This window comes from Dreissena polymorpha, chromosome 16 (genome assembly GCF_020536995.1).
Source record: "Dreissena polymorpha isolate Duluth1 chromosome 16, UMN_Dpol_1.0, whole genome shotgun sequence".
Classification (NCBI taxonomy): domain Eukaryota; kingdom Metazoa; phylum Mollusca; class Bivalvia; order Myida; family Dreissenidae; genus Dreissena; species Dreissena polymorpha.
This window is the reverse complement of record NC_068370.1, coordinates 48,227,926-48,340,927: the sequence shown is the minus strand read 5'-3', so window position 1 is coordinate 48,340,927 and position 113,002 is coordinate 48,227,926. Positions and strand designations below refer to the sequence as shown.

General features: G+C 34.2%; 2 protein-coding genes and 4 long non-coding RNA genes across 7 annotated transcripts; 3 read left to right on the top strand and 3 right to left on the bottom strand.

The window, feature by feature from the left end:
* Positions 1–4,573: 4,573 nt before the first annotated feature.
* On the bottom strand, positions 4,574–11,425 carry LOC127862744 (uncharacterized). Its single transcript, XM_052402000.1, has 2 exons — positions 6,827–11,425; positions 4,574–5,766 (listed from the first exon to the last, which is right to left on the bottom strand). Exon 1 carries the CDS (start codon positions 10,252–10,254, stop codon positions 6,889–6,891), a length of 3,366 nt encoding a protein of 1,121 aa, XP_052257960.1. The 5' UTR covers positions 10,255–11,425; the 3' UTR covers positions 4,574–5,766; positions 6,827–6,888.
* A 12,262-nt stretch (positions 11,426–23,687) lies between these two features.
* LOC127861583 (uncharacterized) lies at positions 23,688–29,842 on the top strand. The gene is made up of 5 exons (XR_008040277.1): positions 23,688–23,729; positions 24,135–24,239; positions 25,839–25,952; positions 26,489–26,602; positions 29,767–29,842. It is a non-coding gene; the product is annotated as an uncharacterized LOC127861583 (long non-coding RNA).
* A 27,466-nt stretch (positions 29,843–57,308) lies between these two features.
* Positions 57,309–61,745, bottom strand: LOC127861581 (uncharacterized). The gene is made up of 3 exons (XR_008040275.1): positions 61,591–61,745; positions 59,013–59,130; positions 57,309–58,594 (listed from the first exon to the last, which is right to left on the bottom strand). It is a non-coding gene; the product is annotated as an uncharacterized LOC127861581 (long non-coding RNA).
* LOC127861584 (uncharacterized) lies at positions 60,607–61,246 on the top strand. The gene is made up of 2 exons (XR_008040278.1): positions 60,607–60,772; positions 61,038–61,246. It is a non-coding gene; the product is annotated as an uncharacterized LOC127861584 (long non-coding RNA).
* A 10,488-nt stretch (positions 61,746–72,233) lies between the features above and the next one.
* Positions 72,234–104,297, top strand: LOC127861582 (uncharacterized). Its single transcript, XR_008040276.1, has 7 exons — positions 72,234–72,439; positions 100,926–101,025; positions 101,183–101,232; positions 101,890–101,955; positions 102,232–102,910; positions 103,259–103,303; positions 103,519–104,297. It is a non-coding gene; the product is annotated as an uncharacterized LOC127861582 (long non-coding RNA).
* LOC127861578 (uncharacterized) lies at positions 74,573–81,470 on the bottom strand. Of its 2 annotated transcripts, none has more exons than XM_052400183.1 (6): positions 80,848–81,470; positions 79,816–80,485; positions 77,577–77,624; positions 77,026–77,072; positions 76,297–76,341; positions 74,573–75,591 (listed from the first exon to the last, which is right to left on the bottom strand). In XM_052400183.1, the coding sequence occupies exons 1-6, from the start codon at positions 80,872–80,874 to the stop codon at positions 74,932–74,934; spliced, it is 1,497 nt and encodes a 498-aa protein (XP_052256143.1). In that variant the 5' UTR covers positions 80,875–81,470; the 3' UTR covers positions 74,573–74,931. The 2 variants fall into 2 exon arrangements, with proteins under 2 accessions (XP_052256143.1, XP_052256142.1); XM_052400182.1 differs by having other exon boundaries at positions 80,720–81,469.
* Positions 104,298–113,002: the final 8,705 nt, after the last annotated feature.

Here is a 113,002-nt window from a genome sequence, read left to right as displayed (position 1 = left end):
CATAAATAGCGAAATTTTCTATTGAAAATGTATTTCTTCTGTTCTAAGATTAAAGTATACACAGAAACATTACATAAACGCTTATAAACCAGTTCCATTCTTTACACAGCTGTGTACTCGCACAGGACTTAGAAAATGTCGTGAAATTATAATTACCACAAATTGCAATCAAGGGAAAAACTGATGGGCCAATGATGAACTTAAAAAAAGCTTATAATTATACTAATACATAAATGGCAGCTACTGTTCAGTAATATTGTTTTAGTTTTGCATAAAGATAATTTTAAAAGTTGCACAAAAGCTTTGAATATAAGCACATTTGGAAAAAGCAATTATTGGACAAAATTTTACTATTTATGATATGTTTTATCTAGCCAACATCAGAACAATAATTCTCCGGGAATACTGTTATTTAAGATTTCTTTGTCACATTTCTATTTCACTCGCCAACTTAAAATTCAGTCTAGACGTTATTTATTTTCATTTAAACTAATTTTTTGTAACCATCAAAACCGAAAGTATTTAAGTACATAAACAATCAAGTACGAGATTTCCAGGAATTGTATTGAAATTAACAAATACCATATAAACTTATATTTTAATTGAGCACAATGACACAACATTGATATTTAAAAAATAAAGAAAGTCGTCCTAATTTGCATTAAATCACATGTGTATGTTTTTTTTAAATCATTTGGACTAATCTTGATCAAAGCAGTTTAAGCAGTTACACTAGATTCATGTACATGCATTTTATGATAAATAAACAATACACACTTCAATGTTATTCGGTTATTATATCGAGGCATGAACGCAAGAACAATTCAATAATGTATAGTAATCTAATTATAAAGGTACTATAAAAAAAATCATCTTACGTATTGTTTGATGTATGATGAATTAATATAAAGTCTAACAACTGCCAGGCATATAAAAATATGAGATACTACATATGTATGTTCAAGAACACAGGCTCACATGAATATACAAATATAAAGAAAGTTAGTTCTTCTCACAAGTCAAGTCAATTGTATTGGCAAATACATGTGTACATAGCCAAAATGAAAACATAAATGTACATGTAATGACGGTGTAGAAAAAAAGACATAAATACTACAATTGTTGAGATGAAAACTATGGTATATCATGGTTATGAATTAATACTAAAACGAAAAGACGGGAAACAATCAGATAATAACTATGTTTTTTCTTTTCTTACTTTAAACGATGCGTAAAAAACCAATAAAAACAACAACAACAACCTCATTGAATTAGCAAACCACAGCTAACATGTTTGCATTAAAAATACATGTGGAGAAAAATATAGCAAAATACAAAGAAAGAATGTGGGAAGAAAGAAACAAAAACATCTTTGACGTCTGTTGTTTTCACATCTATGCAGCCTACCGTGAGTGATTATGTGAAAATATGACCTTGTATTAATCTTTCAAATCAGTTATAGCTCGTTATACACACGAGCTTTGAATGCTGTAATTTGTGTTCCCCTCCTTCCAATCGCCTATTCGAAACGAAATCATAGACGATATCAGGGGAAATAATTACTAACATGAGCATACATGTACATACACAGGCTAAGCACAAGTGAGAAACACCGAACGACATGTATGTACAAACTATTTAGAGCTATGCACATTTTTGTCTTGAAATTACAATATATATACACATATATGTAACATTTCCAACACGTTGCTATAATTAAAGAATCTAATACTTGCAATATACGATAACTTAAACAAGGACTGTAAGCAGTAATGCATCAAAAGAAAAATAACACCATTATAATTATAAACAACAAATTAGCACAATGCTAACTTACCCAACTGGCAGTTCAGACAATCGTCAAAAAATAAAGCCGACAATCTTTTAAATGAACATTGGAATTTGAAAATTGAAAGTTGAACATTTCTTTAGATGAAACTAATCCCTACTAGCTCTTAAATCGAAGGCTAATCTGGTAAATTTAGCAAGGTTTTTGGTCGTCTTTCTAATAAAAGAGGCCAATATTTGTTTGAACTTAAACGTGGAAGGCCACCGAAGGAAATATTTTGGAAATTACGCTTTTCTCAGACCTCTATACAATGGACAGATAAGCAGAAAATGATATTCGTTTTCAATAACTCCCATATTGCATCTTATACATATTCTTTCATTTCTAGGGATATTTCTAAACCTGCCTTCTTCAATTAAGAGTCGGTGCGCCGAACACCGTAGTCTTGTTAAACAAATTCTATCTCTCTCATTTACTGCAATGTCTTAATATTTAGCAAATTCAACATTTGATTTAAAAATGCGATAACTGTCAAGCTTAGGCAGACTATCGATGTCATTTAACCATTTTTGTAAAGGTACGTCCTGATATTCTGAAATATACAGTTAACATCCATAATTGATAAATTATCCTTATGATACATATTAGTTAGTCCTAAATCTTGAAGCATTCTTTTAACATTATTACTCCAGTTAGTTATATGCATGTTAACATTATCAAAATTTAGCAAAAACCTACTTAGTAGGGAATCAGGATTCTATTTTATTCTATACCTGGACTTTATTATTCGCATTTTCCTTATTGTGTCTAGAGGGAAGCCACCAAGTTCTCCATTAACTGCCGCGGAAGTAGTTTGTGGCCTCACAGATAATAGCTGCTTAAGAAATTTAAGGTGAACTTTCTCAATGTCGGGACAGGGATGAAATTCCCACACCTCGGTACCGTAAGTCAAAATTGGCAAAATAATTGTATCAAAAAGACGTAATTTATCAACAATGCTAGTAATTTTAGAAAAAAAGAGTATTAAGTGCGAACATTGCTCTAGATGCTTGTTTGGACAAATCTTCCTGAGCTTAAAAAATACAGCTAGAAGACAATGTTACACCAAGGTTAGTAACCTTGTTTACAACTTCAAGTTTATAATCATTATATTTAATATCGATATTTATAATTCTGTTACTTCTATTAAATACCATGACTACAGTTTTGCTGGTATTCACAGAAATGCCCTATTCAGTGCAATAATCATGTAATTTATGTAATAGCCGCTAAAGTCCTTCTTCAGAATAAAAGAACAACGCTGTGTCATCAGCAAATAACAACATGAACAACTTAACGTTATCAAAATACACATAATCTATGGCATCATGATACAAATAATTGTAAATATCGTTTACGAAAAGTATAAATAATAGCGGAGACAAAGGTTTGCCCTGTTTAACACCCTGTATAACTATCAAATAAATCTGATAGATGATATGCCGAATTGTTAATTGTGATGTTATGTAAGTGATTTGCACCATATGCATTTTTGTGATGCATCGGAACCATTTCCTACCCTGTTCGTCTTGACACACGTCTTAACACAGCTATAGATTGATTGGATCATTGTAACAAATTTGGATGATATGTTGTTCAGGAAAAGTTTATACCAAATGCCATTTCTGTAGACTAGGTCAAATGCCTTCTTATAATCTACAAATGCACAACACAGCTGGCGCTTTTCTTGATCCACTACCCGGTTTATCAAAGAATTCAATACAAAAATGCAGTCTGTTGTACTCTTTTCATTCCGGAAACCGAATTGACACTCACTGAGAACATTATTATTTTCCAGCCATTGTCGTAATCTACTGTCCAGCATGATTGAGAAAATTTTCGAAAATATACTTGTAAGGGTTATCCCCCTGCAGTTGTTTACATCATTCTTATCCCCCTTTTAAGAAACCGGAACTATGATGCCCAAAGATCATGACTATGGATAAGAGCTTGTAGAATAAATGTAATGAAATAATGAACACAATAAAGGAGACAATATTTCCTTACATTCGATAAACATTTCAGGAATAAGTTGGTCGAATCCTCCACTTTTTCCCCCCTCTTTAGTTCCCCCTTTGCTTTCTTAACTTCATCGATTGTAAATTCATTATCTAAAAATTCAACAGACGTATTATCACTCTCTAATAAATTTGTTAAATTCTGTTCCACCGTATTATTGGAAAAAATATCCCTGTTTGAAAATAAATTCTTAAAATGCTCAAAAAATATATCCGGAGATAAATCATTACACTTGCGATGATTATTTATCTGTTTTATTCCATTCCAAAATTTCTGAGGATCGGACTTTGCATAAGTGCGAAAGTCTTTAAAAAAAAGCTGTACGGTTGTCCATCGAACTATAAGTATAAAATAATTTCTTAGTCCGTCTATAACTCTTGCTCGCAGCCTCGCATTGGCCGTCAAACCATGGACTTTTATATTATCGCACGGGTTTATTACCATATGTATCAAATGCATAACCATACAACAATTTGGCAAAGTCGTCAACACCTATATCGACATTCGTATTACCACAGGTAATGTCATTTACAATATTTTCAAATTATTGTAAATTAGTTTGCATTATTTGAATATACGCGTCACGCTTATCATTATCGTTACACCAACTTTCTGATTGATACATTTTCGCTTCCATTAAACAAGTTATTAATATTAAAATTTATGGATATATGGATTGGCGCATGCGGAGAAAATGAAAACAATTCATGCACTTCGAAATTACTAATAAAGGGAAACACAAGAAAAAATATTCATAATAGAATACCCACAGATAAAAACAATCGTGTTACATGAATTAAACAATATATGATTATACATTTAAACTGCGAACATGTTATTCAATGAATATTCTTATATAAGTACACGCAACATACTTTAAAGCAAACATAAACATAAATTTTGCAGTATTCGTAAATATTATGAATGCATAAGATAAAGCCCCGACACGAAATGAAGTTTGTATTAGAACTAACACAGACATTTGTCCGTTTGTCTGTCGGTCCATCTGTACGTCCGTTAGTCCGTCTGTTTGAAGAAGGGTTGTCAATTGCCGTTGTTCTCAACTTTTTCCATTTAAAACGTTGCAACAATTGGTCCATATAATTATTTGCATCCTACATTAAAGGTGCCTTTTCACAGATGTTGGCATGCATTGAAATTTGTCATTTAATGTTTAATATTGATAAATGTTAACATTGGATCTAAAACTAAAAAACTCCAGTAAAAACACAAGAATCAAATTAAAGAGAGAAAAAACAATCTTAACTAGGCTCAAACCACAGACCCTGGAGTAAAAGTTTATCGCATAGACCACTCAGACATCCGTGCTCATACAATGAGTAATTTGTATTTTATACTTTATATAAGCAATCATCGTAGTATCACAAACTATAACACAAACAGAACTGTCAAAATTATTAAATCGTTTCGCGTTGCAACGCTTTATAATTTTCAGGTTTTTAAACCGTCAAAAGATGCATATGATGGAGCGTGGTAAATGTTCAGTATTGCGGTTTCCTCACAATTTTCATAACTATTACAAAAATTTGCGAATCTGAAACAATTTTCTTTAATTTTGTCACTTTAGCAAAACACGAAAAGACCCCTTCAAATATTTCAACAGTTATGCTTCTATTTAGGTATTATATAACATAATTGCTGCTATTTCTGATATAACTTCTCTCGGAAAACACGGTTCTTTTATGTTGTACTTTTTATGTTAGATTGTGAAGTAATCTTATACCAAGTTTCCTTAATAATTCCGCTTGAGTCAAATAAGTAAATACAACTGCTCTAAATGTCTGCTACGCAGCATACAAGTATTTCAACTGTGTCTGTAGTTCTTCAAGTTTTGTAATAACTGTATCCCTCCACATATTACCTCGGGTTGGCAGTCGTATTGTAGAGTCTGCAGTTGTCTGAAAAACAGTCGACATACACCAATGAATAAGTGTTGGAAGTATCTAGTAACATTGGTTAAGATCAGATTGTTTAGAAAATAGTTCCTTGCCATAAATCAATAAATACATGCTTTGAAAACATGTATTTTCTCCTGAAACAGCAGTAGGGCCACTTTGTTTATAAAACATATATTAAACAACGATATGGAAGAATATTACGCACACGCTGATAGTTACTCGCAAAACCGGTTACTCAAACTAGACTGAAATATTTCTATTCTAGAACGTAGTATTGTGATTTTCGTAATATTTACTTTGCTTTAATATAAAATTATCGAGTGTTTTTTCCCGATTTGTATTACTTTCTATAAATCTAATAGACCTATTCTAGTGCTAAAAACAAACATAATTTCTATGGTTTTACGCATAATAAACCATAACAGACCTTAAACGGTCAATGCAAAGCGGGAACTCGGAAACCCCATTCTTCTTATTTAAGTATGACATCGTTATATACCTCACTTTATATACTGTTGCAGTTTATAGCAATACAAATAGTTAGAACCATAGTCTGATCAACGAAATGGTATTTCCCATCATGAGTCAGACTAATTGCAACATAATTTCTTTTTGCATTTTCGCAAATACCTATGTATAAGGTGTCACAGAAAAAAAGTTGCACTCTAACAGACGTGCCCGGGCTGAGAAATTTGACTTTGAAATATGGTGGTCTCTGGATAATGGCGAAATCATTAAATCACCAAGCTATTCAATAAATTTTAATTCAATTCAAATAACTGTATAAAATAATTCCAATTATTATATCTGGCATATGTATGGATATCATATAATAATTTACATATCAATAAATAAAAATATAACATATCATTAACACTTAATTTTCATATCAATTTACCCCACCCACTTAAATTGTACAGTAAATTGAAAAAAATCTAACAAGAGATATTGGGTGGAGTAATGAAAATATTAAACACTCAGAAATATAAGATTAACTTTATAATATTCACTATTATCTTGGCAAGTCATTTTCCATAACACAGAGAAAAATCCCATATACCCGCACAGGTCTGCGAACCCGCGAATTCTGATATGAGAATCTCTGTTGAATAATTTGTATGATTACGACTTTTCAGTGTAGATTGTCATATCATCAACCGATTCGTCAATCTGGATAGAGTTTGTGCAGCTGATCCCCCTGCACGTGCCACAGCTGTAAGAACATTCCAGTCCATTCTTTCTACATGTGCATCGCTTGCTGTCACAATTTGTTTTGCAGTTGCATCGCACAACATTTAGAATCTGTTCCGGAGCAGCCGGGAGGTTGGTCTTTATCGGAACATACATGCCATTCTTCATTTGCCAGCCCCACTCATCAGCTTGTAGACTGGTATTGCCAATCCACACTTGACATTGTAGATACACTCGAAGACTGTGGAACACTGTTGCTGCGGAGGTAGGCGGTAGAGTGTGCACCTGAACACATGTTGTATTTGCTGTCACCTTCGCATTGAATCTTTGAAATCTTAATGTATCAAGATTACCAGTGCTACCACCACCAATAAGCATTATCATTGCCCTCTCACCATGTTGAATAACTTCTTCTTTTGAGGCACTTGTAATGAAACATTTACAGACATCTTGGAACTCAATGTTATGTCTAAGCAGTTTAAGGGCAGTTGCTTTGCCGATGCCATACACTCGCGATGTAGTGTCACATCCGGTAAATGCGTGCAAGAACAGAAGACACTCGCAAACAGACATTGTGAGCTTTGCTTGTGTTTTTGTAATGTCCCACACTCTATTTGGTTTAACCTTTGACTGCCTTGTATCAGATCGAAAAAACACCTTCGATTCGTTCTGTGCGTGGAAACAGAGAAGCACAAGAATATCTGTATCTTCGCCAATAACATACGTCGTTTGTGTTTCTGCATACTGTAGTGCCGTTTGAACTATCAGCCCGTCTGCATCACTCTCTGCATATTTTACCGTAATGTTCCTCTCTTCAAGGTATGTCCCAAGCAAGATGATGAAACTTTGTTTGTTTTCAGAGTTCTTCAAAAATGATTCCTTGCTTGAGCGGAAAGGTGTTTCAAGTGTAAACCTCACAGGCGTACCTACATTGCCATTGTTTCGACGTACATGGGTGATGTCCTTCGTCGATGGTCCATTTTTGTAACCATCAAATACAACGGTTGTGTTTGAATACTTCTGAAACAGGTACTGGTAGTATTGGTCACAAATTGATCCAAATGTGCCATCTTTTTGCCATGGAATCTTTTGCAACAAGGACCCACCATCTATCACATACATTCGCTGATCACTGTCTACTTCTTGATGAGTAGTGCCATCCACCAGTTTCCAAATTGCATCAGCTAACTGAGACTTCTGTGGAGCTCTTGGAAGACCAGTGCTATCAAACAGTGAGGACGGGTAAGAACACAACTCGTACTTGAATGTGTGAGCAATGTCTTCTTCACATCTGTTGGCCACAGTAATCAGTCTCTGGAAAAGAAGTTGTGGATCAATACTGACAATTTCGTTGTTAATCTTGAAAGAACCTGTGTCACTTAATTGTACAGCTTGACATTTCCTCTTGTAGACATACTCTTCGACTGAATGTCCTTTCATATTGTTCACAATTTTGTTTCCTATGTCTACAGCCCTATCAACATTTGCTTTTTCATCCGCTGTAACGCCAGTAACTATGTTTCGGAGTGATGGGTCTTCTGCATTGTATGGGGATCGATTTTGAAGGAACTGCAAAATCTTCTTGACATCTTCATGATCTCTCTTTCGCCGAGATTGAGATGACTCTTTGTGTTGCTCACTTCCGGCATGAATTGTGTCGCTGAACTCTTGCATAGCATGGTTCATTTCAGCACATGCTGGCATGGACATTAACCACAATGCTCGTTGAGATTCTGTTATTCCCCTGCCCCTCGTAAGTCCTCCAGTCGTCTTCAGTGAACGCATCAGCACTTGCTCTATCATAAGGTCAGTGGAAAGACCTCCCCAATACTTGTCAGTTCGTCTCACTGTGTGATTGCCTTGCATGAAATGTTGATGTATATCTGGGTGTTCAGTTTGCAGCGTCATCATTTTCTGTAAGTACACATAGACAGATTTCAGGTAAAGGTAATGTCCAGATGCAGCAAAGAATGGTAGCATCATTCTTAGGGCCTTCAAGTGTCCATTCCAATCACCTATCCTCTCAGCACGAATAAAGTGTTGTAGAATTTCTATCATTTTCATGTACTGGAACCACAAAACAGATGTTCTATTTTGTCGAAGCTCTTCCTTCGCATCTTCAAGTTTTTGGGACACATTCTTCAAGTCTTCATGTTCACATACATCAGTCTTGGAAATTGTTTTATTTTCGAGCTTTCCATATAGTTCAACTAAACTGGTCAATTCACTGCTACAATTGTCTGGGACATTTTGATTCTTAACATGACCAGTTTCTGCATCAGACTGGTCTTTGTTTTCATCAGTTGCATCCCCTATTGGTTTGAGTTCATTTTCATCTGATATGCTTCTCATGGGTTTGTCGCTGTTATCACAGTCAGTCACGTTTTTCACTCCATCTCTGCTGTCTGGTTCAAGTAATTCGCTTGGTATGGCAGATGGGTAAACTTTGTTCAACAGCAATGTATGTAAAGCTGTATCAACAAGGAAGTGACCTCTAATTGCACGTGAAACTGCCTTTCCGGTCAACATATGTGTCACTGCATTTGGGGCGTATATGCTTTGGAGTACGTCTTGTAGTCCCGACCCAGACATAATGTAACCTATAGTTCCAAGAAAGCTCATTTCAGTGTGAAAGCCACCCAGTCTCAACACGATTTTTTTCAGTGGACTCCTTGGTTCAGATGCATGCATGACCTCTGTTGCTTTCTGGAATAAAGGCTGGTCAAATGTCAAAACAGGAGTGACATCATATTTCTTTGACAAATCTGCGACAAAGTGCAATGTTGTATTAATACAGGAAATGTCACTTGGGCTCATGTCGATCATTGGTAGAAATGTAACACTATATTTGCTAGGGTGTTGAACATCCTCGGTTGAACTAAAAAGATGCATGAATGTTGACCAGCTTGGCTGTACTATGTTCAACGGCCAGACAATCTTTGAGAACAAGTCGAACCTGCTATCACACGCTTCCATGTCACTGAACTGGATATCCTGGAAATACAATCGTTCAGTAATTTCACTATCTGGGTATTTGAAGTACTTGATGCTTATTTTCCCTAGTTCTGTCACATCGCTCAGTGATACTTTTCCTCTTGGAATAGACGGACTAGCACTTGATCCAGGTGATGTACATGCAATTATGCCCATACCATGAAATGTCCCAAGTCCATCTAGAGTTCTGACATTATGGTCAGCATTATCTGCAACAAACTGGAGAAATTTGCCTGGGTAAAAACGAAGGTATCGTTGTGTTGAGGGTAACAGCAGCATTTGATTCAAATTTTTGGACTTCATAATATGAAGAGCAGAATCCTAGTGTATTCAACAAATCAAGAAGATATCTAGAACCAAACAGATGGTGCAGCTGAATACCAAGTGCAACTTGCAATGGAGGTATAATCCCTTTGGGTCTTGCCGCCTGAATCATTGCCTGACCTATGGATGCTATTCTTTTTTCTGACCCACTGCCAGAGAACAATACTTTCAAGAGACATTGTAAGCTTTCTGGTAAGAACCCCTGATTTTCTGATGTAGATGACACTGTTGAGTATGATGGATAAAATGCCTTTGTTGATTCTGCTTCTAAAGCATATATGTCAGTCTTGATCAATTTTGCAGCTGCACTTATAAGTGATGATTTCTTATCAGCCTCGGTCATTCCTTGTATACTCTTTGAGAAGTCATCAATTATTGCAGATGCTGTTCTTTTCAATGTTATTTTTGTCTCCGTATTCCCAGATGATGTTATACATATAGACTCTCCAAAGTGTTCAATCAATTTTGTTTTCATATGTTTATGCGAATATGCACGATCACCACAGTGATCTGTCATCAAACGGATAAGTTCAGACATTGAGACTACAGATCCTTCATTTTCTTTGATAAATTCAACAACTGTTTGAAATGATTCATTTGTATCAGTAGCTTCAGGCCTTCCTAAAGATGTTCTACATGGACTTTTGCAGCAGTTTTCGAATTTTTTAGGTATTTGTTTTAGAGTCCTAAAATTAACACTGCATTGTTGGTGATACACTGCATCTGCAGCAGGAAGATCAATGACTTGTGAAATCCGATCAGAAACCTCTCGAGACCAATTGTCATTACGCCTTGAACAGACATCCCTTATGTTTTTTTGGAATTCAAGTGTACGAACCGGAAATACATCTAATCCCCGTTTCCTGTTTTCAAACTTGGCATAACTTGAGCAAAATAAGCATTTACTTTTGAAATCAAAATCATTTGTCAATCTTGTTGAAATCAAATTGTTATTTGAGTCAGTAGTCACAGTCATGTTTCTCTTGTGAATAAAGTCTCTTCTACACTCAACATGAACATCTTGGCCTGGCTTGACATTGATTGGGGTATTTCTTTCAGCACTTGCTTTGTTGATGGAGACACAACCCTTTTGGCGGAGTTTTACGGTAGGTGCTGCGTCGAGGGGTCTGCTACAGAACACGCATTCCTCCATCTAAAGAGAGATACGACATTTTACAGTTACTGGAAGCAAATGTCTAAATACCCTTTTAAACAAGTGTAATGCATTTCGTCCTCAAATTATTTTTCAATATAATTTTTGTTTATATTCAAAATTCTATAAATTAAATTAAGTTTCAGAAATAAGGTTGCGATAAAAACGTTATCACATATTGCATCGACTTGCCTTGGTTGTTTGTGATGTTTGGTTAACCTTACGAATTCGTCAGGCCATGTACAGCCGCATCAACATTGCTTTGATGACATTTATTTCTGTCTCTGAAATGAACAGCATTTTTTAACTAAACATGTCAGACATCATTGCAGATATTATAATTCATAATTATGAATGACATCTAACATATGTCCAAATGATTAAAAATATCATAATAATAGTATTATGTACATGAATTCCAATTTGTTTACTAGGTTAATATATCTGAAATGATTAAGGCTATAATTAATACAACATGATTCTAAAATGTTTACCTCTGCATATTCCCAAATTATCTTAATCTGTTCCATCTGTAATTACACTTGATGACCATCATGATCTGCGCTTTTCCTGAAGTAGATGAATGCTTAAAATGAAATATACAGGCTTATGTTATCAGTATAAAACATGTTAAAACAAGTATATAATTTTACATTAATTCCTTTCATTGATAAGTTTTTGCTGATGATATCCATAACATGATGATATTTTATTAAATTGTAATGTATAGAGACTGCATTTTACTCTTTAAATACATTTAACACATTTTTAGAAAAAGTATAAAAACTTTGAAAATATGACCCAAATGTGCTTCCATACTTTTGAAAACTGTTAACCCATCACTATTGCAAATGCATTTTTTTTCCAATAATTAAAACGATGACTTGGTTTTATTCATATTTAAATCGATATCTACGCTAGTACCAGTAAATAATTGTAAAATAATGGGGAAAAAAACAGCTTTAACAAATAAATCAACAATGCACAGATTTACGAGATCTGCACAAAATTTTACAGGGAGAAAGTCCATTGACCATTGTATAATGTGTTAAACATAAAATATATCATCAATGCATGCTAAAATATAACTTACCTCGTCAAAGAAGCTTAAAAAGAGTCCAAAAAGATGATGTTTACACGAGTTTAAAATTTACAAATGGTTGCCGCCGATAAACAAAGACGCTTTTCTTCCTCCGTTGTGAAGAGTTTTCACTATTTTCTTTGTATGGTGGGCTATATCTGCAATTGCCGGAATTGATGAAAATCGATGTTTTGAAAGGTCAATATCTCAGTTTCCCCTTGAGTTAAAGATTGCAACTTTTTTGTGGGATGACTTCTCTCAACATACAACCAAACTAAATCAAAACAATTTCTGTTGCAATTAGTCCGAGTGAAACCATTTCGTTGATCAGACTACCAGCAGTTATTGAGAGGATGCTTTTGCAATTGAAAAATGTCAATGTTTAAGCCACAAACGTGTTGAAATTTCTAATCATTACCTATGGTCAGTTATGAGCTTCTTTAAGGCTTTATTTTAAGAACTTATTACGTTGCATGTTTAAACAACACATGCTGTAATATTTTGTTTTCATACATTACTTAGAATGCTTGTATTTTAACGCAATACTAACGGTTAGCGATACAATTTTGGACGATGTAACATTTTATTGTAATCAAAATGTTTTCAAACATCACCCAATAGTTTAAATGTCACATACTTTAACACTAAGTATATGAACAGGTGGGATATTTTGTCAAACCTCCGCGCACACCATCGACTCCATTGTCAAAATATAAAAGAACATGATAAGACCTTTCATTATGCATATAATACTTGGCCAAAAAATAAAATCCTTACAGCTATGCAAGGATTTTCTTGTGATGGCAGTGTTTACCACCAGTAGCCGTGGTGAGGTTATCGCTGCAAGGAGTTTGATTTTTGGCATCAAATTCTTTTCAAACAATGCAAAACACACTTCAATGAGTAGCTACTGTTAGAGCCAAAGCAGTTGAAGAGGTTACACTTCTGAAAAAGAACAGCCGGATCGGTCGTATAACACCAAGGGTATCCTTTTCGGACACATCCCGGCAGTAGTTGTGCGCCACAGACAAGCTGCTGTCCTCAATCCAGTAGCGAATCCATATATGTGGATGGGGATCCTGGCTATCCCAGCGCTGGCATACTCTATTTCCGTTTGTCACCGAAACGTTTCCCGTGTATTGCCAGATTTCCGAAGTGTTGTAGCAGTACCGCGTCGGTAATTCTAAACATTAAATATAAATGTAATAATTAAACTCTATAGTCGACACAGTAGTGACGAACACATCTGAAATATTTACTTTATAGATATGTTAATGGTTAGGGTATCATAAACTAAGAGGTTCAAAGTACATCGCTGGTTTTATCTTAACTTAAAACGAAATTCGTTTTAATTTTCACTTTAACGATACAGATGTTTCCACGAACGAGACATATCAAAAACTGTATGCAAACTGTGCTTGTCAAAATCATTGTGGAATCTCAACTCGTTGTGTTTAATACCACATGGCCAATATGACTTAAACAAACAATAATAAAAATAGACAAAATAATTGATTTTTATTTTCCATAAAAATTCTAAAAATGCATGCTGACGGGCATAGTTTGATCACACTTACCAGAATGTTTGAAAAGAAATCCACTACAACTAATTTGTGCGCACATTATAGCACAAGTTGTTTTTCGTGTGTAGCTCGTCAATGGTCGACCCGATGTCTTTCTCATAAAGACGGGCAGGCAGGTCTCCTTTCGTAAATTTGAATGTTCGTTTTGCCGCCATCGAAGGCACTGCCTTTGTACAAACCACAGCCAATACCACCAACTTTATAACCAGTGCATGTGCCATTTTGGAAAAATTCGGCACGTGTTTCGGAATATATATATATATATATATATATATATATATATATATATATATATATATATATATATATATATATTACAAAATAAGCCATATCAATGAAAATAGACATATCTACATAGCTGTTACATACAGCCTGGTCGTTGTGAAAATTAACATCTAATTGTTGACATTCAGTTAAAAACAATCGGATCGATAACAGGAAGAATCAATATTAATCATGTGAAAAACAGTAATCCTTGGTGACTAACTTTCATGAAACTAGTAAAAGCAACTAGCATGACGGATGTTTTCTGACATTTAAAGGTAGCAGATGGAGAGTTTGATTAAGACACATAAATAATCACTATTTACACTTGTTCACAGGGTTGCAAACTGAAGACTTTCAAAATAATTTTTATAACTCACCAGACTTGAGTGTTTGATATATGTGTTGATTAATCGATTATCATTGTTCAAAATCGGTAAAATAATTAAGCGTTTTATAATGTCTTTAATCAATTATTAAGCGGCTGGTAGTGACTTTATTTTAAATGAATATTTTCTTGAAAGTTTGGATATTTTATCAAATCATTTATGTGACATGTTCAATAGTATTTTAGTTTCTGGCTTTTTCCCCGATCAGTGGACAGAAGGAGTTATCATACCTCTTCATAAAAAAGGCTCTGTTGATGATGTTAGTAATTATAGAGGGATAACACTTGTTAGTTGTTTTTCTAAGTTGTTTACAACCATTTTAAACAAACGTATCGAATCGTTTTGTGAAGACAATGCTAAAATTTCTGATGCCCAATTTGGATTCAGAAAAGGATGTTCAACTGTTGATGCTATTTATATCTTGTTGTCTGTTGTGCAGCATTATTTAAATGAAAACAAACGTTTGTATGTTATTTATGTTGATTTGCTCAAATGTTTTGATAGTATATATCGCAATGCATTATGGTTAAAAATGTATAAATCTGGTGTACAAGGTAAACTTTTGAGAATAATTAAGAATATGTATGAAAATGTTAAATCTTGTGTCAAGTCGTGTACATCATATTCTGAATACTTTAGTTATGCTGTCGGTCTAAGACAAGGGGAGGTAATGTCCCCGATTCTTTTTTTCACTGTTTGTAGAAGATTTGGAACTATTTTTGCAAGATAGCACATTGTCTGGCCTAAATATAGACGACATAACCTTAATTTTATTATTATTTGCGGATGACATGGCTATTCTAGGTAAATCACCAGAAGAAGTACAGAACCACTTAGATAACCTATATGTCTATTGTAATACATGGGGGCTTAATGTGAATACTTCAAAAACAAAAATAATGGTTTTTCGTAAAAGGGGTAAAATTCGAAATGATGAAAAATGGACATATAATGGCCAAGATATAGAAATCGTAGATAATTTTAATTATATCGGCACTGTTTTAAATTACACTGGTAGTTTCATTTTAAATCAAGAACATTTGGTTGGAAAAGCCCTTAAGGCTATGAATATTTTACTCTATGAATGTAAGCAGTATGATCTTAAACCGAACTTATTTTGCCAGTTGTTTGATTCTTTTGTTGGATCTATTTGTTGTTATGCCTCTGAAATATGGGGTTTCAATAAATCAAAAGAGATCGAACGCATTCATTTAAAATTTTGCAAGAGATTGTTAAATGTGAAAATAAGCACATGTAACGCTACAGTTTATGGTGAGCTAGGCAGATATCCATTATATGTAAATAGATACGTACGCATTGTTAAGTATTGGTTAAAAATTATTAACAGTAAAAATATTATAATACAAACTGTGTATATTCAAGCATTAAATGATTGTAATAAGGGATGCAACAATTGGGTTGCAAATGTTAAACAATTGTTAAACGATTACGGATTTTCCTATGTTTTTGAAGCAGCAAATATAACTAATAGTCATGTTTTTGTTTGTGAATTTAAATGCAGAATTATTGATACCTTTAAGCAAGAATGGTTTGGTGATATGAATAGAGTTTCTACTCTAGATATGTATAGAATGTTTAAAACTACTCTTGAATATGAAAACTATTTAGATTTATTACCCAAGTGTCTACGTTTATACTTTGTGAAATTAAGGGCTTCCGCCCATCCATTGAGAATTCAGACAGGAAGATACTCACGCAACAATATCCCCCGTGAAGAACGTTATTGCCTTTGTTGTAATCAACGGGATATAGAGGATGAATTCCATTTTATTTGTGTTTGTTCATGTTACCGTTTTCTACGGCAAAAATTCATTAAACGTTTTTATTTCGTGAATCCATCGGTTGTTAAGTTCCATAGTTTATTAACATCAACTTGTAAATTTGAAATATTTAACGTGTGTAAATATGTTAAGGAAGCATTATCTGTACGAAATGCTATTTTAAATAATACCACTGAATTATAGTTTGACTTTCTTCAAAGAAGTGTATGTATCACTTTGCAGTCACTGATAGTATTTGTAATACATTGTCCTTACTGCCTTTAACATTATTATGTTTCTCCTTGTCAAAATCGTTGTTTATCTCGGTTCTTATTTTGTTTAGAAATGTCATTTCATTGAATTTAGTTCTGAAATGTCATTTTACTTACTAACATATATACATCATTATATTGATTTGGTTACCTACTACAGTATAAGGATACGTGACATTACTTTATTTATAATTATATGCATTAAAGACGATGTACTTATGTATAAGTCTTAATAAACTGTCTGTTCTGTTCTGTTCTGTTCAATTATTTGAAAATTGAGTGTATTCTTAGAAAATGATTATAGTTTGCTAACACATTTTAAAAGATGTGAGACGCAACGGTATCGCACTGGCCCATGCTACCATATGCCATCGGTTCAAATCCCAGGTAATGCAATATTTTACATTTAATTTTGCTAAAAAAAGCTTCCCATTTGAATGTGACATGTGTATATTATAATGCACACATAGATGTATTTTGAAAAACTTTATTTTGTGGGGTATAATGGTGGGGGATATTCAAAACAAAACTCAAGGTTCGCGTATTTAAGTTGAAGCTCTAAAGTATATCGGGTGACGTATTATGTTTATTGACATAACAAAGAATAACATGCCAGAACATTCCGACCACAAATATAATATTTCAAAATACTCGAATTCATTTATTCATGAAATAAAAAATAATCATTTGCATTGAAGTCTTTAACTATATATGAAAATGAAATATGCCTTTAGGCAGTCAAAAAGCAAAGGACGCATGTTCAGTAATTTTCAAACACAAATTTTAAAGTTTTGACCAATACAAACATTGTTGATTGAATACCTCTCTTTCACACTGGACAAACATGTATGACATCACAGTATGTCAGGGAAAACACAGAACAAGGGACGGAACTCTCAATAGATAAAAATGGATACATAGGACAAAAACACTTGTATTTTATAAATATATACCATAGAGGAAAATTGACATAATATCCTTTATTTATTCAAGAAAATGTCTTTATCGTTGCAATGTGTCTGTCATGTCATAGTACATGTACGATGTTACATTTCAAGTCCGTTGTCTAGCTCAAATTATATAGATCTACAATGTTTATAATAGGAAGAAGACAATCTAATATGCTGCCATAATCCACAATTATCACATGAAACAGCAAAATCAGAACTATTAACACGCTTTTTTTACAATTTGAATCAATTCACCAAAATATTTGTTTTGGGGGCATCTCGACAGAGTAACAATGTATACCTATAGTATTCTCTAAAAATGTTCTGGTATATATGGGGACAATGAGTAAAAACAATTTGCATTGAGTATTTGTCTTATTAACTTTGTTACCTTTGATGTTTTGATATTCTTTTGCCACGACATAAAGATGCAATATTCTTTAGAATTCATAAAATCAAACAACATCTTCAAATGAATTTTAATAATAATGGTGTGAACAAACTCCTTTAATTTTAGGTGTTATTATTACACTTTGATAATCAACAAATTATTTGAAAAGATCAAAGAACAATGTTTTTCACACCAAAAAATTGTTATTTCCTTATTAACACTGCACATCAATAAGACAGACATACAGACAAACAAACAATAAAAAACACTTGGACAGACCCCCATTAGACACACATTAAAGCAGAAACATCATTAATCAAGTGAAGTGTGCCCCATGGAAGGTGTGATCACACCTTAGTAACCTAATCAATTATGTTTACATCTTGGTGGGTGTAATGTCCAGGCTTAGAGGGTGTAATGACTAGGGGTGTAACGTCCAGGGGGTGTAACGACTGGAAATCCTCAGTTTTATATCTGATACATTTTTTTTTAAATATTTACGCGAACAAATTAATTTTATCAAGTTTTATTAAACTTTTTTCCAAATTACAAAAACTTTTCAGATAGAAAGAAATAATTGATTCAGTACAATGAATTGCAATGTTTTAGTGGGATCAATATTTGATTAACTCAAATTTGACTCAATCAACACTTGAACCAAATTAATCAAAGTTGTTTGCACAGGTAATTATTGCCCATTCATACTGATGAATGAATGGACAATAACACCTACTGGTATATAATATATAAACACAGTATTATGTGAACTTGGAATAAGACATCAATTTGGGAATAAACAGTGCATAATATGCAGTATTACATGTTCTATTTATTTAGTTTGACAAACTATAATTAAAATAGATACTTGCATATATAATATCATTTAAACTGACTTTACTATAACACAAAGTGGATATTTTTTTTTTTTATATGTTAAATCCTCAAAACATAAAAATACAGTAAAAATGATAAAAAATACAATCACTGCTAAAAAAAAGCAGGGATGTATATTAGATTTATTCTAATATACATCCCTGGAAAAAGTCAGAAAATTGCTTATTAAGCTTATAGATAAAATACTACAAAAATAAATTCAGATCATGAAATGAACAGTTTTGATTGTGAAAATCACCAAAATGATGTCCATTCCCAGTTTGATGTCTAAATCCAAATTCACATAATACAGCGTTTATAGGTAGTTCGTAAAGTTTCAAAGTGGTACATAAAAGGCCTGGTTCATAAATGGACTGGTACATAAGGTGTCACATTGGTTTTTTTAAATGGATAAATTATTGAGTCATTTAACTCCTTAAATATAGGAATGTGAAACTCTTCTATTCTATGAACGGAGTAAAGCATTACATGTGAGTTTTCATGATTTATGCGGTATTGTTAATTCTCAGAATATTCTATTTTACATGAATCAATACTTTAGCAATGACTTTTACGCTGTATTATAATAGATAAACATGTATTAATAAAACAACTAAACAACTTATATAGGTTGGGATATTATCAAAGTTATTGAAATTGCTTCAGGATTTTTAGGTGTTTAGGATCAATATTATATAAATTATGAGACAAGTAAATATTACTTCATAGGGTTATAAGTCCATTTTTGCATGAATAAAATTATCAGAAACATAACTTATTTTAGTATATTATAAGGTTGTGGGCACTACAAAAATACTTATTTAATGGATGAAATGTATATAAAGTTCTGCTTGCACACGTCTGATCATGGTTGTGTCATGGCAGGAACAGCTTTCAAGTGAGTGGGGTCTGAAGGAATGGATTCGCATCCAAATAGGACACAGTGTTAAGATTTTGACTTCAATTTGTATATTTTTGTCAGTAATTTCATCCATATGCAGTTGTTCATTTATTAAATTAGCTAACAAAGCACATTGTGTTAAAAAATTGTTATATTAAGAAAAATAATTCAATTCACCCAAAATTGAGAAAATATCTGATATTTGAAAATCAAATTATCAATTGTGAAAATTAGGTATTTTTTGGGTTAATTGTTGTAAAATTAATGAGATCATTGTAAACCAATCTGTTAAATGGTTATTGTCCCCTACCGGTTTCAACGGAGGGGACTTCTGGTTTGCGCTCTGTCCGTCCGTCGGTCTGTCTGTCACACTTTTCTGGATCCTGCGATAACATTAAAAGTTCTTCATAGTTTTTCATGAAACTTGAAACATGGACAGATGCCAATATGGAGATCATGCATGTCATTTAATTTTGTTTCTCAGCAAAAATTCTGGTTGCTACGTCAACAAATACAAAAAATAATAATCTTACAATGGTGGAGCCGGTAGGGGACCTCATTGCTTGGAAATCGTCTTGTTTCAACTTAGCAGTCTTTTTTTTCTACACAGAAAAAATATTCTTCTAAACTTCTAAAAATAAAACTATTAAATTTTTACTGATGTAAGGAAAAAAGATGTCTTTTACCATTAAGAACATGACTGAATAATGGCTATAAAATCAGCTGACAAAAAGCGCTGAATGTTATTAACATTTTTTTAATACTATATGCTTTACACATGAGTTCATGGATAATGATCTCAGTACTGTATGTTTTATTTAGCTTTACAATATTAAGAAGCTCATATAGCATGCATTTACAACTGTTTTTTTCTCTGGGGTTATTGCCATCTTTTATAATTGAGAACAGATGCCCAGAGGCTATACATGCCCAGCTGTAAACACAGTGGGGTGGTCCCAGTGCAGCAGATTGGAATGAGACTGGCATGCACAGTGGTCATCAGTGATATCTATTTAGCAAAATTAATTCTAGTATGAAATAAAACAGGAAGCATAATTTAATTAAGGGAAGACTAATAAAGGATGGTTGTTTTCACCTAATATTTACCATTTTGTTTATTAAGTACATGCTGGTTTTAAACTGGCTATATTGTATAAGTAAACATTGGAATATGCCTTATTCAAATGGATGAATACCACATTGCGGATTGCCAGTTTGCTAAGTCAAAGAATAAAAAACTAATACTGTAGAAAGGGAGTCATTTGATAGTATTTGCACAGTGGATAGAAGTGTTAGGGCGTTGTACTTTTTTCAGAGGGCTTATGTGTTGTTTTTTTTAATTAAACATATCATATTATTTTCACATTAATAGTCAATAGTCTGTTCTCTAATGAATCTCAGGTGTTATTTACTACAATCATTTTGTTTTACTTTTTATTTACTCTTTGAAAGGTAATGATACTTAGAATGTCTGGTTTGTGCAATGTACTGTCACATTGTGGTTATTAGCTCACCTGAGCCCATAGTGCTCATAGGGAGCTTTTAGGATACCATGTTGTCCGTCATCCATGCATGCTTTAAACGTTTTACTTCAAATAACTTTTCATTCTGAACCTCTAGGCATAATTTAATGAAACTTCGCAAGAACGTTCCTAGGGTGACCCTTTTTCAAAGTTGTTCAAATTGTTTTTGTCTGTTGCATAAGTAGTTCACCAGAGCTTAAAATAGATTTTAAAAATGAAAACTTAAAACATCTTCTCTGAAACCACAAGGCCTAGAACTAGAAATTAGGGACCTGGGGCCAAAATTAGCCCTGCCCTGCGGACAAATGTATTTTTCCTATATGCATATAGTAAAAACTTCAAAAAATCTTTTTCTCTTAAATCATAAGACGCAGAGCATAGATATTTGGCATGAAACATTGTCTAGTGGGCCTCTACAAAGGTTTTTTCAAATTACGGACCTGCGGCCAAAATTAGCCCCGTCCTTGGGCCGAATGTGTTTTCCCTATATGCAAATAGTAAAAACTTCAAAAATATTCTTCCCTTAAACTACAGGGTATAGAGCTTAGATATTTGGCATGAAACATCGTCAAGTGTGCCTCTACAAAGATTTACTTATTTATGGTCAAAATTAGATCGCCCTGGAGCGGAATGTGTTCTCCCTCTATGTATAAAGTAAACACAGAGCAATAATATTTTGCATACAACATCGTCAAGTGGACTTATGCATAGATTCTGCCAATGTGTTTTTACAAAAATGTATGACATAATGTATATAGTAAAAACTTCAAAAACATTCTTCTCCGAAACCACAAGGCATAGATAATTCATTTAATGATCCTGACTAGAAATGAGTCCCAACTTCAGGCATTTAAATATTGTGGCATCTTCATTTCAGTATGTCATACAATTATGCGTTGCTTTTGTTTGACTGTGATTGTACTACGGCTGTTGTCCATAGACGTCAACTGCCAGAGAATGCAGCCATTGGCCAACAGTTTGAGCTGAAAGAAAGTGGGAATCACCGATGTGAAATCGTAAATCTGGCCGGTATGTACGAACAATAATTTGGCATCAACACGTTTTATGAAGGCAATATTGATATAATGTTTTCCTAGTGATGCACAGATTAGACCCAGGTCCTTATTTAAAGGTCAAGGTTACACTTAGCTTATTAAGATCATAGTTTAAAGGGACTGTGAATGACTAAAAAAGAAAAGTTCTAAAATTATATTATTAATACCGTATTTGTTTACAATTATTAGTTTATATTGATTAAAATATCACAACTAGTATGTAACATTACCAAGTTGTTTTTTTATTTTTGATTTATTTTTGTATTTATTTATTTTTAGTGGGTATGCATATCCAGGTCAAATAAATAAATACAAAAATAAATGATTCATCGTCACGTGGTAATCCCAGGAATGCAAATTGCGCATGCATATTGAATTGTATATATTTTATATATAAAATGATCAATGTACTTGAGTTATTTATAGTGTGTATATCGTTATGTCACCTATTTTCGCGACTTATATTACCGAATATACTGAAAATATGAACTTTTTCCAAGAAATGTAATATACAAGTCGTGATATTTTAATCAATATAAACTTATAATTGTAAAAAATACTTTTTGAACTTTTCTTTCTTCAACATAAGTGGTTTACAGTTCCTTTAAGGTCAGAATAAAATGATGATGTTATTATGTATAACCATTAAATAATGCATGTATTGGTAATATATTAATTTTTAAACCCAAAAGAAACATGTATACATATGTTCCACAGGATAACTGAATTACTATTATCAGCTGATACTTTTTTTATACACATTCTTTTCAAGTTTATGAAGCAGGATGATTATGTGAGTGTTTACATTAGGTGAATGATGGCAGATCATAAATGTCTGTCTGTCTGTCTGTCTGTCTGTCTGTCTGTCTGTCTGTCTGTCTGTCTGTCTGTCTGTCTGTCTGTCTGTCCAAAACTTTAACCTATCTTAAAGTTTGGTCATAAATTTTGCAATATTGATCATAGCAACTTGATATTTGGCATGCATGTGTATCTCATGGAGCTTCACATTTTGAATGGTGAAAGGTTAAGGTCATCCTTCAAGGTAAAAATAAAATAAATAAAAGCGGCGCAGTTAGGGGCATTGTGTTTCTGACAAACACATCTCTTGTTTTATTTTGTTATTAGAGACAAAAGATGCCCTGAATGCTTGGGAGCGTACTTGGTCTTCATCAGCGAGGAGCCAGCTCATTGATCAAAAGCGAGAAAAAGGTGCATCAAATGGATATCTTGAACAGCAGGTAACCTTATCAATTATGTGTCGAGTTAGTAGTATATGTAAGGCCCACACTCACAGATGATAGGCAGTAAACAAAGTAGCTACCTTAAGGATAATTGTGATTTCTCATCAATTTAAGTTGTTGATTTGATCACCTTGTTTCAATGTGGTCTGAGTGAGCTGTTATGACTAGTAGACACTAGTCATCATCTTATGTCTTAGGCTGTGTCCTTTATTGCTGGCAATTTAGTTCCTCTGACACCTAAAGCAGTTTCAAATGAGTTCAAAGATCTGGATAATAAGTATCCTATTTGGAAACAACATAAACGACACCCTTTGAATCAATGTGTTGTATACCTTCTCCTCCAATACTGCAAGGCATACGACATAAAAAGCTGAGAAAATGTTTTTTCTTCATTTTTTTTAGAACCTACAACCAATTGTTTTGGTCGATCATATCGCTGGTGAAGTTGAACAGTCTGTAAAACGGAAAAGAACCTCTTCTGTAAATCAGCATGTCAAGAAAAGAAATGTAAGTACCTGTTTTGAATCACTTTGTGACTGTTTTTAGCTCGACTATTATATGAAATATATATAGTGGAGCTATCCTACTCACCCCAGCGTCGGCGTGAGCGTGAAAGTTGGAATATTTAAGTTTGCGTTCCACATCAAATATGTCCCTTGACATATTGCTTTTATATTTTGCATACTTCTTTACCAACAATGAACATGACCCCAATCTATAAACAAGAGCATACAACCGTATCAAGCATTTTTTAAGAATTATGGCCCTTTTTCCACTTATAATATGCATATTATTGATAAATCTTTGTTAAAGTTTGCGTACCACCTCAAATATTTTCTATGTCCCTTGACATATTGCTTCTATATTTTGCATACTTCTTTACCAACATGACCCCAATCTATAAACAAGAGCAGACAACTGCAAGAATTATGGCCTTTTTTCCACTAAGAATATGCATATTATTGATGAATCCCCCAACCCATTTTTTTTGAAACATGGTAAAAAAACTAATTCTTATTTTTATTATTTTTGAAAGACTGTCCACCCAAGCTATTTCTATCAAACTTGAAATAAAATCTTATTAGTTTGTTTTATGTCTTTACAAATGTTCAATAGAAATGAATGTTGAAAATATACCTGAACTCAGAATTGTCTATAATGTACCAATTCTTTATAATAAAAGCGATCAATATGTTTCAATTATGGTCCTTTTTCATTTAAAATATGACTTATTACCTGGACCTTATTGAATATGAACAATTTCCCCATGATGGCTAACGTTATTCTGTCAAGCACTAAAATAGTCGAGCGCGCTGTCTTCTTACAGTTTTGTTTTATGCCCTGTCACTAGAAGAATGGAATAAGGCACTAAGATTCATCCCTGTCCGCCTGTCTTTTGTGATTAGTGATATGAAATAGGTTGAAAGATATCATGGAGGAGAAGTGCAGTGCAAAAGAATCTTTTCCTTTAGTTATTTTTATACTTGTTTTTTTATGAGCATAACTTGAAATATTTAAGTGATACAGAATTGAAACTGGATTAATGATTAAGATTCACCCGTGGCATTGTCTTTCCGTCGTTATGTCATTTTGTCCATCCATACACCAGTTACACATTGAATTCTGTAATGCCCTTTTAGTTGATTGAAATTGAGATTTTTTTTTGTCCGGAGCTGTTTCTCAGTTACTTTCACATGCAAGTTCATGGAACATTAAAAATAATTTTTGAAATTCATTTTGTGGTGGTACAAAGTTTTGTTGGGTTCAGGTCTAGAATCATGTCCCCTTAATTGATTGAAATTGAGTTATTGCGGTAATAACCAACGGTTTGGAGTTTCGATGCATAGTAATTAAACCACGAGGGCGTAGCCCTAGTAGTTTGATAACAAGCATCAGAACTTAAGGTTTAAATTTAAATTTTATTTTAAGATTTAATAGACTAGATATAATTATACTTGGATGTGAGCCACTTATTCTTAACTTAATTATCCCTCTAAAAAGGCATATGTACAAGTTGTCCAATTCAAAGGGTACAGAATTTGTGTTAAAAAGAAGACACCAATATAAAATATGGACTGAAATTGATTATTTGTCATGTTTTAATAGACTGCAGAAAAGGGACAAACGAAAAAAGGGACGTCGGCTTCAAAGGCAGCTTCTACACCTAAAACTAAAGCAACAAAAGCAGCATCCACACCAAAAGCAACATCAACAATAGTGGTAAGTTAAGGAAGTTTCAGTTCAGATGATTCAATTGCAGTCATTATAACCCTTGTTTATATCTGAGTTTTTATATCACCATGTCCATTCTCTGTCTTCAAATAATAGTGTGTGTTAACACAAGTCACATGTCGTGGTAGAATTGTGTTTTAGCACTCTTTGGTGGTTTTTGCATAATATCAGTCAGAATAATTTGTTTAGTTTAGAGATGTTTCCTTTAATTGATTGAAACTAAAGTGTTTAAATTTAAATTTATTCAGGAAAATTTAATAGACTAGATATAATTATAATATACTTGGATGTGAGCCACCTATTCTTAACTTAATTAATTATTATCCATCTAAAAATACATATGTACAAGTTGGTTTCCACATTTATTGTCATAGACCTTAAAAAGAAATATAATTAACATCCTTTTACTAGTATAAGGATTCTTATGCATAATTCAAAAAGTACAGGATTTGTGTTAAAAAGCATACACCAATATAAAATATGGACTGAAATTGATCATTTGTCATGTGTTTTACTTTTAACAGACTGCACAAAAGGGACAAACGAAACAAGGGACGTCAGCCCCAAAGGCAGCTTCTACACCTAAAACTAGAGAACCGAAAGCAGCGTCCACACCAAAAGCAACATCAACAATAGAGGTAAGTAAAAGAAGTTATTCAGATGATTCAATAGACAATCCCAGAAAAAATAACTGCAGGATTACCGCCCATGAATACTCGTGCACGCCTCAAACGATACTGAAGAACAAAACAAGGACCTATATTTTGTATAGGTCTCTAAGCAAAATAAGGAAGCGAAACAATTTTATTGAATAGATTTAAAGATTTAAAAAGTTTCTGTTATCGATCTGATAATCACATAATAGTACGTTTTTTTTATATAAATATAAGTTTTAATATTACGTTATTAGTAGAAATACGGTGTATCTGCATTCTTTTAAGAGTAAAAAAAACACAGCATAAACAGGGACCTATGTGTATAGGTCCCTGGCACAAGTAAGGTCTTGATTGTCATTTAATATGTTATTTAAAGGTGACACCTGATATCTTATCTTAATTATGGCATCTACACACGTGCAGACATGTGATGTCACGGGCATACCCATAAATGCTTTTAATACACACTTGGAACATCGTCTCACATTAAGCGATTCGTTTGCGCCTTTATTGCTGATGTTTTTTTTAAGACCTTTATGTTGCTGAAATTAATAATCTGTAATTAACGAAGAAACAAATCACTTATTTTTTTATTTTATTTTGTAATCGTAAATTTGGACTTTATAACCAAAATTTAATAAGAAATAATTTAAGTTTAGGAAATCTAGAGAACCCAATTGGAACCACTTAAGTTTATTTAAGGCTCCATCTTGTTCATGTTGAACATTTCAATAGTGAATTTAGGTGTTATTAAGAAAATTTTATAAATAATGAAATAAGTTAAGTAAATATTGAGAACAGCCCAAACAAATTTATTTCAGGCAATAAACTTTAATATTACATGTAAACCTTATTAATTAAATAATATAAGAAAGTTAAAGGCAAAAGCTGATATGTCGACCTTTTCAATAAAAAAGTATGACATGTCCTGACATATTGCACAGTTTACTGTTTTTTTTTTGCAAATGAATAGCTCTTGTACTTGTTCACTTAAAATCATTTCCGGCTAGATATTTTTGCATGAGCTTAAGAGAGTTTTGAAAAAAAGATATGGCTAAAACCACTTTTTCACTTCATATTTGATATATAACCTTTAAAATGAAACTTCCAAAGGAAATATTAATAACGAAATTGTAACTGACAAACAAACATATGTACTATTCAATAAAAAAAGTCTGCTTCGGTCTTTCATCTTACAAAGTTTCTTAATGAGTAACTCTGGAACTATAGAAGTACGGCATTTAAGAAGAAATAATACAGGCTTTACTAAGGCAGATATATAATTTTCAATATAATTGTCTACCTCAACCTTAAATCCATTTATTTAATAACAAAGATCTATCAAAATGTTTCCAATCTTTGTATGTTGATATATCTTCGTTAATAACAATGTTTTTTTCAAACTTTAAATATTTATATAACCTTTATAATTATTCTTGAATTATTTTATTCCATAAAGAAATACTTAAATTTATACAAAGGCATTACTGAAAGGTATGCTTAAATGCCAACTCGACATTATGTGTTGTCACTGAATATTGTTGCAGAGACATATATTTAATGAATCTATTGTGTATATTTCTTATTTAACTTATATTGATTAACGATGTGATACATATTGACACTTGGTATCATGTTTCACTCATTTTCAATTCCACTGTGCGAGGTCATACAGTACTGTTTATTGTAATAAAGCGGGTGTACGCTATGATAACGCTGTAATCTGCCTAATTCTTTAGTACCGTCTTGAGTAGCGGGTCGCGTTATAGCCAATATTGCGGCGGACAATTTATTGATTCTGGGATTGTCTATTGCAGTCATTATAACCCTTGTTTATATCTGAGTTTTTATATCACTATGTCCATTCTCTTTCTGCAAATAATAGTGTGTGTTAACACTTGTGAAAGCAGAATTCTTGCTCAGTCTTAATGAAATTCGTCAGAACATTGGGTCATATTTGCTTGTTCATCTGTCTGTCCATCACACGTTTGTTTCCGGAGCTGTTTTTCAGTAACTATTTCATGGAATTTCATGAAACAATAAAATAAATGTCATCATGGCGATTCACAAATTGACCTGATAACTACAGAGTTAATTGATACAAAATAATGAATGTCCAATTTTTGTTTCCTCTTCAGAGATGATTCTCTGTTACATTTGCATGGTAATATATTGAACCTTAAAACAGGTTATGACACGCTTTGGTGGTGCACACATAACTATTGTTGGATAGCCTTGGTTTCTCGAGAGATATGCCCCCTTAATTGATATTATGTTTTTGTCCGGAGCTGTTTCTCAATAAATATTGCATGGTACTTCTGTAACTAGTGCATCGAAGTTAATATTAATATGTATCATAATACTGCTGCTGTACACCACCAAATATTTAGACAGCCTTAGTATCTCGAGAGTTATGTTCCTTTAATTAATCAAGAATATATTTTCTCAATAGGTATTGCGTGGCAGCTCAGATAACATGTAATATTATTCTGTAGTGGACTAGTGTTGCACAAACATCTTGGTAAATCAAGTTATGCCCCTTAGTTGAATGCAATCTTATGGAATTTTGTATGTCCAGAGCTGTTTCTCACTATTGAAAGGCATAAGGGAAATTAGATAGAAAACTAATTACAACAATGTTTAAAAAAAAAAGAAAAAAGTAGGGATTGAACTCCTCACTGAGGGGTGATAAGAGGAAATAACGTGAGACGCGCTGTCTGAGTTATTTTGCTTGTTACGGATAAGTTGACTTTATTACAGTGACATTGATCATTCAATAATAATGTCGTCAAAATAAAAGGGCCAAACAAACAAAAATAAATTTATATAATGAATCTTATTTCAAAACCCATAAATAAATATCCCGTAAAATATGCTCAGTATAAACCGTAATTATTTGTTCATATTATATTCTTTATTTCAGACTTTGCCCCATTGGGCCCTTCAACGTGACCTTTTTTCTTTAAATGTTAAAATCAAATTTTGGTTGTTCTTACATTGATTTTGTAAGAATGACTTAATCAGTTCAGAGTTATATTGAAACTCAACGATTTATTTATTCTGTGGGAGAAACCAATTCAGTTGCTTGTTCAATGTGTCTAAACCCAAATATAACAATGCATAACTCATTTTGTTTTTTGTTCCAGGGATCCAATGGGAGACAAATAAATGTTTTGCTCCAGTCAAGCCTGCACAATGGCCCTGGAGCAGTGCCAATGAGAATTACTAACTATGTTGAACACCTCAACAGTGACCAGCGGGATGTGCTCCAGGACATTCTCCAAAACGACAAAGAGAACAAAAGCACCATGACGGAGCCAGCAATGACATTTTGTGACATGTGAACAAATAGCAAACTTTGTTTGTGTAAATACAGTCAACAAGAAACTGGATGTCTTTACACAGAAGATTGACAAGCTAGAACAATTGATTTTAAGTTTAAGTAAATCTGTCAGTACAGTAAAGTTCTAAACCAAAATGAGTTGATCGGTAAAGGGGAATCTGACATCTGTGTTAATGTGTTCGACAGTCAGGGTACGGACGATGTTCAAGCATCAGATGATACGTTTGAATTAGATTGTAGTAGTTTGGATGTTGGTTTTGTTGGTTCGGATAGCTATTCAAGTGTTTCAGCGGAAGGTAGTTTCGATGTTGGTTTTGTTGGTGCAGATAGTTTTTCAAGTGTTTCAGTGGACGGTCAGGGTTCTCGTGATCTGGATGTAGGATTAGTTGGTGGTGATCAGTCTGATGTTCACACCAGTGAGCAGGATGGAGAAATGGTTTGTATAGGTCGGTCACGTGTCATTCATAGTGGGAGGGCTGCAGGAATAGTTGGTGGTAGTCAGTCTGGTGTTGTTGATAGTGGTAGGGCAGCAGGAATAGTAAGTGGTGGTCAGTCTGGTGTTGATAGTGGTAGGGCAACAGGAATAGTTGGTCGTAGTCAGTCTGGTGTTGATTGTGGTAGGGCAGCAGGAATAGTTGGTGGTAGTCAGTATGGTGTTGATAGTGGTAGATCAGCAGGAATAGTTGGTGGTAGTTAGTCTGGTATTGATAGTGGTAGGGCAGCAGGAATAGTTGGTTGTAGTCAGTCTGGTGTTGTTGATAGTGGTAGGGCAGCAGAAATAGTTGGTGGTAGTCAGTATGGTGTTGATAGTGGTAGGGCAGCAGGAATAGTTGGTGGTAGTCAGTATGGTGTTGATAGTGGTAGGGCAGCAGGAATAGTTGGTGGTAGTCATTATGGTGTTGATAGTGTTAGGGCAGCAGGAATAGTTGGTGGTGGTCAGTATGGTGTTGATAGCGGTAGGGCAGCAGAAATAGTTGGTGGTGGTAGGTCTGTCATTGTTGATGATGGTAGGGCTGTAGGAATGGTCGGTGGTGGTCAATTTGGTGTTGTTGATAGTGCAAGGGCAGCAGAAATAGTTGGTAGATCTGGCTTTGTTGATGGTAGGGGAGACATGGAAATTGTTGGTGGTGTTAGGTTTACTTAGGTGGCAGTCAGGGTTCTCGTGTCAGTGGAGGTATTGGTGTTCCTAATTACAGTAGCAGTAACTTTGATAGGACACCTCTTAGCGTTAATAGATCATTCGGCAATCGGCCTTTGATGATAATCCGTTGCGCTGATGATATGGGTGCAGTTCGTCCTCACGCAGAAATTGTTCTACATAAAGATGTTGTTGATGAGTTGCTCTTGGAGCATAAAGGTAGTATTTCTAAATTGTCTTGGAGCTTGGCCAAGCAAATGTTTTCTGAAGAAGACCTGTATTCAGGAACATTCAATGGGAAAGGTGGTCGAAAAGTGCTGTCGCCAAGAAGGAAGCAATTAATTCTCAAGGTTGTTGGCTATGCTTTTCCAGGTATCACAGGCATTTCTGGTTATGTTGCGGCCGCAATTAATAATGGAATTAGAAACAGAAGGAATTACAAAAAGAAATTACCATATTAACTCAAAGAATTGCCCACAAGTTTGATACTGGAACATTTATGCGTTTTGATGTTTGGATCAAGACGGATTTAAGTAAATATACAAAAATACTTTGTACAAAGTTTCAACTGAACTTTGGCAGTTTTTTTGTATATTTACTTAAATCTGTCTTGATCCAAACATCAAAACGCATACATTTCTTTTGTAATTTCTTCTGTTTCTTGAAGTATCTTCCAGAAAGTATTTGTGTGAGACTTTTTTATTATGCTCTTGGTAGGCAGGATGTAGGACTAGTTGGTGGTAGTGAGTCTGATGTTGATAGTGGTTGGGCAGCAGGAATAGTTGGTGGTAGTCAGTCTGGTGTTGATAGTGGTAGGGCAGCAGGAAAAGTTGTTGGTGGTCAGTATGGTGTTGATTGTGTAAGGGCAGCAGGAATAGTTGGTGGTGGTAGGTCTGTAGGAATTGTCAGTGGTGGTCAATTTGGTGTTGTTGATAAGGTCTATGGCAGCAGGAATAGTTGGTGGTGGTCAGTCTGGTGTTAATAGTGGTTTGGCAGCAGGAATAGTTGGTGGTAGTCAGTCTGGTGTTGTTTATAGTGTTAGGGCAGCAGGTTTGTTGGTGGTGGTCAGACTGGTGTTGATAGTGGTAGGGCAGCAGGAATAGTTGGTAGTCAGTCTGGTGTTGATAGTGGTAGAGCAGCAGGAAAAGTTGGTGGTAGTCATTCCGCTGTTAATGATAGTGCAGGGTTCATACAGACCTTGAAAAGTGCTTGAAAATCAAGGTTTACCTTGAAAAGTATTTAAAAACAATCTGGAGTGCTTAAAAGTGTTATTTTCAAACATTGTTTTGAAAAGTGCTTAGAAATTGCTTGAATTTGGCTAGAAAAGTGCTTGAAAATGAAATTATCACAATTAAAAGTGTTAAAGCCATATTCATTCTTTCCAAGCTTTCAGCTTATTTCACATCATATTGATCCGATCATATTGATTGCTCCTCCTATCTTAGGAAATACCCACTGTTTGTTTATAGTCTTTCTGGTTAGGGTTTTGACGGGATATATGCAGCTGATGCTTCATAATTAACCCTTTGCATGCTGGGAAATTTGTCGTCTGCTACAATGTCGTCTGCTGAATTTCTAAAATTAGCATTTTCTTCAAAAAAAATCAAAGAATTCTATCAAAATAGCAAACAGTTTGGATCCTGATAAGACGCCACGTTTTGTGGCGTCTCATCTGGATCCAAACTGTTTGCAAAGGCCTTCAAAATCCGGTTCCAGCGCTCAAAGGGTTAAATAAGCACAACTATGTTTAATGACATTGAGTTGTTATGTATGTTCAAATACATCTTTGTAAGCATTGTCATAAAAAGTACTTTAAGACATTTGAAAGTTGCAAATAGGAAAAGCGCTTGAATTTCACTTTTTTCACCTTGAAAAGAGCTTAAGAAGTGCTTGAATTCCATTTGCAAATGTTTGTATGAACCCTGTAGTGGTGGGGCAGCAGTTTTTTTTATATATTTACTTAAATCTGTCTTGATCCAAACATCAAAACGCATAAATGTTCAAGTATCTTTCACAAAGTATTTTTGTGAGACTTGTTTTATTATGCCCCCCTTATGGTAGGGTGGCATATAGTAGTTGAACTCTGTCTGTCAGTCTGCCCGAAAACTTAAACATTTGTTATAACATTTGAAAAATAGCAACTTGATATTTGGCATGCATGTGTATCTCATGGAGCTGCACATTTTGAGTGGTGAAAGGTCAAGGTCATCCTTCAAGGTCAAAGGTCAAAAAACAAAATCCAATGGAATTAACAAGCTTTAAAGGGAGATAATTTCTATACCTGCCAAATGATAAATAGAAACTTTATTTCAAAGCGGCACAGTAGGGGGCATTGTGTTTCTGACAAACACATCTTTTGTTTTAATTTATTAATAAATTGTTAGCCAATGTACATGATGCATATTTATTCAAACTGTTAAACCTTTGCATGCTGGGATATTTGTCATGTGCTAAAATGTTGTCTGCTGAATTTCCAAAATTAGCCTCTTCTTCAAAAAAAATATCAAAGAATACTATTAGAATAGCAACATGTTGGATCCTGATGAGACGCCACGTTTTGTGGCGTCTCATCTGGATCCAAACTGTTAACAAAGGCCTTGAAAATTCGGTAAAAAGGGTTAATGTGTTCTATAAAATGTGCAAGTAACATTGTTCACAAAAAAGTCTGTAGGTTGCAGTTACTCAACATGGTACATGTATGCAACATTATTTCAGCTTTTATTTTGTTATGTGGATAGAGTTTCTTTGTTAATATGTTGATGTATTTATTATAAATAAACGTAATATTTCATATATGTTTGCTTTTCACTCTATAAATGCGACCAGCTGAGCGACTTTTGTCCAAATGCTCATGAATGTTTATACATATTTATTTAATGCTTTCCGGTGGTTTAAAGAGAAATATCAGTGAATTAAAACTGATAATTTCACTGTTTAAAACAATTAAAAATATAAGTGAAAATTATCGATAATTTTCACTGTTTACTGTGAAATGACGTCATAATTTTTACAAAATGACTTCATTATCCCAATGACATTCTTTAGTTAAACTCTTTAACAATGTATATAAACTGTGACAAAAGCATGAAATAAAAAGAAAATTTGTTGGATTCGGTGGAATATCGATTTTAATTCACTTGTGATCATATAAAATATATATTTACACTCGTGGCTGCGCCACTCGTGAAAATATTAATTTCTATGATCACTCGTGAATTAAAATCTATAATCCATCGAATCCAACAAATATCCTCTTTATCATGTTTTATTAAAAATAAAAGCCCTAAAGGGTTACTATAAAATTAATTTACAAACAACATGCAAATACATAAACAAACACAATATGTTTTATGTTTTTTCAGGATGAAAAATAGATTGAATGGTCGCAAAGCTAAAGAACCGATGTAAACGTTGCAATACATTCTGTACCAGCTATCCTGATTTATAACCCATTTCAAGAAACTAGTACCTCATTCGAAGTTCTTTATTTTGTTTGCAAATTCAAAAAATATTGTTCTGAATGGCAAGTTTTTGTGCATGGGGAATATTTTGTATGAAAACATGAAAGGTATAATGCTTTCATATTTAATGTTTGGGTATAAATACAGACAGTTGACCAGAGGAAGGCAATTATGTATACCAGATTTAACTTCTGGATCTTTTTTGTCTAAGACACATGCTGTCGATTTCATTTTGGAAAAATATAAACTACATACAATTATGTTTATAGTGATAACACACACAGTTTTATTTTTCTTTCAATATATATTTCAACAATTACCATTGTGAAATATTCTCTTATAAACATACAATTATTTGAAAAAATTCAGGCTGTCAAGTGACCTTTTTTCAAAAAGTAGGAAAAAATAGGAACTACTTTTGCAAGAAAAGTAGGAAAAAAGAAGGAAAAAGTAGGAACTTTTCCCTCAAAAGTAGGAATACATAATACTTATTTTTTAGACACAGGTCCAGAAAACATAGCTTGAAACAGAGCAGGAGTGCCATCACATGTTCTGTATGGATACCCACTTGAAGCTACCTTAAGGGCCCAGAAGATTTCAGCCTTTTGTACCTGTTCCTTGTGTGATGGATGTACTTGCATACAGATAGATTTATCCCCACAACCCTGAGAGCTGCTTGGCTTTTGGGCACTTCCAAACAAACGCTTTTGTGAATTATCATGCATGTATTTCATGTTTTCCTTGTGTTTTTATCCATCTGCATGACTTATAAGTTGATTAGCACCAGAATTACTACAAGATGGACTTCATTCTGACAGTACAATATCTTGCAAACTCATTGCCGGTATCTCTCTTGCACCATGATCCCAGTGTTTTTCCACTGTTGTCCAACTTCTCCATCCATGAAGGGTTAAACTTTGTTTTCCCACTAGGAATTTAAGCACTTATAGTGTATCTATGATAATTAAGTTTCAAGCAAAGCTACCCTGATTAAGAAGTATACATGTAATTAGATGCTGTTCATTTTGGTGTATCATCAAATAAGTGGTTAGAGGTCTTCTGTGTATCGATATAAAAATGGTAATTATATTGTGCATGTTATATCCTTAAGCAGAAGACCAAATTTATTTAGTGATACACCAACTTGTTGTACAAGATTAATACTAGTATATAAAGCAGTGTAAATGTTCTGCTACAGCTACATTGTGAAACCTTTAAATTGACAATAGGGTGCAGTTATAATGACTTAAGTTACATTCAAAATGACTGGTCATTGCAGAGCAAATTATGCAACTGGAGATAGGACCTTATCACCTGACATCTTTTATGACAGCATTGATTGGGCAATGAAACCGTTGCACGTCATTGTTTATTCCAGTTTCAAATAATGGCTTTTACATTATTGATGACTTTGCGGGAGTGTAATAATGCCGTTTAATAATTTTAATACTTCGCTTTAACACCTTGAAGTTACCTCACTAGCTATGGCATCATTAGACAAGAATTGTGTTTGTCCGAAACACAATGCCCACTATTGGCCAGCTTTGAAATAAAATTTCAATCTATCATTTGGCAGGTTTAGAAATTATCTCCCTTTTAAAGCTTATTACTTCTCTTGGATTGTATTTTTTAATTACCTTCACCTTTCACCACTCAAAATGTGCAGCTTCATGAGATACACATGCATGCCAAATATCAAGTTGCTATCTTTAATATTGCAAAAGTTATGGCCCATATTAAAGTTTTCGGACGGACACACACACACAGACAGACAGACAAACAGACTGACAGTACAACTGCAATATGCCACCCTACCGGGAGCATAAAAACGTATCAGTGCATTTAGGCTCTGTGCATTTATCTTTAATTACTAAACATGATGTACCTATGATATCAATAGAACATCATATCCGTTGTCATGTAATACAGAATTTATTACATTATATTTGTAAATGATGGAAACTCGGCAAAGCATCAGTTTTATCTTTTTTCCAATAACTTGTGTAATAAATTCCATATTACATAACCAGTCATACAATACATGTATCTCTATATCTCTACATTCCAAACAGCAATATCATGTAAACATGCATAAGGTTTGGTCAAATTATTGTCAATGGAAACAAAATAAAACTGGAATAAACAATGGGTTCCCTCAGCTCTTGCATCACTGGGAACTGTGTAAGGTAGTGCAGTCTGCAGTGTACAAATGCTAAGGAAGTAAACAAGGCACTATTGTTACTTAAAAAAAAAACTTGTCAATAATTTTAAAAGTTACATAAGAAATAAATATTTATGCTCCTGAAGAGGTGCTAGCAGACAGTCAGCATGGGTTGTCAGGTCTCATCTAGATGAATGCACATTAACAGGGATACAGTCATGCCATAGATTCATTCATCCTGCAAGTTTACTAAATAAACTCTTAAAAAAAAAATTCTCCATTGAAAATGAAAAAGTAGGAATAGTAGGAAGATTTGGTAAAAAAATAGGAAAAAGTAGGATCCTGATGACAAAGTAGGAAATAGTAGGAAAAAGTAGGAAAAAGTATGACCGCTTGACAGCCTGAAAATTGTATCCCGATTGCTTGTTAAAATAAAACTGTAACTTTTGTTTAAATCTGCAAAAGAGTAATGGTTTAGTTAATGGCTACTTATTCGAAACCCTACTTATTAATTTCGGCTTGAGTTTTCAGACTCCTTTGTGAAACAGATGTATTGATAATAATAACAAGTTTGATAATAAAATTTATTAAAAAAAGTAAAATTAATCCAGTTTTTAGACCACCACTATAACAAAAACAGAAGAAATTGAGCATTAACTATGTACGCATATTAATAACGGTAAACTGTAACATGTAAATATTCTCAACTGTCTAATTGCATCATAAAACCACTAATACGTTTTTATAAAGTATTAAACAAAATTAATGTTAGAATGTTCACATTGTGCGATACACATGTAAAATCCAAATAAATTAGAAGTATAAATGTCTCCAGAGGATGACACATGCCCACGATGTTGTAGTGACATTTGAAATAGGAACCTGGGTCGTACTTTGACAATGTTTTCTTTATTTTAATCACATTTGTGTACCATTTTCCATATTGTGCTTTCAATATGTGCCATGTTAATTTAAAATCCATCAATAAATGACAAAGATATGGACTGGACACGTCAATCAATGCACACTCTTGAAATACGACCTTGAAAGACTAAATTTGATATTCACGTTTGAGAAATCAGACAGGGACCTGGGAAACACTAGTTTCACTTTTGTTTACTTATTATAACATTAAATTTTGTTCCATTGTGACAAAATAAAAATATACTTTGAAATGACCATAAAATATAGCTGATAGCATTATCATAGCAACACTTTTAATTATTTTTTATCAAAATTTCCGTCTATAAAACAAAAATGGCATGCTGTAAAACAACTAGATAAAAAGCATTGTTTATATCTAAAAACAAAAATGACATTTTTGTCTTAAAAAAGGTTGAGAGTAGGGAAAAGCAAAATGAAACAGTAATTACTGGAAATTAAAGCTGTTAACCACTTCAAAACTAAGCAAAAATGAAAAAAATAATATTAAAAGACTGAAAGCCATATTAAGAAAGTGAACACTTCTTCTGTTGTTTTTTTATGATTTATTTTGAAAATAAGCAAAGGTGTTTATGTTTTAATGATAAATTAAAACACTGAATAGGTCAGAAGTTTGTTGGTCCACCATCATTCAACACAACATGAGGTAAAACCTTATGAATGTGATCAATATATTTGGCACAATCAACTGCTGTCAAGTTTTCCCAAAAGTCCTTGATTCCATTGACTAGTTCCACCTTTGTTTTTGGCTTGACCTTCCGTTTTAGGTGGTCCTTCAAAGTAGCCCACACATTTTCAATTGGGTTGAGGTCCGGACTTGAAGGAGGTGTTGACATGGTTGAAACTCCGTTGTCTTTGAGCCAGTCGGTTGTGGATCTGCTCTTGTGTTTAGCATCATTGTCCTGCAAAAAAATAATGTATGTTTGTTAAACTAATGAAAATCGTCAAAACAAAATATATTCTAATAATTCTAATATTAAATAGAAATGGCGCGGAAGATGCCAACGCATATCCCCACACCGCATAGATGTTATATTAAAAGGCAATTTTGGATGGGCAAGGCCTATGTTGGCAGGGCCCCAGGGTGGGTACGAAAAACAAATTGGGTACGAAAAAAAATTTGGGTACGAAAAAAATTGGGAATGAAAAGAAAACAATACCGGTAGCACCACTCAAAATGTGCAGCTCCATGAGATACACATGCATGCCAAATATTAAGGTGCTATCTTCAATATTGCAAAAGTTATGGCCAATGTTAATGTTTTCGGACGGACGGACAGTTCAACTGCTATATGCCACCGTACCAGGGGCATAACAAGGTTGTACTATAGCCATATAAGGAAAACTGCCCCGCCCCCTCGCAGCCATGTTTTTCAACGGAACGGAACCAATTTCAAACTCAGCAAGCATTTCACTGGGACAAATGTTCTGACCAAGTTTCATTAAGATTGGACAATAAATGTGACTCCTAGAGTGTTAACAAGCTTTAACTAAAGCCATATGAAGAAAACTTCCACGCCCCCTGGCAGCCATGTTTTTCAACCAACCGGGACCATTTTCGAACTCTTCTAAGATATCATAGGAACACATGTTCTGACCAAGTTTCATGATGATTGGACAACAAATGTGGCCTCTAGTGTGTTCACAAGGTTTTACTATAGCCATAAAAGGAAAACTTCCAAGCTCCCTGGCAGCCATGTTTTTCAACCAACCAGAACCATTTTCGAACTCATCCAAGATATCATTGGGACACATGTTCTGACCAAGTTTTATGAGATTGGACAATAAATGTGGTCTCAGAGTGTTCACAAGGTAAATGTTGACGACGGACAACGCACGACGGACAAAAGGCGATCAAATTAGCTCACCATGAGCACTTTGTGCTCAGGTGAGCTAAAACCACACTGAAGATTATCAATTTAACATGTAAAAAAGGTCAAGTGGCCCAGGCCTTTCCCAGGATCTTTAAGCACTGGGTTACCCCTGTGTCTTTTTTTTTTGCTTATGACATTTGTTCACCAAAGTGTGCTACTGTGATGCTTTAACATTTGCATGTATTTAAAATCAAGTAAAGGCACAGCAAAATTAAAAATGTTCAATAGCTGATCAAAGGCCGTTGAATTCTAGTTTATTTATTCAATAATTCACTTTTCTTAATACCGTAAAATTAAATACAGTACCTTAAAATTAAACAAATACAAAATGGTACCTAAGTTGCAAGCAAATCAGGCATATTTGCCCATGTGCCTTTGCAAATTTCGGGGAAAAGACCTGTGGTGTTACACCGAAACTTGAATTTTTAATCAGAATTCTCATTATTTACCTGGTACAGACGGAAGCCGTTTGGATATCTTCTAGCTGTAAAGGGTAATAGACAGTCTTTTAAAATCTGCTGATATGATATGGAATCCATGATACCAGTGAAGAGACAGCAACTTGTCGGACCCTGGTAGCTAATTCCACCCCACATATGGACCTGAAACAGTTTAATTGGAAACATGTTATCCTCCTATAATTTATTAGCATATTTACATGTATTTTTTCCATGTGCTTACTATTAAAGAAGTACATGGCATGTATGTTGTTTTTGTTGTTGTTTTATAGTAATAAATGTAATAAAGACAAGAGATTTTTTTTTCAGAAACACAATACCCCCTACTGCGCCGCTTTGAAATCAAGTTTCTATTTATCATTTGGCAGGTATAGAAATTATCTCCCTTTATAGCTTATTACTTCCCTTGGATTTAGTTTTTTGACCATGAAGGATGACCATGACCTTTCACCACTCAAAATGTGCAGCTCCATGAGATACACATGAATGCCAAATATCAGGTTGCTATCTTCAATATTGCAAAAGTAATGACCAATGTTAAAGTTTTCGGACGGGCGGACAGAGTCACAGACAGACGGACAGTTAAACTGCTATATGCCACCCTACCGGGGGCACACAAATTGATAATTCAGAAGTTTACAGGAAGGTTCATTTCATTTATATTTTAGGTTGCTTGAATTATTGTTTGCAAAAGTTGATAAAATATATACAGGTCAGCGGTTTGAGAATATGGCAGGAGTTGTCATTTCATTACATACTTAAGTAGATAAACGAGTTAAAAGAATTATGGCAGAAAGAAACCATATAGCGAACCTACTAACAAGTTTCCTGGACGAGTTAAATAATGTATAGTATGAAATGATGAGTCTCAGATCTTTCTTATCACATGCTTTTAAATGAGCAAATAAAATATTTTCTACACAAACGCGACGATAAATTCCGAAGTTTGTTTACAATTGGCGACATCATTTGACATGACGTCATTTCAGCAAAATAACAAAATGCGATGAAACGAAAACTAGCTAACAAAAACGCTTTAAAAGTATATTAAACATGTGTAATTTTTTTTTTATTTGCAATGGTTATAATAAATGGGAAATGGGGCATAGCATGTGATAATAACAAGTTACAATAAATGATCAGTGCTTGAAATCTATATCAAGCAACTTAACATGATTCAGCAAGAAGCTCCAATAAACTCAAGTCAATATACATGTATATCAGGTATTATTCTATAACATTTTATCATATCATGTGAGGCATCTGAAAATGTTAGGCATTAAAGTTCATTGTCTGCATTTGGTCATACAAGTTTTTTGCAGTTGATTGCAATTTACTGCAAAATGCCAATATCATTTCTCATAAATATTTCTGCACTGCAGCTTTAATCAATAAATTTCAAGATTTTCTCAGTGGCATGCTTACCGTAATTACTCTATGTTTTCGGACACTCTAATTTTTCGGACACCCCTGTTTTTAGCAAAAATAATTATTTTCCGTGACTCTTAATTTTCGGACACACGAGTTTTCGTCCATAATTAATGTCTCTAAGTTTCGGACAGTATATTTTACAGCCCTATTTTACTAAATTTCGGTCCTGTTTTCGATATCTTATGACACTTCGATCATGGGGTTTTACAACCAGATTAACATCATCAAATATGGCAGGTGCATGCCTGAGGGCAACGGACCATTACATTTGCGTTATTGGGTAAATAACCTTGTAAACCGGTATTAAACAATGGTTTCGTTATGACAATTACCAGGGGTAGTGTCAATTAACAGTTCAATTATCTACCGCAATGTTACGACCCCTTCTCAGTAAAATAACTTTGACAAATACTAAACGCTTCTAAGTGTGATGCACCCTATTGTATGTTTTACGAACAATGGAAGGTATTAGACAACAACTATCGGAAATGAACAAACGAAGAATTCATAGTTTGCTTTTTTTTATTGCTTTAATTACAGGTTCATACTAGTGAGTATCGGTACATCACATGCTCATTTCTGAACTCGTTGGTCAAAGTACAACCTTGTTGTAACTTTCTGTTAAATAAATTAAGCATTTAAAATTATTTAAAATGCAGTGCAAACATATATAACTGTAATTTTTACTATACGGCATGGTATTTTACAAGCGCGTTCTATTACCGGTAGTCATTGATACAATTGACGCTATTTTCGGACACTTCAATTTTCGACTCTAAGTTTTCGGACACCTGTATTTTGTGAATATTTTTCGTATCTAAGTTTTCGGACAAATAAAAATTAATTATTTTTAAGTGTCCGAAAACATAGAGTTATTACAGTAAGTTTCCAATATTATAAACTGTCCAATTATGAAATATGATGGGCTTAAAACACAATTATGAACTCACCTTGTATGCATGTTTAGGTTTTGCACATTTTCTTGGCAAGCTTGCTATAGTACTGCCAACTTTGTAAAATTGAAACGTTCCACTTGATGACATTTCGATGGTTGTCTCATCTAAAATAAAGAAACGAATGGTTTTAATAACTAATGTCAGAGTCATTAAAATGTTAAAACATCAATACCAGTTTACAGTAGTTTAGTCCTGCTGACGTATGGTTCCAATTTGATGATTTCCTAACAAATACGGAATTCTTAAAAACGTGAGAACACCCAACAACTTACGAAAAATGTCTTTACACTTTAGATGATAAAAGGTACCAATAATAGACGTGTTGCGCTTATGTTGATTAGACAGACACAGAACTAAAGTGTTACGGTAAGGAAGCGACAGAATCGGAAAGGACAGGAATCACTGGCAGTGGAAATATTTGCTTTAAAACTATTACCATTCCAGATTGCTGTTGGTATAACGAGTTTATCTTATAAGCCTTACACAGACAGAAACTGCATTAGAATTAGATTAGAATATTTATTGTGTACAGTGTACAGTACATTACATATCAATTATTTTGTCAGCCCTTAAGGTTTGTTGCGCTACAGTTAAAGCTTCTTATATGATTTCATGTCGGAACCATGCTTCAGCAAATTGATGTTTAACGATATGAGGTTGATGTATATTAATTTATTATACCATGCATTTAAAGACATAACTAAAGAGGAAAAATGCCACCTTTTCTAATCAATGAAAATTCAAAACTTACCAGTGAATACTACATCACTGAAATCCTCTTTTTTTCTCAACATTTCCATAGCAAACTGCTTTCTGACCTGGACGTTCTTCACACTAATCATTTGGCAATATGCCGATTGTTTGCAGGTCCATCCAAGTTGCCTCCTAATCATCTTGACTGTCGATCGAGACATATGCACACCAAAAACATAGTTTATCTTTTCTTGCACAACCGAAGCTGACAACTCGTTGTTCTGTTTATATAAAAAATCCACAAAATCGACATGCTCTCTGTTCACTTTTTTAACCTGATTTCGCGGACGACGTTATTCCCATTACACTTTGATAGAATTTTTCGTACACCACGGTCAGTTATAGAATAAGAATGGTGAAGTCTTAAGTGTTTAGCAATCACAACCGAGTTGCAACCAGCACTCTTTAACCTTCTAATTGTTGCTTCAATCTGTTTTGGAGTCCGATGAGGCATCTTGTTGACGAAATTTTCGCAATGACTGAATGTCCGGAATATTAGGATACAGTACCCAACCTTGAACGTAAGGATAACTTACACTATTAGTTAAAAACAACAACACAGACTTATACGTTTACAAAAAAATCAGTCTACCGCGCATTTGATAAAAAAAAACGCAGGTTATCTTTTTTCGCATGCGTATACGGCGTGCTGCAAATCTTTAAATAGGACATATCTGAATATAGTGCACATAAGCTTCGCTTTTTCATCGGGTTTCATCGCTACGCTTGCGCAATGAAATAAGCGCAAACAATCGCATGTTGTAAATCTATAAATAGGACATCTAAATATAGTGCACATAAGCCCCGCCTTTTAATCGGTTTTCATCGCTACGCATGCGCAATGATATAAGCGCAAACAATCGCAAACAAACGCTTAAAAACGGTTTAAAACGGTTTAAAACGGTCAAAAACGCAATCGCTATTAATCGCAATCTTGCGGAACACAAACGCTAACTCTACTGTACGATGTTACATTTCAAGTCCGTTGTCTATCCATAACTTAATTCTCTATTTAGCAATCTTCATTGAGAAAGCGAGGTAAACTGGCCGTCACTAAAACGCTTACCGATTATGCATACAATATAGATAACGTTGAAAACTGCATACGATATGAACAAAGAAGGAAATTGCATACGATATGGACAAAGAAGGAAAATGCAGACGGGCTTTAATAAAATGGATTTAAATCATTATTTACGCGTCACTAAGATGCGCAACACTTGTAAATGTGATATTTTATTAAATATAATAGCATTATTATGCATTATTATCCATAGGACCGATAGTTTAATCAAAAAGAAAATATTTAAAACCGGTTGAAGTCCGTGGGTAATATGTTACGGGTGTAATTTTTCGGGTTTTTTTTTCTTTGCAATTTCATATACAATTAAAAAAGACTGGAAATTTATAGGTATTTCTGCGTTTTTATGTAAATGACACGATTGTCAAATCTTAAATGTAACGTATTTACAGAAATATTCATAAATTAGTCATTAGTCTGTTAATTGCAAATAAATGTGTGTCGTGTTAAAAATAATACTCGTTAAAGAAATAAAAATATTTGCTAACATTAATTATTACATTCTTGATATATTAACGGCGCCGTGAATAAAAAATAAAAGGCGGGGTTTTTATTTAAAGTCCGCGTGTAATGTTATACGGGTGTAATGCTAAGTTTTAGGTGTTGAAATGACGTGTAAAATAAGCAAATTAATACTTATATTTGTGTTGTGTTACAAACAAAAAACTTTAAACAACTATAAATATTTGCTGAAATTATTATTTCCTTGGTAATGCCACGGCGCTGTTTGATTGTTGTTTGCGTGTTTCTTCTATGTACATACCGTATGCAAGAAAACGCAAACGATATAGATAACGCTGAAAACTAATATATATTTCCACTGTTTTTTAAGAATTAACGCACACAATCCATGTTCTAAGAAAAACAACACAAAACATCTAGCTTAATTATTAATATCCGGTCACACGTGTCATATGGCTTCAATAGGTGTTAACATTTTCTATACTGGTCTCGAAAAATATCCACAATCCCCCTGCGCGACACCATAGCAGAATTGTAGAATATACTTACTCTGCAGTTCTTGTGTTTTTATAGCAAAAAAAAAATTGTTCCACTTTTTGTCCTTTATACACAAGTTAAGTGTCAGCAGAGCTGGCAGGTGGACTCCATCAGTTCAAAACTTGTACAATTACAACCATTCTGTACATTGCGTTCAGAACATCCCATAAAGCTCTACTGTTTAAAAATTGCGTTGCGATTGTCAGTAATATTGCCTTTTTGTAAATTTATTCGAGTATTTATTAGTTAATATATTGTTGATACTTTGTGTGCTTTAAGAATGCCTTTGGTAATTGGTCATAGTCAGGCAAAGTATTTGTCCGACTATCTCAGTAAGAGTGAATTCAGTGTATTCGCCTATCCGGGATACAAGACTCATCAGTTCGCGAAAGAAGATGCCATCCAAGAGGTGCTACCCTTCTTTTCCGTAAGTATTTTTTTAACTATATTAGTGTCACTGTTTATACAGAATCTTCCTAAAAACTCTGTTTATATATATATATATATATATAGCATTTGTAATTTACATGTATTTGGAAATACACAATAATTATATATCGCATATGTATACTATATAACATTCCGTTTAAAAAAAAAAAAAGAAACGTTAGCGCACACCTATGATAACTAAGTGTGCTTTTATTTGTGAATTGAAACCTCGTAATACATAAATGAGATTAAGGGCGACCCGAGTGTAAGCAACGTTAATTACTGCGCTATAATATTTATATAAAAAAAGGCGCGGGAATGTGTACAATACAAAGAGTTCACCGGCCCAATTTTATTAAATATACATTATCGAATATGTTATGAGATTGTAAATGGTATTAAGAACCGCGCATGTTTTGCTATTGAGTGTTTTTCCCGATATATTGTTGAACTATATTAACTTAAATATAAGCCAATCGGCCTACTACAAACATTTAAGATATAATAATTAGTAGTAGTAGTATTCGAGTTAAGAGACCCCGTGCTTATTAATGTCCATCAATTTCCGCGACAATTATCAGTTTGATGTGACGATAATCTAGAATGTGTTACAAATACTGCCGTTATTTAACAACTCGATTTGTATCTAAGAACAGAGTTTAAATGTATAAATAACTGTAAATCATTGTATTTATTATTTAAAGAAGAACATAAATTAATTTTGTATATAACTCGCCGACGGGAATAAGGTAGACGTACATTGCTTATACATCTTCTCATTATTTATACACACACACAATAACATTTATCTGTCAACAAAATAATGCTGTCTGTTCGGAAGTGTGTAATGACCGTACAATATGATTTATTTGTTTAAAAAAAATATGTGGTAAGAATCCGAGCACCTAGGACTATAAAACAACAGAACAGCTACGAGAATTTAAATTCCAGTTAGAGCATAATTTGCTTTATGTTATAAGATATATGTATAATTTAATATAACATTTTTAGCAGTATAGTTCTTACCCCGCACGTTTAAAACGACAGTCAATATATATTTATTCGATGAATCAATATTAGAACGTTGGAATGATGATACACCGGTTAATAAAATACTAGAGACCCGATCTGTGAAAAGGGGTTTAATGTACATGTGCGTAAAGTGTCGTCCTAAAATAGATTGTGCTGTCCGCACAGGCTAATTAGGGACGACACTTTCCACATAAACTCGATTTTTGCTTAGAAGAGACTTTCGTTAAACGAAAAATGTCATAAAAGCGGAAATTGTCGTCCCTGATTAGACTGTGCGGACTCCACAGGCTAATCTGGGACGAAACTGTACGCACATGCATTTAAACTCCATTTCACAGAGCAGGGCTCATTATGTTTTTGCTAATATTTATTTCAAATGTTACGAATGTGCATTTTTCCTGTTGCTCATATGGAATAATAAATATAATTCAAAGTTTCAAAGTATATCGGCAAGCAAAACATGGTAACTAATTGAATAAGGGCATACTTGAAATGGTAAAAAGTATCTTCATGTATCTACTTTAGAACGTAAAGCATTTGGTTTATCCTTTTATGTAAAAATGAGTTAATTAAATAATAACTTAATAGAACAGTATCTTATTAGTGTTCACAGTTTACAAAACAATAACAATTTGTAATAACTTGTGAGCTTACTTATAAGAGAATGTCACAAATATCAAACAAACAGTAGTCTATACGATAAATCATAGTAGATATTGTGAAAAAGAGTTGTTTTACATGAAAAATCTCCAGTATAGGGTCAGTAACATAAAGGTGGGATTATGATAGTGATAATGATAATACTAATACTGATGATTATATCAATCACGGTGATAATGATAGTGATGATTATACAGCTAGGAAGGGCAAATAGTACGATAACACTGAACATTAGGCGTGGTGCCTAAGTCATTAGTCTACAAATACATTTTATTTTACACGCTATGGCATTTCATATGTATAATACATACATGCACATGCACGTGTGTAGTGTTTTAAAACTATTGCAATATCCGTTTCAAAATTGTATTATGATTAAACGTACGTAGGTCCCCCTACTATAAATAGGGTACTCGCCCATCGAAAGTTTGGGAAGGTAACCGTAGGGAAACTTTTAAGCGATTAAATAGTACGATTATACGTTTTATCGATTTCAGTTCATAAAATTGCTAAACGCTAATGTGTACAACGCTTTATGATAGAAAAAGTTTTATAAAATTAAACAAACGTCTGTATTATAGAACTATTCCGACAATTCGTAGAAATTCTGATGGGTATTTAGGCCAAACAATGTTATTAATATCCACTTACATAGACAAAAAGAAGGTGAGATAGGTCGTTAACTTGTTTTTACTATTCAATTGAATAAGAATTATTTATTAATATACAAATGACATAAATTCAACTTTCAAATCTCTGTATAATCTCTTTCGTCACTTGTTGGCAAATAACAACTATTAAATTTAGATAATATGATCGCAAAATATACAGCACTAATTAAGTGTAATAAGCAAAAATGATGAAAACTTAACATGGAATACCAAAATAAAGTTTGGGGTTCGTTGGGGAACCAGCAACTTGTTAACCTCTTATTCTCCTCGTAAAATTAGTGATAATTGATGTTTTTTAGGGTTCACTATAAATAATGTTTTATCTGTCTAATTTGCAAATGTAATACTTTATGTGTATTAAACTTATTATAAACGTAAATGTTACCATTTGATATATGTATATACAGTGTTAGTGTGTAATAGTAAAAGTAATTACCAGTAATGTGACAAAAGTAATTTTCATGTACCTTATTTTGATACAACCTTCAACGATATGTATCTAGTGTCTTGTATTATTTTAATACTATTTTATTACCCGATATGTATCAAAACTAGACACAGCGTTTTTAAAGAAGACAGATAAACAAGAATGAGATCTATCAAATTCAACAACAACATTTATTTCAGCAATAAAGCTTACAATAAAGCTTCTAGCATACAATAGTAAATGTCTGTTTTTAGATATATTCCGTAATGGAAAAAAAATACTGATTGATACTGCTACAAAAATCAAAAAGTAAACTCACTGATCGCCTTCCCTAAATAATTCTGTAATTGTTGTTACTTCGAACTTCTGTTTTGAGAAATAAAATTTGGTGAACTAAATGCTGTTACAATTTACGTACTGTTTTATGTGGCCTGTGAAACAAATTAAAATATATTCTGTTCTGTTCTATAAATATACCCCTGGTTCAGTTGATTGTATTTATTATTTGATAAAGGAGTCAGCAAACTATTAAAATAAAATTGGTAGATTTTTGTATAAGCGTTTACACGCCAAATTCGATGTTTTAAATACACGGAATAAAATTCTTAGAAAATTATTCATTTTACAATGAGCAAATAAAGAAATATAGATATTTCATTCTCCATTTACCACTAATGATGTTGTGGTTGTTGTTGTTATAAAACCCCTTGTTTACAATGTATTTAATATAAGAGAGACGGACATACTTTATTAACTTCTCGTGTTGATCAGTTTTCAAAAATACAATTTGAAGATCAGACGTAATGGTAATATTGATTCTTTAAGCATTCTTACGTGATTTACATATCATCAAATATTTTATGAAAATATTAAAGTAATGTAAAGCTGTGTGATTTAAATCAGAATGAAGATGTATAATATATTCCTGACTGTTGATATACTTTACAAATGCTTTTATTTGCCTTTATATATATATCAGCAAAAAGAGTTAATTAATAAAGTATCAATTTATTAAAAATACAGCGTCAATAAATGACAGACCCCAGCATATGCACATTATGTGTATAATCCTCATAAGCTCTCAACGGACCTACATGCATTTTTTTTTCCTGTGCACCTGTTAGTTTTGATCACCGCTGATAATGATCGCTGCTCTGTGACCACAGCAGGATATCAATGAACGGGGATAATACACAGGATTGGGGCCAATAGTGAACCCAGTAAAGTACATTATTGATGTAACTATGTACTGCATAGCTATTGAAGATTGCAAAATGGGTCTTTTGAACTGGGATTCATGTGTATTTTACTGTAAGGTAACTTTAAATGATTTTGGGGTTTCAGATACAGTTTTATATTATAACAAAATAAGTAGTTCTTTATCGTTTAAGAACATGTATACTACATATACAATATTATCACATTCTATATACACTTATACAATTACTATTGCCAATTGATGATTTTGCGATATGTTGTCTGAGGAAGGACATTTGTTGCACGCTTTTAGATTTTTGCATCCTCTTTAAATATGAATATTTAGATTTTCTGCATCCTCTTTGAGTTTCACAGTGAGTGATTGGCTAAGTACGCGATTTACTTTTCGACGGTGTGATCGACTGACTGCGCGACTGTTTATGTAAGCGAGTGACTGACTGTAAGAATGTTTGAGGGACGGACTCACTCCGCGAATGAACATGCGATTTACTGACAGTGCGAGTTTACAAGTGCGCGATTGAATTACAGTAACACTGATTGAATAATTTGGCTATAACTTTTTTTTCATCAAACGCCATAAAACTGATAGCATGTAAAGAATGCATGTGTTCTACCGTAAATTCGGCTAATGAAAATATTGAGCCAGAGGGAACTCACTAATTGACTTACTGTAAGAATGGGATTGATGGACTGAATATGCGAAAGAAGCGATATTTCCTTATTTAATGTAGCATTTTGCAAAAGTAAAGCGCTTTATATATAATCATGTTTTATTATTTCTTTCTGGTTGAGTAAAAAAATGTTTTTTTATAACATATAATATTTGTGCATAATTTATAAAAAAGGAATATAACGAAACACTTGATGTTTTATAATTTTGTTAAGTGCGCGTGCCATTGAACGTTAAGTTAAGCGAGAGATGGGAATTAAATTACCGTACACATAATTAAGAACTGAAACTATTCTGTCAGCTTGATTTATAAATCATGTTTCATCGCGCCAATATATTCATTATTTCAAAAATTGTGTATAAAAGCAAAACGATTGAAATTCTGTCCGAAACCCAGCTTTGCACATAAAATGACATTGAACATAACGCCAGCAGACCCGATTGAATACACTTCATTTATTCCAATCAGGTAAATAACAAATACAATAATAAAACAGGGGAAGTCTACACTGTGTATTAGCAACCTGCTGTGATGATCCCTATTTTGTCAGCTCAATACACAGGCACCTGGCTACCGTACTGGAAAAAAAGATTAACTGTCAAAATAACTGATTTCATTTATTGCTAAACTGTTGTGTACATTTAAAATTAACAACGAGAATGGATCAATATCACCGTTGCACATTTTTATTAATTTCACAGTAATCTGTTCTTTAAATAGTGATAGCCTAATTAAAGACGGTGCTAATAAAGAATAAAGAGTGAAGGTGGATATTAAGAAATAAGATCCATTTTCGCATGACACTGGCAGTATAGAATGTAGTCTTATATAAATAATACACATTTAAGACATGGATAAAAGATAAATAAGACACATTTGAATCTCTCATTTTTTTTCCAAAAAATAAGCACGTAGTCACAAATAAATAAGATACATTTAAGAAACAGAAAAATATATATATGATACATTTGCATATTTCATTTCTTAACAAAAAGCTTGTGAATCTGAAGCAATACATTTATTACTGACACATTATTCTAAAAGTCGACAGACAACATAAGTTCAAAGAGGGAACCACAATTAAATAAGATCCATTTTCGCATGATACTGCTCTAACGAATTTTTCAAACATTCAATTAATAGAGAGCAATATCTGGCTGTCATCATCGAACCTAAATTTGGTTGCAATGGAAGTCAAAATTGATATGTAATGTTTTGTTTTTCAACTTCTTGCTCCAGAAAATGTTTTTTATTTACTTTCTCCATGTACATTAGTTACTCCGTTTTAGCGTTATGATTAACTCAACAATAATGGTGAATTTAGTATTAAAGATTTTTATCAAAGTTGTAACATTATGCAGTTCATAAGGAAGACGTTATACGAAATCTAGCAAAATAACGGCGCACAGACATTTCACTTAACAAACGTAGTAGGTGTACGTTTCGGCGGCTACTGCGTCTGACTGCACTAAAATAATTACAATGCTATCAAGCAATGATCGTAAAATTATATTTGTTAAAACACACACGGCAACATACAAAAACGTCTTTTCATAATATGTAAGCTTTCCGAAACGTCACATATCAACGTTGAAACTTCTAAAACGCAGTCAAATTTGACCCTGCCCCGGGGCTCACAAAAAATGAAAACTTGCTTATATAAGGCCTATTTTGTGAAAACTTTCAAAATCTTCTCGTCCATAATCATTGGGCCTAGGGCTATCAAATTTGGTATGTAGAGACATCTTATAGTCCTTTACCAAATGTCTTCAAATTATGCCCCTGGGGTCAAATTTAACCCTGCCCCGGGGGTCACAAAATTTAACATAGGCTTATATAAGGCCTATTTTGTGAAAATTTTCAAAATCTTCTCGTCCTGTAGGCCTAGGAAATGATATACAAATAATGTATCATCATCTTAATCCTTTACAGATGCTAACAAGTATTGTGATCTCAAACGCTTCTTATGACTTTTTTAAACATACCGTAGTGCGCGATTGTAAAATAATTTGATAAATACTACAAGTAATGATTTAATGACTTAACGAGTGTTGGTTTGTAAACAAATTTGTTTAATAATTCGCTCTCAATTAGAATCCCTTAAAGCGGTTGTGGTGGCATTGTTGATGACGTTAATTACACAGACTATACGTCTTATAGCAAGCAGCCAACACCCACCACCACCACACCCAATTCAACATCAACAAAGAAAATCACAACCAACAGTAAATGTGCATATTCTACTGAAACTATAATTAAAAGTTCGGAAGTAATGGATAACAATAATAAACTGTATGGAGGCGGTTCCGGGGCCATTCTGTTTTCGAAAACCGAACGCATTTTAACTGACACAGAAGCAGCAGATATACTTGAACAAAACATAAGCGTTTCATATGAGCCCCCATATAGACCAAGTGGAGGTTCAGTATATTTATACAGTGATTCTGGGAAATCTAATCTTGCAGACGATTGGAAATCTGATGGCTACACTTGGCGACAATATGGTTATAGATCTTTCACGGTGAACGGCAAACGAATTGAAAAGAGATTTTTTAAAATATCCAACAAAGGCGTCGATGATACCAGATTTATAAAACACGTTTTCAGGTTCACAAATACTGACTATAATCAAAAGACGGTAATTATGTATTACGGCCAGAGCGACGCTTATTTGGGACTATCGCACGGAAACCGGAAACGAAATGATCGCGAATACAAACGTACAAAACCATCCGTTTTGCAGGAAATACGAGAATTTGGTTTAACCGACAAACCAAAGCATTTAAATGACATGATAAAAAGTCAGAAATCACCGGAATCTAATTTGCTGGGCGTAAGCGTGCCGAGAAATGACAAGCAAATCCATAACATACAATCTAAACTTCGTAAAGAAGCTAAATTATCGCATGATTCACTGTATGGGTTGCATTTGTTGGTTGACCAGCTGGGAAATTACATTCGTAGCATAAAAACTACTCCAAATTTAGAAGTCGTAATAGGCAACGCTGGAACATTTGACGAAGTTAACCGATTACTTAGCGTGCCGGACGTTTCAGTAGAATTCTACTACGATACTACCTTTAATCTAGGGGATTTTTATGTTTCGACCTTAGTGATTCGACATCCAATGTTTACAAATAAACCAACACTGCCGATAGCATTCATGCTTCATGAAAGAAAATTGCAAATATGTCATGAGCAATTTATTTCCATTCTGCGCGAGAAAATGCCGAAACTAGGACAAAGAGCTGTCACTGTCATAACTGACCGCGAAACAGGTATAATTAATGCCTTCGAACAGCAACTCGCGAATTGCAATTTACTTATCTGTTGGAACCATATTTTGAACGACATAAAATTTTGGATAAATAAGCATGGGGGTACAACCGATGACAAACGTGTTTACGATATGCAAGTTCGTGAATTACTACATTCTGAATCGGTCGAAACATTTGAACGGAAGTATTTAAGTATGAAGCAGAAATGGAGTGAAGCGTTCGTTACGTATTTTGATCAAAATCTATTGGAACCAATTAAGAAAAATGCGGGTCGATGGATATTAGAACCACTAGGAATGTACAATTCATATTCAGGCGTAACAAATAATGTAGTTGAGAGTTTAAATGCAAAACTAAAACGACTTGTCGAATATAAAGAAAAACGTATAGACGAAATTGTTTTATACTTACATTATCTTCAAGGAAATGACTTGTTAGAGATTATAAAAGCCTTTTGTGGTGAAAGCGAATGGAGTTTGTTGTCCAATTTTCATTACGCAAAACGCGACCCGGAAACAGTAATGTTACCTAAAAACGTGTGTCATCCTGATAAATTGATCAAATTTGTAAATTCCGAATTAGCTGCATTAATTGACTCAAAGGAAAAGTCTGAACAAACGTTCAAAAGCTGTGATGTCAATGATAATCATGACGAAAAAAGTACCAAAACAAACGTTAACAATGCGCTGAAAACCCAACGAGCCATGGCCATTCAAACCATTAATGATAGGGGCATTCAACTTGTACCCGAAATGGGGGCCTTTATGGTTACGGGTAGTAAGGATCGAAAATATTCGGTCACAATTTTCCCAAAAGAATTATGTTCATGCCCTGCAACGACGCGATGCTATCATATAATTGCCGCTATGCTCTCTATAGGAATGTCTATTCCAGAAGACAAAAAAGTATATAATTTAACTCAGCTCAGAAAAAATTGTCGGCCGAAACACATGAGAAAATGTGGTACAAAACGCGGCAGGAAGGGAGATCTTGATAATGTCACTTTGGTAAATGCAGCTCCCGACTCAATTTTAAATAATGTTAACATTAGCCAACCAACTGAAACAACATTAAGCAATCCGAATGCATCCTTTGGTGCTAACTTAAATGGCGACATTGCGAAAAAGAAACTGCGAGTTGACGTCTTAACACCCAAGTCCATTCTTAAGTCGAATCCCAATTTACCAAAAGCTAGTTCACCACTGTTTGAAAACGAGTTAGAATGCATTCGCGATGACGACTCTCACGCTAATATATGTAATTCGAATGTTCAAACTAAAAACATTTCAGTATCGACGCCTTTGCCGGACAACAAACGTAAATTAAACATTTGCGAACCAGCAATTACAAAAATACAGAAAGTTATAAAATCTTCTTTACAGTCTGCATTTGATCAGGAAAACCATGCGTCTATTTGCGAGGACCGTTTGCAAAATAGCGCAGACAACAACGGATTATTTTCAAATAAGGCTTTGCATTCAGATCACATAGACGCCGCGCATACATTATTACACATGCAAACACATATGGATTTGCCTATTGATGTAGAACGTTATTCACATACTGAATCTCATGATAAAATCACTACTGTCACAAACAAAGACTGGATAAAATCTTTATGCCTTAGGATGTCAGACAAAGACGCTTTAATATCAAATGATCAATTATATTCAAGTCACATAGAAGCCGCGCATATCTTATTGAGACGCAAGGCAAATGGTGTTATAAATGGGCTTCAGTTATCTGAATCCGTACCTATGTTGTCCGAAGATAAGAGTCATTGGCATGTGGAAAAATTAATGGAACCAGTAACACAGCCTGCTTGCCAAATTCACTACACCCATAATTACCATTGGGTTGTGTCGATTTTGCATGATAATCAAATATTTCTATTGGACAGCTTAGGTAACGATCGTTCTCGAGACAGATTAATACCACATGGCCTTCAAATACAACTTTCAGTATTATATGGTAAAGACAAAGAATACATTGATATCACAATTCCGACCGTGATGAAACAAAACAATAACGTTGATTGTGGAGTTTATGCCATTGCCTTTGCTACCCAGTATTGCCTCAATAAGCGATTGGAATTCGAAATAATTTTTGATTCTTCTAAAATGAGATCGCACTTGATGCACTGCTTTGAGCAAGAAGAGATATCTCTTTTTCCGGTCACCCAAAAAACGTTAAGTAAACGTAGTATGCTTCATGTGAAACGCGAACGGATAAATAACTACTGCTTGTGTAATCTTCCCGAATGCGTTGACAATATGATTCAATGCGACCGATGTCCTTCTTGGTATCATAGATCGTGTATAAAAATACCATTGGATGTGTCAATGAATGATAAAGTTTTTGTTTGCATTAAGTGCAATGTAACTGACTGCTCAACTGACATACCGACCGCCTCCAATTAATCTAATACCGACTAAATAGTTGTCACCGTAAACATAAAAACATCATTTTAAAACGACCACATCTGTCTAGCGCCAGCAAATAAAAAATACCAAAAAATCGCGCGATCTACATACTTATACACGCGCGATCTATATACTTATACACGCGCGATCTATATACTTATACACGCGCGATCTATATACTTATACAAAATATAAGTACAATCCTATCACATAGCAGGATTTCGGTGACCGGTTGCCTTCGGTATTATGCCGTAAGCCGACTCGCCAACGTCCTGCACTACAGGCTAGTGTACATAACATCTGACTTATAATTTAATAGTTGTGCAATATAACTGTTAATGCATTTCCTTACTAACCTCTGTGTATCTATATCTATCCAGTAGTCGAACTCAAAATATCCAGAGCAGAGCGTACCAGTATGCATTTGTACATAATAAGGATGTTTCAAGGAATGTCAATATTGTTTCAGTATATTTTTATACTTAATTGTATCATGACATCAAGTTATACTGAAGTCGTAATTCTGCGTAAATTCTTGTTCTGTACAGTTTTGGGAAATTGTTTTTTTCCATAGTAACGAAGTAATGGTTAGGAGAAATACAAACTTGTTAAAACACTGTCATTTGTTACACTTGTACTCGCGCGTTTCTGTTATGTTTTGCAGTCAAACCCATGTGTTGCTGTCGTGCCATTCCAGTGGTGTCACGAGATTTCGTCAAACTACAAGAATGCGACAGCACAAAGAAAATACCAGAACATTGTGCTCATAATTTTCATAAGACAATTAAATGATTTCCACTTGTTCCATTCACCTATATTTATACTCGAACTGTTATTGTTATTGTTGATGTTTGCTTACAGTTTATACTTAACGATTGTTAGTAGCATATATTACAATATATGTTTGTACTGACCGTATATTTTAATAAGACTAATACTTAAATCCCATAAACTGTTGCTTGTTGTTTTTACAGCTTATTATTAAGTTATCTTTATTGTCAATAATGAGCCTTTTCACACACTTTTTCGAGCCAATGTTTGAAACCTAAACGGAAAAAAAACGATCGCTTACATGTAATTTTACTTTGATTGATCGTGTGTTCATACTGTTAAATGACAAATGGTCGATAAAGTGAAGTAAGATCAACAAATAATACCCACTGTAAGAACGTGACCGTCGCGTTTAAACGTGAACTCAACGAACGTTTCTATTGTGGTTCGCGAACGTTATCTACATCGTATGCGTTAAAACAATTTCTATCAATAACTGCATTAACCAAAATTAAAGTAATATTTTTATAAAATTATAATAGTTGATGACTTATGCATTTTTCAAAGAACAGAATTTACAACAAATCTTCGTTTATATATTGCTTTGAACCAAAACAAGAATCATTTGTGGCTTGGCACGAGATCAGGACAGCACCATCTTGTCAAGAGATGACTTCATCGTTATACAAGTGTAAAATTTGACACATTATAATCTGAAATTTTAGCTCTGAATTCCCAGGTGGGGACGAATTTGCGACACTTGTCATGTTTAGTCTTTAACACCGATTTCGCAAATTTTGTCAATAAAAGCCAAACGATTTTATGATATGCAGTGCATGTAATGACCTACCTTATGACGGTAAGCCTCGCCACAAATGCCGTTGTAAATGGTTAAACTGCTTAACACGTACATTGGGCCGCAAAATGTAACAGGCAAAAAAAAACATAATGATATCATGGATGAAATGAAAAGACAAATCCAGCGTATTTCATAAAAAAAATAAGATCATTGAAAGGCCATTACATAACATAACAAGGTATGTGTTTGTAAAACACAATACACAATGTCCCCTTTTGAGCGATTTTGACCCATATATTTGACCTTTGACCTTGAAGGATGACCTTGACCTTTCACCACTCAAAATGTGCAGCTCCATGAGGTACACATGCATGCCAAATATCAAGTTGATATCTTCAATATTGCAAAAGTTATGATTTTGACCCATATATTTTACCTTTGACCTTGATGTTTTTGTAAAAAAGTGTGACATGTGAATAATAATACACCCCATTTAAAATCAATGGATGCAATGTAAAAAAGTACATTATTCACAGGGAGCTAGAGACAGACAGATTTGGAAACTAAAACAAGCAAATTTATTGACAATGTGTAAACAGTGCTGAGTGAGCATAGAATTTCTTGTATTCAAATGCTTGTGCAGAAACAACATAACATTTCTACAGTATATTCCCTTAAAATACTTTATCATGCTTAATATTCATAATTATGGATGAAAGGCTGATTAAAAAACAGACACAAGATATACATCAATGCCATTATAACCACATATTCACCCTTACAAATAAAACTTTATTTTTAAATTCTTTGATGAAAACTGACCTCTTAAGTCTTCAATTAAATACTTGATATGTTAAAAAGGTCCATCACAAGACAATTACTGGGCAATACATGTATATAGTCCGTGTTACCACCCACACACAGCTCAAACTGACGGTTAGATGTAAACATGGTAAGGTAAGGTTGCACCAGGATCTGCCAGGTTCATTTGTGAAGATCTGCAATGAAAATATATAACAATGACTGATACTTATGACTGCAACGTTCCACAAACACATCAATAATACATCAATACAGTCGTAACCACATGTTATTTTTCCCTGCATTGTTGTTTTTCTTATTGAACTTAATATTTGTAAAAATAACACAACACATTATTAATCAAATGATACACTGTTATCAACATGAAAATAAGATTTTTGTTTTGTACATAATTTATTTCTGTTCCCTCCAGATATGCATAGTGAAAAGAGCTAAGGGTATTTTGTTTAATAAATTCTGTTAGTTTTTATCTAAACATCCGCATGCCATGGATAAGATAATCAATAAATCATATGTTGTTTTACTAATGAAAAAAATAGAATAAATACTAAACACAAAAGAGGTAACCAATACATGGTGTGAGTCATACCATACCTGCTAATTACAGTATAAGCACATCTTTTGGTACTATGTCATTATTCCCAATCAGTATGTTATGATGTGGATCAGCTTTGGACACATGCCCCTACATGTATATCATTGGAGTTCTTCACTGAAACAACAAGATACAGGCCTTAACAAAATTATTGCAAAATATATATGTGTGGTTTTAATTATATTTAAACATAATATATTACAAATAAAAAAAATGCCCAAACAAGTATTGAATCTGGTAACAATCTTACCAATATTCCAAAACATATGAGCAGACAACCTTTAAATTGTCTAAAACTGGAAACTATAGTCTCTAAAGTGACTTCCAAATTTGTGTTGTTCTACATTTTTTATTTCTATATTTGTTTTAATGAATAATTATCTTTACGCATCACTGTTTTAATTTCAACTTGATCATGAACACTTAACTGACATTGACGCATTCATTAATCCTTTCAGTGCGGGAACCGAATTTTGAAGGCTTTTGCAAACAGTTTAGATCCAGAGGAGACGCCACAGAACGTGGTGTCTCATCTGGATCCAAACTGTTGGCTATTCTGATAGTATTTTTCGAAAAAAAATCGAAGAAATGCTAATTGTAGAAATTCAGCAGACGACATTTTAGCAGACGACAAATTTCCCAGCATGTCAAGGGTTAATTCTGGTGTTACAAATAGAATTGCGATTGCTTACAGTCCATTACAGGATTGCACACAGATTTGCAACACAAATTTTATAATACATGTACAGTCAAGTTACCATTACCGGATCAGTAGCATAATAAAGTTGTTCTGGTGAAAAGCAATAAATGTTTTGAGACTTCTTTTACATCAGTTTGATTAAATATTACCTTTGCTCACTGATTCAGCATATAGTCTTATTTTTAAACACAGGCAAAATGTATTTGTGATACCTTTTTTTCGCTGCAGAATTCATGCATTAACAGATCAGTTGTAGCCATAACGGATCACGTGATCGAAACCACTCAGGGGGCTTCTACCACGCTATTTGAACTGTCGAAACATGAACTGTGTTGTTTACAATGCCCCAATTACATTGCCAGTTATAAATTATATTCATTTGTTTTTGTTATAATTGTTTTCTATATGTGATTGAAAATGCTGTGTTCAAAATATCATCCAAAACTGACAACTATTTATCGGGAAGCGCATTCTTGAACATGAAAGTGATCCTCTATGTGTAATGATCCGGTAATGGTAACTTGACTGTATCTTCTACAACCTAATTCCATATTCATGGGTCACACCCCAATTGATCAACAGTTATACAATCATCTTAAAAATAAATAAAGTGAAAGCATATAAGCACTAAAATTTATCAAAGATGTGTTACTACAGTTGATGTCATTTTAAAATCGTATAATAAGAAATGATTTGACAGATAAATTGTGAAGCATTTAGATTTTGACAACTGTGTAACAGACAGAAATATCCGTTAAAATCGTCATTATGAGAGCCAATACGTCTCATAAACACGTTATGATTGATGAAATATATTCTTTTTTACAGGAAATGTTTTATCCACATACTACTTCTTGAAGCAAACAAACTGAAAATCTATGAAAAAATATATCGTAGGATTACCGTAAGTCGACCATGACCTAATTTCGACCACTTTGTTTACATTAAAAACGCGGCCATTTGGATGACGTCACACGCAAGCGCTCCGAGTATTTCGATGAAGTGACATAACTACGCTTATAAACAAAAACAAATAAAAACAAAATGAGGAAAAAACAGGTAAAATTGCATTTCAAAATAAAAATTTAACTAAAATTACACAAATTTAACTATATCCCATACATTTTATTGGTCCTATTTATAAAATTCCCACAAACATTGAAATGTAAAGCAGACGATCTTAACATAACACTTTCATTGACAGCGCTTCATATCGGAAAATAGTAGTAGTAAATCGTAGTAAATTTAAGGCAAAGCTTTTTTTATTAAATTGGTTTTCAGACCTCTTCTTAATGGTGATTTTTTTTACTTGTTTTCTTTTCAGGCTTATCTCAAACAATTTTGTAAAATGGGCACAGTGTGACAATAGAGCCTGCAACCACTGGGTACACCTGTCATTTTGTACAGAAATTAAAGTCATCAGAAGAGGTGCAACATTTATGTGCCCATGCTGTGCTAAAGAAGAGTGAAAATTGTTCTTAAGAAAAGTGAAAGAAACATGTTCAATTGTATTTATAAAATATTGAAAACATATTTAATATATATTTACTGTTTTAGTTCTTGTTAAAATTGTTCAAAGAAGCGATGTTTTAAGTTAAGTTGGCCTAATCCATTACCACTAGAGTGCTGTCCCTTTCCCGGATGTGACGTATCGACTTAAGGTAAACAACGCGCGGAGTAAATGTTCTTGTAGTGTGTATGAAACTATCGGCTTTGCGTAGCAAAACATGCTGTAAATAATCATTTTTGACATTGATTTAACGGGAATTAAATAAATCTCTGAAGGTAAATAGTATATTGCTGCATTTTGTTGCCTAAATTCAGAAATTCTTTTACTTGTTTCCTTAACCGGTCGACTTACGGTAATTGGAGGATACCTTGGCAAAATCCAGAAAGTTTATCCGAAAATTTATGTTGATCTGCCATTCCATGCCCTACTGTTTTGATTGTTATATTAACTTAGGTTAATCTACACCATAAAATATCAAAATAAAAAAGGTAAACATCAATATTTAAGTATCCATCGTGTATTTTTAACATCAAAAAATAAAATTAAAATAACTAAACCATAATAAACACCATAATAACGGACAGCGATTACCGTCTGCAATTTCCTTCTTTGTTCATATCGTATGCAGTTTTCAACGTTATCTATATTGTATGCAAACTCCGTAAGCGTTTTAGTGAGACCCAGGTAAACTGAGCCCAAACAATAATTCGGCCTAATGTGTATGGTCTTCGCAATGAATGACGACATATATGATGTAAACATCTAAAATTAAGAAAACACCGAAAAATAATAATACGACCAATTGTAATTTATCATAAAGGAAATCATTAAAATAATATGGGTACATTTTTCATCAGTTTAGAAAATGTCAATATATATATTTATATGTATATCTATATTAATATCAACACATTGACATTTTATAAAAATATATCAGAGAGAGAGAGAGAGAGAGAGAGAGAGAGACCTTTTCTAAACTGATTATAATACATTTTATATACATATGTACATATATGAATATAACTCAGCTAAAGTAGCGAAAGTCAATGTCATAGTAATATTATTGGAATAATTAAAATTTAATTAAATGATGCTCTTTTTATGATTAGTTATGCCACTATGAGGTTATATATGTCATGAACAATCTACATAAAGTGAGAGATAGATATACGCTTAAATGAATCTTTACGAATAACAGCTGCAATCAAATTTCTGGTTAAAAACACCAAAATATTTTATTCCTTTGTTTTAAAATATGTTCTTTTAAAGAATAAATATAATGTTTTTTTTTTTGTTGTAATACTTTTTCAAACTAAACACAAAAACTGAATTATATCGATTGTTTTTCCAACATATTTGGCGGTATTAAACGATAGGTTTTCTAACCGTGTTTTGTTGGATTAGGAAAATAAGAAACTTGACCATGAACACGTTCATTTCATTATGCATTCAAATGAAGAATAAATTCAGGGCTTGAACTATTTAGGCTATTTTATAATAAACGATCAAACATACGTACGATTAAATAGATGATATTTGTTGGATTCGGTGGATTATCGATTTTAATTCACGAGTGATCATACAAAATAATATTTTCACGAGTGGCGCAGCCACGAGTATAAATATATATTTTCTATGATCACGATTGTATTCATGAGTGATCATAGAAAATAATATTTTCACGAGTGGCGCAGCGATTGCACTGAATTAAAAAAAAATCTTTTTATTCTATGCTTTACTGTGCAGTTTATATACATTGGTAAAGAATTTAACTAAAGAATTTCGCTGGGATAATGACCTAAAAAAATGACGTCATTTCACAGTAAATCGTGAAAATTATCGATCATTTTCACTGTTTATTTTCAATGTGTGTGACACAGTGAAATTATCAGTTTTAATTCACTGGTATTTCTCTATAAAGCACCGGAAAGCATAAATTGAAAAAAAGTACCTAAGATCTACAAATAGTTGACACATAACATTTCAGTCAACAAACTATAGCACACACAACAAAATCAGTCATATATTTCGCCGTAATTAATATACCACTATTTTAATTAACGTGCACTGTATTTTTATTTTAATTATTTAAGAACAATTTTAATTATAGCATTTATTTTTAACTGCGCAATTGTATCTTTTCAAAATTTGGGTCTCCATCCTTGTTGAACTATTTGCGTCAGTTTTATTTCTTGAAGACCCCCAAGACCAACCGCTTGACAAAATTTCCCCAAACAACACTCCCGAAAGAAATGACCGTCCAATTTCTCTTGCAAGCACATTTCAGCCACTTTTGGGTTGTCTGGAAAACATTGCTTCATACACTCGTGTACCTCGAAGGCAGTGAAACTGTAGAAGTTTTCTTTGAGTTGCCAATTTCCAGCTGTGTGTATGAACCCATACTGGGGTTTTGAGTCTTCGACCACTTCGAATCGAGTATGCGTAGTCTTTGCCTGTTCTGTTGGTGTAAGAGGAAGTGGTCGTGGAAGTGGAAGAAAATGCCTGCGTTGTGGAGAATTTGGAACGTTTCCCGTAGATGGCGTTGTAGAGGACTTTGGGGAAATCGACTTACCAGAACTATCTACATCTGTGTCAGTGTTCTGGTCCGTATTTGATCTGTTTCTTAAAACAAGGGTCATCCGTTTTTTCATTTCTTTATGGATTTTATCGAAGCCTAGTCTTGCCTTTTCGGTGCATTTTTCGACCCATCCTGATTCCTTGTTATGAAAAAGGAATAAAACGTATTAAATAAAAATGTAAATAGTTAAATATTCAGCTAGGTATTCTCAGAGAATATATCTTTTTTAAATAACTGTTATATGACACCAAAAAGGTTACATAATCCGCCCAGTTGTGTCGTATATTTTATCATAATACCTGTGATTGTTTCTCTTTTTTGTGCATGTTTTGCTATTGATTTAATCTAATGTAGCTGTGTGGATGTGAACCCAACCATGTTTGTAATTTTAACAAAATAAGATTTTTTTAAAACTTTAAACCTACCTTTTGCGATGTTGAAGGTTGACCATCAGGTTTTGGAATTTGACTCACATTTAGGACTGGACTTTGTTCCTGGTAAACAAGAGTTGAATACCTAGGTCCATGTCCCTTATTTCAATTCGAGGGACTGAAGGCCCTTTCTAGCTCACCTGAGACATGTTCAAATTTTATATGGTAAGAAAAGTATTGGAAAAATGGCCTTCTTAACTATTAACGTATAAAAAATAATTAACCTATAAGATAAGGCTAATTTTTACCCGCCATACCACAACGCACACAAAATAGACCAATGGGGCATGGAAAGGTTTGATCCCAGGGGCATGATTTGAACAAACTTAGGAAAAGAAAACTATGCAATATTACACACCAAATACCGGTTTCGCAGCAGATATTCAAAGTGTCGTAATATGTTAGAAATTCATGCTCAGGTAAGCTAATTAGGGAAGCATTTAACACATAAGATGGAATTTTGAACCACAGGGACACAATATAAAAAACGTACATAACACATATTAATTTATATCGATCACAAAATCGGTTGACCTTGTATTTATAGCGGATTTTTTTACAGTATATTATGTATTATGAACGTTTTATATCAAACTGCTAATATAAGGCATAGGTAAATTCCGAGTTCATAATTATCCAAACTATTCACGTACTCCACGTCAGTAATATCCTCAAGTATTTAATTGTAAATAGGATACATAAAGGTTATATCTGTTTTAAAATTGAATCTTACATAACAAAAACTGTTATCTAATTTTTGATATAAGCCTTTTTATTTCAAAATGCTAAAAAACATAATTATATTAAGTGGAGATGATTTTGATTGCGATACATGAAAGTTTTAATTCAAAAATAAAAATCAAAACAGCAATAAAGAGCACGTTTCTTCAGCGTAAATATGGTTTCCCGTTATTCAAAACCAAGCCTGAACTACGACGTACATTATGACAAAACCTTGTATCTGTTTCTGATTCGATTTCTGAACTTTTACTTACTGACTTCCATCAATCATGTCGAAGTGTTGCATGAATCAGTGCCATAAATTGTATTTAAACAAATGCAGATCATGTTTGGAAGAAAGATTTAGCAATCAGCTAGAAAGGTGTTATTGTATATCGGAATGTATCATCCAAACCTTTCAAAAATTTAAACCATGTAGGCAACATAAGTAAATTTGTTTAAATAAGTGTTTAAAAATTATATTTACATTAAGAAAAAATTATATACTCAAGTTTAGTCACCTGAATCATCAAAATGTAGTTTATGATTTATCATGGCGACAGTGTATAGTGTTCATGAACACTTTTCAACAACTTTGAAAAATGGTCATTCCAGGATTATGTACGTGAAGTTTGGTTAATATAAGTAAATAACACCGTTATCTAAATTCTCCCTAAAAGACAAAACAATTTTTCGACTGTTTCATAATTTATATTGAGTCTTCAATACTACAATCGTTCTTTTTTCCTTTTGGTTGTTTATCGTTTCTTTGTTTGTGTGCATGTGTGATGGAGGGGGGAGGGGGGAGGTTACATATATACTCAATAGACAAAATTAACGTTATCATGCGAAGTTTGTTGAAATGCCATCAAGCATATATCGTTACCATGCTGTGCATCCGCACCGTTTGGCCAGCGGCTACGCTTGCGTCACTTTATATCGGACAGCATATCTCCCGACCAGTCAACGCGTATGCTTATAAGATCCATTTGCGCAGGACGTTTATCATATGTTACATTAAATTCTACTTTATTCCAATTTTAACAGACGTTTATGTAATCTATTTACCGCTTTGGGCGTAACGGGGCTTCTTCTGTAGTCCGATGTATATGGTGCTGTAACATAAACCAATTATAAAAAAGTATTGTGACAACTCTAAATCGAAAGATGAAACAGACGCAAAATACAAATATAGAAACGTTATAATTGCACGTGGCGCTTTATCTATTGAAATAATCCGATTGCAAAACGCTATCACATAACAAAACAGAACACAACAAAAACATTCATTGAACAACAACTGAGGTCACCGCCTTGGAACGGTCTATGACAAGCTTTGGGCATTTAATCGGTTTTCAAGTAGCTGCAATCCACAAAATTTGCCCAAAGTTATTCACAAAACATTGAAGAGCCCGGGTAAAGAGCTTTTAGAAATTACATCAAAGAAAAACAATTGAAATAACGTAGCAATACAATACACCAATTTTAATGTAATACTCATTGAGGTAGCAAAAACAAATTGAGACGATATTCGTAGGATTTAAAGCATCTCAAAATTGTTAAAGGAAAAAAATCCTTATCGAAAAGGAAATGTAGAGTGTGACCCGCACGGTATTAACAAATGCACATTTATTTCGCACAGCTGCCACTCCTGACGAGGAAATATCGCCCGAACGGTTTCATTATTGACCATTGGATTTGTGGTATGGAACAAATAAAAGTAATGAAGCGAATTATTGAAACGTGTATGTGATAATTCTTAATGGTTGGTCGTCTAAGATTTTGCCCAAGATTGATGACGATGGACGTTCAATTATTAAAGTAGAAATAGATGATATGGTTCAACAGGTTTATATTCTACCATTCGTGTGTCATCCAGAAGTGACTGTTTGAAGTACACAAGTCAGGGACAGTGTTTGACAAACACTAACAGACTTAACAGACAAACAAATATATCTGTATTTATTGTATTTGGAATTAATAAATGTATTTTTCGCTCGCCTCTAGTAATATCAAACATGAAGGGTTACTACTGATCAATGCGTTGTGGCCGTATCGTTGTTTTAAGACAGGTTTAAAGAATAAAGGGAATTGCCAATATAGAAACCAACTTGGAATTTGTAAGATCCATACTGGGGTGCCTGATGTTGGTCAGAGGATGATCGGACGAGCTTAATGGTTGATTGTGCATTGTTGTGCTTGATGTGTATGTGCGATTGATAATAATGTTCTTGTTGAAAACAAATTGGGTATAGTAAATAATCTCCAGTGATCGTGGTCAGTTAAGTATTTAAATGTATTATCTTTACAGAATTCGATAATAAATGTTGTCAAATGTATGAACCAAAACTCTTCATTTAAATCCCAAACAAAACGTTTTACGAAAATACTTATTTGTTGCACTAACATAATTGCATTACTTTGTCGGCCAGATATTTTATTTATTGAAAAAATAGGTAATTGCAAATTACAACATTATCTATATAGAAAGTTATACAATACCTAGTTCCAGAAGAGCTATGATAGAAACTGTTACGCAGTCATGTTGGCTATGTTTTGGCCTTGCAACAACACTTATTGTTAACAGTTACAATCCCATTAAACGTTTATTGTGAAGAAACCAATGCGTAATGCATAACATTCATAACGTTGATAAAAATCAATTGGCATCATTATTCACAAACAATGTATTCTAAACACGTACATGAAACAGATAGGTAGTCACTTGGTCGTTTCAGCCACGTCAGAGTCCATTGTTTGTCACGCTTTGTGGGAATCACGAATAAATTCTGCCTTATGCACTCATTTTCTTGATAATCGGTAAAGTTAGCATCAAGATATTCGTTTCTATCTTTTTCACGAGCGATTTCATTGATGCTGACTTCAAGGGTGTCGCAAAACGATTTTGGAATCATCGCTAGATAGTTGCTAGCATTATCATTTAGCCCTATCTTCTTCCATGCTATTATCTGCGATGTGCGGATAAAGAGCAGCAATTCTAATGGTCCATGAAACAAAGCGTACGCTTCGCGTTTTTTCTCATCGTCTTTTAAAACAATATCGCTCGGAGGCATTGTCTCAAACATGATGTGTTGCGGTAATGAAATGCTTTTTTTCTTCAGATCCAGGAGGCTGTAACACCCAGGGTCATCAACTTCCACCATATTAGCAACCTGGTCGTCTCGAAAATAGAACACACAATCTCCAACTTTACCTTTCAAATACCTGTACGCGGTATATTCACTTTGGATTACGCCCTGTAGTTCGAGTATTGTATTGTCCAATACAAGTTTGCCTGAACCCGGACTTAGTCCTTTAATACAGGACTGCATGTCACCGCCAATTTTTACAAATCTTGGGCGATTCTCCAGAACCTTCGCGAGAAAAGAAACAATATTAAGTCATAAAAAATGTATGAGTCTGTATTTTAGAACTTCACCTTCATTGGTTAATACCTTAAATAAAAAAGGAAAATAATAAATTAACAGAACTCAGTTACACCTGTAAACTGCATGATTTTATGTATTGTATAACGTACATTATGAGAAAACCTTCTCATATTACGAAACCAGTTAAAGATCATAAATATAACCGCAAGTATCCAGTCCGTTGCTATTAATAGCCCATATAATTGGTAACAATAACATATTCAAGGGACATGCTAACAGATGTTGGCATATTTTTAAATGTGTCTTTAGATGCTGTAAATTGATAAATGTAAATATCGGAAGTCAAAAACTCAAATATAAGACAACACCAACACAATATAAGAAAGAAAAAGTTAGCCAAACCATTGGCTCTAAGAAAACAAGATCCGTCTAAAAATATACGCTTTATCTGACACATACTTTGAAGTTACGTGTTTAAATGGCAAATTTATACCTTTATAAATGATACAAACAGTTAGTTTAAACCTATTTATTTTAGCTCGATTGCGTCGAAAGCCTTAGGCTTATATAAACGCTCTCGAGTCCGTTTCCTGGGCCTAGAACCAGTACTTGGTGTCTTTGGGGGAGATCTAAAGAACGCTCCCACGGTGGGGATCGAACCCGTGACCTCCCGGTCGCAAGGCGGACACCATATACATTACACCACGGCGACCTTATACAAACAGTTTCAAAGCCAAACTAAGTTTTCATATGTAAGACAAAGGTGTTGCAAAAACTGAAATTATTGTTATCCGTCAAGGTAAATCAAACCCTTGTGCAACTAAACAACGGATCAAATTACGACAGTAAGCTCTGTATGCAGAGTGTTTTTGCAAATGGGTACAATGTCGATTATTCATGTCGAGTGCGTATTTAGGTAGAGCACCCCTAATGATTTCCCGCGATTTATTTTACGATCATTGCCGATCTTCAATGATCGGTTATTTTCGAAAGATGCATTTTATTTTTTTCAAACTTCAAATTTTGATATATGTTTACGTAATTCCTTTAGAATACATTATTTTCACAATTAATATTGACTTTGATCCAAATATCATCTGAAAAATACGAGCTCGCGATTTCTTCAAAGATCGACGAGCCTTTTTACCTGTTTACTTATGGATATCTAATTTAAGCGTACACGAATGTGAAGTTGTCGTGACCGAGTGGTAAACGCGATTGATTTCAACTCATGGGATCTTCCCGCGCAGGTGCGAATCCTGCCAACATCGCATACTTTTTGCAACGCGTTTTATTTCTTTTCTAAAGTAACATGATTTAATATAGCATATAAGCTATGTTTATTGTTAAATATGTTGACATTTTTATGCACATCCTTCAATTTTTAAAATTAAAACAACGTTATGGCTAAATTGGGTGATTTACTGCTGAAAATACGAATGATGCATTTTGCATTTTTATTTTTATTTAAAAAAGTAAACGGTAAATCTGTCTATTTCTTGGTATTTTTGCTGTAAATAGTGTTTATATAAAAACTAAGTTTAAAATATAACTTGAATGATACTATTTTGAATTGTATGACACTTTGTTTTTAACCGACCCAATTTTTACTTGGCTGAAATCACTTACATTTCATGGCGCTCTTCCATAGATAAAAATTTGTAAAAAATAAATGTCTGTAAAAGAATACTTATTTCATCTTGTTTAAACTTTAAACACCTTTACTGCATCTGTACACACCAACTACATATCTTTATGTGTCACAATATCAGTGCGCCTATGAATTCAATGTGCATAAGCACGCAGCAAAGTGTTATTTGATTCTATGGCAACAACTTAAAAACCTTGAAATTTGATAGCTTTTACCATCTCGTCTGTTACAAAGCTCTCAAAATCGGGTGCAACGTGAATGGTTTACATTTGAACTTTATATGGCTGTCATATGCGTTACAAGTGTTTTGAAAAAAGATTCATACCCTTTTAAATTGTCTGAGGTTATTTGATTGTCAAATATTTTATTGTGTGCGGGGTGGAACGTTACTTGATTTTTAAAGAGTCCAACAAAACAAGCTTTAAAAACGTTTCAGCCACGTCATATAGTATTGTTTTCGTTATTTTTTGGAATAACGAAAAACTATTTCCTGATCCATGAATTTTCTTTATAATCGTTAAAGTAAGCATCCAAATATATCGGGCTTATCTTTTTCGATGTTGGATATATATATTCTTACATTAAGTTTGCATCAATTACTTTTGGAATCATAGCTAGATGTCTGCTATCATCAACATCTTCATTTACCATGGTTCATTCCATCATATGATGGGAGGTGCATATAAAATAGTAGACATTCAAACGGACCCTAAAAAGAGATTAGGCTCCGTATTGTTTTACTTAAGTTCGGAAGGCTGTTCGAATAATCTTCCTTGAAATAAGACAGCTGGTCTTCTAAAAACAAATAGTGATCAGTAAAAACGATGTCGATGTCACTGCCATTGTGTACATACCTTGTGCGTTTCTCTAGAGCCTATATAAAAGATAACAAACAATACATTCAGTTATGAACACTTTTATAGAATACATTTGTATGCCAAGTGTTGTAATTTTTAGTTTATGAACTCAATTTAGACTGCTTTGTTTGATGCCATGGGGACATGGTGGACATGTGTTATCAGAACAGGATACCATGTGGTCATCATTTCATAATAAAGACTAGTCTGGTTTGTTGCTCGGCAAAGTCTGCTTGTCAAATATTTCAACAGTTGCAATAATAAATATCAAATAAATGTAGGGTCCTATCAGTGTCTTTCCACACATCCAAATATGGGAGGGTGGACAGATTTGTATTAAAAGCCAGGTGCAGTGAGAAGCTGGGAGAGAGTGGAATTGAACGTAGAGATGTAATGATACAATATAAGTAGTATAGGAGAGAGTTGGTGGCAGTTTGAGAGAGAATGGATTTTACCTAGATTGTGAAGACAGTTTACAAATAAACATTATTGGTGTATAGTTATTCTCGTAGTGTGTAAATAAAATGTAGAGTATATATTTTGTATTGAGAAGTTATAAACTTTTCCCCCGAAAATCGTAACACTATCCACTATCATCAATATCATTTAACATGTTAACAAGAGATGTGTTTGTCAGAAACACAATGCCCCCTAATGCGCCGCTTTTTTTTACCTTTGACCTTGAAGGATGACCTTGACCTTTCACCACTCAAAATGTGCAGCTCCATGAGATACACATGCATGCCAAATATGAAGTTGCTATGTTTAATATTTCAAAAGTTATTGCAAAACTTTACTGTAAGGTTAAAGTTTTGGTTTTGTTGTTGTTGACCTTTGACCTTGAAGGATGACCTTGACCTTTCACCACTCAAAATGTGCAGCTTTATGAGATACATATGCATGCCAAATATGAAGTTGCTATGTTTAATATTTCAAAAGTTATTGCAAAACTTTACTGTAAGGTTAAAGTTTTGGTTTTGTTGTTGTTGACCTTTGACCTTGAAGGATGACCTTGACCGTTCACCACTCAAAATGTGCAGCTCCATGAGATACATATGCATGCCAAATATGAAGTTGCTATAATCAATATTTCAAAAGTTATCGCAAAACTTTACTGTGAGGTTAAAGTTTTGGGACAGAATGACAGAATGACAGACGGAAGACAGACCAAAAACAAAATGCCCCCGATCTATCGATCCGGGGGCATAAAAAATAATATAAAACACAAGTTCATATATTATTTGTTTAAATAAACGTAAACAGCTTATTTATAGCATATGAATAACACACATATACAATAGCGTCTACGGGAACATTTCAATTTGATGAGGAAGAATCAAATAACATATAAACACATATGCTATTGACATTGGTCGCAACTTGTTAAAGCCTTGAAGTGATTGGAAACAAGATTAATTAAATGCGCTTTGTAAACATATGTCATGACAATTCTAACAACGTTATTAATTCCCAAGTGATGGTTAAATCTTACTATGGACATATAGACATATGTTGGTAGAGTCAGTGCATACATGTACGGTAATACGTGACTTAGATCTTCGTGTGACTACACATATGGATGATGTGCTAGTAAGTATCAATTCTGTCATGCCATTATGTGATAAGGAAGTGTTGCATTAACATAAAATGTATCCTTTGTCGCATGAAATACATATGTACAATGTTGTTGTTTTTGTTATATGTACATAAAGAAATACCAATGGCATTTTAAAAATAATTTACGTCAATTGTGTCACGCGTAAATACTATGCCATATACGCAATGGACATGGTCACTTCAAAGGCCAAATGTCGACCAAAGCAATAGTGCAGCTTCTTAAATAATTACCAGCATGGTTTCCTATGGGCTCGACCAAATGTTGACAGGCATATTGATAGCTTAACATCTAGTGCTATTATATGATTTTCATAATCATGATTTCTAGAAACCAGCCTTTGGACCACCACGACACAGCGGTCGAGTGTATGTTAATGTATGTGTGCCTGCGTCATTTGCAGACTGTGAATTTGTCATTCGTCGTCCATTTTCAAATTAACTTTCAGCAAACGTTCATTGAGACAACGCGCCAATGTAACAGCCGCCCCCTTATCCAAAATGTTACGATCACAATAAGTAGTCATATGTCATATTTGGCCATAAAATGCTTGTCTAGACTTCAACTGTGTCTTTCATTCATTGTGAAATTATAAAATAACGTAGTATAAAAAAACACCGTAATAAGACAACGTGTCTCGTTTAAAACCCGCCTCTTTACCTCAATGTTAAGGTCAGGGTTAGATTTCAAATGTCAAACGTCTATGTAAACTTAAAGGTCAATGTTAAATGGCAATAAATGAGCTCTTCTGGACTATAACTACATCATGGATCGTGATAATGTAAAGAAATTTAACACACAAGTTCGCAATGTTAAATCAATCAAAAGGTCGAAGGTGACTATGATTCTTTTACTTTCATACTTTAATGTTTAATTGATAGTATTTAACTATGATATAGCTTCCTTATATTGATTGAAAAATGTTTTACTAAACGTTTATCGGTCGTCCGCCCATTGCGAAAGCATTGTTTGAGCGCATAAACTCGTACTGCTTTCCTCGGAAAGAAAAAAATGAATGTGAAACAGGAAAATTTTAATAACCAAACATCCGTTTTACTCAGTAAAGGACCGTGCATCTTCATCGTACCGAGAATATCAAACTGTTTTTGAGGCCGAATTGTTATCCTTTTAATATTTTTTAATTATGATTGAATTCCTCTTTCATATTCCTAAAGGTGAAACATATATCATAGATATCATTGGGAAAAATAGTCTGACCAATTTTCATAAAGATTTTTCAATCAATGTGGCTTCTGGAGTGTGAAATTAACGTTTAACGACGCACGACGCTCGACGGACGATAGGCGATCATAAAAGCACACCATGAATTGTTCACAGGCGAGCTAAAATTGTGTATATTGATAGAGCATATTAAGTATTAAGAGGATATGTTCAGTACAAAAGCCACAACTCATTATCAGTAGATTTAGAGCTATGCCCTTTTTGTATTGACCGTTTATTATGTGGAGAACACATATGTTGCTATAGATGGTATTATAATGAACCATCATATAATGATGGTTTGCTTAAAAAGAAGACGCAAAGTTTATACACCATAACTATCTCGTCGGTACTTGCAAGGTATGTCCCGTTGTAAATGTTGCATGGTCAAATAAACAATATTTAGGCTAGTATAAATAAAAAAATCATATTTGATAAAGGACATTTAAAGCCAGTGCGAGGAACAAGAACCATGTCTGTTTTTAAAGTAGTTTTAAATAATTCACTTTTGCTTCAATTAAATTTGAAGAAATACACAACGTTATTTTCTGGCGCAAATATTTAATTACTCGATGGATTCAAATAATAATCAATCAATTGAAATTAACGGCTATTAGAGGAATAGCATGGTAAAAATACTATATATCTTTTCTTAATTTATATAAAGAGCTATTATCCCTTTTAATTGTTTTGCACAATTCAAGAACTAAAACTAGAACTATCTCTTCCGTGTTTTTAATTATAACACTTGTTTTGTTTTTTTCTTGTGTAGAGCCCATTTACATAGTATTATTTAATTGTGCAGTTTATTTCTGTATTAAAAGAATAAAAATCAATTTCTTATTATAAGATTTTAAGAAAAAGTTAGTAGTACAAGAACCACAGCGTTGTATTTGATATTTGTAATTATTTATTACCCTTAATATAAAATGCATTAATTAATAGAGAACATATAACTTATGTCTTATTTCAATAAATAAATAAAAATGTGCGAGCTTGACGGACCTTTGCAGCAACATGATTATGCATTGATTTGGATGCCAAGTTTTCATTACGTTTATGTGACACATCTACAATTTGAAGCTCGTTAGCGAGTAACATATATATGCATGAACGGCACACTATGAAGTGTCCGTTTCGGAGACCAAATAGACAACGTGAAACTTTATAGCCTACGGAATGGAAGCATTACGCAAAACGAAAGCCGACATGTTGGTACAGACTTCACAAACAGTTGCCTCCTTATTCAAAATTTGGGTCGCCATCCTTGTTTGACGATTTGTGTGAATTTTATTGAATGAATTCCAGTTAGACCGACATCTTTACCAAATTTCTCTAAATCACATGTCTTGAAAAACTCTCCGTCCAGTTTCTCCGTCAAGCAGGTATCCGCAACTTGTGGATTGTCGGGAAAACAGAATTTCATGCATTCGTGTACATCGAATGCAGTAAAACTGTAGAAGTCCTTGTTGAGTTGCCAACCACCTGCTGATTCCATTACTCCATATTGGGTCTTCCTGGATTCGTAGATTTTGAAAAGTGGACTTTTTTTATTTTCTGTCTTGTACAAAGGCGCCAAAGGTTCAGATGGTGGTGGTGGAAGTGGTCGGTCCTTCATGAATTGTGAATGTTTTAGTCGTTGTGATGGTTTTGGTGGTATGATAGGCGGACTTGATGGAGGCTTTAAATTTGCTTGTGCGGAATATTCTTTTTCTGTCTCCGTTTCATTGCTTCCTTGACTCTTTGATTTAAATAAACGGTGTAATTGTTTACCGCCACTGTCCAGTATTTCGTTTGCCGTTTCTTTGATCTTTTTTCCCCAAACGTTTAGCATTTCTTTATGAAGTTTATCGAAACCAAGTTTAGCCTTTTCTTCCAATTTGTGTTTCCAATTAGTGTCTTTTTTCTACAACATGTAGTATAAACAAAATGTACATTAACATAATACTTTATTTTGATTTAAGGGTGCTGGTTAACCAACTACATAGTATTGTATTCGTTGTTTTATCCGTTAACAAACCTTTGATTCACACTACAGATGTCAATTCACTCCAATAACAATCTTCGACAATGATATTTGCACATTGTGTACTATTTTTTATTAACATTTAACACAACGTTTTATGAAATTAAGTTTTTGCAAGCAAGAAACTTGTTTATTATAGTGACCTCTGTATAGATTGTAAGAATTAAAAATATAGCAAAAAACGTAATGCATCGGAACCGTTGGTGACATGAACCACTTAAAAAGAAAACCATTTAAGTAAATACATTGTATAAACCTTTCACAATCATGTCACCATACGAATAACGTTTATTTTTCAGTTATAGATGTATCAGCAATAAGATATTACGGGCAATCTTTGGCATTTAAATTGCATTGTTGAATACTAGTATAAGTTTTGAGGCGACCTCGGAGCGATTTGAATACACAACGAATATCAAATTACGGAAGTACGTAAGTATTGACAGTTGTTTTTGTAATAAAGTGCAAATCACTAATGCATAGTTAATGCAAACGGAGTGTGCAAAGAAACAATCGATATTTGTTGTAGACGTAAAATATATAAATGTAAAGAGAGCATTTAAAACAATATTTAAAACAACGTACCTTCACTGATAATGGTAGTTTGGGATACACTTCTGGCGCTTGTCCCTATACAGTAAAGAGCACACAATAATAATCAGCCGTAATGGGTGTAATGTGATAAATTTGCATTTAATTAAAGCGACTTAATTTCAAGACAAAGTGTCGATAAAGTAGAGGAAATACGTCAGCAAATAATATGAATATTGCTATAAATTTAGGTATCGCTTTGCAACGCTGAATGCAGAGCATTGAACACTGTGCGTGTCCGCGATTTTAGACATGTAGAACTTAAATAAATAACTGAAAATCAGTATAAACATAACTACACTTAAATTATTTAATGGTTCGATTCAAAGAAGAGAAAACAATTAAAGCAAATAAATACAGATATTGTCTTGTTTTGTATAAACTAACATGATGTCAATATCGGTGTACCTATTACGACAAAGACGTAATATGGAGCGTACAGGATAAGATTTCTAATAATAGCTTTATCGCTAATGATCAATTGAAAAACAAAAAATGTCCATTGTCGTTAACATTCGGAGCCTTAAACAAGCTTTGCAAAACAGAACAAGTCAAAGATAAATTTAGAGACTTTTAGATTTAGAGATAATTAAAAAAATATCATTGATTATGTATTGTCTTAAAACATCACAGGTTATTCGCACAAAAACTCTGTATAAAACAGCAGCATTATATTTATTTAATTTATTTTTTTAGCAATTTGTGTAAAAGTTATGCCCTTACCACTCCTTTTGCAAAGGCGCCATCAGTGGAGGGCTTTGCAATAGGTGCTGTGAAATAAAACAAGCCAACCTTTATCGGTACAGTCACATTATATGGATCGGGTTTACTTACTTAAATGGTTTCCAGAGTTATCAACAACCGTGATTCACAAAGGTATGTTGTGTTTTATTATATGCATAGAATAATGGCGATGAAAGACATAAAGTCATAAAAAAGTCATCGCGTTTACATCTTACCGTAACGTAAGTTATTCATACACATAGCATATTAGTACATAAATGAACTGTAAAGCTGGTAGTTGGATTATTTCAACAAATAGTAATGTGTTCTCCCTAAAAATAAAATAAAAAGTATTTAAAAAAAAACAGACACAAAACAGGGCAACTTCACATGAGGCCATGTTCGCATGCAACATTAACGACGAATCGTCATAGCACAAATAAAAACATAGCCAAATGCTCCTTCTTATATTATCCGAAAATACTGCAATAATAAATTACTTGTGTATTTGTTTTGAAATCGCTCTACAGTTAATACACTAATTTACATACGTGATGCTGTACTGTAGCCCGTCAAGTCTTCTGTGGGCAGATCGTATTCTGTAAACAAAACATCTCAACTATAGTGATTAAACAATATGATTTACACTCACAATTTGCCAATTGAACATGAATTTAGATCAAAGGATACAAGTTCTCAAATATATTTGATGATGCTATGTAAAACAATTCCGTGTTAGAGGTTAGCTAATTAGAGCAGCTGTGTTTGCTGATCGAACAAATTTAAGATTTTTGTGCGAGTGGTCCCATGTTATGCTCATCTATAAGTCAATATACATGAATGCCTTCGAGTGCTGTTAAATGGCCATTGGGACATAATGTGTGTTAACACAAACCAGTGAACACTCTTGATACAAAAATATATTTTAATACGCCATGCCAATAATTATCAAGCTTTTAATACTATGTCAAGATTTAAGTTTAAGTATATGTATATACTGAATAAACTGAATATGACAGTGATGGGTATTTTAATTATTATAGATTATTAAAAAAAGAATTATGACTACTTTGGAGAACAACACATACACAGAACCGATATCCAAATTGCGGAGTCAGTTTTAACATGTATATATACACTTTTCTTCCAATATTTACGTTTCAATGAATGTAGCAGTCAAAAAACTATTTTTTATTGAAACTCTCTCCAGTGGAATATAATTTCTAGGGATATTTCCAGAAAGTAGTATGATCCATATACTTTTTTTATATGAAAAGTCTGCGATTTAAATGCGCACCAACATACGTGATTGTACATTTGATAACAGTTAAAAATACCTCTGCGACAAACAAGCACACAATCTCCGGCAAAGTGCCTACGATTTAAAACCATATATAAAAAAGGTGAAATGCAGAAAGTCGTGTGCCATATTTTCCTTGCACTAATAAGTTCCTTTAATAACTACATGCGTTAATTGGACGGAAATTTAGTTTTCACCCGTACCATTCTGAATATTTTAGTATATGGTGGTTTTAAACGATTTAGTGCGCAAATACAAGTCATTTCTGTTGATAAGGTCTGTCTGCAAGGAAGTCACTTACAATGCAATAACTTACAAAAATAATTTCATTAATGAGACGCGTCTTGCTCAATTGGATCTTATGCCGTAAGCGTAAAGCGTAGTTCCGAACAGACTAGTCATTAAGTACGCTGTCAACTAATGAGAACGCGGAACCTTGCGTGACTTAATTAATATTGGACAGTGTGGCTTCTGAAATGTGCAGACTGGTCTAGAGCTACGCTAGCCGCCTTTGGCATAAGACCCATTTTCGCATGATACATTTGTGTTATAAAAGAAAACCCGTCTTTACTATAAGCAAAACGCTTACGTGTTTGTTTCTTGAAGAGTCATAATGGGAGTGCTTTAATTTCTTTTGAATCTGCACACAAGCACGCAATATAGTGTACCAAAAAAAACCGTGAAATTTGATAGCTAGTTATAGCCAGTACAAACTTATACAAAGCGACTCGTTAACAGTTTTGGTAGTGAATATGTTCAAATTCAGTCAGGTATACTGCACTCAGTCGCAAAAGATCATTCCACAAGTGTGGCTATGATATTAATTAGCAAAAACATCATTTTTTATGAAAAATATTCCATACAAATATTTAATGAATACAATATTTATGTAGATTTAATTGTTTCAAGGCCATCTGTTTATTAATAGCGGAGCTACTTATATTTTAATAATGTATTACACAGATTATCAGGATGCAGGATCACGACGAGATCTTGTGGGTACCGGTAAATGGTGCTTTTTTTCGAATAACTTTTTTAAAACAATTTTTTCTTAAGAATTTCAACTAGTGCATTAAATAAATTAAGATTTTTGTGTTGCTTATGGCAATGTGTAATAAAGCAGAATTACGTTATTTAATAAGCCTGTATTCTTGTTCACAAATTCTATGTGTACTGCATTCATTTATACGGTAATGCTTCATGCAACCTGAAATTGTGTCAACGATTTCAGGCGTATTCAAGGATTTATTCTTATACCTTAAGCATCAACACAAACTACAAGAAAAACTGTATTTTATGCAATAAAGATTTTTGGAAATGAATTTCAATAAAATGAGTTATTTGCAAACATAAATTTCTTAACGGTGTGTCTACATTGTGTCCAGCCATTGTGTAAACCCCTGAAAAGCCAGTTGATTCTGCACCATGATTATGCACACATTGATTCACTGTTTAATTTGTACATTATTGAATATGTTCAAAACACAAACCTGGAATGGACATGTACAGACTCGGTCGTTTCAGCCACGTCATATAGAATTGTTTGTCTCGTTTTGTGGGAATAACAAATGAATGTTCCCTGATCCATGTGTTTTGTTCATAATCTGTAAAGTTTTCATCCAAATATTCGTTTTTGTCTTTTTCACTTGTGGGTTCATAGACGCTGACTTTTAGGGTGTCGTGAATTGATTTTGGAATAATGGCGAGATGTCTGGTGGAGGGATCATCGTTTTCCACCTTCGTCCATGCTATAATTTGGGCGGTGCATACAAATTGCAGCAACTCCAATGGACCGTGAAAAAGAGCATATGCGTCGTATTTTTTCTCGTCGTCTTTTAAGCTAATATCATTCCAAGGCATTGAATCAAACATGATTTGTAGCGGTAATGGAATACTCTTTTGTTTCAGTCCCAGAAGGCTGTACGACGTTGGGTCATCAACTTCCACCATATTAGCAACCTGGTCGTCTCGAAAATAAAATACACAATCACCAGCCGAACATTTCAAATATTTATATGGCGTATTTTCATTTTCAATAACGCCGTGTAGTTCGAGTATAGAATTTTCTGGTACAAGTTTTCCTGAACCTGGGCTCAATCCTTTTAAACAGGAGTCCATATCACCGCCGACTTTTACAAACCTAGGGCAATTCTCTAGTACCTATAAAATAAAACAGCCAATGTTGACGTTAGTCGTAAGCAACTATAAATGTGTACATGATCACAATTTCTAGAATAATATATGTAAAACTTATGAAGCTACTTAGTCAACCTTAATTTTAAAGTACATGTGGTAAAAATATTTAAATATACAATATAACTAACACAGATATAAAAAATATGCAACCTAAAACTGAATTTGTTAGTTAACAGTTACATAAGTTGAAATTAAGACCTGTGTTATTGAAATGAACCTCCTTGGTCGTTGTGAACTTTTCAAAATCTTTAGCGTTCCCCTATACTCCGCAGAAATCCAAACCTCTTGTCCTTTTAACTTTTTTTGCGTGGTAACCAAACGTTCACCTTTGTATTTACGACTTGCATCTTCATCGGTGAATGGTAGGACTCGAACACGGGCTAAATTAAAGTTCCCAAGTTTATCCAGTAGAACATCGTCATCATCGGGGAGATCTTCTTCGGTTGGCACCTCATAATCTGAAGGTAATGTCCTTACAAGAACTGGAAATGTGTGGTTACCGTTCTTGATAGCAGTCAATGTAATAGCTCCTGTCTTCAAAGGAAAATGTGTCGCCATTTTGATCTCAAATACCCGAATACCACAATTTTTCACCATGCCAAACAATTCATTTTATGCACTGTACTCCATTCGAAGTTTACAATTAACCATTCGCCGTTCAAAACATTCAGCCTTAGCACATTATGTCCCAATGCTCATATTAACGGGTTTCAAGTTACATTAGCGTGCGTTCATGATTCAATGATTACTCGTTATCTATGTAAATGTGTCATCAAACAAATACTAAGAGCATGTTCGTAAACTTAGATGTGTTTTTGTTTAAATCGATTTTCGATAAGTTTGCTTTTACATTATCGCGTGATGTAATTGCAATTTTACCAACCAATCCTGTATACGTTTTATAAACTTCCTGAATTATTTCAGCAGCTGACAGTGTTCGGAAATAACAAGTTTGTTTTCCTATTTGTTTTTATATTTAGATCACATTGATGATACACATTCAAAGTAAGCGGAAAGCATTCAACTCACGATTGTTTGGTAAACACTTCGTTTTTTTCATATGACAAACAGCTGGTGTATGATAACATACTTGTTCGGAAAATTCGAAGCCACTTTAAACTATAGAATTAAATCATCTGCTAAGTACTACGAAGTGCTAACTTAATTATGCTTTCATCATGGTAGTTTCTGCTAAGTACTACGAAGTGTTAACTTAATTATGATTTCATTATGGATTTTTTTATTAACATTAATTTACAATGAACACTTCATGATTGCACGAAATGCATATGTAAACAAATGTGAATTTGATACTATAACAAATCTTAAATCTTATCTCGTCGTGATATTATTCTTCTGAATAAAGATACAACGTGTAAGGAGCTTGCCTGAATACTGTTTTTACATAAGAAATTTAATATATTTGCTTAAGTAAACAAGACAGTGATTTGACATTATATTTAAATTCAACTGCTTCCATTGAACATAGTCTAACGTTTATTGGTTGATTTAGTAAAGTTCGATCCGTACGTAAAACGATTATCGGGTTGCAGTTTGCACGACCGTCTGCACGAAACTCAAAACAACAACTTACTACGGGTGTTGGCTTGTATATTTGAATTGCATACAAAAACGTTACCTATGTTCACTAGTGATTCAGCTCGTAAACGGCAGCCTAGTCTTTTAAGAATCGTGATGCACTTAAATATAGATTGAAGTGTGTGTGTGTTTTCTTAACAAAAACGGATTTGATACATTGCAATAGTTAGTATACAGAATACAGCGAAAATTTTGTGTTCAACACGGTGTCTTTTCTTATCGAAACGGATTTGATAAATTGCAACAGTCAGTATATAGAGTACAGAGCAACTCAATGCATTGCAAATCACCTCATTAAATGTCCATGTCGGGTCTTGATGCAATGGTTTGCCTGGTTTCATATGAGCATACTTGCAGGGCACCAACATGATCTTGCTTATTGTGCATGTCTTTATATAGACTTAACATATTTTATAAATTCCACATCGGACCCATTTATGCAGGCAGTATGAAAAGTTTCGGTTCGCATGGGCCATTACTTGCTTAGCGGTATAACTGAGTACTGAGTAAGTAATTCGACGTAAAGACTGACCAGTATCTTAAACGGATGTTTGTCACTTTTTGCAACAATTCATCTTCGATATTCTTTCGCAAGCGTAATTGCGAGACGTACTTAAAATGTTCTTCTTCTTCTTCCCTTAAAGGGACCGTCAACCGCGATTGACGAAAAAAATAAAAATTCTAAAATACCGTAATTTTTTTACAATTATTAGTTTCTATTGATTAAAATATCACGACTGGTATATTACATTGTGGAGTACAAGAGTCACTTGTGGGGTAACTTGTCGAACGCTTTGCTACTATCAAGTAGCACAGCATCAGTCTGGTCACCGTCGTCCAAGCACGAGGCAATGTCTTGTATCGTTAGTACAAGTTGGCTTTCGTAGAGATGTCTTTGCCTGAAATCATGCTGGATGTCGGTGAGGATACTATGGTGATCCAGGTGAATCATAACCTTATGATATGCTGCATGGTCTTGCAACAGACGGAGCTCAGGGATATCGGCTTGTAGTTTGCAGGAGTTGTGCGATCGCCATTCTTGAATATTGGAGTGACCATAGCGTGCTTCTAGACGTCGGGTACTCGATCTTGCGTGAGGGAGGCTTGAAACACTAGGGTCATTGCAGGGGCAATCTCATTGGAAAATTCCTTGAGGAATCTTGGTGGTAGGCCGTATGGTCCTTGTGCCTTGCGCATTGAGGGGGTATGTCAAGCAGAAGCTTTATTATACCATTTTCAGTGATTTCGAAGGGTTCTACCGTCGGATATTTATCTGAGTCCATTGATGGGGTGTTAGCTAGGTCTTCTTCAGTGAAGACGCTGCTGAAATGTGAGTTTAGGATTTCAGCTTTGGTCACTATGGCCGTTGCCTTTTAGGATTTGGATCCCGGAACACTCACACAGTTTGCTGTTGATAAAGGAATCAAGCTTCTTCGGATTTTAGTCGCTGGTGACGAGGTCTCTGACATAGTTGTTGTAGGCCTTTTTACATTCCTGTTGGGTGTCTTTTTGGAGCTGCTTATGTGTTGTTATGTCCTCAGGTGTGCTGTTGTTTTTAGCTTTTCTGTATGCTTCATTTTTCCTATTTCAGAGGCGTTTTACCTTCCTGTTTATCCAGGGTTTATCCAGGGTTGGTCGAATCTGCTCAATGTAATTTTTGAAGGTACGTTTTCCTCCATGATAGAGATACAGCGATCCTTGAAGGTTTTTTCTTATTAGGAATTTCTTATTTATACTGTTGTTTTAGTTTGAGAAGATGCCATTTTGGCTCTCCCAGTCTATATCGCGGAGGTTTACGTCTCCTGCGAACCAGATAGTAGAGTTTGGATGCTGAATGTGTAGGCTGTGTAGGGCCTCCCTCATATCTTGCATGTAATTAACATCGTTACTTGGAAACATGTGTACATGGCTGCATCGATGAGTGTTTTTGTTAATGATAAAACTAGTTACTTTATATATATTATAGTGTACGAAGGACAAAAATATAAAGGGACCGTTCGATATTTTTGTTTTACTTTAACTATTCTTTAAATTAAATTATTTAGTTTATTTTTCTGAATAAAATGCAAATGGCATACCAAGAAAAAATAATATGATTAGGTATACTTGAACGCACCAAACAAATAAGATTTTTTTTCCTTTTAAGGAGGAAAAAGATCGACAAAAATGTGAAACGGATCATTTTTATTACTATTCCGTGGATTATATCGTAGAGTATGCGTATACAGATGTCTGTTAGAGTGAACCTAGTGAAACAAACGTTTGTATACATTTGGGTCGACTTAAAATGTGGGAATGTAGTTTAGTTGTTTGTAGTCTAAAACTTTTTATTCACAACAAACTTTAAGGGCAACGAAATAATATTTTGCCAAAAATCCTATAGAATGAACTTAGTCTACTAAATCCTACAGATAATTCAGTTTTAATCGAAATGGATGTGTAGGTGCTGTTTTAATGCACGTGTAATATGATGTTAATAGTATTCTTGCAAACAAAATGTGCCTTCATTTCGAACGAAAAATATTCGGATAACAACCGATTAACTATAATAAATAGTGTATTATTGCGCTTCTAGTTTGAAAACGCAATAATTTAAAATATCATTGAGTAATTAGATCATGTCATATCTAGTGCATGTCAGTATTGACTTTTAACATTGGCTTAATATATCGTACGATTTCCTTGTATCGAGTGTAGCAACTAGCATACTATTAATTGGCGAGGGACGTTTTGTGCCACTACCAGTTCGTGCCACTGATATATGTGAAGGTAGGCATGGGACGTTTTGTCCCACGGATACTATAGAGGTGGATAAGTGTGAATACTACCGTATATTGGGTCTGAATCATAATGGGAAACTGTCGCACCTTTGATTGTCACTTCTGTGCAACAAAAAAAAACAACAACATGGTTTTATTTCAAGATTATTTATTCTGGTTTACAATACACAGAGCAGATACATTACACATTTCAGAATTAGGGGGGGGGGCTATATAGGAGTCACTTTGTCGGTTGGTCTGTCTGTCCTGAAAATTTCATCCAATCTTCACCAAACTTGGTCAGCAGTTGTATCTAGATGATGTCTAGGTCAAGTTTGAATATGGGTCATGCCGGGTAAAAAACTAGGTCACTGAGTGCGTTTTAAACCGAAAGTTTGCCTGGACCATAACTATGTCATTTATCGTTAGATTTTAAAATGACTTGGTACATTTGTTCACCATCATGGGACAGTGTGTCATGCGAAAGAAGTACGTCGACATCTCCAAGGTCAAGGTCACAGTTGGAGTTGCCCATAAATGAGCTTGTTCTGGCCATAACTTTGTCATTTATTTTGAGACTTTAAAATCATTTGGCACATTTGTTCACCATCATTGGACGGTGTTTCAAAGAATTAAGTCGATATCTCTAAGGTCAAGGTCACACTTTGAGTTCAAAGGTCAAAATGGCCATAAATGAGCTTGTCTGGGCCATAACTATGTCATTAATTGTGAGATTTTCAAATCATTTGGCACATTTGTTCTCAATCATTGAACGGTGTGTCATGCGAAAGAATAACGTTGATATCTCCAAGGTCAAGGTCACATTTTGAGTTCAAAGGTCAAAAATGGCCATAAGTGAGCTTATCTTAGCCATAACTATGTCGTTCATTGTGAGATTTTAAAATCATTTGCCACATTTGTTCACCATCATTGGACGGTGTGTCATGCAAAAGAATTACGTCGATCTCTGCAACGTCAAGGTCACACTTTGAGTTCAAAGGTCAAAAATGGCCATAAATGATCTTGTCCGGGCCATAACTATGTCATTCATTGTGAGATTTAAAAATTACTTGGTACATTTGTTCGAAATCATTGGACGGTGTGTCATGAAAACAAAATTACGTCGATATCTTCAATGTCAAGGTCACACTTTAAGTTCAAAGGTCAAAAATGGCCATAAATGATCTTGTCCGGGCCATAACTATGTCATTCATTGTGAGATTTAAAAATTACTCTGTACATTTGTTCACAATCATTGAAAGGTGTGTCATGCGAAGAATTACGTCAATATCTCCAAGGTCAAGGTAACACTTGGAGTTCAAAGGTCAAAAATGGCCATAAATGAGCTTGTCCGTGCCATAACAATGTCGTTCATTGTGAGATTATAAAATGACCCTGTATATTAATTTTGTTCACAGTCATTGGACGGCGTGTCATGCGAAAGAGTTCAGAGTTCAGGCCTTTTTCTGTCTTTTTTGGGAAAAAGTACCTAGCAAAATTGTGATTTTTCGAGTCGCGAAATCTTCCAAATTGGGAAGAATTTTCATCGACAAAAGCATTATTTGGGCAGGGAATTTTTCCAACCATTTTGGATAAAAATCACATAAATTATGGTTATATATTTTTAAGTTGTTTAAAAAATAACATTGAGATATAGAGTTTAATAATCATAAGTCTTAAGACACTTCTTTAAATAATTTTTTTTTTTTAATTGGGATTTTTTTTAGAATTGGGAAAAAATAAGCATATTTGGAATTGGGAATGGGTTCGACTATCGGAACCGTGAGATAGGCAGAAAAAGGCTTGAGAGTTCAAAGGTAAAAATGGCAATAAATGATAATTGCATAATAATTCTTAAAAATCGCCATAAATTAGCTTCTATCGTTTTGTTAAAACAGCATGCAAAATATTCTGTGTTAATGCAGCATGTGGGATATACGTCACGTCTGTGACAAAGCTCTAGTTTAATAATGAAACCAACAAGTATATTATGTATTATTGTATTATATAATTTTTTATTTAAGTAGAGTTTTTTTCTGAAAATTTGAAGATGTGTGCAATATTTCATGTAACTCCTATTTTTTTCCATTTCCAAGTTAGGAGTCCAAAGACCCCTATTTTAAAATCCTAGTGAGACCCCTGTCAATGTTGCTCAAAAGAAAATTTGCCGATATAAAAACTTGTTAAATATTCCATAAAAATTGTTGTGACATTTTACCAAAAAGCGGGATTGTCCTGCCGAGACACCTAAACTGATCAATAATTTCACCTTTACGTTAGTAATTATTTGGTATATTTCTTACAAAAACTTTATATTTCAGGCCAATATCTATGATAAATGTGTTTAACAATTTCATGAACACAAACGATTCTGAATTTTTCCGGAAGTAAGCAAACATGTGCATGCGTGTGATTCCATAAAGGGAAATGTGGCTTATACGTAAATTAGATATCCAATCAAGACACTGTATTCCAAATGAACATGTGGAACTCATGTAACGTGATGTGAACGCTTCGAGCAATGTTATTATTCAACCAATTGTTAATTTACTCTAAATTTAGATTGATGCAATATGTTCGAACATTCTGAAAATCAGTTGAAAAGGAAACAAAATTTATGTGGAACATTGATGTGTAACAGTCAGCATTCAGTTTGTTTGATTTTTTTAAATCAGTGTTTTGACATTTTTTTAACTGAGGTGACAGGGCCCTCAATCTATCAAATCTGCAGCCGCAGTTAGTCTCATGATTATTATATCTCACCTGAAAAGATTATTTTTTTTTATAGAAAGATGTGTCTCATGATTATTATATCTCAATTCTATTTCAATTTAATCTTGTCAAACATATTTAATTATGAAAAAAAGAAATGAATATAGTGCAAACATGTACAGATGTAATAATGAGAGAGAGTAAGTAAAAAAATCCCCCAAAAAGGGAAACGCCGCGAAAATTCCCCTTCATGAGGGTAGCGACCCGCTTCCCCTAAAATGGATTGAGGGCCCTGGGTGATATCATACACAGTTTTTTTTTACTTGATAATGCGGAATTTGGCTTTTTTTCAGTACATGTATGACACATCTATCGACAACAAATAAACCCCTATCATTAAAACACCATGTTGTGAATGCCTGATAAAAAAATAATTCGCAGAAAAATCACTGATAATATGTCAAAAACAACACTATTAGCAGTGGGTTGTAAAATTGAGCAATTAATGGATTAGTGATGGTTAGTTTTAGCTGAACATTTTTTTTGTAAATTAATGGAAGGTATGTCAATTTTTACAAATGTCGGGACAAAGTGTCTCATATGGGGATGCGCGGACAAATGCCCCAATAGCAGGATTTTTCCTTCAAGATCAGGACATCTGGCATATGGATATATGTTTTTTTAAATGCTATGGCCTTTTGAACTCTTTATAGAAAGCAGAACATCCATTAAATTTGGTGAATTTATTATCAAAGAAATTTTCATTTTGGCGACAATTATTAACAGTTACATGTAATCCTAGCAGTAATCAATTAATGAATGGCTATTTGTCAACGAGCCCTCAGGTCAATCAGTATATCAACAAGAAACATAACGTAGCCTTAAATAACCATATTAGTCTATCTTTTGATATCCAATCTGGTGGGTTCCCTAGCTTCCCAATCGCTTAAGTAACGCTCCATTGGTCATTGTCGGCTCGGGTACTACTTACATGTACTTCGGGTACTCTTAAGTACACTTACATGTACCCCGAGTACGGTAAATATACTAAAGCGTACCCAGGAATTTTACGCTAAATCGGTCGTTGTCGGCTTTGAAAAAAATAATTGTGTTCACATTTATGTCAATTTTCTGTTAATTGGCTTCTATATTATCAAAACTTATACTCAAAAAGCATGTTGATGCAGTTTTTTTAAAAGAGAAGTTTGTTTAAGATAATCAATTTCGTTTAACTGTAATTGGTAGCGCATTTTCTGACATCGTATTTTGGGAGGGAATACAACTTGGGTACAGTCTAATATTTACCGAATACGTTAAGTTTATTTACCGTACCCGGGGTACATATAAGTAAACTTACGAGTATTCAGGTTACATGTATGTAGTACCTGGGCCGACAATGACCAATCAAGCTTAAGTAAACCAATAAACATGTTCACCGGTTGATTTTTTTACTCTTTTTATGAATGTAAATTTTCATTTATACTTATGAAGTATGATAACAAAACTTGGTCACCAATCAGAGGGTTTGGATAGCAAAGTAAATGACAGATAATATTCTGGAGAAAGATAAACAAACACAAATGTATAGGGTTCTTTTGAAAAAGAACTGTGTGGACCTCTTAAATCTTGCTTAATCCAGGGAATCTCTAAGCAACTCTTTAAATATGACATTGACACAAATATTTTAAATTCTAGCAAACCTTACACTTTTGCTTTTACAAATCCTAGGAGGCTGAATTGGGAATTAAAAGACTCTGGTCTCTGCAAGATTCATTTTAATGAGTATGGGGTTTAAAAAAATGGTTATTCAAGTGTAATAAAACAGACAACAGAAGAGCATCCTTATAGCACTTAGATGTGTTAATTGCATCTTAAAACTGGTCTTGTGACACACGTGAGTCATCCAGGAAGTAGGGTAAATTGAAAACAGAAATCTTCATGTATCAGATGTGGCTAGAGGTGCATATTATCAGTGGATCAACATTAATATTTGCAAAAAAAAAGATTAATGTAAAGATAATTGTTTTAAGAGAATTACTTACTAATAAAAATGTCTTGATGGTTTAATTTGTTGACAAATATATTTCATTTCATAAATAGTTACCAAGAAGTGATAGAAATAAGAACAAATTCCCAGGCAGTGCACTGAAAAATTCTTAACAGGGCTGGCTAGTTTGAGTTTCATAAAAACAGGCTTGTAACATTTTCTTGATCTCTGGTAATAACATAATAATTTGGACTTGGTTGGTCCAACTACTGATTTTTAGCGAGGCTGTTGTCATAGCCAGCTCGTTGTGTCGTGTCGTCCGCCGGCGTCATGCTCAAACCTTAACATTGCCTCTAAAATCAAAGTGCTTCCACCTACAACTTTGAAATTTCAATTGTAGATGCACCTTGATGAGTTCTACACGCCACACCCATTTTTGGGTCACTAGGTCAAAGGTCAAGGTCACTATGACCTCTAAAACAAAAACAAAAATTCTGACAAGCTTTCGCAGCCGAGCGTGGCACCCGTTATGCGGTGCTCTTGTTAAATCTTGCCATGAATTGAATGATTTGCGAAAACAGAATAATTATTAGTATTATTAAGTCTTGCCATTCCACATAGTGGAATTATAGGTCTATAAAAATTGGTTCATTTTTTATTGTACCTCTTTGTTAGTGGCTCAAGCATTTGAACGGTCTGAAAAAGACCATGTCGCTTACGTTTCCACTCCAACAGTTGCATTGTTTTCATCAGATCTTCACAAAACTTTAAGAAAATGTTTCTTTACAAGTCAAATAACTCCAGTATGTTGGAGTTACAGCATTTGAAATACATAAAATTGGCTATTTGGACCACAATTTCCTAGAGGTTTGTGCAGCAAACAAAATTGTCAAGTTCAATTGTTATAGCTGAGTAAAGCCAATTTGGCTGTTTTAGCAATCTGCAGCATACAGTTTGATCCTTACATCACATGTTTTTAAGACTACTATATTAATATAACATGTGACCGCTCTAGTTTTGAACACCAAAAAAGGGTACAATTATAATTTGTCTGAGTTATTTGAAAACTATTCAACAAGATTTCTTAAACAGGTTTCAAAGGTTTCATAATCTTCAAGTCATCATAAACATTAATTAATTCTTTTTAAAAACACATTTTTGTGAAAGAATATTGATTAAATAGAAACAATAAGAAAGATAAACTATTCTATCTAGTTTAATTTGATTTTGTAACAGTTACTGTTCTTTTTACATGATATTGACTTGTTTGTCATTTGTACTACAGGTAGATTGGTCAACAATACATTATGTCCATACTAATGCTTTAAAACTTGGCCACCAGGGGCGGCGCAGTTTTTCAAAGATGGTTATAGTGAAACCTTTTAAACACTGTTTAAATCACATTATTTGTCAAATCATGATGAAATTAGCTTACAATTTAAAAAAAATCTTGATGATGTCTGCATGGTCAAGTTCTAAAATGGTTCTGGTCTGTAAAGAAACATCGCTGCTAGCTGGCAATGCAGTTTTCCTTATATTGCTATAGTAAAACCTTGTTAACCCTAAAAGACACATTTTTGGCACAATCGTAAAAAAAATTTCTTCTTATTTTATCTTAGCCTAGTTTGAAATGGTTCTGGTTTGTTGAAAAACATGGCTGCCAGTTGGGCAATTTTCCTTTAAAGGGGCTGTCTTATGGATTGGTAAATTGACAAAATGAAAAAAAGTTGTTTCAGATTCGCAAATTTTTGTTTTTGTTATGATATTTTTGAAGAAATAGTAATACTGACCATTTACAATGCTCTTAAAAATCCATTATATGCATCTTTTGACGATTTGAAAACCTGAAAATTATAAAGCGTCGTGCGATGCAAAACAATTTAATAATTTGGAAGTTCTGTTGTTGTAGTTATATTATGGTAAACTATGAGGATTGCTCATAAAGGTAAAAAATACATCCGCTCTAAGCATGAGCATAGATGGTCGAGTGGTCTAGGCGGGATACTTTTTACTCCAGGACTCCAGGGGTCAGTGGTTCGAGCCCTGTTGATGGTTACTTTTTTCATTTGTAAAAATTGTATTCTTGTTTTTTTACTGGAGATTTTTAGGTCAAATGTTTAAATATATCAATATAAATTAAAGCATTTAATGACATGCTTCAATGCATGCCAAAATCCATTGGACGACCCCTTTAATGGCAAAGAGAAACTTTATTAACCTTACATAAATCTTATTAGCCTTAAGAGCACTTTTTTGCCGATTTTCATTATGAAATTGGGAGCATTTAGGATACAGATATCTCCTTAAAGGGGCCCGTTTACATTTTGGTGAACTGACAAAATAAAAAAAAAATCATGTTTCAGATTCGCAAATTTGCGTTGTAGTAATGATATTTGTTTGTAATACTGAAAATTTACCATGCTCTAGAATATCAATTAAACGCATCTTTTGACGATTAAAAAACCTGAAGATTATAAAGCGTTGCAAGTACATGTATAAAATATGTAACTCATTGTATATGAGCAGGGATGACCAAGTGGTCTGAGCAAAAGACTTTTAATCCAGGGGTCAGTGTTTCGAGCCCAGTTGTGGGTTACTTTTTTTCTTTCTTTAATTGTATTCTTGTTTTTTTACTGAAGCTTTTTAAATCCAATGTTTACATTTATCAATATAAAGCATTTAATGACAAGCTTCTATACGTTCCAAAATCTGTGAAAAAGCCCCTTTAATACTTCAGTGTGTGAGACACATGACTTGATTTTTATGCTCCCCGAAATAAAATTTCGGCGGAGCATATAGTTGCCAGTTTGTCCTTCCTTCCTTACTTCCTTACTTCCTTCTGTCACACTTTTGTTACCCTTTCTCATGGCGCCTTCATTACTTTACCAATCTCTTTCATATTTGGCATGTAGGTACCTTGCATGGACCTCTACCTTTTGATGAGGTTTTAGGTCACTGGGTTTAAGGTCTAGGTCACCGAAGCTAATAATAGATTTTCCTTCACGCTCTTGTTACAGTTTCTAATAGCGCCTTCAATACTTTACCGATCTCTTACATATTTGCAATGTATGTACCTTGCATGGACCTCAACCTTTTGATGAGGTTTGAGGTCACTGGGGTCAAGGTCACCGAGGCTAATAATATATTTTCCACCACGCTTTTGTTATAGTTTCTCAAATGGCCTTCAATACTTTACCGATCTCTTTGAAATGTGGCATGTAGGTACCTTGCATGGACCTCTACCTTTTGATGAGGTTTTACGTCACTAGGGGTCAAGGTCATCAAGGCTAATAATAGATTTTCCTTCACGCTTTTGTTACAGTTTCTAATAGCGCCTTCAATACTTTACCGATCTCTTTACATATTTGCAATGTAGGTACCTTGCATGTACCTCTACCTTTTGATGAGGTTTGAGATCACTGGGTTCAAGGTCAAGGTCACCGAGGAAAATAATAGATTTTCCTTCACGCTTTTGTTACAGTTTCTAATAGCGCCTTCAATACTTCACCGATCTCTTACATATTTGCAATGTAGGTACCTTGCATGGACCTCTACCTTTTGATGAGGTTTGGGGTCACTGGGGTCAAGGTCACCGAGGCTAATAATATATTTTCCGTCATGCTTTTGTTACAGTTTCTCATAGGGCCTTCAATACTTTACCAATCTCTTTCATAGTTGGCATGTAGGTACCTTGCATGGACCTCTACATTTTGATGAGGTTTGAGGTCACTGGGGTCAAGGTCACCGAGGCTAATAATATATTTTTCCGTCACACTTTTGTTACAGTTTCAGACCTCTACCTTTTAATGACACTTGTTGTCATTTGGGTTTAAGGTCAAGGTCACCGAGGCTTATAATATATATTTTTTAGGTGGTTATTACCACATAGATTGACAAAGCGCATCATCGGGGAGCATCCATCGTTTTCAACGATACTTCTTGTTTTTTAACAACTTCTATTCCTGAACGTGCCGTTGACAGATTTTTGCAATAACAAACAGAATAACATCAAATTATCATGACAATAGACTCTGTTCTTGTATATTCGGCTACTGAAGAGCTAAATTGGCTATTAATTCTGAATGAACACAATTATAACACAAGACATTATATTAAAATGTAACATGTTTACAACAAAATAAAAGTAAGAATTTTATCAAAATAAGATATTTTCTTTGTAACTGATCAATTCTATGAAGACACCATAGCAGCCCTAAAAAATCTTTCCCATCAGCAAGCTGTTGAGTTTTTTTATAGGAAAACTCTTTACTCTTATAAAAGTGTCACAGAGTTACAAATATTATTATATTATTATTTGATTTTTGATTGAGTACATTATAAATTCATACAATTCAATATCTTTAAAACTGTAAGTATTGTATTGTATGAATTTATAACGTACTCAATCAAAAATCAAATAATAATATAATAATATTTGTAACTCTGTGACACAACAAACAAAGCAAAGCTATATGAAAAACACAATTATTCAAAGTAAATTACATAAACAAATAAAGTCATTGTTTATAATATACAAACATACTCCCAGAAGTTATTTCTTGAATTTCAAAGTTCATCAATAGGCAAAGTCATGCATTAAAATTGGACATTTTTTAGTACATATATTTATAACAACAAATCAATAATCATTCATATGTCTGTCAAATTAATGTCATTAAAATCTTACGACAAAGAACAAAATATTGAAACATATGTGTCACTTCATATGAACATTTTTCACTTTTCACTTTTACACAGTTTGTAAGTACAACCACCCTATTGGTTGCAAGCATATTAGTTCCATTTTTTTAATAGTCATGATAAAACATGATTTTCTAAATTGATTGAGACAACATATTATATTTTAAGCGATGTACATATAGCAAGGCCACACACATTTTGTATTAAAGACTTTCCCAGTTTGAACTCATCACATTCATCATTTCCGTACCCTTATTAATTCTGTAACCATCTGTAGGTTTACTTAAATTTAGAATTATGGTATGCCATAATGGTAATATTGTAATTAAGACCTACATCATCATATTTCTCCAATGCTCCTATATATATGTCTACCTACATACCTCATGAAAATGCGCCTTCCTTAAGTCGGTGATCACCCTTTGTACACCTTGATCATATATACACCTTGTATATATCTTCTAACCTCATAGATATCAATGGTTACCATAACCCCATATTACACAAGTAACTTAAATAATATTGTTGAAAATATAAAAGTTAAGCATTAGTTTGATTATAAAAACTAGTACCATATTTCCCATTCCCCCCAAAAATAATCAAATAATGATTCGCGCGCGAATTTTGAATTTACACACAGTACATAGTAATATAATAATAAAACTTAACTTAGACATTGAACCCAACATTAATGGTTAATTGCTATGGTAAGGTAGTTTACTCGGTAAGTAACTGGTTTTTGAATTGTCTTTCTACTTCAAGTGCCTGCTTCATTGGAGACTTGTTCACCCCAGTACACTTCTTTACATTGACATCAGTTAACATTGTAAAAACATACTACATTGAATCTGTGTACATTATTTTAGCTGATTTTACTTTATAATTAGAACACCTAAAGGAGGTACACGATTCAATAACACTCATCGTCTCAATTGCTGCCTTTGTAGTAAAATTATGGATTGTCAATCAACGTTTAAACAACTTTAAACAATATTCACACGAAAAGACTTAACAAATGTAATTTCATTCACACAAAAAACGTTGTATAATCATGTAGTAGGTAAATTGAGATTTTAGAATAACAATTTATGTAAACATTTAATTTTTGATTTTGTTTGGCAACATAAAATTACTTTCTATAAACAAATAAAATCGGTCTAAAACTGATAAACCATAAGTCTCCGATCCTAGTTCTCTGTACTGAAACCTGTCGGGTTATAGGACTGCCAGCACCATAAGTCTTCACACATCTTTGCAAGATAAAGTTTTGCCTTCCATCCAAGTTCCTTCTCAGCAAAAGAGGCATCAGCGTAACACGAAGCTATATCACCAGCACGACGACCGGCGATCTTGTAAGGCATACGTTTTCCACAAGCAGCTTCGAAGGCTTTGGCCATTTCAATCACATAATAACCTTTTCCTGTTCCCAAGTTAAATACCTTAGAGTCACAGTCCTTCTCGAGGTACTTCAAGGCAGCCACATGTCCCTGAGCCAGGTCCACTGGAATTTGTTGAAAATTATGTGAACTATAAATGAATAAAAGAGTAAACGCAGAAAGCGAGTTATGTTATGCCATTAATAACAAGGGCATAGATTTCCCCCGGTCCGGTTTCAAAAGCTTCAATAGAAAAAATAAAATACATCTTCTTTTAGGCTAATTAACAGAAACATACTGTTTGAAAGCAAATATTTACAAAACAATTGGCATTTACAAAGCATGTGTTGTATAATTTGGTAATTTTCAAAATTTTAAGTTAGCTTTGGCAAAATCCAAATTTAACATTTTGAAGAAAAACAACAATGTGAAAGACCTTAAAAACAAAACAAATAAATGACCCACGTGTTGTAAGAAATATTTCTAAATTCCAAAATATGGAATTGTTTTTTTTAAATTGCAAAATCTATAAAATTGGATTAAACTTCACTAAAGGAGGATATTTGTCCATGTAACAGGCCTTTAGTATTAACATACATGGGAGTAAGGGACATCCTGGAAAGACTATTACTTAACTTTTTTTGATTTACGTATTTTGAGACATGATTTTTAATGATATTTAAGATATAAAACAATTTTTACACACCCAAATATTTTACCTGAAGCTATATAGGAGTAATCCTCACATATGGAGATGAAAAATTGTGCTGAATCATGCTAATAATGCTAATCTATCAACTGAATTCATTTTAAAAGTACCAGGATATTGGGTAAGGCAAAAGTCGTTCAATTAATGTGTTGGATATCCTGAGTCATTCTAGGATGTGGACGTGACATGTAAAGATTTGGATTCTAAATTGACTTTTACAAAACTTTTCACCCATAAATTGTTTTTAGACAAAATAAGTAAAAGTATTTTCGTAGTTTGTTTGCCCTGCAAATTAATGTTTTGTATGAAATAGTTCAAGCAAGCATATCAGCCTTTTGTTGGGTATTTTGATTGGGAATTCTTTCCATAAATCTCTTGTCAATAGATGTTATTTTTGTGGCATATTTTTCCTCGCCCACTTTTGTTTGTGTTACATTTTACCATGTTGTTGTAGTATTAGGTATTTAAAATTCAGACAAACTCGGTCCACTTTGTTTGAATTTATAAAAAGTTATTCAGCAAAAATACTTTCAAATTAATCCATATTACTAAAACCTACTTGCGCATTGCAATAACGTTTATTTTTTTAACAAATACAAATAATGTTCTTATAGATTTGTTTGTAAGTTTTGCGTAAAATATGAGGTGTGGGGACATTATGACCTAGTTGTAAAGCACCTGTCCATGAAATTTGCAATACATGTTTTATTAGTATAAGTCACATACATTTATAACGTAATTTATTGACTGAAAACTGCTTGAAATTGAAAAAATGTATTGAACAAAGATTATGTTTGAAATGGAATATTCACTGGGTGAAGTAAATGTACATGCTAGTTCAGTGTTTTTCTCACAACTTTTGGTCAGGTAGGGCGACCCATTTCCAACGATAAAATGTATTATATTCACGAGTGAAGGATTCCGAAAAAAGAGATTTATTCATCTAAAATCCAGCTCTGACCCCATTCCCAAAATGTTTAAAAAAATGCAGTTTACTTCAATTAAAATAAGATGTATTACCTCTAATGCTGCAATTCAATTCTGCTTGTGCATCTGAAGTTTCACGTTGTTTATACAGTAAAACTGCGATAACTCTAGGTAGCACAGGACTGACCTCGATGCTCGAGTAATCGCAGGTTTCGAGTAATCCATGGTATTATTTGTTTTCACTGTTTTGGTTGGTGATGCTTAACTTTTGACCGCTAACGCTTTATTTACGGGAAACACTCTTTTCCATTTTTCTGATTCCATTGGCTGTTTCGTCCCCTGTTTCGATTGGCTGTTTCGGCTATGGAAAATAGTTGTATGGCCATACACGAGAAAGACCGGTTATGGAAGAGAAAGACCGGTTATAAAACATTTAGTTTTAGAAAGACGTCCGAGGACTAAAAGATAAAAAGTAAATAGTAATAACATAAATTTCATTCTTAAATACGAATGAAATTATATGTACTGGTACTAGTCTTCTATCTGCAATGGTCAAATATGGATGTGTATGGTGTACTTAATAAATAAGTAAACTACACGTATGGTTTATAAGTTTAATGTACATCGATAATAAATATATAATCAGGCAACATGATAGTGCGCGTGCATGTGATGAGCGCTACTGCAAGTCGACTAAGGCCACAGTAAATAACTATTAAAATGACAACATTGCTCATTTCTTCAAGTCGACTATGGCCATAGTGAATGACTCTGAAAATGAAACAATTTTTCGTTACTGCAAGTTAAATTATAGCTACAGTAAATTACTCTAAAAATGTCACCAATGTTCATTAATGAAAGTCGACTATGACCACAGCAAATGTCTCTTAAAATGACACAATTGTTCATTACTGCAAGTAGACTATGGCCACAGTTAATCACTCTTAAAATGACACCATCATTCATTACTGAAAGTCGACTATGGCCACAGCAAATGGCTCTTAAAATGTACACCATCGGTCATTACTGCAAGTCGACTAAGGCCACGGTAAATGACTCTTAAAAAGACACCATTTTTCATTACTTCAAGTCGACTATGGCCACAGTAAATGACTCTTAAAATGACACCATCGTTCATTACTGCTAGTCGACTATGGCCACAGTAAATGCCTCTTAAAATGACACCATCGTACATTACTGCAAGTCGACTATGGCCACAGTAAATGACTCTTTAAATGACACCATTGTTCATTACTGCAAGTCGACTATGGCCACAGTAAATGACTCTTAAAATAACACCATCGTTCATTTCTAAAAGTCGACTATGGCCACAGTAAATGACTCTTAAAACGAAACCATCGTTCATCACTGAAAGTCGACTATGGCCACAGTAAATTATTCTTAAAATGTCAGCACTGTTCATTACTGCATGTCGAATATTGCCACAGTAAATGACTCTTAAAATGACACCATCGTACATTACTGCAAGTCGAATATGGCCACAGTAAATGACTCTTAAAATGTCACCACTATTCATTACTGCAAGTCGACTATGGCCACAGTAAATGTCTCTTAAAATGACACCATCGTTCATTACTACTAGTCAACTATGGCCGCAGTAAAAGACTCTTAAAATGACACCATCGTTCATTACTTAAAGTCGACTATGGCCACAGTAAATGACTCTTAAAATGACACCATCGTTCATTACTGCAATTCGACTATGGCCACAGTAAATGACTCTTAAAATAACACCATCGTTCATTAATAAAAGTCGACTATGGCCACAGTAAATGACTCTTAAAATGACACCATCGTTCATTACTGCTAGTCGACTATGGCCACAGTAAATGCCTCTTAAAATGACACCATCGTACATTACTGCAAGTCGACTATGGCAACAGTAAATGACTCTTTAAATGACACCATCGTTCATTACTGCAAGTCGACTATGGCCACAGTAAATGTCTCTTAAAATGACACTATCGTTCATTACTGAAAGTTGACTATGGCCACAGTATATGACACTTAAAATGAAACAATTGTTCATTACTGGAAGTCGACTATGGCCACAGTATATGACTCTTAAAATAAGACCATCGTTCATTACTGCAAGTCGACTATGGCCCCAGTAAATGACTCTTAAAATGACACCATCGTCCATTACTGCAAGTCGACTATGGCCACAGTAAATGACTCTTAAAATAAGACCATCATTCATTACTGCAAGTGGACTATAGCCACAGTAAATGACTCTTAAAATGACACCATCGTTCATTACTAAAGGTCGACTATGGCCACAGTAAATGACTCTTAAAATGACACCATCGTTCAGTACTAAAAGTCGACTATGGCCACAGTAAATGACTCTTAAAATGACACCATCGTTCATTACTGAAAGTCGACTATGGCCACAGTAAATGACTCTTAAAATGAGACCATCGTTCATTACTGCAAATCGACTATGGCCACAGTAAATGACTCTTCAAATGACACCCGTCGTTCATTACTTCAATTCGACTATGGTCACAGTAAATGAATCTTAAAATGAAACCACCGTTCATAACTGGCAGTCGACTATGGCCACAGTAAATGACTCTTAAAATGACACCATCGTTCATTACTTCCAGTCAACTATGGCCACAGTAAATGACTCTTAAAATAACACCATCGTTCGTTACTGAAATTCGACTATGGCCACAGTAAATGACTCTCAAAATGGGACCATCGTTCATAACGGCAAGTCGACTATGGCCACAGTAAATGACTCTTAAAATGACACCACCGTTCATTACTGGAAGTCGACTATGGCCACAGTAAATGACTCTTAAAATGACACCACTGTTCATTACTGCAATTCGACTATTGCCACAGTAAATGACTTAAAATGACACTATCGTTTGTTACTAAAAGTCGACTATGACCACAGTAAATGACTCTTAAAATGACACCATCGTTCATTACTACACCATCGTTCATTACTGCAAGTCGACAATTGCCACAGTAAATGACTCTTCAAATGTCACCACTGTTCATAACTGAGAGTCGACTATGGCCACAGTAAATGACTCTTAAAATAACACCGTCGTTTATTACTAAAAGTAGACTATGGCCACAGTAAATGACCCTTAAAATGACACCATCGTTCATTACTAAAAGTCTACTATGGCCATAATAAATGACTCTTAAAATAACACTATCGTTCATTACTGAAAGTCGACTATGGCCACAGTAAATGACTCTTAAAATGTCACCACTGTTCATTACTGCAAGTCGACTATGGCCACAGTAAATGGCTTTTAAAATGACACCATCGTAATTTACTGCAAGTCGACTATGGCCACAGTAAATGACTCTTAAAATGTCATCACTGTTCATTACTGCAAGTCGACTATGGCAACATTAAATGCTATCTAGGTCCCTGTGGCATACAAAACGTGATTTTCCATTGTCACATCGACGGTGGAAGACAGGTGAGCAATGGTTTCATAGGATTTCTACATGTTGTAGTGGTTACAATAATGTAAAAGAAAGTCATATATATTTTACTCTTCATTGGATCACATAAGTTCATAGGAATTTGGTCGAAGTTCTATCGCCATTTCATTCCGATCTTTTTTTATATATATTTCAGTGACGTTTTGTGGTTGCTTAACCATTGCAAATTTATTACAAACGTAGACGCGGCACCAAAAAGTTCCATCGGATATGGATTTTGCGTTTTCACGTTAGAGGTATTAATTCATACATTACTCTCCGTTGCATGCCTATTGATTATCATATTCAAATATTAATGCACAATTTCATTAACGTATTGTCATACTCTTGAAACAGTGTACATGCTATAATCATTTGGTTCTTTTTTATCAGTTTTTTCCTCATGTAATTCAGGCATTGACTGTCGTGGAGAAAAACATCCAAGATACCTTTTCAGAAAAAGGGTAAGTTGTAATTGTCATAAATAAGGTAGCTTTTCTGCAATTAAATTCAATGCACTGATATACTAAGCTTATTCAAAATGTGCGTTAATGCTTACAAAAACTGACTTTAACAGCAGAAAAGCTTTGTAAACGGCGTAGTATTCGAACTCGGTCTTGCCACCGAAACCTATGTGTGACGGTGTTGTGGAATTGGTCTTGATGCGTCTGTTACTTGCCCAAAGTCAATAGCTACTTCGAATTCTATGAGCTCCGAACGAAATAGATAAACTCTATATGAGAAATTCGTAAAGACCAAAGTATCGCAATGATCCGGTTGCATTACGAACAGGCACTTAGTACAGTACAATGCCTAGCAATGGCAACTGTATATTGCATAAGCGCTTGGCATTCAAAATACCAATTATATTGAAAGCTATCTGTGTTCCCTATTATACCTTATATTAGGATAAGAGCCGAAATATTTTGAATCAATCAACGATAAAAGTCGAGGTTCGATTGTAAAGAAAAAATATGTGTTATTCGCTTATTCACAATTTCTCCTGACAAACGGTACCATACACAATGTAAAACTTTCCCTTTCTTTGATTTCATACAAATTTCACAAAACATGGGAAATTGATTGCTTACTTAAACTGTCAATAATGACGACATTTACAGGAACCACCCTTTGGTAAAGCTCGTAGCTAACGAAAAGCTGAAATCAGCTTACAAGAAGAACAAAAGGTATTTCGTATTATATTTTTTTTATTGAGTATTGATTTTGTTCATGAACTATTCCAGTCAGCCATAACATAATCATTGGGCCGTTTACAATGGATTTAGAAAGTGAAAAATAAACATAATATTGCATATGACCGATTTTGTAAAGGTTAAAAATTAGTATGTGGAAAGATGTACATCTAAGGTCGTGCTCGATCGAGACTGCCATCAACATTTGTTAAAAACTAAACTTAAACTTATAAAAATTACAACCAATACCATTTCTATATTAAATTACAGACTAGTTTCATCGTATACAGAATCCGTCCTCGTCAAGGAAGCGTGTTCAGTGATCATGCAAGAGGTAAAGAGTATGGTCTTTGATTATTTTTTGTAACAAGTATTATCTTACAATAATATATACGTTTTCAAAACATGATTTTATTTATAAGAGTGCGTAACATTTTTTTCATTTTGTGCACAACCACATTTTATTCACGAAAGTATAAACTTGCGCTGTGTTTGTGTAAATTTAATTCGTCAAATGTAAATATTTTAATTGTTAATGGGAAGAACAAATTCTTAAAATGTACAATATCTCCATATAACATGCCTGTTAGACTGTCAATAGACATAGAATCCCGTTTTATTTTTTACGCGGTTTTTTTAAAGGCGAGTCCGAACAATATAAATAGTAAAGGCAAAAATTTAAAGTTATATAATTAATTGAAAAAAGTATATCGGTTTCGAATGTCATACAATAATTATTTTCTTCTTTGGTGTCAAAGTAAACTACATATTCGTACAGAAAATATTTCACAGTACATGTATGTAAAATTTGTTAAATATTCTCATAATCGTTTGTTTCATATCATAAAACTGCACGCGACTGGATGTAGTTATAAAGAGGCCACAGAGGCTCTGCAACGAACGGTGGCCAAAAGTATTTTCACAGCATATAGCCTGGCAACAACTCACCGTATGTATTGTCCATATCATTAATACTACAATGATCAGTTTTGTAAAAAAATATAGCAGTCATATTAGGTTTTTCTTTTCGTATAAATGTCATAGAAATTTCATTCGGATTTACGTTTAACAAAATGGTTTAAAGAGATATCTGTAACGTGTTTTAGCATAACCAAGCCATTAATACAATTACTAGTCACAGGCAATTTATGATTAGTAAAAGTTTATCGTATCGTCGAAATAAAACAATTACTTATAAGTGTCTTCGTAGCCTTTGACACTTTAAAAGTTTGACTTGTTATGTAACTTGATGTGTTTTTAGTTCATTTTCACAAATATTTTGGGTTTTTTAATGCAGGCTCGAGCATAAAAGAATATTGATCAAGCGCCCTAGCAGATAGACGTAAGTAAAACACGGAACATAATTTTTACAGATGAAATTGTAGGTGCTCATGAAATTTCATGTAAGAAATTTTTCTGGATAGTAGATGTATATTCATGTTAAAAAGCAAGTTTTCTTGTAGCGAATGTCACAACTTTCATGGTACTCAAAAACTGTGTGAGAATCCTAGTCAATATGTCGTACCAGATTGGATTTTGTTGCAATCTATTTCAAAGGTAAAGCCTGGTGAACACAAAGACGCTAACATCCTGCAGAAAAGTTCAACATGGCTGACAACACCGTACGGTCGGAAGATGTGTAAGGACAAAAGTGGGATCGTTGCATTACAGACACCGGTTTACTGTTAACTGTTGAGTTATCGATCCGGACAGAACTTAAGTGTGCACCACTGCAGTATAATGACATTTAAGTTTTATAGACTTTCATGCAATAGTTACTGTCACACAGCTCCGGACATTGAAAGTGGAAGGACGGAGAACCACACAGAAACAATATCGGCGAATGCTGATGTATATTTGTTTTAAGTTTCGTGAAATAGGTACTGTGAAATAGCTCCGGACGTACAACCTTCCTGAATTTCAATCTATTAAGGGGCAATAAATTAATAACGCGTGCACCGCAGTATGATTGAACACATTCATATTAAGTTTAATGAAATTTAATAAATAATTATTGATAAACACCTCCGGACATCGCCAAAATAATATTCCTTCACTGTCTTAGAAGGGTAAAAAGCCATCATAATGGAGGTGTCATTTTGTCTACTTACAAGAGTTGGCGCATTCGGATTAAATGCGTATTCTACATGCAATAATAAATGCATGCAAAAATAAATATCTTTCTTGCAACAAGCGTAAATCTACTGCAAATCTTAGCAAAACATTTGCAAACGTATGTGCGTGTGTATAGTGACGCAATCATACGTTTTTCCATAGGTAATTTGTTTCTTAATGACAATATGTTTATATTTGATTAATAAAATACCTGGATATTATATGAATATGTCAGTTTCTGTTCCGAATCGCCCCCGTGCTTCTTTCTAGCAGCACCATGTACCTTTTGGGATCAAAGATCTTACCCTGTATTATACATACGTACGTGGTCCTTTATTCATGGCAGGTGATGAATTGCCAAAACAGAACGGCACAAAACGAAACAAAATACAAAAAGAGTACAATAAAGCCGGTGTCACCGCTTTGGAACGGTCAATGTTAACTACTGGGCAGGTTAAACAGGTTAATGAGCGCTCAAACTCATACGTGAATCAGGAATATTCATTATACATACAAGTGTAAAATATAGTACTCTTACATTGTATTATATTTATGGCTATATGGTTGATAAGAGCGCCTATGTCTTTTGACTAAATCTCGTTCATATTTCAGTATTTATGGCTATATGGCGAATAAGAGCGACTATGTCTTTTGAATAAATGCTTATAATGGGATAAGAGCGCGTTTGTCTTTTCATTAAATCTCGTTCTAATTTCCGTATTTATTGCCTATATGGATGATAAAAGAGACTATTTGTTTTAACAAAATGTCGTTCATATTTCCGTATTAATGCTTATCAAGGGAAAAGAGCGCCTATGTATATTGACTAAATCTCGTTCATATTTCCGTATTAATGGCTATATGGCGGATAAGAGCGCCTATGTGGTTTGCCTAAAACTCGTTCACAATTTTGTATTAATGCTTATGATGGCATAAGAGCGCCTTTGTCTTTATACAAAATCTCATTCACATTTTCGTATTAATGCTTAAACATAGATAATTGGGGTTATTTACTGTGGCCATAGTCGACTTTCAGTAATGAACGATGGTGTCATTTTAAGAGCCATTTACTGTGGCCATAGTCGACTTGCAGTAATGAACGATGGTGTCATTTTAAGATTCATTTACTGTGGCCATAGTCGACTTCCAGTAATGAACGATGGTGTCATTTTAAGAGTCATTTACTGTGGCCATAGTCAACTTTTAGTAATGAACGGTGGTGTCATTTTAAGATTCATTTACTGTGACCATAGTCGAATAGCAGTAATGGACGATGGGTGTCATTTGAACAGTCATTTACTGTGGCCATAGTCGACTTGCAGTAAGGAACGATGGTCTTATTTTGAGAGTAATTTACTGTGGCCATAGTCGAATTTCAGTAATGAACGATGGTGTTATTTTAAGAGTCATTTACTGTGGCCATAGTCGACTGGAAGTAATGAACGATGGTGTCATTTTAAGAGTCATTTACTGTGGCCATAGTCGACTTTTAGTTATGAACGATGGTGTCATTTTAAGAGTCTTTTACTGTGGCCATAGTCGACTTGCAGTAATGAACGATGGTCTTATTTTAAGAGTCATTTACTGTGGTCATAGTCGACTTTTAGTATTGAACGATGGTGTCATTTTAAGAGTCATTTACTGTGGCCATAGTCGACCTTTAGTAATGAACGGTGGTTTCATTTTAAGAGTTATTTACTGTGGCCATAGTCGACTTGCAGTAATGAACGATGGTCTTATTTTAAGAGTCATTTACTGTGGCTATAGTCGATTTTCAGTAATGAACGATGGTGTCATTTTAAGAGTCATTTACTGTGGCCATAGTCGACATTTAGTAATGAAGGATGGTGTCATTTTAAGAGTAATTTACTGTGGCCATAGTCGACTTTCAGTAATGAACGATGGCGTCATTTTAAGAGTCATTTACTGTGGCCATAGTCGACTTGTAATAATAAACGATGGGTGTCATTTTAAGAGTCATTTACTGTGGCCATAGTCGACTTTTAGTAATGAACGATGGTGTCATTTAAATAGTCATTTACTGTGGCCATAGTCGACTTTGAGTAATGAACGATGGTGTTATTTTAAGAGTCATTTACTGTGGCCATAGTTGACCTCCAGTAATGAACGATGGTGTCATTTTAAGAGTCATTAACTGTTGCCATAGTCGACTTGCAGAAATGAACGATGGTTCCATTTTAAGATTCATTGACTGTGGCCATATGCGACTTCCAGTAATGAACGATGGTGTTTTTTTAAGAGTCATTTAGTGTGACCATAGTCGACTTGCAGTAATGAACGATGGTTCTATTTTAAGAGTCATTTACTGTGGCCATAGTCGACTTGCAGTAATGAACAGTGGTGTCATTTTAAGAGTCATTTACTGTGGCAATAGTCGACTTCCAGTTATGAACGGTGGTTTCATTTTAAGAGTCATTTACTGTCGCCATAGTCGACTTGCAGTTATGAACGATGGTGTCATTTTAAGAGTCATTTACTGTGGCAATAGTCGACTTGCAGTAATGAACAGTAGTGACATTTTAAGAGTCATTTACTGTGGCCATAGTCGACTGCCAGTTATGAACGGTGGTTTCATTTTAAGAGTCATTTACTGTGACCATAGTCGAATTGAAGTAATGAACGATGGGTGTCATTTGAAGAGTCATTTACTGTGGCCATAGTCGATTTGCAGTAATGAACGATGGTCTCATTTTAAGAGTCATTTACTGTGGCCATAGTCGACTTTCAGTAATGAACGATGGTGTCATTTTAAGAGTCATTTACTGTGGCCATAGTCGACTTTTAGTACTGAACGATGGTGTCATTTTAAGAGTCATTTACTGTGGCCATAGTCGACCTTTAGTAATGAACGATGGTGTCATTTTAAGAGTCATTTACTGTGGCTATAGTCCACTTGCAGTAATGAATGATGGTCTTATTTTAAGAGTCATTTACTGTGGCCATAGTCGACTTGCAGTAATGGACGATGGTGTCATTTTAAGAGTCATTTACTGGGGCCATAGTCGACTTGCAGTAATGAACGATGGTCTTATTTTAAGAGTCATATACTGTGGCCATAGTCGACTTCCAGTAATGAACAATTGTTTCATTTTAAGTGTCATATACTGTGGCCATAGTCAACTTTCAGTAATGAACGATAGTGTCATTTTAAGAGACATTTACTGTGGCCATAGTCGACTTGCAGTAATGAACGATGGTGTCATTTTAAGAGTCATTTACTGTGGCCATAGTCGACTTGCAGTAATGAGCAGTAGTGACATTTTAAGAGTCATTTACTGTGGCCACAGTCGACTGCCAGTAATGAACGGTGGTGTCATTTTAAGAGTCATTTACTGTGGCCATAGTCGAATTGAAGTAATGAACGATGGTGTCATTTTAAGAGTCATTTACTGTGGCCATAGTCGACTTGCAGTAATGAACGATGGTTTCATTTTAAGGGTCATTTACTGTGGCCATAGTCGACTTGCAGTAATGAGCAGTGGTGACATTTTAATAATCATTTACTGTGGCCATAGTCGACTGCCAGTAATGAACGGTGGTGTCATTTTATGAGTCATTTACTGTGGCCATAGTCGAATTGAAGTAATGAACGATGGTGTCATTTTAAGAGCCATTTACTTTGGCCATAGTCGACTTGCAGTAATGAACGATGGTCTTATTTTAAGAGTCATTTACTGTGACCATAGTCGACTTTCAGTAATGAACGATGGTGTTATTATAAGAGTCATTTACCGTGGCCATAGTCGATTTTTAGTAATGAACGATGGTGTCATTTTAAGAGTCATTTACTGTGGCCATAGTCAACCTTTAGAAATAAACGATGGTGTCATTTTAAGAGTCATTTACTGTGGCCATAGTCGACTTGCAGTAATGAACGATGGTGTCATTTTAAGAGTCATTTACTGTGGCCATTGTCGACTTGTAGTAATGAACGATTGGTGTCATTTTAAGAGTCATTTACTGTGGCCATAGTCGATTTGTAGTAATTAACGATGGGTGTCATTTTAAGAGTCATTTACTGTGGCCATAGTCGACTTGCAGTAATGAACGATGGTGTCATTTTAAGAGTCATTTACTGTGGCCATAGTCGACTTTGAGTAATGAACGATGGTGTTATTTTAAGAGTCATTTACTGTGGCCATATTCGACTTGCAGTAATGAACGATGGTCTCATTTTAAGAGCCATTTACTGTGGCCATAGTCGACTTTCAGAAATGAAAGATGGTGCGATTTTCAGTGTTATTTACTGTGGCCATATTCGACTTTTAGTAAAGACTATATACTATTTATAGTCAAGAACAATAATTCGATTTTAAAATAATCTTTAGTGGTAAAGGATGAGGTGTGCTAACGAATGCAATTTGAAATATTATTTTCTCACGCCGTGGCTAGACTTCTAGAAGGAAAGAACTAAAAAAATAGACTTTTTGTTTTAAATGTATTAGTCCGTCGGTACCGTACATATTACGAACAAACGTATTCGCTTTTAAATGTAACTTAAATCTTTTGAACATCATGCACAAACTATTAGCGTTGAACTGTTTTGCTGAATAAAAAAAATGTTGCGTAATTTGGTGTTTCACTGCCTTTTTGCAGACAATGGAAAAGAGACATTTCAGACAATGGAAAAGAGACGTTCCCTTTATTTACATGTAAGATGGTGCTTGGAAAAGAAAAGGCTTTGTAAAAATCGATAAAGGTTACAGGATACTAAACTAAACAATAAGAATGGTCGTTCATTCATTTAATTTAATCAACATACACCCATTACACATATATAATCAAAAATATTCAAACAATATATTCAATGTACATGTGCCATATTTAAAATAGCACACAAGGTATGTACATGAGCATGAAAAAAAATAGAAAAGGGGCGACAGAGGCCGACGCGTATCCCCACGCCGCATGTTTGACCCAGGGGCGCCCCAGGGTTGGTAACAATTCAGTATCAATTAGAAGTGAATTGGTGTAGAAATGGAGAAATTATAGTAAAAGACAATTTTGGGTGGATGTGGCCTATTATGGGCGGGGTGCCCCAGGGTTGGTAATGAGTCCATACATAGTTGAGATTGATCGTATTGTCATAAGAGATTTTCAGTATCAATTTGAAGTAAATCGGTGTAGAAATGAAGAAATTATAGTAAAAGGAAATTTTGGGTGGGCGTTGCCTATGTGGGAGAGGCGCCCCGGGGTTGGTAATGGCGCCATGCATAGTTGAGATTGACTGTATTGTCATAAAAGAGGTTCAGTATCAATTTGAAGTGAATCGGTGTAGAAATGAAGAAATTATAGTAAAAGGCAATTTTGTGTGGGCCTGGCCTATGTAGGCCGGGCGCCCCAGGGTTGGTAATGGGGCCATGCATAGTTGAGATTAACTGTATTGTCATAAGAGAGGTTCAGTATCAATTTGAAATGAATCGGTGTAAAAATGAAGAAGTCATAGTAAAAGGCAATTTTGGGTGGGCCTGGCCTATGTGGGCGGGGCACCCCAGTGTTAGTAATGGGGCCATGCATAGCTGAGACTGACCGTATTGTCATAAGAGAGGTTCAGTATCAATTTGAAGTGAATCGGTGTAGAAATTAAGAAATTATAGTAAAAGGCAATTTTGGGTGGGCGTGGCCTATGTGGGTGTGGCCTATGTGGGCGGGGTGCCCTAGGGTTGGTAATGGGCCCATGCATGGCTGAGATGTACCGTATTGTCATAAGAAAGGTTCAGTATCAATTTGAAGTGAATCGGTGTAGAAATGAAGAAATTATAGTTAAAGGCAATTTTGGGTGGGCGTGGCCTATGTGGGCGTGACCTATGTTGCCGGGGCGCCCCAGGGTTGGTAATGGGGCCATGCATAGTTGAGATTTACCGTATTGTCATAAGAGAGGCCCAGTATCAAGTTGAAGTAAATCAGTGCAGAAATGAAGAAGTTAATGTAAAATAACATTACAAAATGAGTGAAAATCACTGACCCGGCCCCGCCCCAACCCCCATAACTTTTGACCCAGGGGTCAGATCAAAATTCCTTCACAGTCACCATCGCACATATGCTCATAGCTACCATGTATGTTAGTTTCAAGGTTCTAGTGCTAATAGTGTAGGAGGAGCAGGTGGCCAGGACGGACGGACAGACGCACATCACCACAATATCACCACTTTTTCTCCGAAAAACGTGGGGATAATAACAACATGATCACTACACAGTTTGTATTTAATTTACATTCTGTCAGAATTGTGTTGTGCAAAGTGTAAGATTGAAGACTGTTCAACCCATTAGTATCCCGTTGGATTCAGCCATCCTTTCAATGCATCGTCGTTGTTTTCTCAACTCAAATATTTTAAGCACCGACCAGATGCGAAAGTATCTTCGAATAATTGCCAGTTAATTAGGTGTGAAATGCCTTTCAGGGACCAACACACATCCTCGAGTTATCGAAAATCACATGTTTGAGTTCTTGCGGATATTTTTATATAGAAATTAAAGGAAACTGTTATAGTCCTTCAGCCAAGTACCCAAAATTGAGGTGGGGTGAACCAGTAAGGTGGGGGGGGGGGAAACTACACCTATATATCTGTAAGATGCATGCCAGTAGCACATGAAAATGGTTGATAACAGTCTGGTACTGGCAGCTTTTGGTATTTTTTTCTCCTTTGAAGATGGGGCCTCAATCAGCTTTATTTTCATAGATTGTCTGGGAGACATTGTACCGAAGTAGGGCCAATATACACTTTGACCCCCCAAAAAATGCTACAAAATGTATTTTAACTGATCCTGGTAGGGTAGAAGGTCTTTAGAAACATATGAAAAGTTTACCACAATCGGACCTCCGGAAAGTTGTTTTTTTTCAAAATGGCAACCAAGATGGCCGCCACGACCTATTAATGATCATAACTATGTAACTATTCAATCAAATTTGATGAATTTGGTGTCTATACCTAGATTTCAAGGGGCAAAGAACACATAATGATCATCAGAAATTGTTTCAGTTTAATTTAGTACTACACACAAATTCAGCATGGTGTCGGAAATGGCCACCAAGATTGCCGCTAAAACCTATTTATGATCATAACTATGTAACTATCAATTTAAATTTGATTAATTTGGTGTCTATACCCAGGTTTCAGGGGGGCAAAGAACACATAAATATAATCAGACAAAGTGTAATTCAATTATGTTACACAGAAATTTAACATGGCGTCCTAAATGGCCGCCAAGATGGCCGCAAAGATGGTCGTCAAACCTATAAAATGATAATAACTATGTTACTATCCACTCAAATTTGACGATTTTGGTGTCTATACATAGGCTTCAGGGGGCAAAGTATACATTAAGATCATGAGACATTGTTTAAGTTTATTATATTACACACAAATCCAACACAGCGTCCAAAATGGCCACCAAGATGGCCGCCAGAACATATTTATGATTATAAAATATAACTATGTAACTATCCACTCAAATTTGATGAAGTTGGTGTATATACCCTGAGGTTTCAGAGAGCAAACAAAACATTAATATCACATTTATATCATCAGACAAAATGTAAGCTAATTATGTTACACAGAAATCGAACACGGGATGACGGCCATCAACACAATACGAAGGACCACAAGTCCATATCTTGTTACTTAAACATTATGGTTGTTATGTTAAAAGCAATAGTTTAGGAGATAAGAAACACTTTAATCGAATTGAGGTTATCACTAAGGAGTTGAATAATCATTAAATCCAATTTACGACATTTGGAAGAGAGAATGAACCAGCACATGACTTCATGATAGGATCAGGTTTTACTAACTTCTGTAGACTTTATTTTTTTTCGTTGCTGAAAATCATTGAAGATAAATTACAGCCTGAATAAGCACGAGTTCTTCCAAAAGGTTCATATTATACACTTTGCGTTCCTTTGACTATTTATTTACATAAAAGCGGACGTAGATGGTCTTATTGTCCTTTTCGGAGTAATGCAGGATCAAGATGAGCAAAACTGTATCCTCACCCACCTACGTTGTGGTGCTATGACGGGATCGTTATACTGTATTTAACAATTTGAACGTCTGCATCCCCTGAAGACAGAACAACATAGCATCCCATTTTAGTCAGAGTTTTGCTGATCGAAACATTCATGTCGGCCTTGTATCTGTCACGAGACAAAAAGTCTTCCTTTTTTACATGAGCATTCTGTTTCTTTGCTGAAACGCACAATATGATTCACATTTCCGGTGCGTTTTGTCTTAGTTATAATCACCGTCATCGTAGCCATCGAACCGCACTGTCGCTTGTCCGTAATGCCTTTCACTGAATCTGCATACGACTCGGCTATTGCGTTATATGAGTCACCCTTCTCTATGGTTAACGATGCAGCAAAGTGTCACCATCATGTATCTGTTTCATGAATACAGTTCATCACAGCCTCACATGTTGTGTCTACAGCATACTCTCAAATTGCCTGAGCGATCTGAGGCTTATCTGCTGTACAAAGTATGTTCTTGGCTTCAAGGAAGGCAGCAGGATGGGAGCTCAGCTCAGACAATACGACTGCAAGGGAAGGATCTCCATATTGTGACACCACCAGAAAACGCTGGAACAGAAGAACAGGATCAAAAGCACTGTCAGAAATGATCTTAATAGCCAGGCTTTTCCAAAAAGATATGGCTCTGTATTTTCTCCTGAATTTATAAGCAAAGACCGACTTTCCTATGATATCTCTTATGATCGTTTTCCCAACCGCCTCAATTGCATAAACATTCACATGTGACCCAGTCACTTTTCCATCGACCATGTTTCTGAGAGTAGGGTCAGCTGTGTATGGTGATAAGGTTGTAATCTGTGTCTGGAATTTCTCTAGATCATAAGAATCCCATTTGTTGCACGCTTCAGTTGAGTCTTTGTGTTGTGGACCTGTATAGGT

Bases quoted from the DNA above. Each gene is read 5' to 3' on its own strand.
- LOC127862744 (XM_052402000.1), bottom strand. From the start codon at position 10,254: ATGAAGTCCAAAAATTTGAATCAAATGCTGCTGTTACCCTCAACACAA.
- LOC127861578 (XM_052400182.1), bottom strand. From the start codon at position 81,118: ATGGTGAAAAATTGTGGTATTCGGGTATTTGAGATCAAAATGGCGACA. The intron at 77,625-79,815 runs GTTTGTGTTTTG...TTTTGTTTACAG, and splicing joins TCTGTACATGTCCATTCCAG to AATACGATCTGCCCACAGAA. The intron at 75,592-76,296 runs GTACGTTGTTTT...TACATGTTGTAG, and splicing joins AACTACCATTATCAGTGAAG to AAAAAAGACACTAATTGGAA.